The 143,797-nt window shown below is 46.0% G+C and overlaps 3 protein-coding genes and 1 pseudogene across 3 annotated transcripts in view; 2 read left to right on the forward strand and 2 right to left on the reverse strand.

The window, feature by feature from the left end:
- Positions 1 to 7,332: 7,332 nt before the first annotated feature.
- Positions 7,333 to 59,933, reverse strand: SLC39A9 (solute carrier family 39 member 9). Its single transcript, XM_008700276.2, has 7 exons — positions 59,141 to 59,933; positions 40,850 to 40,958; positions 22,260 to 22,457; positions 14,909 to 14,977; positions 13,734 to 13,819; positions 12,837 to 12,971; positions 7,333 to 11,296 (listed from the first exon to the last, which is right to left on the reverse strand). Exons 1-7 carry the CDS (start codon positions 59,234 to 59,236, stop codon positions 11,066 to 11,068), a joined length of 924 nt encoding a protein of 307 aa, XP_008698498.1. The 5' UTR covers positions 59,237 to 59,933; the 3' UTR covers positions 7,333 to 11,065.
- On the forward strand, positions 31,225 to 32,176 carry LOC121105221 (annotated as a pseudogene).
- Positions 59,934 to 60,191: 258 nt separating the features above from the next.
- ERH (ERH mRNA splicing and mitosis factor) lies at positions 60,192 to 72,794 on the forward strand. Its single transcript, XM_008700287.2, has 4 exons — positions 60,192 to 60,365; positions 63,778 to 63,865; positions 69,565 to 69,685; positions 72,296 to 72,794. Exons 1-4 carry the CDS (start codon positions 60,207 to 60,209, stop codon positions 72,396 to 72,398), a joined length of 471 nt encoding a protein of 156 aa, XP_008698509.1. The 5' UTR covers positions 60,192 to 60,206; the 3' UTR covers positions 72,399 to 72,794.
- An 18,733-nt stretch (positions 72,795 to 91,527) lies between these two features.
- The window catches only part of GALNT16 (polypeptide N-acetylgalactosaminyltransferase 16), an 87,998-nt gene continuing 35,728 nt past the window's right edge, over positions 91,528 to 143,797 (reverse strand). Inside the window, exons 2-15 of the mRNA XM_040641728.1 lie at positions 123,415 to 123,572; positions 119,911 to 120,009; positions 118,918 to 118,985; positions 118,255 to 118,320; positions 116,237 to 116,358; positions 114,145 to 114,232; positions 112,212 to 112,296; positions 111,823 to 111,926; positions 106,977 to 107,103; positions 105,614 to 105,706; positions 104,149 to 104,232; positions 97,628 to 97,769; positions 96,787 to 96,909; positions 91,528 to 93,666 (exon numbers count right to left, since the gene is read on the reverse strand). Of these exons, the coding sequence (XP_040497662.1) occupies positions 93,529 to 93,666; positions 96,787 to 96,909; positions 97,628 to 97,769; positions 104,149 to 104,232; positions 105,614 to 105,706; positions 106,977 to 107,103; positions 111,823 to 111,926; positions 112,212 to 112,296; positions 114,145 to 114,232; positions 116,237 to 116,358; positions 118,255 to 118,320; positions 118,918 to 118,985; positions 119,911 to 120,009; positions 123,415 to 123,572 (1,497 nt within the window). The 3' untranslated portion in view covers positions 91,528 to 93,528. The remainder of the gene's footprint in view (positions 93,667 to 96,786; positions 96,910 to 97,627; positions 97,770 to 104,148; positions 104,233 to 105,613; positions 105,707 to 106,976; positions 107,104 to 111,822; positions 111,927 to 112,211; positions 112,297 to 114,144; positions 114,233 to 116,236; positions 116,359 to 118,254; positions 118,321 to 118,917; positions 118,986 to 119,910; positions 120,010 to 123,414; positions 123,573 to 143,797) is intronic.

A 143,797-nucleotide genomic window follows, 5' to 3' on the forward strand; every position in this document is an offset into this window, starting at 1 on the left:
GCGGAGTTCATGGGTCAGGGGTACTAGGACAGGGCTTGGAGATGCAGGTGACAAACATGAAGAAAAAAGCTTGCATAGGCATCAGGTCTGCAGGGAAGGTGGGACCAGGAGCGTGTGACTGGGGCTCAGCTGCGGCTGCGAGATGGCGTCCACACTGGCTGCAGTGGCCGCCCGGGGCAGGGGGCACACAGACAGCATTATCCGGGGCTCCGTGGCAACAGCAGCTTTGTCGTCAGCAGACTTCCTCAGCATGGTGTTGGGCAGCATTTCTGGAAGCTTTACCTCTGGTCAGGCCTAGTTCTCTAGCCCGCCCAGTATCCTTTTAATATATTAATTCCTTTTCTGCTTAATCAGGTCAGGACCAGCTTTGGCTGCTTGTGAAGGACTAGGGCTGAGCTCATGAGCTGTAGGAGGGAGAAAGGCAGGATCCCTGGAATCGTTCTTAAGGAAACCCTTCCCGAGGAGCAAGGCAGAACGAGCCCAGGTGGTTCCTGGGAAAGGTCCGGTGTCTTTAATGGAAGAAATAGAGCACAGGTTTTTTTCGGGGGTGAAGAGAAACCAGTCTTTGCCCATCCCCTCTATACACCGGACACCTGACCAGACCTTAGCTAATGGAGGTTGAGGCGGGTGGAAAGACCAGAGGCCAACAGCATGAGTTTGGTGGGCCTCGAGCCACACAGGTGGCTTCTGCTTCCCTCAACTAAGCAGCCCAGATAGTACCAAGTGAGCCTTGGGAGAAGCCGTTTCTGCTTCCATTGTGTTCTCTGCCCTTGCTGGTGGGGGTGCCGAACGCTGGCAGATAGTTCTGAGGAAGACAAAACAGGCTGGAGACAATCCTGCTGGACTGAGCGTGGGCCGGTGCCGTTCAGTCTTATCAGGAACGAGGCGAGACCAGTCAAGGGCAGACACTCAGGGTCCCGAGAGCCCCACACGCTCAGACCCAGATGGTCTACGCAGCTTGTGCACATCCTGTCCGTTTCGTTTAATTTGGGAAAGTCTCAGCGAGGTACATATTATTTTTCATTCTCCTGGGGAGTAAAATGAAGTTCAAAAGGTTGTCTACTACTCCCCTAGTCATTTCTGGAGCAAGATAGGCCCTCAAATATGTGTAGAGCGAGGGAAGTGACAGGAACATACATTTTCTTTTTCTTTTGGCTTTTATTTTTTTCCTCAGCTTTAGTGAGGCAGGGGTGACATAAATATTTAGATTCTTCAACATTTTGTAAGGTGTACAACATGATTTAATACCTGTATATATTGGGAAATGCTTAGCACAAATCAAGTTAATCTATTCATCACCTCACACAGTTACCATTTTGTGTGTGTGCCTGTGTGTGGTGAGGACACTTCAGACCTACTCTTAGCAAATTTCAAGTACACAATACAGTGTCATTAACCACGCTGTACACTCCATCTCCAGAATTACTCATTTTATAACTGAAAAGCGTGTACCCTTGGACCAGCATCTCCCCATTTCCCCCACCCCCAGTCCCTGATAACGATCATTCTCATTCTAGGAATTTGACTTTTTAAGATTCTACACATAAGTGAGATCAAAGGGCATTTGTCTTTCCGTGTCTGATTTTATTTCACTTACCATAAGGTCCTCCAACTTCATCCATGTTGTTGCAAATGGCAGAAAGTCCTTCTTTTTACAGTTGCATGATATCCCGTTGTGCATGTATGTACCCCATCTTCTTCATTTATTCATCCATCTACAGACGCGTGGTTGCCGTATCCTGGCTGTTGTGAGTAATGCTGCAATGAACATGGGAGTGCAGACATCTCTTCAGGATACTTATTTCCTTTGGATATTATACCCAGAAGTGATACTGTTGGATCATAGGGTAGTTCTATTTTTCATTTTTTAAGGACTCTCCATGCTCTTTTCCCATAGTGGCTGCACCAATTTCCATTCCTACCAACGGTGCTCGAGAGTTCCCGTTCCTCCACATCCTCGCCAACACTTATCTCCTGTCTTTTGATAACAGCTATGCTAACAGGTGTGAAATGGTACCTCATTGTGGTTTTGATTTGCATTTTCCTGATTAGTGATGCCGAGCACCTTTTATGTACCTGTTAGCCATTCTTCTTTGGAAAAATATCTAATCGGTTCCTCTGCCCCCTTTTTAATTGGATTGTGTGGGTTTTTTTTTTTTTAATATTGAGTTGTGTTCTTTGGATACTAGCCCCTTATCAGATCAATGATTTACAGGTACCTTCTCCCATTCCATAGATCGCCTTTTCATTTTGTTGCTGGTTTGCCGTGCAGATTTTTGGTTGAAATGTAGTCCCACCTGTTTATTTTTGCTTCTGTTGCTTTTGCTTTTGGTGTCTTTTGCTAGATCTTCATTGAGTAACAACACAGTAGGGGTTTGGTCCTCATGAGCCAATACCACCCCTGGCTTAGGCATTTTCCCTGTGGATGATACCATATATTTTGTCCCTTAAAATCATCAGAGGGTGTGTTTATATTGTACATAAACGTCTCAGTTGGCCCCCATACTAACAGCCCTACCTCGGTACTAATATGTCTATTCCAGTCCTTTGCCCATTTTCTGATCAGGTTATATTGAGTTATATGAGTTCCTTACATATTTTGGATATTAACTCTTATCAGATATATGGTTTGCAAATATTTCCCCCATTCCTTAGGTTGCCTTTTCATTTTGATCTCCTTTGCTGTATGCAAGAACATACATTACCATGACGTTGCTTTTATCCAGAGTCTGCAGGCTCATGTGATAGTCACCACTGTCCCATGAGACAGGTATTAGCACGGCCACGACACATGACTAGCCCATGGTAAGGAAATGTGTGACTGTCGACTGGGATCCAGCCCACTGATCTGACACTTCAGCTAGAGTGAGCCAGAGTCTTCCTTAACCCACTCCAGTCAGGAATAGGCACAAAGACATTCTCAGACAGGAAAGGGTGACGAGGGTCTCCCTGGAGTCACATCCTGATCGGGCCTCAAAATCTCCCAGCAACCGGGACAGAGCAGTTCTTCCCATAGTGCAGCCTCCTCAGCTCCCAGCCCTCTTCGTCCCCACCCCACTCTCAGGTGGGCCAGGCTGCTGCCAAGTGAAGGACCCAGGAATGTGCCTATTCGAGGTTCCCTGGGCTGCCCTGGCACCAGTGTCGGGCTGCTGGCTGGACCCAGCACAAGCGTCCCAATGGGGCCAAGAAGCAGAAGAGGCGGAAAAGATCTGGGCTCCAGGCCAGACCCTCCTGCAGCATCAAATCTCTCTCACGGAGCCTCTTTCCCTCCTCCCACCCTAACTCCCTCCCTGGGGCTCCTGGCCCGGATTGCACAGGGTATGACACTAACTCGGAAGGAACTACACCACCATCGCTCGGGTTATCTTTGCTCAGTTCCCGGGGACCTTTGCCCTCTCCCATCCTAGTACAGGTCTGTCTGCCTCGTTTGGAGTTTCCCTCTCCATGTTTGCGTCCCTTCCAGACCGTGAGCTCCTTCAGGACGGAGTCCAGGGCCTGTAGTAGGTGCTCAACAAACACTTACTGAATCAGTTTGTCTTCACCTGGCCCCATTCAGGCGCTGCAATGTCTTGTCTGTTTGTACACCAAATGGAGCCCGACCCCTCGGGCCTCCGCTTTCCCTCATGAGCATAAAACAGCACCTGTGGTGTGGTGGAGAACGTATAGGAGAAAGCCATCTGGACATGGTAGGCTTGTTGCCTGCTTTTAGTGTTAAGAGGGGTTTAAATCCAGGCTCTGCCATCGGTGGTGTGAACTGAGGACAATCACTGGGCATCTCTGGACCTCAGTGTTCTCTCAGCCCCACTGGATCCCATTCCTTCGTCCCAACCTGTTGTCCGGGCCCCCCCCCTTCCCTTTCCTCCCCAACTCTGCCCCAGCCGCACCGGGTCAGATATTCTGAGAAGCCACCAAACTTTCACAGTTCCTTTTCACTTACTGTGCCCTCAGTCCAGAGTGCTTTTCTTCTCATCTCCCCAAAAATCCGACTGCAAGATTCAGCTCAGATGACATCACTTTTGTGATGCCACACCCCCCTCCCCTTCTGAGGTTCTAAAGACCGATCTCTTTTTATTGTATTGTATTCCACTTTGACTGCATTTTCTAAGGCCAAGCGTGGGTCTTAGGCTCCTTTACCTGCACAGGGCTTGACTGCCCCGCAGGGGAAACCAGGAGGGAGGGGAAGTGGGGTACGGGGGGAGCCGCATGCACGTTCGAAGCCAGTAGGCCAAGTTAAGGGGCTGGGGGAGCCAAAGGAGAGAATGTGCCGGCACAGACCAAGTGCCCTGTGTCCGGGCAGCCCCACATGTGAGATGCCCTGAGCTGGGAAGAGTCTCGCATTAGATGACACGGTTCTGTTCTCATCGGCAGGGTCAACCTCTTGCTAGGCTTCTGCCCTCTCTCCGCCAGACGACTGCTCACACGCGAGGCTGCCAGTGTAGACATGTTTCCGGGAGTGGCCCAAGGACCTTACTGCCCTGCCAGCCAGCCGCTTCCCAGCACTAACGCGGTCCGTTGGTGTCCAAGGGCATCGCTGTGGGCAGCACATTGCTTAGAAACACTGAAGGTATTTGGTGCTCCCCCTCGTGGGTGATGTGTGGATTAAAATGTACACATTCATTTGGCTTCTAAGAGCAAGTATATTTCACTGGGGGAGAGAGATGTGTTCAGTCTGGCCAACAGGCCCAAAGCCATTTTTGTTACAATCCCACACACTTCTCCCAGAACGTCTGAGGAAGAGCCAGGGGGCCGGCTTTTCATCTGGAACAGAATTAGCAATTCACTGGATCAGTGCCAGGGGCTCCACGTTTACTTGATTAAAAATCTTGGGCAAGTTTCTTTGAAACCCTCATGGCTTCATACACCAAAAATGGGCCCTGCCAACTCTCAGCATCGTGCTACCCTTGGAATGCTTTCTCCAGGTCCAACAGGCTTCAGGGACAACATCCCTGATGTGCTTTTCTGGTTTCTCCAAATACTGAGCAGGGCGAAGTTAGGGGTGAAAGAGAACGGGAGGGAGGGTCTCCTCTCACGCCTGCCCCTCCCGCTCCACTCTCCGCCTTCACACAGGGCCCGGACAGCAGCGGGCGGTGGAGGGTGGAGACTCCAGTGAGACAATGACTACAGAGGTTCCATGTTCCACGACAGGTGCCCTTAAGTAAACCGGAGTGCAGGGGGCATAGGAGTTTCGGAGAGGGAGAACCAAAGGACAGAAGGAAGACTGAGCTCCCACCTGGCCCTCAGTACACAACCGTAACTAACACAGGGGATGAAGGGGGGCGGTCTTTGGGCCCCAGCCAGGAAGTGGGGGAGACAACCAGGGATGCGGGAGGAAAAAAGCCACCAAGCTCCACCTTGAGGTGCCAGAGAAGCCTCTGGAGCACAAGGACCTCTGGACCACCACATCCACGAATCGCCCGAGTGACGACAGGAACTCCAGAGGCCAGCAGGGACTGTGCCTGGGACAGCTGCCAGTGCGGCAGCAACCACTGAGACCCTGGCTAGGCCCGATTATCCGTGCAATTTTAAATCTGGAAGCACAGACGTCACCGAGGGAACGGACACATCTCACACACCACCTGTTGGTGCCTCCTCCGTCCTCGAGCCAGTCCGTGGCACCGTCTACGCAGGGTCCACGTTCTCTCTCCTGTGCCACCAGGCCTCTGGCATGGTCCTGCTCAGAGAACCACTCCCCATCGCTCCACAGCTCACTCTGCTCCACCGGTGATTCAGTGCAGGCCTCCTCTCCCTCTGGATGTGATCCTCGAATCCTCGCTCGGGGTTCCCGGCCCCCATGCGTTCCCCGAGCATGCTGCGCCTGCCTCCCAGTACTACTGGCACCTGTGTCTTCTTGTTGAATCCCTCTCGGAACCACAAGCTCTTTCGGACCGGAAGTGACCCCCACTCCCTTTCGAACACTCGGCACCTACGAGTGCCTGGTCTGCAGGAAGGGCTCAGTGCCGAGTTAACGCTGCTGAATGAAGAGGTGAGTGGAGAAGAGGTAGGGCTCAGCTTACGTCCCATTCCACCTCTGGATAAAATAGGATCTGTGCTCTCTTACACTTGACGGCCCTTGAAGTATCTGATGGTAGTTATCAAGTTCTGCCCCCCAAGAACATTCCAGATGAAGGCAAACATTCAGTTCCTTCCACACCTCCTCTAACGCTCTGGCTTCTCATTCTGTCTCCACTGGGCTCCCTCCTCTGATGGCTCTCATATTTGTCAGGAGCCCTCCATAGGGAAGGCAGAATGGGACATGTCTTCCCTCACATTCCTACCCAAGTTTAGAAAACTGGGCGATGGCTAACATTGCAACAGAAATCAGCAGCAGAGCCAGAAGTGGGGTCCAGATGTTCAGGCCCCTGGGTCAGGCACACGGTACCTTACTCACATTAGCCAGTTGTGGATTAGGAGCCCAAACCCAGTTCATTTCCCACCTGTACACTCAGCCCCGTGTGCGGACTCCTCGCCTCGGTGAACGCGGGCGGAGCCAGATGCCCGGGCAGCAGCTGGCTCTGCCACTGGTTACGGCAGTGCCACAGATCCGTGCCACACGCCACAGCAACTCATTTTGCAACACGTATTTATTGCGAGCTTCCTGGAGCTTGTATTAAGTAGGGAAGGACAAAGTAAGGATATATATTAAAAAGCAGATTAAAAGGTGACCAGTGCTACAGAAAAAGAAATAAGAGAACAAGGTAAGGTGCACCAGGGCAAGGTGGGGCAGATTAGTTTTAATCAGGGTGGTCACAGGAGGCCTAACTAACTGAAGGAGACTTCAGATCAAGGCTGGAGGGAGGTGAGGGAGCTGGGGAAGGGCATTTTAGACACAGGGATGGGACACAAGGTCGCTTACTTCTGACATTATAAAAACGACACTGTAGGGTGCTGCCCTAACTTATAGGAGTTAGAAACAAATGTACAAGCTGCACTTCTATTAAAATCTCTATTTCTAGGGGCAGGTGTTCACAGCCTCTATATACTCCTAGAACAACTCTGCCCTTTGACTGAACCCACTGTGATGGGGGTCTGTTGCTTTTTTTTTTTTTCTGGGCGTATACTACCTTCCTAAATATTTCTTAACAATGATGGAAAAGCAAAATAAAAGTCAATGAATTAGTATCTTTTGGGACAGTGGTGTATTGGGTCCTTCATCTCCCTTTCTCCTTTGCATCCCTCCTTCCCTAAAGGATCTGCATATAGGGGGCACATCTTTCCCCTGCCCTTGAAAGCTTTTCATTACCTTTTCAGATATTCAAATGTGGGTTAAGTCTAGTCATCAAACAGAAAAGCAACCTGCCAAGAGATTAAGTAATGAGCCACTCACATAAGGTATCCACTAATAAAAATTTAATATCAGAAAACAAATCAGAAAACAGCAAAAAAATTTTTTTAACCATTCACAATTAACGTGGAAAGAGACAAAATTATAAGGCAGCCATCCATGGAATGATTTCATGTTTACGAAGGATCCAGAAAAGGGGACATTTAAAATCACTGTTCAGGCTACTGAACCAGGGGAACTGCAGTTTTATCCCATGAGACTTCCAACTTGCTAGAAGATGCTATCAGAAAAGAGATCAAAGCCAATTTCCTTGCGTTTGGCTGAGCATATCTAGAGAATTCCCAATGGTTGTCTAGTCCTTTCCTTCAAGTCACAAATTTCCCTCAAGTCTCCTGGGGTGAATCTAGATGTCTCAGGTACAAAGGGGGGGGGGGAATTCCATCATTGGTTTTAATTTCATAGCATCTCCAACAGCGCTCTTGGGCTCACTCTGTTTTGAGTGGAAATTTTCTAATGGAAGGTGGTTCTCCTGTAGACCACCTTCCACTGCAGCAGTTCGGGAAGAAGCTGGTCAATATTCACGGTCTCTCAAGGGGCCCAGGGCCCTGTAGGCAAGAACATTTTTGGGGGGCCTGGACTGTTGGTAGACAGCTGCCCTGTTTAGTACCTAGCTACCATGGGTCCGAGGGGGCATAATACTCCAATGCTGCTGTGTCCTCCTAGTTCTAATCCTTGAAAAAGAGAAAAACCAGGCAGTGACACTTAGAAGTAGCTGGTAAAACACAATTTCACCATCTCCTCTCTACAAAGAACTGACCCCCTCAAAACAACCACCTCTGTCCTTTCTCGAATGATTCCAAATACAGGAACAAGGCTGACTCAACTGTTTTGAATAGGGAGATTAAAAAGGTGACGGGGGAAGGGGAAGAGAGAACATGTAGCCTCTGAAGATGGAACTGTTTCCAACTCTCTACACTCCGGTGCAGAGCCTTCGCCTAGAAAAATCTGGCAACAGCGTGCACAGGAAAGCAGCCAGCCCTGGAACAGCGCTGCGTGGGAGAAGTGCGGATGGATACGCAATTCGCTGGAAAACGAGGGGAATGGACCAGTAGTGTTTCCCACCTTCATTTGCCGTTGAAGAGTGCATTCGGAATCTGAAGAAATCTGTCCCTACCAAGGACATGGGGTCAAACTGCAATGAAGACTAACTCTGGTTATGAGGAAGGAAGGGCCAAGCTCCTCATCAGCTGCATCTCTTTGGTAGCCGATAATTCCGTCTGCAGTCACGGCAGCAGCTTAAGTATTAGCACTGTTTCCAAAGGTGTGAGAGCATTAAGGCATCTACATCTAAAGAGGCAGTGAACACAAGGGGAAACAGAACTGAAATGGGCCAGTAAGTGACCACCTCTGTGGCCCCTTCTGGGACACTGCCCAGCAAGAGCAAGTTCTCCCCTCAATGCAGAAGGCCTCTGCCACGCTGCTCGGTCCCCTGCTGCCTGGAGGTGCATTTGAGCCCTCTACGGTGACTATGGCTGTTTCTGCCTGCTCACCCGGAGAGATGAATAGCTCCCGAGGCAGCGGCTCTAAAGTCTGGGAAAGCCTGCGGCTTCTGAGAGCTGTAGGCCTTGCAAGGTTTGCTTATTAATGTGAGGTCCAGAGGGGAAGGCAAATTTGGAAGTTTGATGGTTCAATCCTTGCCAGAGTTCAACCCCCGCCCCCCCAGCAAGATATTCGAGCCAAACTTTTCATGATGGCAAGGCACGGCTGAAAGAGGCTTTGGCCACAGAACAAAGGTCTCATCATTGCACGCAACAGTAGGATAGAAAGTGCTGCTACCCAAACCAAACTGGACACTCAGATGTGCTATTTATTTAACAAAGTAAATTTCCAGGGAGAATCAAGGCAACCATGACATCTCGAAGGACCAGACGAACCCCCTGACTCCCATAAGTCAGAGCTGTTATCAGGAAAGTCACTCAGACTTTCCAGACTGTACCTTCTGTTGGTTTTAATATCATATGCAATGGTTGCCAGCCACTATACAAAACCATAACCTATTTATGCTACTTTGGTCTACGGCCAGCAGAGGGCTCACAAGTTCTATTTCCATAGCTGCTGACCCAGTGACAAATCTAGGAAGGAAATAAAGAAATTATAGGCATGCTGGCATATACGTCATATAAAACATTTTACGAACTCCTAAACCCACTGCCCCGAAGAAAATAGTCTTGGTTCCCTCTTTGTATAATGTGTTTTGAAATGGTACAGAAAATCAAAATAAATTAATAACATAGCATTATACACTTAGTTGATAACACAAAGTTTACAGGGATTTTGGCAAATATGGAAAAATCATCCCAGTTTGTTAAACACTTTTACTAATCTCAACTGTTTATATGACCAGAATATTAGTGATTGTGTCATCTCACATATGAGGAAGTGATATTTTAAGGGCTTAACAAAGTTGCATTTGACACAAAGGTAACTTCACTGAAGGGAATAAAGAACAGAGACAATGTTATCTTCATCATCACAGTTCAAGAAGTGGTTGTCCTGATGAGAATTCAATTCACACAGATAACCAACATTGCCACCTGCAGTAAGCAGCAAATTATAGATAGGGAGGAGGGGCTGGGGGGAAAAGTCTGGAGAAGAGCATGGAAAAGATGAAGAGACAAGAGACATGATTTCAGTAAGCTTTAAATCAACAGGCAAACACTTCCCACTTGTCATACTTTGACTTTCTTCACTGCTCCAGGTGCTTATGTGATGCTGACCCAGCACTCCCCATGGGACACCAAGTATTTTCCCAGAGGGACTGCTAGTCTGCTAAGATAAATACGTAAAAAGAAAAAAAGGGACAACATAGGTTTTGGTAATCTTACTTTTAAAAAGATTATGACAAAGATGTCAGTTACTATCCCAATTCACTTAACACCTTTCATTTCCAAAAGACACTTCCGGATCTGACTGTTCTTGAAGGAAAGCCTGCGTGGGCCTGAACCTACCGGAACTTGGCTCCTCTGCACTGGAGGCAGGTATTCTGCAAAGGAGAACTTGAGAAGAAAAACTAGTCGCCTCCCTCGATGCCAGTCCCTCTCTGTTGCTCCATTTGATGGAATGGCAGGCTCTCTTTAAAGAGGCAGATGTGAAAGAAGGTGTCGTCTCTCCAGACATTCTCTTTTCAACGGACAGCTCTCGAGTAAAAAGTCAGTTTTTCATGTGCCTTGCTGTCATTTTCCTGACTCTTGCCCCAAACAAACTACAATTCCCTTTAGCATCTAGGACAGTGGGCATCATGACCTTTATCAAGGCATGCGGCACAGACGCTAAAGCACCAGGCTTACACGGCGGGAACCATGTTAAGAATCAATGCGTGAAGTAAGTGGCAGAGCCTCTAGACTAAGAAAGAGACTTAGCTTAATTACAGAACACTGTACTTTCATAATTATTATTTCATTGTGAGTATGAAGTTCTCCACTTTTCCTTAAAACAAAACTCCATCTTCCCTGAGAATAGGGTTAAGAGAAACATCAAAACTCAGAATGCCAAGGGCCCTTTAAAAAACAACACAACGGAATGTCTATATCCAGTCGCAGAGCGTTGTTTCTACTCTAAAAGCTTTCCAATACGCCAGGTTTTAATCTCACCTCCCTCTGGACTCCAGGAATACAGGTGGAGATGGGCGAGCTGAGACAAGAGACTGAGGAAGTGAGCACTGTCACGTGCTGGCTGTTCTCTCGGGATGGCCAACAGCCGCGGCCTGAGGCCGGAATCCGACGTTTAATGCTGGTGTCCAACTGACAGGAGGAGCGGGATGAGGCAACCCAGAACGAGGGCGGCCACCTCCAGGCGGCTGAGGCCCTTCCCGCCACTGGGGTCGGTTTTGTGGCTGTGCCCCATTCCTCCCACCTCAGGGAGGACATGTACTGTGGCAACATAAAGAAATGTTCCGGCAGAGAAAAGCATGGCCACTCCAGTGGCATTCACCTCTGAAAGGGCTTCTTTACTGCTCTGTGAATTAAGGGGGGGGGGGGGAGAAGGAAGAAAAATTAAGACAAGTACAATTCAGGGAGAGGAAGAAGTCCTGATTAAAAAAACCACTCAGTATTCATGACTGCTGCGATATGGGACACGGGGGACATCTTGAGATCAGAGCAATTTTGTTATTGATGAGAAGCTTCCAAATTTAAGACTATAGATGACATACACTATTGCTTTTTCAAACAGCTTCAAGTCTGGTTGAACAGGTCTGGCATGTATTATTCTTACAATGGAATCAATGGCATTATTAATGCAAGTATTAAATTTCATACATTCATGTATTCTACTAACACTGAACACACCTCCCTGTACCCCAGGCTCTAGGCTGGGGCTTGAGATACAGTGGTCATCGAGACGCAGTACCTGCCCTCACAGAGGCCAGAAACATAAGCTAATCTTGACACAATTAATTTCAACTTTCTCTTTTAAAAAAGTGGACCTATGGACTACGACCATTAATTAAAAATTTAAGAAGAGAATACGCCATAACGTAACATGTAACTGCACGGCTCCTGAATTATACCTTCCTGTCAGAAGTTCTAAAGACTTGCACCGATCAATGAAGTGATAGGTAGGGTAATACTTTAAAAAGAACTATATATTGGTTGTTGACTGAAAGAAGAGAAGAGTTTTCAAATGATCAGAGAGGGTTTTTATAATACCTCATTTGTTAGCAATCCAGATCAACAAACCTGATTAACAGGAACTTAATCGTGTTTGAATCACCTCATTTTTCACATGTTCTTTTCAATACAAGTTTTACTGTTTCAACTATGAATGGAATGACACTGAGAAGAATCAATGACCTTCAGAGAGAGTACGGGGGAAATCAGTTCCCATGAACTAGCCCTGAGTCAGTTTGGTTCTAAGATTTTCCTCCTGTGGCCACTCAGTTGACACTGAAGTACCACAGGGAGGGTTGTTCAGACCTGCAGCCCCAGGGGACAGAACTGGAAGGCAGGGAAAGGTCCACCCTGAACAACAGGGAAGAATGCCCAGGCTCGAAAGTGACAAGTGACACATGTTACTTCAGGTCTGAGGTTACGTTCAGTGTAATGCTAAAGAACTGGATATTTAGCATTTGGTGATATGAGAATATAGACATCTCTGCTTATCCCCTCTGCTCCTCAAAACTGCTGTTTGTTTGTCCCTCACTCTTCATGCACCTCCTTAAACATTAAATACATACTGTTGTGACTTATTATATAGCTGTCAAACAAAATTAGTGTGTTTGGTTAGGCTCGGGTTATGCTATTTTAAAGATCATATATCTGTGCAAATGTTTTCAGAACTGATAGGGAAGAAATTTTCAAACTAAATGAAATAGGAAAATGCTCTAAATTTATGAAGAGAATGCCTTGGAATTAAGATGTTTACCTTGTACTGGCTTTTACTCCTAATTTCATCTTTAGTTTGAGGGGGTAACTTAATTGCAAACTCAACATAATTCTGGTAAATCACAAAAGAATTAGATACTTGTCTAGATAAGCTAGGAATGAATCAGGCTTACCTTACTTAGTCCTAAGTATGTCACCATGGACATAACTGGTGCTGCCAGTGCAAAGACCAGTAAGTGTTTTCTGATTCGATTCCGTTCTAGGCCAGCATGCATTAAGAAGGAAACCAGCCCAAAAGCAGCTGGTGCCTGGAAAAGAAAAAGTATTCCTAATTACTCTTAGAGTAGGGATTGCTTCTATATTATGAAGTATATAAAATTCTCACAAAAAAATTCTTGACTGAATTCACACACACACACACACACACACACACACACACACACACACACACAAATGGTACCAAGACTGAGTCTGTCTTTTAAGAATTAATGTTCTGGGGTGCCTGGGTGGCGCAGTTGTTAAGCGTCTGCCTTCGGCTCAGGGAGTGATCCCGGGGTCCTGGGATCGAGCCCCACATCAGGCTCCTCTGCTAGGAGCCTGCTTCTTCCTCTCCCACTCCCCCTGCTGTGTTCCCTCTCTCGCTGGCTGTCTCTATCTCTGTCAAATAGGTAAATAAAATCTTTTAAAAAAAAAATTAATGTTCTAAGCTAAGAAAATATCCTACTTTTGTGTGTGTGTTTCTTAGATAGTAGGGGAAAAAAAACAGTCAAGAAAAGAGTATAAGAAAACAAAAACACTTATGAACAAAAATTACTTTAAAATATAGAAATCTGTAGAGAATTTAAGAGTTTGTGTATATGGCCATAAAAAAAAGTCCCTTCACGTGAAAGTTTAAGAAAATAGTAGCAAAAAACCCTAGCTATGAGCAGAGCTAGTCAACTGTCTCAAATGAATGACAATTATGAAAACAACTAAAAACATCTTCCCATTCCAAAAAATGTGCATGACCAGAGAGAAATTGTAATTATGAATATATTCAATATCAAATCTTCCACTAAAATTCTGCTTACCTTATGTAGCATTATTGCCACAAACACGATTAACTGGACGCTAGTCTGTGAAGTAGAGGCTGCCGCTCCTAAGGCCACACCGTCTGCTAAACTCAGAAAAAATAAATCATAGAACACTATAACAACAACAACAACAACAGTGTAGTAGTTCCGTGTGTGGGCTTTCGAGTCAAGCAGAACTGCATCTGACTCTGGGAAGGTTCCTTAACTTTTCTGAACCATAGCCTTCTCATCTCAATGGGCTCAAGGAAGTATGTATTCTTAGGATTTTCATGAGGGTTAAATGAGATAACACAGGTAAACAGCTTAGCACCTGGCCCCAAATATTCAATATGTCAGCTGTTATAACAGAAATCGCAGAGACTGCAAGGTAAGCATCTTTGCGTCTTGTAGGTGAAAAAACACAAAATACAGATACTCCAACTCTACATAGATGATTGATACACAAGAAGTAAATACTGGCTGAAGGGATGAACTTTTGTCAGATGAGCAGGCTATACTCGAAAGGCCCAGGTGACAGTGCGCCACCTCCCACGTGCCTTTGTCAGTCACAGACTCCGACTGCTGGGCCTGGTCTTCGGTTGTGACTCCAAGGCACGCCCAGTCAGCGACGCCGCGCCTTCTGCATTCTACAGCCCACCTCTGCCTCAACGGGCACTTCGGATTTATACTGAGCAACAGTGCTCTTCAGTACAAAAATGTCAAGGCTCTTTCCCAGACGAGGCTCTAGGGCAAAGGTCAGACATTTTTTTCTTAAAGGGCAGAAAGAAACTATTTCAGGCTTTGAACGCCATTTGCTCCCTTACAGTCGCTGCACTCCGCCATTACTGTGCAAAGGCAGCCACAGATGATATGTAAACAAGCGGGCATGGCTGTGGTCCAAAAAAACTTTATTTAGGGTGCTGCAATTTGAATTGCATGTAATTTTCATCTGCCACAAAATATTCTCCTCCGTTAAAAATATAAATATAGAATATAAAAACTGTTCTTAGCTTGCAAATCCCTGATGCTGAGTACGCCTGGGCTTGTGCTTGTGTTTGGGGGACTTCATGAAGCAACCCTCTCCCCGAAGGCCAGCCCGAGAGCACTTCATGGGGATGGTCCCTGGGATGTACACACTAAGCCTCCCACGCTGAGACAGGAGAGAAAGGGGTCTCAGTGCCATCCAACCCTACCTGCAGCATGGACGACCAGACCCAATGTGGTGGTGATTTTGGAATTGCTGGGCCTTGCTGTTTCTGGATCTGAAGTAAAAATAAGCAAGTCAGCCACGAAGCAATGTGAAACAGATACTGCTAGAACAGTGACCTGGAGGTGGAAGAATTCTTTGAAAGCTCTTAAAGTACATTATATTTTCCCCATGACTATCTTTGCTCTTTGGCTTCAAACACTTAGAAGCTTCCTCTGTCCTGAAAGAGGGGGGCAGGAGGAACTCTTCATTCATCCCAGCCTTCCCTGAGCAGACAAATGTAACCCCCAACTGCCTCAACTGCCTCCCACCTCTTAACCCTGCGGCTTTCCCTGGAGGTGCTCTGTGGCCTCTCAGCGCTTCTCTGCAGACCAATCTCGTTGTCACTGCCGCCTGCCCCCCTTCCCCAGCCTCCTGCAACTTTATCTTTATTCCAACACCAAAATGTCTGTCACGTGTGCCCTTCTCTATTTTGTCGCCACCATCCTGACCTAAATTTGCGTCCACCTGAACCTGAATGAGCAACAGGCTCCCCGCTGGTCTCCCCCTGCTCTCCTTTCTCCCAAATCTAACTCGTCCTACACATCCTTGTCCGATTCCTCTCTGAATCACTCTACTCTTCCGAAATGTCAGTTATCTGCTGCTTTTCAGACTCAGTCCAGACTGCTCTATTAAGTGGGTTCTTAAGCTCTTCATCAACTGGTATCACCTTATTTCTCACTATTCAGTCCCGTTAAACCAGTTTCTTTTAATACCTTCCATCAAAACCTTTTCATTGTCCCTTCCCCAAATCTCTCATCCTTAATTCTTGGCATGAACTTATTAAACTTCTCAGCTCATCGATCTGAAACCTAGACACTGTTCAAAGTGTAATTCTAGCACCACTTTCCTCAAGAAAGAATCAAAGGTTAATTCCAGCTCAAAAGGTTCCCCTTGCCTAAAAACCAAGAGTTCTATGTGCACAGACCCTACATGGTACTTCAAAGTTTTCCCAGATCACACCCGAGCTATATACAACTGTTTTCACTCAAATAGGTCTTATACCCCCAGACTGACTGTAAACTACACAAAAGTGAATTTTCCACTTCTTTCCGTTTCTTTTTCACGTCTTATAGAATGTAGCACAGCACTGGAAACCCAATAGCTGTTAAAAATTCCTTATTGGAGAGTGGAAAAAAAATATTTCTCTGTGTCACATGAATGTTTCTGCTATAACAGAAAATATACAAGCAAGTAAATAATGTTGGAACAACATAAAATTAAAAGATGGGGACATCAAAATGCCAGATGAAATGACAGATGGACATTAGCCAAATAAATTCCAAGGGATTTAATCTTCTGGGAAAAACCAGAACACATAAGGAATGGTTTACAGTGGAAAAAACATATACAAGTAAAGTAACATGTTATCATTTTAGTAAAAATAAAATTATCTTCTAATTAAAACAATGCAAGGAAGGGAAGCTAAACCCCCTAATTGGTCGGAGACAACAAATATTTCAATTTCACCCCAAACTGTGAAGAATATCATATTATACTGTGTGACAAGCTTGTTTTGACTTTCCTTTACACAGTCTTGTGATCTAGTTATAAATAGCAACTTAACTAAAAATTAAAGGCTTTAAAATTAAAACACAGTTTTTATAAATCTTTAGGAAAAGACTGTACTTCAGCATAAATTTAATAAATGAATTTTTACTGATATTCAATAATATATAAAACCTTACAGATAATAGGTAAAACCAGATTATCAGATACATGAAAGTGAGCAAAAACAGTGATTTCAGAGATGAAACAGGAGGAAGAAAAAAGGAACACACACTATTTTTAAATCTTCGTATAGGATTATAGGGCACTAATGCGGCTTCATATGCATTTAAAATTGAAACTGACAAGAATCACAAAAATGTCCTAAACGCCACTGTGAGCAACTATGTAATGCAGTTGGAATCAGATACCATCCCACCAGAGGGTGCTTCTCATTTGCTATTTGGTAAAAGCACACGAATAAAACCGTGTACTCCTAAATCAATTTCTCAATACATGTAAGACCGTTAAAAAAGAAAAAGTATACGGAAAAAAACTCAAAAGAAATAGTATATGGAACGAGATTAACAAAACAAAAAGTAGCCTTGGACTAAAAATGCTAATTAAGTTCAATGAATTTTGAAAAAAAACCTTTTATTTGGAAATAATTTCAAATCTTTCAAATAATCTTTGAAATAATAATTTGAAATAATCTTTCAAATCTTCAGAAAAGTTTCAAGAATGTTCAAAAAACACTCACTACTCGTTTCTCAGAATGACCTACTGTCTAACATTCTGCCCCATTTGCTTCATTATTCGTGCTCATGTTCTTTCTGTAGCCACACACCACACACACACACACACTTTTTTTTCTGTACCATTTCAAAGTAAGTTGCATACATCGTAACTCTACCCCCAGATACCTCAAAGTATATTTCCTAAAAGAAAGGATATTTTCTTATATAATCGCAGTACAACGATCAGCTTCAGTAAGTTTAATACTGATACTTTTTTTCTAATTTCTCTTGCATATTCTAATTTTGTTAACTGCCCAGGAAAGTCTTTCAGAGAATCCCCCCGCCCCCCCCGGGAAGGATCCAGTCTGGGATCATACACGCACTCAGTTGTGTCTCTTTAGTCCCCTTTAATCTGGAGCATTTTCTCTGCCTTTGACTTTTGTGACACTGATAACTTTCAAGAATACATGTCCCTTCCTGAGCCCTTCTTGTGTTTTAATAGAATGATCCCTTCCAGGGCGCCTGGGTGGCTCAGGTCATGATCCCAGGGTCCTGGGGTGGAGTCCCACGTCGGTCTCCTGACTCAGTGGGGAGCCTGTTTCTCCCTCTCCTACTCCCCCTGCTTGTGTTCTCTCTTTCTGTCAAATAAATAAATAAAATCTTAGGGGGAAACAAAAAGAACGGGTTTGTCTGACGTGGCCTTAGATTACGCACCCTCAGACAGAATGCCACACAGGTGCTGCTTCTCAGGATGTCGCGTCTACAGGCACAGAATGTACGTCTACCTGCTGCTTGCTAGCAGAGTGAATTTTGGATTATATCCTGGACATTGTGAATGTTATCTTGGGGATACTCTGGATTCTATTATATGCCTCCAAAGAGTGTCCATTTTGTGTTTTGCCTGAAGTCCCTTGGTTTGGCTTAAACTGCCAAGTCTGTCTGTTAGGCAGCTGCTCAAATCCCAGCTCAGTTCTTTCCTCTTTAGCTGCATCTGCCCGCAAAAGAATGGTTCAGGGCTCAGCCAGACTTGGGTCGAGTTTATACATAAAATCTGGGGCTGTGTTTCTCTGTCTCTCTCCTTTCTAAGATTCTCCCTTCGCTTTCCAGTGGCTGTAGTTACCCTGACCTCTAGTTCCTTAGGCTGGAGAGACCGAGTTTTCTATCAGTTTTAGCTACCCCAACTGGGTGCTGACTGCTTGAAGCAGTAAAAACAGAAACTTACCCTATTCCAAGGGTTGACTCCCCTCCAATATTTTCCTGCTTTAGGTCACTCTCTAGTGTTTTTAGGTAGTGGTTTTTCAAATTTGCCCAGAGTTCATTGTTATCTGTGAGGAGGCTGGTCTGATAGGCACTTATTTGCCCACACTGAAAACAGACACCAATGACATTAACCTTGATCATCTGGTCAAGGTACTACTGGATTTCTTCATTTCATTACTCCTTTTTCCCTTGCAACTAATAAATCAAAACTTATCCCCTAGATTTAACATTTGTTGATTCTGGCCTGCGCTAATTTTTACCACGAAGCTTGCAAAAAGGATTTTCTCCTGCCGGCACTCTTTCCACACTTACAAGTTGGCATTTAGCAATCCACTGGAAGCAAGTGTTCTCCCTCCTCCTTCCCCTCCTCTCTCTCACGTGGATGTGCTCAGCGCTTCCCATTTTCTCAATGGTTTTCGCTTCCTTACTGTATGTAATTATTTTGGTACTCAAACTGTCTTAGATCTGGCCAGCGGGAACCCCTTCAAGCTGGTTCTATACTCTGTGACAAGTTTCCATTGTCTTCCTTTCTACTTTTTTTTTTTTTTTTTTTTGAGCACTAGATGTTCCAAGCTCATTTTGTACTTACCCTGCCCCTGTCCTGGAATCAGCCATTTCTCTGAAGAGCCCTGGTATGCTCATTGCTAGTGGGGTGTCTTTACTCCTAGGCCCTCTCTGCAGACAGAGCTAGGACATACATACATGTATACATAAACACACACGTATATATGTACACATATACACACATATACACATATACATTTGAGAAATCATGAGTCCAATCAACTCCAATTCCAGTCCATCCCTATAGGGGTTCTTTCTTGCCTTCCCCCATTCGTGCGTCCCCTCTTCCACAGTGAGAACTCTGCTTCCACCAACAGCAACACACTTACTCAAATCAGAGTAACACTTGCTACATACAATACATCGAAAACAGTTTCAGAGTTGTTTGCACCTGTGCCATCACAAAAAGCAAAGCCTACTAAAAAGAGTTCGGTAATTGTTTATGATTCTCCCCCAACTCCATCCAAAACTAAAAATATATAGTCAAATACTACATTCATACGTCACTTGAGGTTTTTTTTTTTAATCCCCTTCCGTGTGATTGTATTAATCATTTGAATTACAGTTCATCTGCTTCAGTTGGCTTCCCCTATCCTTATTGATTTCGTTTTATTTTTTGAATATGGGAAATATCAGCATGCCCTCCCGAAACTCTTCTACCCCAACCTACCCTGCCCCCACCTCTTACAGGCAACTCTGTCGTCTAGCTGAGCTTTCATGTTTCCTTTCTGTAAAAATAAGCAGACATACGTGTTTTATTCCCTCTTTCTTACACAAAATGTAGTATATGACAGATACTAATTTACATTTCGGCTCCCCCCAACACTTAAAAATATCTCCTAGAAATCTCTATCAATTCACAGAGATCTGATTCCTCATTCTTTTTCACAGCCACCTAGAACTCCATTATATGCACACATCACACTTCATTCAACCAATTTCCATGACTGGACATTTAAGTGGTGTTACAATGATAAATAATGCTGCACTGAATAATCTTGTATTTTCATATTGGTGCTGTATTATCAGAATAAATTTCCAGAAGTGGGATTTTGGGGCTGAAGGATAGATACACACGTAGACTAGTTTGACATGGCCAAACTCCTCTCTGCAGGGCATTTTGTAGTCCCACAGCAACCGATGAGGGTGTGTCTCACTGCAGCTTTGGGAACCAAGCGTACTGTCAAGCTTTTGAATTTTTGCCTGACAGGTGAGAAATGGCGTTTCGGCAGAGTTTTGATTTGCATTCTTAAGTGAAATTGAACATCTTTTCGTATGTTTAAGGACCATTTTAATTATCTTTTTTATGACTCTGTTCAGGTCTTTTGTCTGCGTTCCCACAGATTTTTTTGTAGGCGACGGATTCTTAACCTGGGGTCCATGTAGAAGAACCGGTAAGATGCAGGGGGTGCCTGTGACCCTAACTTGGAAAAAAGCCACATTTTAATTTTTATTAACCTCTAAAGGAAATCCATCATTCCCTTTGATTATGAATATAGACCATAAACTACAAATACTGGTACTACCTATCCTTCATTGCCAGTAGTAATCAGATAATTTCATGTTGTTTTACAGTTGTGGGTATCTTCATATCACTGCTTTCACTCATCACTACTTTAAATTAAGGTGTACAGCTGCCACTGCACTGCATGATTACAGTCTTCTCGTCTGTAGATGCTCATGTGACAAAGCTGGGCAACTACCAGGCGACGCTGCACCTATGGTCATTCAGCCACTAAACGGCAAACGTCATGGGATCTCTCACTGGGGACCAAGACATCTATGCCGCTCTCCAGCAGCTCCAGTCTGCAGAGTTCTCTGTCAGTGTATCTGAAAAGTGATATCTATAAACCTCTCTTATCACCAAACCCTAGGAGTTTGACGCAACTCTTCCAAATTCATTCTATCACAGTGGCATTAAAGTTGTATCATGGATCAGAATCTTTTTTTATTTAATATAAACCATATCAAAGATGTTGATCCAGCCAAAGATGAATTCATTGATCTTTTCTAAAAAATTTTTTTATTTAAATTCAATTTAGTTAACATATAGTGTAGTATTAGTTTCTGGGGCAGAATTTAGTGATTCATCAATTGCATATAATACCCAGTGCTCATTACATCAAGTGCCCTCCTTAATGCCCATCACCCAATTACCCCATCCCCCCACCTAACACCCTTCCAGCAAACCTCAGTTTGTTTCCTACAGTTAAAGAGTTTCTTATGGTTTGCCTCCCTCTCTGTTTTTATCTTACTTTTCCTTCCCTTCCTCTATGTTCACCTGTTTTGTTTCTTAATGAATTCATTGATTTTAAGACAAAAACGTTACTATATCTGGGAGTGCCTGGCTGGCTCAATCAATGGAGCATGTGATTCTTGATCTTGGGGTCAAGGGTTCGAGCCCCATGTTGGGGGTAGAGTTTACTTTAAAAATAAATAATTAATTAAAAAAAATTTTTTTGAAAAGTTATTATGCCTAGAGTTAAATTTTAAGTCTTGGAGAATTGTAGCTGTAGTGGAGGAAGCGTATCTTTCCTTGTGAAGCAAGCTATGAATGTGTTTAAGTATATTTGTAAGAAAATATCTTTGTGAAGCAGGAATTTCTATATTAGTAGCCATCAAAACAAAAAAACAAATCAACTGGATGTTCAACTTGACACTCTGTTGCCTTGTTGAAGCCCGACTCACAATTTAATGTTTCTAGCCAAGCTAAGCAACAAAAGCTGTCATACTGCTGTCCTAAAAAATAAAATCTAACTCCACCTTGCATATGATTTAAATATATTATCTGGTTAATTAATGCATCAATAAAGAAGACATACATTACTATATCATAAATTTGTTTTTAATGTTTTGGAACTGTATTTCAGTATAATCATTTTCTCTGTAATACTATGCGTTATGGTTTACATATTTAAAAACACAATTCCAATAAAATGTCCACAGGCTTCAGAATGCCTAAGGGCTCCACGGAATAAAAAAGGTTACAAATTTCTGCCCCAGACTCTCCATCAAATGAGACAGCTTTAAGATAAACATGGTAATAACCCAATAAGCACTCTCTTGTGCCACATGTCACAACTCACTCACCAGCTCCCCCAACTGAATAAAATGTTCACTAGAACTCAAGAAAGACAAGAGTTTTTGGCACTGAAGAAGACCACTGATATATACTGAATTATTCAATCATCTGTGACTTTCTAAACTGTAAATTTATTGCACTGCCCAGAAAGCCTTGAAGCCACTTACCATCAGTAGAATGCACATGGGAGCTGCCAATCTGGTCTACCAGCAACATGAAAACGAAGCCCAGCACGAGGGAAACGCCAATGTAGGCATGCAGCTGTGTGTGGTCATGGTTGTGCTCATGTTCATGGGCGACTGGTATTTCTGCTGCTTTGTCTGATGCAATCACATTCTGTGTTTCACTCACTTGGTGGTGTTTACCTAGAACAGAATGAACCATAAAGAGAAAATGTTTTCCTCCTTGAAACATTTTCACATAGATGCTTCCATTCTTCTGTATTTCAAGCTCTACTTTACTGCAAAGACATCTACTTCCGATATTACAATCCAGCGAATCATAAACTCCTTTTGGCATGCAGATCTTTTTTTTTTTATTAAGATTTTACTTATTTATTTGACACAGAGAGAGAGAGAGCACAAGCAGGGGGAGTGGCAGGCAGAGGGAGGAAGAGACGGAGGAAGCAGGCTCCTCGTTGGGCAGGACCCTGGTATCATGACCTGAGCCGAAGGCAGACACTTAACCGACTGAGCCACCCAGGCGCCTGGCACGCAGATCTTTTAACTGCCTATTATTCTCAAAAGCTGGAAATAGAAGCAAATCACCAAGGAAGAAAGCAGTCACATTCCCAAGCGATATCGTCCTCAGATCCTCCTATCTGGCTGAGAAATTCGTGCCAATATCATCAAGAAACTACAGTAAGTTTTATTCTGATGAAGACAGGCAAATGAAGAGCAGTAGTAATGAAAATAATTTTAACCAAATTCATCTAGTTTTAGATCTAGGTTGACTTAGAAATTGCAAATAAAGAGCAAATAGTATAAAACTTTAAGCTTTAAAAAATATCAGGAGGGGGGCGCCTGGGTGGCTCAGATAGTTAAGCATCTCCTTTCGACTTAGGTCATGATCTCTGGGTCCTGGCATTGATCCTGAGTCCAGCTCCTGGCTCAGCAGGGAATCTTGCTTCTCCCTCTCTCTCTGCCTCTCCTCACTGCTCGTGTTCTCTCTCTCAAATGAATAAATAAAATCTTAAAAAATATATATCAGGAGGCAATCACTAACTAGAAACCAAAAGGGCAGAGCAGTTTAAGAAACAGCCTTCCATTTAAATTCAGTCCTAGAAATGCAATTGCTGGGATACTCTGAATTACAGGAAGTGACACTTGGCCAAGTAATACTTCTAATTTATATTCACATATGACACTCAAAGCATAAATACTTGAGGGCGAGAATCCTGATCTTTGCTATGTTTAATGAAGAGAGGCTAACAGATATTTCTCATTTATAATTAGATTAAGCATTTTTACCTTTCATCAAAGAAATTACACTAGCTTGTAATATTTTAGACCCTGCCTTAATTCTTTAAAAGATATTTTTGAGGGGCACAAAGCACATGCGAGGTGAAAATTAAAAAAACAAAACAAAACCTATATATTCTTCTAATTCCTGAAAGATTTTTTTGGTTTGTTTTCATAGCCATTTTCTTTTTTTTTAACCTTTTTTTTTAATGTGATAAAATATACATATTTACTTACCATTTTAACCATTTTTAAGTTTAGAGTTCGAGAGCATTGAGGACACTCTGTTCTGCAACCATCACCATCATCTATCTCCAGAACTTCATCAACCCAAAGGAATTTTTTAATCTGGAGAGGTTTTTTTTTGCGAACAGTGATTTTAATCGTCTACTTGTTTTTAAATTAAATGTCTAAATCTCTCTTTTGTTAAAAAAAATCAACTTTACTGAGGTATAATTTACATACAATAAGACACAATGAGTTTTCACAATGCAAAAATTCTACTAACTACCACCAAGGACAAGATACAGAACATTTTAAAATCCCAGAAAAGTTCTCTTATGCTCCTCTGAAGTCAATATATCACTCCTGGACCCAAGCAAGGACTGATGTGCTTCTTGTGCCCAGAAAGATTTTTTTTTTTTGCCTGTTCTAGGATTTTATATAAATGGAATCATATAATACATAACTCTTTTGTGTAAGGATACTTTTGCTTATGGCAATGTTTTGAGATTTATCTATTTTTGCATGTATCAGTTGTCTGTTCCTCTTTCTTGCTGAATAATGTCCCATTGCATGGACATATCACAATTTGTTTACCCATTCACTTACTGATGGACATTGGGGTTATTTCCAATTTTGGTCTATTATAAATAAAGCTGCTATGAGCATTTGGGTACAAGTCCTTCTGTGAATACATGTTTTCTTTCCCCTTGGGTACATATGTAGGCTTAGAATTGATGGGTTGTGTGTAGGTTTAACTGCAAAAAACCGTCTGTTTTTCCCGGGGATTGTACCATCTTGCACACCCAACAATGGTGTAGGAGAGTACCAGTTGCTCTATACCACTGTCAACATTGGATAATGTGAGGCTTTAAAATTTTAACTACTTAACATACTCAATCATGTTATCTGCAAACAGTTTTACTTCTTTCCAATCTTCATGCCTTTTCTTTCTTTTTCTGGCCTTCCTGCAGGCTAGAATCTGGCCAGGACCCCAAATACAAAGTTAAATACCAGTGGTTGAGAGGAGATGGCCTTGCTTTGTTCTGAATGTTATAGATGTCTTAATTGTAGGGTTTTCAGATATGGCCTTTCTTGGTAAGGAAGGTTTGCTGTAATTTTTTTTATGAAGGAGAGTTTAATTTTGTTAAATGCTTTTCTGTACCTCTTAAGGATGATCAAGTGGTTTTTCTACTTTATTTGATTAATATAATGAATTAAACTGGTTTTTGAATATTATTCCAACCCCTATTTTGCATTCCTGGTATAAACTCCAATGGGTCAAGACATGTTATCCTTCTTCTACACTGCTGGATTCAGTTTGCTACATTTGGTAAAAGACTGTTGTGTGTACATTCATGAGGGATATCTGCCTGTAACTCTTTTCCTGTAGCATCTCTGAGTCAGACTGGCATCTTAAAATGAGATGGAGTGTTCCTCCAAGAGACAGACAGAAAAGACTTCCTTCAGCCAACACATTTCCATTTTATTGATTTAAACAAGATCTAGGACTATCAACAGTTATTCTGATGTTAATGTTAAGTAGTATTTCTAAATTACTGAAATGAGATTTATGGCTTTTTTTAAACTTTTAAGACCATGACCTATAGTAAAAAAACAAATTTTATATATATGGAAAACTAAATACCAAGTTTCACAAAACAGTGAAGCTTATAATGGTTACAACACACTCTTTCATTTCTTTCTCTTTCCCTCTTTCTTTGTCTCTCTACCAGGCTCTTTTTAAATATTGGTCACAAGTCCAACGCCCTAAATTTATTTGAAGACCCACTGAGTTGCTACCTTCAGTTTGAAAGCATCACGAGGAGGTGGAGAGACTCAGAGGAGAAATGGATGATTTTTCCTTTTTCTGGAAATTAGAAGCCTGGGCTGCAGTGGTCAGCTAAAGAGACTGGAATGCTAAACAAGCCTAGGAGAAAACGGTGGGCAGGTTGTAGGTGCCCATTCAGGTCCTTACACAGAATAAATTGTTAGCAATAAGGATGTTAAGCCAAAGACCTGACTGAAAACTCAGAGATGAAAAATAATTAAGTTTGAAAAACAGTCCAAGAATCTTGAATTAGTAATGTTGGACAATTAATAGGTTGTCTTGTGGTAACATGACTGTATTTAGTTTCTGAAAATCATTGAACTGTACCCTGCCAATATGTGTACTTTCCTATGTGTATAACATATTTTTGTATGCAGTATTTTGATAAAAATTAATTAATTCAAAATGTAGTACTCTGGTGCCCAATACTGAGATGGCTGCACCCACCATTTTTCAAGTAAGTCTTTATGAGCTGGGGGACTAGTTTAGCATGGTCTCAAGAACATGAAATATAAGAACTAAGACATCTGATTTTCTCTAAAGACAAGGCGATTTTGGCTATGCTTCCATTTTAATATATATAACCATGATTTAATTCTTCATATTTATAGATGTTAAGAAACTGCCCATGTGGGGTGTATGGCTGGCTGTCAGTGGAGTGTGCGACTCAATCTCGGGGTTGTAGGCTTGAGCCTCATGTTGGGTGTAGAGATTGCTTAAAAATAAAATCTACTTAAAAATAAAATCTTAAAAAAAAAAAAAAAAAGAAGCTACCCATGTGAAGTAAATCACAGAATTCTGGTAGCTACAATTTCCAATGCTATTTAGAAAGATGCTATTGGAGAGGATCTGAATGATTACACTTTCATAAGGTACCCACTTTACACTTTACTGGGCTCCCATCGCTCCCTCTGCCTATACTTTGCATGAGTTAATGAATCCATGGGCCCTCTATGCTGCTTCTCCTGGATAACACCTTCTCTCTCGAGACTTAGGTCAGAAGTTCCCTCTTCCTTGAGACTTTTGTGTCCTCTTCTCCTCATCATACACAGCGCACTGGGTGTCTTTCTACCATAGGTCTTATACCTCACTATACCATAATTCAGACATCAGCAAATTACAGCACAGGGCTGGTGCCTATTTTTGTAAATAAAAACTGCATTGGAACACAGCCACGTTGATTTGTTCACAGACTGTCTATGGCTGCTTTCATGCTATGACACCAGGGCTGAATAATTGCAACAGAAACCATATGGCTCACAAAGCCTAAAATATTTGCTATCTGGCCCTTTACAGAAAATGTAAGCCAATCCCTGCTGTCATTCATTGTTATTCATTTTCCACTGGCTGTGAATTCTTGAAGGCTGGGGCTATATCTTAGATCTCTGAACTGCTAAAAATCAATAGAAGGCCAGAAACCTAGCAAATACTCAACAAATAAATGTTGAAGGCAAAAAATGGTCTTCACTTCTGTCATTTTTTAATGTGGCATTTCATTTTGAAAGTTATGGCAATTAATTATTTTCTAGACAAAAAGTATTGTTTTTTTTTTTAAGGGAGAGTCAGTGCAAATGGCGGGGAGGTGGAGAGAAAGGGAGAGAGAATCTCAAGCAGGCTCCACACCCAGTGCAGAGCCCAACGTGGGGCTTGATCTGAGGACCCTGAGATCATGACCTGAACCAAAATCAAGAGTCAGACACCTAACCAACCGAGCCACCCAGGCACCCTGACTAAAAGATTTTTTTAATGGAAATAAATTATAATCTTTTAGTCTTCTTTTAAGATGATTATGCACATGCTTTTTTATAAATTCAATAGGTAACTGATATATATATGAAATTAGGTGATACGTTATGCTAAGAGTTTAGGTAAGAGCATGGGTTAACAAGGGTGTTGGTCATGCTATTATTTGTGAACAGTGGCATAATAATTTTTAAGGGCAATTACTTTTGGGATGTCTGTAGCACTGAAACTAAATGTTAAGCCTAATCACAACTTTCGAAGGATGGTCAACATCACTTTACTCTGAGGTATAACTGTATCAGAATTTTATTTTTTTAAAGATTTTATTTATTTGACAGATACAGAGAGAGAGGAAGAGAGAGTGAGAGCACATGCAGGGGGAGTGACAGAGGGAGTAGGAGAAGCAGGCTCTCTGCCGAGCAGGGAACCTGACACAGGGCTCGATCCCAGGACTCCAGGATCATGACCTGAGCCGAAGGCAGACTCAACCAACTGAGCCACCCAAGTGCCCCTATATCAGAATTTTAGGATGCAGATGACCATATCTTAACCCAACAACGCTTTTTTTAAAAGACTGAATATAATTAACATACAATGTTATATTAGTTTCAGATGTATAACATTGATCCAACAATTCTTTATATTACTTAGTGCTGACCTCAGTAAGTGTAGTTACCATCTGTCATCATACAACGTTATTATAATATTATTGACTAAACTCCCTATGCCACACTTCTCATCTTCATGACTTACTTATTTTATAACTGGAAGCTGTACCTCTAAATCCCCTTCACCTATTTCACTCATCATCCCAGCCACCTTCCCTCTGGCAACCACCAGTCTGTTCTCTGCATTTAAGAGTCTGGTTTTTTGTTTTGTTTTTTCCTTAGAACTTATTTATTTTAAAGAGAGAGAGAGACAGCGTGAGCAGGGGGAGGGGCAGAGAAAGGGAGAGAATCTCAAGCAGACTCCACACTGAGCACGGAGCCAACGCGGAGCTCCATCTCATGACTCTGAGATCACAACCTGAGCCAAAACCAAGAGTCTGAGGCTTAACTGACCGAGCCACCGAGGCGCCCCAAGAGTCTGGTTTTTTTGTTTGCTTTTTAGATTCTACATATAAGTGAAATCACATTGTATTTGTCTTTCTCTCTCTTTTATATTTCACTTAGCATAATACCCTCCAGATCCATCCATGCTGTTGCAAATGGTAAGATCTCATTCTTTTCTATGGCTGAGTAATATTCCATCATACAACATACACACACACACACACACACACACACACACCCCCCACATCTTCTTTATTCATTCATCTATCAACAGACACTTGGGTTGCTTCCATATCTTGGCTATTGTAAATAATGCTGCAATAAACATAGGGTGCATATATCTTTTTGAATTAGCATTTTGTTTTCTTTAGGTCAGTAGCCAATACAGAATTATTAGATCATACAGTATTTCTATTTTTAATTTTTCAAGGAACCTCCATACTGTTTTCCACAGTAGCTGCACCAATTTACAATCCCACCAACAGTGCATGAGGGTTCCCCTTTCTCTGCATCCTTGCCAACACTGTCTTTTGATTGTCTTTTTGATTCTAGCCATTCTAACAGGTAAGGTACCAACAACAGCTTTCTTTAAATAATTTTGGAACTTTTCTTTTGGTACTGCTTCAGAGTCAAGCTTATGAATCATAATAAGACTGTCATTACTTTATAGTATCACCTGCTTTTGATATAAAGTAGTATTGAATAAACTGATCAGCTATCTTATTATGCAGATTGGCATTGAATACATTTTATATTTCCCAAAACCAAAACTACTTTCAAGGAAAATCTTGCTGCTACTGATGATATTCACCTAAATGTGCTGCACACTCTGGAGGTAAATTAAAGGACAATTTCCAACATTTTCTGAGCAATCACTTCTATAAGTACGTAATTTCATGAATTATAATTTTGAAGGGGTTAATACTTATTTAGATGTGAAATTTATGCAAATAAGTAATATGTCAGCAACATATAATAAATACTGTTGAAATAACGTGCTGTTGATTGAGGCTCCTCATAAAAGATCTGAATGCTTATCATCAAGTGGAATTTAACTTTATATAAAAATATGACATACTTATTGGAGTACACACAATGGTAAGCCTTGGTTTTATATGCAAACATTAACCAAAAAAACAATCATAAACCCTTTTTAAAGTAAATGATAATCACCTTAATAGTACATACAGAAATTAGTAATGGAATCCAGATACATTAATATACCCATCCTTTCTTCCGTTCTGGACATGAAACTAAAACTAGCAAAAACTGGGAACTCCAAAACCAGCTATAAAGCTAAAATATATTAAGTTGAATACATATGTTACTCATTCATGAACAAGCTTTCAGGTTATTGTGTCTGATTACTCGGGACACTGGTTGGTAATTCATTAGCCAAGATGTGTTCCACGTCATACTCCCTGCTGCAAAGTACACAAACCAATGGTGTTATCACTGGATATTGTACATGAGACATATATTTCTCATGCCACTAAGACAGTGTTCAGCAAATCATTATAGGCTTGTTTCTTTGCCTAGATATTTATATAGAAATCTTTCCAGCAACTTCCATCAGTATGGTATGTAGCTGTCCTTTGTCACAGACATACATTACATTAAAGGTAACAGAAACAATTCACCCTTTGAAGACATTTGTTGAAGCTCCTCCTTCAGAGTAACATGTACTTCTATAAAAGAAACCAATTTTCAGGTAATCTGGCTTTTTTTTTTAAGTGATCGCCAGTTTTGATTTTTATATTTTTGGCCTTTTGATTGTTTTTAATTTCTTAACTTCTACTCATACCTTACAACTTTTATAGCTCTCTATCATATTTTTTTCTGACAAAGACAGATAGTTCATTACACATGACACGTATTTTCAGTAATAAGGGCAGAATAGCTTCTACTTAATGATGACATATTCTGTTTCTCATGTAAAAGAGAAAACCTGATCACAGTCAAAATGTATAAAGCTGACATTTTATTTTTTTTAAGATTTTATTTACTTATCTGAGAAAGACAGGGAGAGAGCACAAGCAAGGGGGAAGGGTAGAGGGAGAGGGAGAAGCAGGCTCTCCACTGAGCAGGGAGCCAATAGGGAGCTTGATCCCAGGACCCTGTGATGATGACCTGAGCTGAAGGCAGACGCTTAACTGACTGGGCCACCCAGGTGCCCCTAAAGCTGACGTTTTATTTTATTTTATTTTATTTTATTTTTTAAGATTTTATTTATTTATTTGACAGAGAGACACAGCCAGTGAGAGAGGGAACACAAGCAGGGGGAGTGGGAGTGGAAGAAGCAGGCTCCCAGCAGAGCAGGGAGCCCGATGCGGGGCTCGATTCCAGCATGCCCTGAGCCGAAGGCAGACACTTAACAACTGAGCCACCCAGGCGCCCCTAAAGTTGACATTTTAAAGGGATGTTAATTAATGAATCTTTGATCAAAATATTAGTTTTTATTTTTTAATTTTTTAAAAATTTATTTATTTTTTAAAGATTCATTAATTTGAGAAAGAGACACAGAGAGAACATCCACATGCATGTGAGCAGGGGGAGGGGCAGAGGGAAAAAAATCTTCAAGCAGACTCCCCACTGAGCCCAGTAGAGGCAGACTCCAGTTTGACTCTAGACTTGATGCCCCAACCCATGAGATCATGACTTGAGCTGAAACCAAGAGTTGTACACTTAACTGACTGAGCCACCCAGGTGCCTGGTGTTTTTTTTGTTTTTGTGGGTTTTTTTGAAGATTCATTTGACAGAGAGAGAGCATGCACACAGGCATGTGCAGGGGGCAGGGAGGAGGAGGGGCAGAGAGGGAAGGAGAGAGAATCTCAAGCAGATTTCCCACTGGGTGCAGAACCCCCACAACCCTGAGATCATGACCTGAGCCTAAATCAAGAGTCCGACCCTTAACCGATGGATCCACACAGATACCCCTAAAAAGAAAAAAAATCTATTATAAGATTTCTTCAGGGGCACTTGGGTGGCTCAGTCGGTTGAGCACCTGACTCTTGATCTCAGCTCAGGTCTTGGTCTCAGGGTCCTGAGTTTAAGCCCTGTGTTGCGTGCTCCACTACTTAAAAAACAAAACAAAACAAACTTCTTCAGCAGATGAACGCTACAATGGTGATTTTAAATTTCTTATGACATACGCCATGTAGCGGACTATCATTAAGAATGTAGGCTTCATTTTTTTCCCATTTTTGTTATAGCACTCTCACAACCATGGTGAACGTTCCCCAAACCCACCAGACTTTCTGCAAGGAAGTTTCTGCAAGTACCAACCCCACAAAGTGACACAGTACAGGAAAGGCAGAGGTTCTCTTTACACCCAGGGAAAGCAACGTTATGACAGGAAGCAGAGTGGCTATGGTGGGCAGACTAAGTGGATTTTCTGGAAAAAGGCTAAAACTCCAAAGAAGACTATGCTGATGGTTGAATGTGTTGAGCCCAAGTGCAGATCTAAGAGAATGCTGGCTATTAAGAGAGGCAAGCAGTATGAAGTGGGAGGAGATACGAAGAGAAAAGGCCAAGTGATCCAGTTCTAAGTTTCATATTTAGTTATATTATGAAGACAATAAAACCTCAAGGTATATTCACTTCATTTGCTTGCAATTGCCTTTTAAGAGGAAAATAAACTAGCGCCATCAATAAAATTCTCCTTGTGGAGAAATTTAAGCTAAAAAAAAAGAAAAAAAAGTGTAGGCTTCAGAGTAAGACTGCCTGTGTTCACAACCTGATCGTGACACTTACTAGCTGAGTACCTTGGACATGTCATTCAACCTCTTTCTGGCTTCTCGTCCTCATCTGTAAAACAGTACCCACCTCAGAGGGCTCTTGTGCTGATTAGACAACAAATGTGAAGGGCTCCCCGCGATACCTGCTATATGCTAAGTGCTCACTCAGTGTTCAGGAATATAGTTACATATTAGATGGAATTTGGGAGATTCATTTTTAAACATCTTATGTTATATAATTGATCTGAATATCAGTCAAAAACAATAGTGAGTAATAAAACAATATTGGGGGAAGGGAGAGAGGGGATAGGGAAAAAGCAGAGATCAGACATTTTAGCAGACAAAATACAAAGTTGAAGAGACAGATATCAGTCCACGATCATCCATGTTTCCGAATCCTGTAGTGAAAGAGTGAAAGAGTTTTAAAGAGCCACATTTTTATTAATGAATGATAGGCCAAGAGTTAGTTAAATATAACAGAGTTAACCGTATCCTTTTATTTAAATGTAGAGCAAAGTGACAAAACCGTAAGATAACTGTACTTCTCTAAAAAAAATCTGATCTGTGACATTCCTGGAGAAATTTAGTGAAATAATCTATATTGAACCATTCCTGATAGTTCCAGTGACTATCCTAACAATTATGAAAAATATAGGTTTCAGGTTTCTATTTAGGTCTTTGACCCCATAGCCTGCTTTCTCAATATACCAATTCTCATGTTCCAAAGAATTATGGCGGTTTCAAATGTGGCCCCACAGTAAATAAGCACTGCAGCCCTCAACAGACTATATTCTTAAAACTTGTTTCTGTAGAAAAACAGTTTTCTCACACGAATGCTGATCTAATTCCAGTGATTTTAGAGCTATAATTATAGAAAAGTATGTGAGAGGTTCCTTTTACATTAATTAGTATTTAATAATGCTTATTAAAGTGCCAGAGCACTCAGTTAACATGAAATATTGAGCTCTGAAAAAATATCCGTTAATTATCATAATTATAAGGTCCACAGAAGAACTAAACTATAGGTTGTAGTAAACACATACACAAACTCTTTTCTTGAAGCTGAGAAAAAAGCTGGTTGGATCTACAATAAAGAAAAAGAGGGAAAGGGTGGGGGAGGAAAAGATGAAGTAGCAGAAATGAAAGCAATGGGACTAAGCTCACCAGTGTGCAGACAGATGTGGAAAATGTAACGGCTGAAAGTTACTATGACGGTTAAGCGACCTCAAAAAATTTTTCACAGAGTGGAGTAGTGATATTTTACTTTTTAAAAAGAATGATGGGGACTTCTGTAGCTGGCTCAGATGGAGTAAACCTAGTGTCGCCTCAATCACACAATGATTACCACAGAAACCCTGGACAAAACGTACGCAGAACTACCGAAGGACTACAAATGTAGACAACAGCAAGAGGACAGAGGGCAGCAAAACTGCAAAAGAAACCTCGTCCTTCTGGCCAGAGGACCAGGGAAAGGTGCTGCTGGGGGATGTCCATATGGAGGGAAACCACCTCTCTTTTTTTTCCCCCAGACCTGCCTTAAAGGCAGTCCCAGTTGGGAAACTGCGTGGCAGGAACACAGGCAGTGAAAACGCCCAGAAAAACCCCGTCTTTCTGGCCAGAGTGGTCTGAAGAGCGGAGGGGCTGGGGGCGGGGGGGCAGGTCTGGTTATTCTGTTCTCTCTCTTCTCCTGCCACTTTGCCCTGAGGGCACCCCAAGTTACACAGAACTGTGCAGTGACAGCACAGGCAGCTACAACTCCTAGAAAAACCCCATCCTTCTGGCCAGAGGACTAGGTAAAGGGTCCCCTGGGAGCCAGGGTGTGTGAGACAAATACTGGAGAGGAAACAGCTAAGGAGGGCTCCCCTAACAGTGCATATAAATGGCACGAGTCCCAGACTTACCCCTGAACTCTGCAGGCACAGGACATACCCAAAGCAGCATTACAAAGGCTTTGAAAACTGAACTAAAATTAAAACCATCACCCAAAAAGGCAGTACAGAGCTGGCGGTCTGAAACCAACTAGGCTAAATGACAGCGAAAACAAAAGAACTAAATATTCTCTAGACGATTTTGAAAGGACCCAAAGTTCCAAAATATATTATTAAAAATGTTCAGGACACAACCCAAACTTGCTTGACATACAAAGACAGAAAAACTGGGGTGCCTGGGTAGCTCATTCAGTTAAGCGTCTGCCTTCGGCTCAGGTCATGATCCTGGGGTCTTGGGATCGAATCCCACGTGGGGCTCCCTGCTCAGCAGGGAGTCTGCTTCTCCCTCTGCCCCGCCCCCCCTGCTTGTGCTCTCACACACTGTTTCATGTTCTCTCTCTAATAAATAAATTCTTAAAAAAAAAAGAAAAATTTCACCAATTATGAAGGGAAAAAACAATCCAATCACAAGGCAACTCAGACACTGGAACACTCAAGACTTTAACACAGCCATCATCACTATGCACTCTGGGGTAAAGGGAAAAACGCTTCAAATGAATGAATGTTATTTGAAGAAATAGAAACTATAAAAAGAAACCAAGTAGAAATTTTAAAACTGAAAAACATAATATCTGAAAAAGTAAGTTCACTGGATGGCTCACTAGAGGGCTGATGACCACAAAGGAGAGAATCAATACCCTTGGTTACAATGACAGAATTGAACAGTATCAATAGAGGCCACATGGCTCACAAAGTCTGAAATATTGACTGTCTGACCCGTTACAGAAAAAGTTTGCTGACCGCTGGTCTAAATACACCAATTTGAAGACAGAGAGATTGTCAAGTAGGATTTAAAAAATATGATTCAACTATATGCTGTTTACAAGAAATCCAATTTAAATATAGCGAATGACATACAGGTTAAAAGTAAAGGGATGAAAAAAGATACATCATGTAAACACTGATTAAAAGGAAACTGGAGTGGCTATGTTAATATCAAATAAAGCAGACTTGAGAACAAGAAATATTACCAGGAATAAACAGGGACACTACATAGTAATGAAAAAGGTCAATTCACCAATAAGACATAGCAACCCTAAATGTGTAGGCACCTGACCAAAAAGCTTTAATATGGATAAAGCAAAATAGAAATCAATAAAATACAAAGCAGAAAAAAAAATGAAATCAAACATGGTTCTTTGGGAAAAAAATTTAAAAGAAAACACTACTGCAGACATTAAAGGGATAATAAAAGATTACCATGAACAACTCTTACTATGAATAATTTTTCAACTTAGAAGAAACAGGCAACATGAATAGTTTTGTATCTATTAAAGAAATTGAATTCATAGCTAAAAACCTTCCAACATAGAACACTCCAGGCCCAGATGGTTTCACTGGTAAATTCTAGCAAACATTTAAAGAAGAAATATTTCTGATTCTATACAGTCTCTTCAGAATGTAGGAGAGGGAACACTTCCCAACCCTAAGAGGCCAGCACTACTCTGACCACAAAACTGTAAAAAGACATTGTAAAAAAGGAAAACCACAGGCCAACACTCCTCATGAAAAGAGATACAAATATCCTCAACAGGATCTTAGCAGATGGAATTCAGTGATGATAATCCCTAACAATCAAGGGGGGTGGCATATGCAAATCTAGTTCAATCTTTGCATATCACTGTAATTCACCAAAGTAACAGACTAGATAAAAATTCTCAGCAAACTAGGAATAAAAGGAAACTTCGTTAACCTGAAGAGGGAATCTAAAAAATCTACAGCTAACATTATACTTAATGGTGAAAGACAGTGAGAATAAGGCAAAGCTGATGACTTTCATTCCTAATCAAACTCATACTAGACAGTCTAGCCAGTGCAATAAGGAAAGGAAAAAAAATTAAAAGCATATTGGAAAAGAAAACATTAAAGAGTCTCTGGAAAGGAAAGCATTAGACTGTCTGTATTCATTGATGGTATGATTGTGTAGCAAATCACAAGGAATCTACAAAAAAGCTCCCCTAACAAGTGAGTTTAGCAAATTTCTATATACTAGAATACTGGAAACTGAAGTATTTTTTAAGTATCATTTCCAATCACACTAAAAACAGGAAATATTTAGGTATAAGTCTAACAGAACACCTGCAGGTCTGTATGCTAAAAGCTGTAACACTGGGGGCACCTGGCTGGCTCAGGCAGTGGAGCATATGACTCTTGATCTTGGGGCTGCAAGTTTGAGCCCCATATTGGGCACAGAGGTTACTTAAAAAAAATTAAAAACTACAACACTGATAAAAGAAATCAAAGACTTAAAAAAAATGGAGATATATATTATATTCATGGATTGGAAAATAAAATATTTTTAAGATGTCAGTTCTCCCCAAATTAATCTATAGATTCAACTCAGAGTCTCAGCATGATTTTTTGTGTAGACACTGACAAGCTGATTCTAAAGTTTCTACAGAAAGGCAAAGGAACTAGTTTAACCACAACAATTTTGAAAAATAAGAACAAAGTTAGAAGGACTTCACCATCTGATGTCAAGATATGCTATAAAGCTATAGTCATCAAGGCAAGGTTGTATTGGGGGCTCCTGGGGGGCTCAGTTGGTTAAGCATCCGCCTTCAGCTCAGGTCATGATCCCAGAGTCCTGGGATTGAGCCCCTTGTCAGGATCCCTGCTCAGTGGGGAATCTCCTTCTCTCTCGCTCTCTCGTGCTCTCTCGTGCTCTCTCTCGCTCACTCTCTCAAATAAATAAATAAATAAAATCTATAAAAAAAGAAAAAGACAGGGTTGTATTGGCAAAGGACAGACATGTAGATCAATTGAACAGAAGAGAGAGTCTAGAAATAGGCCAACACAAATGCGGTCAATTGATTTTTGACAAAGATGCAAAAGGCAATTAATCTTTTCAAAAAATGGTGTTGAAACTATTGGACATCCATCCATATCCCAAAAAAATGAACTTTCATATCGTATACAAAATTCACTCAAAACAGATCAAAGACCTAAGTGTAAAACCTAAAATTATAAGACTTCTAGAGGAAAACAAAAGAGAAGACATTTGTGAACTTGGGTTCAACAAAGGGATTTTAGATATGACCCCAAAGCACAATTCATAAAGAAAGAATTGATAAATTGGACTTCATAAAGATTAAAAACTACTTGTGAATGATACTGTTAAGAGACTGAAAAAATAAGCCCAAGACTAGGAGAAAATATTTGCAGATCACCTATCTGATAAAAGACTGGTATCCAGGGGGCCCCTGCCTGGCTCAGTTGGTAGAGCATGCGACTCTTGATCTCGGGGTCATGAGTTCAAGCCCCACGTTGGGCCTACAGCTTACTTAAACAAAAAAAATAAATAAATAACTTTTACCCAGAACATATAAACAACCCTCAAAACTCAATAATAAGAAAACTCAACTTAAAAAATAGGCAAAGATTTGAATCATCAAAGAGCACATAATAATGGCAAATAAGCATATGAAAAGATGTTTAACATTATTAGCCATCAGGGAATTGCAAATTAAAACCACACTAGGATAGCATTACCTACCTATTAGAATGGCTAAAATAAAAAACTGAAACAAAACAAACAGCATCAAGTGCTGACAAGGAAGGGAAGCAACTGAACTCTCATGCATTATTGCTGGGAATGCAAAATAGTACAGCCACTCTGAAAAAGAGTTTGGTAATATCTTAAGTTAAACTACACTTACCATATGATCCAACCATCCCCTTATAAGTAACTACACAAGAAAAAGAAAAACTCACGTTCACACAAAAAAACCTGTATACAAACGTTTATAGTAACTTTATTCATATTTCCACCCAAACTGAAAATAACCAATATGTCTTTAAACTGGTGAAGGAAAAAACAAACTACGGTTCATCCAAACAATGGAATACCACTCAGAAATAAAAAGGCACAACAGACCAGAGACAGATACACAGAACGACATGATGGCTCTCAAATGCATTAGGCTAAGCAAAAGAAGCCAGACCAAAAAGCTACATAATTTCATTTATATGACATTCTGAAAAGGCAGAACTATAGGAACAGAGAAGAGATCTGTGGTTGCCAGAGGTTGGGGGTGGAGGAAAGGTATGATTACAGAAGGACAGCATGAGAGAATGGTTTTTGGGTGATGGCACAGCTCTGTGTTTTGATTACACTGGGGATAACATGACCATGCATCTGTCAAAACTCAAAGACGTGTACACCAAGAAGAGTGAATATAAAATAAATAAATGAAAATATTTTTCTCAATTGAAATGATGGTTTAGGGCTGGAGACTAATCCATGATGAAAGGCTAAAGAGACTAGAATGCTTATTTTTTAGAAAAACAGGTTTAAAAAGCACATTGTACTGTTTTCTTTTTTTTTTTTTTTAAAGATTTTATTTATTTATTTGACAGAGATAGAGATAGCCAGCGAGAGAGGGAACACAAGCAGGGGGAGTGGGAGAGGAAGAAGCAGGCTCATAGCGAAGGAGCCTGATGTGGGGCTCGATCCCATAACGCCGGGATCACGCCCTGAGCTGAAGGCAGACACTTAACCGCTGTGCCACCCAGGTGCCCCTGTTGTACTGTTTTCAAATGAATCCACAAACTTATTTTGGGTCCCAAATCAAGAACACTGAAAATAAAGGAATGCAACCTGACAACATGATAGCTAAATTTAAGTTTAAAACTATACCTGAAATATGGTATGTGAGTTATATCTTAATAAAACTGCTATTAAAAAAAAAACAAACACAAAAAAACTATACCTGAAACACTTTTCCTTTACCCCAGTGTTTCCCAAACTTTTCTAGTAAGAAACCGATAGAAACCTGTTAAAAATAGATATTCTCAGGGCCCTTCTCTAGAGATTCTGATTTTGTAGTCTAGGTTAGGGACCAGAAACTTTTAAATTGCACCCCTAAAAAAGGAACTTTTTAAGGAAAACAACTGCTACCCATAATTCTTTCTTAGCTACAAGGTCAAGCAAAAAAATTTTTTAATTGTCTATTTGGTCACGATCGGAAAGTTTTCTAGTATACAGAATAGTAATCCCTACACTGAAATAATCACACGTCAGAAAAATTCAAGATGATCCACTGGGATACGAAAGAAAACACAGGTGATGCTTGAAAAACGTGGGGGTTAGGGTGCTGACCCCCTGCGCGGTTGAAACCCACATATAACTTTTGACTCCTCAAAAACTTAACTCTCATACCCCACCGTTGACCAAGAAGCCTTACTGATAACATAAAGTCTTTTAACACATATTTTGTACGTTCTACGTATTATATACTGTATTCTTACAACAAAGAAAGCCAGAGAAAAGATTAAGGAAGAGAAACACATTAACAGTACTGTACTGAAAAAAGGCCACACGTAAGTGGACCCACATAGTTCAAACCTGTGCTGTTCAAGGGTCAACTGTGCTGGTCTTCTATACACATTTACTTTAAATCTCATACTTCAAAATTTTCTATTTTAGGTTTGTGTTTTATAACACATACAGTAAATCAGTACAATAGTGCATGCTTATCTTCCCCCCTCAAGTAGGATGTGTGATCAAAAAAGAGCAGAAACCACTACTCTGGGACTCCTGATTTATTATCTCCTCCCTAAATCTGACCAGTCGTCATCCTCTCTCCTGTTTTGCACTAAGACTCCCACAGTCCTCATATGTAACGTCTGCCGCCACTCTTTGCCTACCCAACACCATTCCTTATGCCTATATCCACACCCCAGGGAGGAGGGCATCATCACTCTGGATAAAGGACACAGTTTTTTTCCTTGACTGAGATCTGAATAGCTGCCTATTATATTGTATCTAGTATGAAATTTGGAAAGTGCCTACCTTTCTAGACTACTCTTTTTTTTTTTTTTTAAGATTTTATTTATTTATTTGACAAAGAGAGACAGCCAGCGAGAGAGGGTACACAAGCAGGGGGAGGGGGAGAGGAAGAAGCAGGCTCCCAGCAGAAGAGCCTGACGTGGGGCTCGATCCCCGAACGCCGGGATCACGCCCTGAGCCGAAGGCAGACGCTTAACGCCTGCGCCACCCAGGCGCCCCTCTAGACTACTCTTAAAGTCCGACTGAGTCCTGGCACTTGAAGATTCCACTCACCAACGTAACAGCTGTGATTTTGATCCTTCACAGATGTCTGAAGTTTTGTGACAAGCAGTAATCTGATTTTGCTGAGTCACAAATCTAATTCAAGTATGTTTCCAGGTGTGAAGACCAAACTATCTAGCAGGTGAGTGGCCCAAGCTGCCTGCCCATTATTTACTCTCACATACCCATGCTGTTCCTTCTCTGCTCATTGTCCTTAGGGTCAGGAAAGACTTCTGTCACTTTTTTAGTTCTCCTTTACTGCAGAGATCCTCACCAATTACCTACAAGTTTACTGTCAAGATTCCTTTAAATCCACATGTGTATAATCTGTTTATTTTTTCAACTAAAGAACACTAAAAATACAACTATTATGTAGATTTGGGAAGTTTTTAAGTAGGCTTCAAAAAAGGCCTGTCATACTTAGAAAGACTGGAATTCATGCATTATTACAAATAAATCTTAAGTGGTATTCATGAATTGGGGATTCAGTTCACAAACTGCTAAGGATGTGTTCAATGTCAAAGATGTCAGAAGATATGTTTTAAGAACTCTTTCCAGGGTAGAATTCTATGGCAAATATGAACTATGTCCAGGAAAAAAACCCCACTAGGCTTCTTCAACCCTCCATGTCAACAACATATCTCAAAGAAGACCTTCTTCTTTCTCTCTCACCCTCCAGAATGTCTTCATAAAGTGCATGTACTCCTTCAGGCACGATGACCGCCAGTGCAGTTCCACAGAGAAGGCCAGCACCCAAAACAGTCACCAGCTTTAGTCGCTCCTGGAAAGAAAACACAAGAAACTGTTGAAAAGATTGATGATTGAATAAGAAAAAGTTTCTGAAGTATCTGTAATCAAGACCGTGAGCTGCTCATTTGTGAGACCAAAATCTACAATGGCTAGTGAACATGAAACAGGGTCAGCTTCATGAAGAATTAACGCCAATTAAAACAGGGAGATGCCACTTACAGATTTGCCAGATTGGCAATGATGTGGGGAACCCTGTCTACTATCCATGATGGGAGAAACGAGCACAACTGTCTGATGCTGGGAGAAATGTAAATTGCTACAACCGATCTGGACCGCTATTTGGCGATTTCAATTTAAAGCCTCAAAAAATGTGAATTCTTGATCCAGCAATTTCACTTCTAGAAATTCATCCTAAGAAAGAACTGTGCAAAGATGATCACTGGCACTAAGACTGCAAACCTGAAAATATCCTAAATGTTCGAACAAGGAGACTGACTGAATAAACCATAATACTTCATCACAGTACCGCAACAGTCAGCCACTAAACACTATGATTCAGGTCTATTCATGGACACAGAAAGTCATGATGCACTGCCATGAGGGAAAAGCTAGTGGCAAACAATATGCACTGATAATCTCATATTTGTCATAAAAAGTATACATAGTAGAACAAGTATAAATCAAACATTAACAGATTTTTGACTTTATAATATATAAACATAATACGTTATATACAACTTACAAAACATATTTGTGACTGAGCGACAATGAACATGTATTACTCATAAAACAAAAAAATATGCTTAATTACTTCAGTACGAAAATGTTCTGCGAATGCCTTTAAAAACTGCTTTACTGAGGTATGACTGAAATACCAAAAGTTGTAGCTATTTAATGTAGACAACTTAACGTGTATGGAGGTAAGTATGTATCTGTGAAACCATCATCACAACCCATGCCATAAGTGATCTACGGTTTTAATCCAACCCAATCTCAATTTTTTTCTCACTACCCAAGTTTCTTTGAGAGACTGCCTCCTGACATACAAGATATAAAAGATTACATTTCAAAATTTCTTGAAGCAGCGGTGTACCCTATGTGGCTTCCTGGAGTCTTAGCAGTATGAAAAATGATCCTTAAAACTAAAAGGAGAAAATTAGGTAGGTTGCTTAAAAAAAGCTTCAGTAATTAACGGAGCGATACATACTTCACTTTTCTGTTTCAGTTTCCTTTATGAGGTTAGCAAAAATAACAGTGGCTGTATTTCGCTGACATACTACTGAACTTGTGACTCTGAGGCTAGGGGAATAAATATATAATATACACATACATACATACATACAGATACTGTCTCTATGGGAAAATGGGTTCTTAGCTGACAGGCTGGCTGAAGCATTACAGCCCCCTCGTTTGGGAGGAAGAAAGGAATCTATATCTCATTGTGTCTCTAGTGAAAATGGGGAAACTACAATTGCAATGTCAGCACCAACTAATACTTGCCATATAGCGAGAGGGGGATCCCCCGCTCCCTAGCACACAGGCGAGGTCGGTCCTTCATACATTCAGGATGGCCATTATCAGCTACTTATAAATAGAGCATTCTGAATGCATCCAGCAGTTGGGGGACTGGCTTGGGAGGCAGAACTGGCTCCATGTCCAAACTGGTTAATAATTCAGTACTTTAGCTTTTCTTCTGTAAAATAAATATTTTTACATGTCTTATATAGGAGACATCAGGAGAAAGTGATTGAAGCATTTTGGAAAAACAACACCAAACCACTGGTGTTACTATTTTAATATTTAATACTGAACTATTCTAAGAGCTTTTGTCTCTTACAAGTTACTAAGCTCATCAAAGCACTGTTAATCATGGCATTCATTTGAGACGAACTGTCAGAGCATAGAGAACACAAGACGGAAAAACAGTTCTATTCTGTGTAGAGGGGACATGGTATATGACTTAGTCTTCTCATCATTTTCTCTAATGAATTCATAAGTCACCCTTTGTTTTAAAAAAATTCATGAATGTAAAGTTTTACTCCCCAGGAAGGACAAAAATCATGGTAAACTGAACCAGACTGAGCATACCATTTCATTGCAGGGACTTGGTTTCAGAACTCCACAATTCAAACTAATGAATAAATTGCTAGGGAAGAAAACTGTTCTGTCAGCATTTTGACTATGACTATACTCTACTTTGGGAAATGGAAATGAAAGATGCCCCTGCCTTAGAAATTAAGGGAAGACGGGCAAGTGATGAAAGGAATGCACTTAAAAGAGAAAGAGCTGAGCGCCCTCAAGAATTACTTGGGTGGCAGCTCACATCATACACATAAATTAATTCTTGATGGATTATACTTTAATATAAAATCTAGAACTCAGAAACTTCTAGACGGAAGAGTATTTTTGCAGTCTTGGTGTTGGCAAAATTTCTTAGCAAGGACACACACAAAAAAAGAATTTAAAACATCTGCTGATCCACTAAGAAAATGAACAGACAAGCTACATACTGGAAGAAAATATCTACAACACCTGTATCTGTAGTGGATGTTGTGGTAACACAGCCCACATCCATCTCCTCCAGGTTGGAGACACCTGTTCCCCTAGCTGGGGGGTGTTGCCTATTGATGGCTCACCGCTGAGTCACTCTGAGGACCTGACCTTGGGCCAAAGGGTACTGACTAACCTAAGGCTATATTCCCTCTCGCAGGGCAGTTCACATCCCATGACTAGTCCCCTGGGTTGTATGGAAGGAGGTACAAAGCCAGGACCCCTTGCCTCAATTCCAGATATCTCTGAAGAGCCATCCAGCTTCAGAGCAAGGTGAGCTGAGGCCTCTATTATAACCGAGTTACAGTTCAACTTCTCCATCTGCTTAATCCTACTCATTCTTCCCCAGGTGTTCCCCAACAAACCTCCTTTCCCAAGAGCACTCCCCCATAAACTTCCTGCGTGCATCTCTCCTTCTCAGAGTCTGTTTTCTGGGGAACCCAATCTAAGATACTGATAAAGGGCTTGTGAAATATAAAGAACTTCTGCAATTTTCACAGCTCAGTAAGAGGCAAAAAACAAACAAAAAACCCACACAACAAAAAATGGGTAAAATATTGAATAGATACTTCACCAAGATACATGAATGTCCAACACACCCATGAAAAGATGTTCGGCATCTTTACTCACCAGGAAAATGCAAATCTAAACTACAAGATACCTCCCTACACCCACTAGAATGGCTGAGATTAAAGGCTGACGACATTAAATGATGGCAAAGATAGAGAGCAACTGGAACTCTCGTGCAGTGCTGCTGGGACCATAAAATGATACAAACACTTTAGAAAACCATTAGTCTCTTATCAAGTTAAACCAGCAATTCCACTTTTGGTATTTTCCAAGAGAAATAAAAATGTATGTTCATAAAAACACTCGTACAAGAATATTCATAGGCGCTTTATCAAAAATAGGCACAATTGGATCAGACGTCCACCAACAGGAGAACGTATAAACAAACTACGCTATACTCATACGATGGAATACCACTCAGTAACAAAAAGGAATAAACTGCTGCTACAGACAGCAACCTGATGAAGTTCAAAAACCTTATTCTGATGTTTGAATGAAAGAAGCCTTACACAAAGAGTTACTTACTGTCTGAGTCTATTCATATAAAGTTTAAAAGCAGGCCAAACTAACCCTTGGCAAAAGAAATCAGAAACCTGCCTCCAGCAGAAGGTGTTAGTGTGAGAACATAGTGGCCAGAGGGATTAACATTAACTAGAAAATGACACCGGGGGCGCCTGGGTGGCTCAGTCGTTAAGCGCCTGCTTTGGGCTCAGGTCACAGGGATCGACCCCGCATCACATGGGACTCCCTGCTCAGCGGGAAGCCTGCTTCTTCCTCTCCCACTCCCCCTGCTTGTGTTCCCTCTCACTGCCTCTCTCTCTCTCATAAATAAAAATCTTAAAAAAAGAAAAGAAAAGAAAAGAAAATGGCACTGGGTTATTTTTTTTAGGGTGCTGGAAATGTTCTTGACCGGGACGTGACGTACATTTGTATACATTTGTCAAAATTCATCAAACTGCATTAAGATAGGTACCTTTTACTCTACAAAATTACGTATCTATAAAAAATTACCTAGGTACTAATTTACTCAGCCAGAACCCCTGAAAGGATTCATCTTAGAACTATTCAATTGCAACAGAGCTTCTTCATGGCAGCTCTTTGAAACCAAGCTTAGAGTCTATGTAGAATACTAAAAGGCACTTCCAAAATGTTTTCTTAAACAATTCATCTGTCATTCAGACATTCCTTTAAAATCATTCCTCACAATATTATGTCAAAGACTGCACAGAAAAACCAGTGGTATTCGCAACTCTGGACCAATCCTCAAATTCACTAGGCACTTACCAAGTGCTTTAGAATATTCTACACTGGTGTCATGTGAAGCACTATAGAGACAAGATGTAAAAAGCAGGAGCAGAGGTGAGTTCTTGAGGCTTGCATGCTACAAAATTAAGTTGCAGGTGAAGTAGTACCGTATTTGATAACTGAGGGATACATGCCATCTAGAATAACTTAGACATCTATGGGCAGTAAGAAAAAAACTTTCAAATCCATAAAGAAAAAAAATAATTCTCCTAAAATGCTGCCTGATCCAAATTTTTAGAAAGACACAGTAAAAATTATTTTAAGGGACGCCTGGGTGGCTCAGTTGGTTAAGCGGCTGCCTTCAGCTCAGGTCATGGTCTCGGGGTCCCACATGTGGCTCCTTGCTCAGCAGGGAGCCTGCTTCTCCCTCTGACTGCCACTCCCCCTGCTTGTGCGTGTGTTCTCTCCCTCTCTGGCAAATAAATGAATAAAATCTTTAAAAATTATTTTAAAAATTATTTTTATTTTATTAATCTTTAGATGCATACTTTAAAAAGAGGGATACTAGCTACCAAAGTTATCAACACAGAATCCACGTTTAGGAACTGGAAGAAAATGTAAAAAATGATCCTCTTGGGGTGTCTGGCTGGCTCAGTTGGTTGAGTGTCTGCCTTTGGCTCGGGTCATGATCCTGGGGTCCTGGGACTGAGCCCTGCATCGGGCTCCTTGCTCAGCGGGGAGTCTGCTTCTCCCTCTCCCTCCCTTTCTCTCTGTCAAAAAATGAATAAGTCCTTTTTAAAAAATGATCTTCTTTTGATATACAGATGATGAATCAAAGGCCAAAGGTGAAAAATAATTTGCTCAAAGATCCCATGGCTAGGCTAGTTAGTGCTAAGGACATGATTACATCTGACAATGCACTCTGTTGCCCTGTACATTCCAAGACAATGTTCATCACATGGCACAATACATACAATTCATTATACAAAATTTACCTCTGAAGAAAGGTAACATTCAATCATACAACCTCTTTAAATAGTGTGAGCCAGCAGAATCCCTAAACAACATCAAGAGGAAAACCAAAATTATAATTAGTTATAACTGTTCTCTATTGACAGTTTCTAAAGCTCCATGGCAAAGCAGAAGGACAATGTACCAAGCTTTTCCTAAGGTTTTATTTCGTCAATGTAGAAGACTATTCTTTATTCTGAGATTATGTCCTACCTGCTTTTTCATCTTAAAATGTTCTCTCTTAAAAACTGATGGTGACAACAGCTTTTATTTTTAGTGTCCTTACTTTGCAAAATTAAAAGCAGGCAATCCTGTGTCAGTTTTCCCTATTATCAAAAGTATTACTGGTCTGTGAAACCCAAAAGCCTGGAAAACCCTGACCTCCAGTGTAAACATGAGATCTGTATTATAATATCATAAACAAATGTAGAAACAAACAATTTGAGGAAATGTAAGAAGAGATCAAGGTAAACGTGAGTAAATCATCTGTAGTTTTATAAAACCTCTTTGGAGGAAAGACAGTGTGAGCTAAAATTCCTACATTATGTCCTAGTTCCTTTTGAAATTGAGTAAAGCACATTTATTTACCAAAGGAAGTTAAACATCCACTGAATACTATGTTTGTCCTCACCCCACAATTGTAAGTTCTGTGAGGGAAAAGATTTTTGTTTTTAATTTACTGTTCAATGCTCAGCAGTTTTTAGGACAGAAACTGGTATATAACAAATTCTCCCTAAATATTTACTGAAAGAATGAATTAAATGCCCAGCACCATGCAAGGCCCTAGGGACTTGGCATCCCCCATTTCACTGGCTCTAGTATCAACAGATACACAAATGCAGTGCAACTTCTTTAGGCCCGGGATATAGGCCTAACATATTCCTTACAAGTGTAACCATATCAAGAATCTTCAGTGGTTAGCTGCTTTGGATTTATGCTTTAGCTCAAGGGGTATTCAAGTACATATAATAAAGAACCATAATGGGATTCCATTATCGTAAATGCGAAGCAATGCTGTCATTTGTCTCGTTAATGCAAATATCTCAAACGACATCTATTCTTTTTCCCAAGGAGCTCAGAACCTAGTTCAGTCACTACTTCGATCTTCAACAAAGCAATACAAAGATTATTCATCCTCCATAACTTTTATGAACTAGGTAAATGTCTACTAACCTTCTCAGGGTGACTAATACTACAGAGGTAACACTTGTAATGACAAAAAGAATCAGTAGTCAAAAGATAAGCACGGGTTGTGCTCCCATTTTTATTTTCTAAAAATGTCTTAACTACCTAAATTATTTTAGATGCAATCTCATTTGTTTCAAGCACCAGAGATGTGGTCCCGTGTTATCTGCATAGCTGTATTTTTTCACACAGCTTCACAACTTGGGATTCAATCTCAAAACTGTGTATATGTCAAAGTTAAAATGCTGACAGGTTCTCTCCTTTGCTTATGGTAAGTCACTATAAGGATGTATCTGAATGAAGAACTACAAATTCCAAGTGTGGTTAAAGATGAAAACAGAGCAATAGCTTCTGTCACAGAAGTGACATATTTGCTCAAGAGAGGCAAGAACTATGCAGTGCCATTGGTTCTACGTTATTTCATTCTATGGTCTCACAGCTGCAACCTGATTGAGCCAAAGGACTGACCAGATGTATTAATTAAAACAGCTTGTATTCCATGCCATTCACCATCAGTGTAAAGCTTTGAAATCAGTTTAATTTTCTTGGCAAACACCAACATAAATGGTTTTTCTTTCCTTGCTCAGAGAAAAAGTCAATAAATTGTTTCGTTTGATGAAATATAAGCCAATAATTGAAAAGCTTATAATATTTAAAACAGTTTATTTCAATCCCCCTTGTACCATGCTCATTTTGGTACTGACAGCATGAACTACAGTTTTCTAAAAAATTAAAGATGCCTCTCTTATTATAAGACTGCTCCCTTCAAAGCTCTAGGCACTGAAGAGACGAAAGATCCTAGGGTACACAGTAACTCACGTTCATGCAACAGAGGCCATCTCCATATTCTTACAAACCTACCTCAAGGAAATACTTCTTACTGTCAATTTAACTGCTGTATTACCTGCTGTTAGTTGTCAGGAATAGGTAATGAAAAACACAAATGTGAACTTTGTTCTTCAAGTTCTGACAACTGAGACAAGATGCCCAAAAGTTTCCTGCCTCTAAGTTGTAGCAGTGACCCTGAGTAAGTTCAGCATCCTCCTCTGGAAGAAGGGGATACGCCCGACACTATCACTATTATCATACAGGAGTGGGACATCAGCACCCTTAGCACAGAGCAACGGTCATTATTACTTATCTCTAACATCATTAGCAGCATGCAGAAAGGGCTTCTAAGCCCCCCCTTCACAAGAATAACAACTCAAACCCCAGATACTTGGATAAAAATTCAACAAACAATGCTCTGATATTTGCCATTTTTCCAGGGGCATATAGGCTCCCCCTTTCCTAATTCATTTGACATAGAGATAATAACAAGCAATACTTTATTACTGCCACTTCCTCCAATTCTGGAAAACAAGACTAATTTTTTTAAGAGTTTTTCCAAACATAAAAGAACAAAGGATAAATGGAAATCCCATAAAACTGTTCAGTGTGACTACAAAAACAAACACAAACAAAAACCCCCTGGGAAAGAACCTGGGAAAACACTGGTGATACATATTATATTATTTACATGTATGAAGTTTAACTGACCTGAGAAAATTAAAATAAGAAAAATACATTTTCCTTGGGACTCCTGGGTGGCTCACTCAGTTAAGGGTCCAACTATTGATTTTGGTTCAAGTCGTGATCTCTGGGTCGTGAGATCGAGCCCCATGTAGGGCTCATGCGGTGCATGGAGCCTGCTTAAGATTCTCTCTCCCTCCACCCCACCCCCCCTAAAAATTATTCCTTCATCAAATTAGCAAAGTTTAAAAACTTAACAATAATAGTACTCAATGTTTGTGCGAATACAATGTCATTTGCATTTATTGGAAAAAGATGCATTTTTTTAAAAAACCTCATAATACAGACTGAGAACCTTCTTAAGAACATTGGTGCCCTCTGACCTTGTCATTCTACTCCTAAGGAAATAATCTGAAATATGTTCATAGCATTAGACACAAAAACATTCATTCAACACTTTATCATGGCAAAAATGTGAGAACAAATTAAATACACAGTAAGAATTTCTATGCATAAAATAACTGAGTGTAATTAAAACATTAAAAAATGCCTAGAACACATTTTTAGTAATAAAAGAAATGCTTATGTTATACTATCTGGTAAAAGAAGGGAGAATGAAAATTACACATAAAACATAATTAATCATGTTAAAAATGCAAACAAATAGAAAAAAAAAGAATGGAAAGAAATAAAAAATGTTACTAGCAATTCTCACTGGACAGTGGGATAATAGATGATTTTATTTTCCTTTTACAGATTATCATATTTTCTAAATTTTCACAAAGAGCCTCTATTACACAGCCAAGCTTTAAAAAAAATTTTTTTTTTGTTTTTTTTTTTTTTGTTTTTTGTTTTGTTCAGGGATTCTTGGGTGGCTCAGTTGGTTAAGTATCTGCTTTCGGCTCAGGTCATGATCCCAGAGTCTTGGGATCGAGTTCCGCATCAGGCTCCTTGCTCAGTGGGGACCCTGCTTCTCCCTCTGCCTGCTGCTCCCCGCTTGTGCTCTCTGACAAAATCTTAAAAAAAATTGTTCATTTATTTAGAGGCTGTACAAATAGCGGCTTTGAACTTAGTAAACAGTATCCTCATCTATAAACAGGGTAAGAATTCTTCCTTCTCAAGGTTACTGTTAAATCGATACAGAACTTGACACATAAATTAACACTGTAGCTATTATTACCATTAATTATTGTAATGTGGTCAGATTAGAGAGCACACTGCCCTTAATATTGTACACTTGGAAATGTTTTCCCCTTTATTAAGTGGTTCTAAACAACCGCACTTTGACGTTCTGTAATAATTTGAAATGTTTTCCAGCCTCCCCCTCTTGTCATGTTGTGATGTATTTCCTCTACTTGCTCCCCCACCCTTCTAAACAACCACACTTTGACGTTCTGTAATAATTTGAAATGTTTTCCAGCCTCCCCCTCCTGTCATGTTGTGATGTATTTCCTCTACTTGTTCCCCCACCCCTTCTAAGTTTGCCTTTTCTAGTTTTCAAAGAGCTTAGAAATCAGTCCAGCCCAGAGGTTACAGACTGGCAACTCATAAACATGGGTTTTGGGGCCCACGGAGTGATGTAACAATATTTGACTTTGCAGCCAAAATGTAAAATTCAAAACATTTCATGTAAAAACCCTGATTTCCAGCTTCTGAAAGGTAGGATGATTTGGCCACACCAAGACACACGTTGTTCAGATGACCACAGTTCTCACCACTCCCTCATGACTCCCAGGCACCGACCCTCAAGCTCAGCTACCGGTTATCGTGGCACTTCAACTGTTGTATCTTACTCCAGGCCTGATTCACTGTTCAGCCTTAGTGGTTATTGACTTTTAATACCCATTATCTAGTTGTATTAGTCAGGGTCCAATCAAGAAAGAGAAATCGTAATTTGAACAGAGAAAGTTTACAACAGGCGACAGAATAATGAGAAATTAACTAGTAGGACAGAACTCTAAAGAATGTAAGAATAGCAGATAAAAGCAGGAGTGCCTACTGTAGGACTGAGGTAAGAGTGGTCAAGGAGAGGGTCCTATGTGGGCAGAGAGCCAACCGCTGCTGGAAAGGGCGTGGCTGGGGCTCAATTAAGAGCAGTAAAAGGTTCTGGGACCAATTCTGATACCTGTGTGTGTGTTGGGGGGGGGGTCCCCTCACCAAGCAATGCCGGGACACCAGTTGGGCGTACCACAATCCAACTTAATTCTAACACTATCTGCTTGGAGACATCAGATCCCACAGGTTAAGGGTTCAGTCGTGTAAGACTGCGCCCCACCTTCCTGAAAGAAAACTTCAACTGCCTCCATTTTGACCTCAACCTTTCTAACTGAGCAAATTCTTCTTTTCAGCTTATTTATCTCTTAACTGTGGCAAAAGACCCTGCAGGCAAATCATTCCCTGGCAGGAACCAAAACTACACCCTCGAACAGTAAGGGTTTCCCTGAGCCAGCAACACCCTGTATAACTGACCCCAAAACAGTGACTGACCTGACTGTCTCCTGCTCACCCGCACGGACTCACTGAGCTTTGTCCCACATTTTCCTCATATACACCTGGACGTATTTTCAGCACTTTGGAGAGACCATCTTTGAGCCATCAGACCGTGCGTGGTCTTCCTGGTGTTGGCCTCACTGACATAAACTCCTTTCTCGTTTCACCATCACTCGTCTCTCTGCCTTCGGATTTTGTCAGCAGTGAGTGGCCGAACCTGCTGTGTCTGGGACCCCCCAGAGCCGGGTGTCTTGTGTCCCTGCGCCCCGACTACATTCAGACACTAGAGCAAGTCCAGGTTGTCACCTATGTTTCTGACTGACTGACCGCCTCTCCTTGGGTTTGATTCATCTGCTACAGTGGTTCACAGAACTCAAAGAAACATTTTACTATTAGATTAATTGGTTTATTATAAAAAGGTATAATTCAGATACAGGCAGATGGAAGAGATGCACAGGGCCAGGTATGGGGAAAGGGCGCAGAGCTTCCATGCCCTCTCCAGGCGTAAAACTCTCCCAGCATCTCCATGTGTTCATCAACCTAGAAGCTCTCTGATCCCTGTCTTTCTGGATTTTTTATGAAGGCTTCATTACATAGCCAAGATTGATTAAATCACTGGCCACTGGCAATTGATTTAACCTCTGGCCCCTCTCCCTTCCTGAGTGGGAATGAAGGTTCCAACCTTCCCATCACATGGTTGGTTCTCCTGGCAACCAGCCTCCAACCTTAAGTTACCTAGGGGCATTCTAGAAATCATCTCATTCACATGGCAAAAGACACCTTTATGGCTCTCATCACTTTGGAAATTCCACCAGGTTTAGGACCCTTGTGCCAGAAATAGGAAGACCAAATCTATATTGATTATAAAGCACGATATTAGAGGCAAAGAAGATTCTGTGGTGCCACACTGGTGGAACTTGCTGGAAATCTGCACTCTTGGCTGTTGGAGAAAGCTGTTCATGGGAATGTATCTTACTGGAGAGACTCTCCTATCCTATAAAACCACCCAAGGCAGGGTGGTGCCAGTGAGTACTGACTGCTGGGTGCAGAGAAGTATGTGTTCAGCAGGAGTCTACGGCTTGAAAACCTGCCTGCAGCGCGGGAGCTGGGCCCTGGAGAAGCCCGGCTGGAGGCCAGAGAAGCCAAACGTGTATGCTGCAGGAGCCTGCACTGGGGAAGCTGGGCACTGGGGAGGCCGGCTGCCTGTGCTGTAAGAACTGTTGCCAGAGTAGTTGCCAAGGAGCAAGCATGGACCAAGAAGGAAAAACCCCTCCTCTTACAACTTCTCTCCAGTATCTTCTACTGTGCCAGCTGGCAAAGGAAAAATACTTAAAGGGCCCAGATCCGTTTCTGCAGAGTAGTCAATGAGGAGTAAATTTGAAGCTGAGAGGCAATAAATTGATAACTGGCATACTAACCTACCAGAATTACCAAAAAAGATACAGAGAAGCCAAGTGACAGCCAAGAACAGAAGAGAGCAAGTAAAATGCTTGCTCTTCAGGCTACATATTTAGCCACTCACAGACTTTTCTGGTGGACAAGTTCTACACAAAAGAGGTGCTACCAATAATCTCCTTAATCTCTATTATAATAATTAATATTTATTAAGTACTTACCATGCCAAGCATGTTCTATTATAATCACCTCACATGTATCAATTCATTTAATCCTCACAACAATCCTATGAAATTATTATGTTCGCTTTACAAAAGCTCAAGTAATTTGCCCAGGCTCACAATAGGCAGCAAATGGCAGAGCCACAATCTGAATCTACATAATTTAGCTCCAGAATCTATACTCTTCTTTTTTCTGTATTTCAATTCAACTTCATTAACATATAGTGTAGTATTAGTTTCAGGGGTAGAATTTAGTGATTCATCAATTGCATATAACACCCAGTGCTCATTACATCTAGTGCCCTCCTTAATGCCCATCAACCAATTACCCCTTCCCCCACCTACCTCCCCTCCAGCAACCCTCAGTTTGTTTCCTAGAGTTCAGTGCCTCTTATGGTTTGCCTCCCTATTTTCATCTATTTTTCCTTCTCTTTCTCTATAATCATGTTTTGTTTCTTAAATTCCACATGAGTGAAATCATATGGTATTTATCTTTCTCTGACCAACTTACTTCGCTTAGCATAATACCCTTAGGTTCATCCCACAATCTATACTCTTAAACACAATGCTAAACTGCTTCACTACAAAACCCATTTCATTGTTTCATTTTTTGCTTTTAGCACCCATCCTGTTTCCCCAATTTGCCTTCGTCAAATGCATGAAGAATTAATGAAAGAACCATACAAGGTGCAGAAGCCAGGGTATAATTTTTTGGTTATTAGAAAACTGACCCCCAGAGAAATATAGGGCTTGCAAAAGATAGTATGATGTACTTACCTAGTAGTTAACCCCTGAGACCTCATCACTTAAAAATCCATATAACTGGGGCAGAAGAATTTCCAGAGCAACCGATAGCTATTTCTATTTTATTTTATTCTATTTTATTTCAGTAAAATTAGACATTCAGTATTAGTATTTGAGGAGGATTGAGACTTCTAGAATTCTGTCATAGGTTTTAAGAAATACTTGTACTTACACTTAGCATTACTGCTTGTTACCTGGAATTCCAAACTGAGCTATAGAGGATCTTAAACCTTGTTATCATTCAACAAAGTTGTACTTCTTCTACAATTAAAGGAAAGGTTGAGACTGTCACATACAGAAGCATTTCAGGTCTTCTTCCCTCAAAAAGGAGGTGACTTCTTGAACATCACAATTTAGAACTGACTTGACTATGAAGACATCAAGTATGAAAATAATTTTGGATAGTTCAAAATGGGAACTGCTTCAGATTCTAACTTGGCAGGTGTCATTTTAAAGGACATCTAAGACATACTCCATTCTTTCTTAAAGGTTTCAATGCTATTTGAAGACGGTTTACCTCTGTAGTTTCAATTCTGCTACACTGACAAAACACAAGGTAGGAGATATACTGGGGAAGGTAGAACGTCAGTGATGTTAAAGATATTTTTAATTTGGGGAGCTAATGGAGATAATGTTAGTGGTGTTAGACATTCCTAATTTGGGGAGCTAAGTTGCCAATTTAGATCCATGGTATTTTCATTCCTTCTTTACAGTGTTCATCAGAAAAAGAAATATCATCTAACAGTCAAGTGCTTTGGATTGGTAATCAAACTGACTTAGTTTCAAATCCCATTTCTACCAGTGTCTACCATACTCTCTGAGCCAGAGTACGCACATTTGTAAAGTGAGGTTTAACAGTCTCTACCTCACAGTCTCCTCCTGAAGATTAAATAAGACAATGCCTAGCACTACACAGAAGGAGCTCAATAAGCATTAACTACTATTAATATTATTAAGCAGGTAAGTTTCAATAACACTTACCCATAGAATATCCTAGGGAAAAGAAAGTTTCTCAGGAAAATATTCAATCAGGTTTTATCTAGATTTTATTTGACCCAAATACTTTTATCAAGCAAAGATACTTATGAAACAATAACCTTATAAGACAATAATCTGAGGAAAGGCAAAATTACCGACTGCTTTCCAGACATGGGTAAATTAGAATGCAAAGTGTAAAATGTTTGAATTTAGAAATGAAATCCCACACAGGCATAACATTAACATCTACTTGTATTACCGGAAGAGAATAAAATGTTAATATACCAGAGAATGCAAAAGCCCTGAAAAATGCAACTCTGTCACATCTACTTCAAAAAGAACCAATTGTCGGAGAAGAGCATACTGACTGAACAACTTTGTTCTTCAGACACAAATGTTTGATTTGTTAGTAACTCAAAGCCCCAAAGATATCTATTATTGAATGAGTCAGTTATTATAGTTAGACACAAAACAAAACTTTTTAACACATGAAAAACAAAACAAGGCTTAAAATGAAAATTAATGAAGAAAAGAAAGGTAAATATTAAGAAAAATACTATAAAGCACGGAGACTAGAGAAGACTTGGTCTCTCCAAATGGAACATTCATTGTGAATAGGAACGCCAACCGCCAAACAAGACCTTTCAGATCCCAAATTGTTGAGAAGTTTCTGGTAACTGGAGAGGGAGATGGAGGACTGTACCCATTATTAGAAGTCTGTTCCAAAATAAAGGCTTAAAAATTATAATTTTGAACAAAGTTCTAAAAATGAAAACCTTAAAGAAGTTTTCAGAATCAGTAAGGAGAACAATCCTCAACATTTTCTAAAGTTCTTATTATGTTCCAGAATTCAGTCTTGTGCTCATATTAATTCATTACATCCTCACAACAATCCTATAAGGTCATTTAAAAGAAGAGATTTTGATGTTAAATAGCTTGCTCAAATAGTGACACTGATTCTGAACTACACTACCTGTCCCAGACCGTTCCTGGGAAATTAGTGCATTACTAATACCTTGAACTCTTTATTGAAGTGAGAGCAGCACTACTTTCATCTGCACACTTATGGGTCCGTACTATTTTGACACATGAAGAATGTGGCATTATAATCCAAACTGGTCTACAACAAGGAAAGGATGAAACTGAGACAAAGCCTTCAAAAATTTTTATAGAATATGAATACTACAATTATAGGAGTAACAGACATGTGTTACTGGGGAGTATGTCTATTAAATATAATAACACTACATTTGGGCTTACATCTTGTATGTCTTTTTTTCCATTTCATTTTCTTAGTATTTAACTTTTATAAATATATTGGTCTGCAATGCAATGGAAATTAAACTAGTCATCTACCAGATAGTTGGAGGAGCACTGCCCTAGAGCTCTGGCGCAAACAGCCTGCTCTCTGTTACCAGCTCTGTGACAAAGAGGAGACATGCTTAGGTAAGTAACAATCCTCAGGTAATCAATCTATAACCACGTTGGTCATGGTTACGTTGTAACTTCATTCACCAATCATCTGCTAAGTGGGGTTAATTTTAGGTAACATTAAGTTGTAGATTCTCAATCTACGTACGTAGCTTTATCCTTTAGAGTCAAAGACACTGCTCATTACCAACTGAATCTAACATCCTAAGATAGTGCTAAACTAGTGGTTCCAACTCCTTTACCACACGGGACTTCCTTTGTGTAAGTATGCTTTGGCCTCCTTTACAAGTTTAGTTTTCCTCCTTCCCATATGCTGAAGAAGAGAGTATCTTGATAATCAGTTACTCGTAAGTGCTTTCAAGAATCAGAGATTTCGGGGCGCCTGGGTGGTGCAGCGGTTAAGCGTCTGCCTTCGGCTCAGGGCGTGATCCCGGCGTTATGGGATCGAGCCCCACGTCAGGCTCCTCCGCTATGAGCCTGTTTCTTCCTCTCCCACTCCCCCTGCTTGTGTTCCCTCTCTCGCTGGCTGTCTCTGTCTCTGTCTCTGTCGAATAAATAAATAAAATCTTTAAAAAAAAAAAAAAAAGAATCAGAGATTTCTCTTCCTTTGTTTTAGAAATCATTTAGGCATAAAGGCAAAGTCACCAGGTCAAAAAGCAAGGAAGAAGTTACAAAAGCATCAAGAAAGTTGGTTTGGGGGCAAGGAATGTTGAAGAAAGTGACAGATCAATGTCGCATAAACCTCTTGATTGGTCAGGTATAGCAGGTAGGCACCACTGCTGCCGCAATTTTCAGGTTATTTAATTTTAACTCATTTCTAAATACTAATCCTGCCATAATTAATGGTTTTTTTGAACTTTTATCCCTGCTCTGAGAAATTCTGAGGAAAAAAAAATATTGAGTGGCAAAACAGCAGCTAGATTAAGAACGTGAATAAAGAGTGTATCTTTTCATATACACGAAAGTGAACTGCAAAATAAATTAGATTTATTAGTCTCTTTATTTATAATAACACCAGTCCTTAAGAAAAGCCAGATTTCCTTAAAAAGTAAAGTTGTTTAGCCAATGTAGGAGCTTGGGGAGCTATTTTCAAAGGGTAGAAACTGTGAATGAATTTTATTTTTTACAAATTTATGATCTCACTAGTTTCATGATACATCAATCTATAATAATATAATCTGTCTAGAAAAAATGTTTAATTTCTAAAAGACAGAAAACATCGGTTGAATTCTAAAATGTCTAAGTTATATATAACTTCCATTTTTATTCTAACAGCTCAAAATGCACTGTTGCTGCTGTAGTAATAAACAGATATCTTGAATGTGATTTACAGCATTTGAAGGCCTACAGCTGGAAAAGACCACTGTCAATTCAAAGAGCCATAAATGACATGTCATACTGATTATCTTTATTAATGCCTTGGTTAATTACACCACACATGTACACATTCGCTTTCAGCGAAAAAGAATATAGCAGATCCCTGCATACTGCAAAAATCACTCAAGATAGTTCAAGAAAATACTGAAATTGGAAAAGTTCTAAGCACTTTACAGAAATACAGTTTTGTTGAGTTCTTGTTTGAATTAATTATAATTTCTGATAAATGTCACCTCAATCAGTTAAGTATACAAACCAACTTAAATCTCACAAATGTCACCCGTAATAAGGTCAATTAAAGACTAATGCAGTTATAAGAAAATATGGTTCATGTCAGAATAAAGCAGGCTCAAAAGAACTGGACAGGTGGCCTAAGTAAGTGAAGGAGGCTTCACAGCCAAAGAGGACTGTGACAATCTACTGCTACTCAGCTCTAACCAACTGTTGTCTTGAGGAAATACAGACAAAAATCAGTAACAATAATAAAAATAAATACTCTGCTATCTAACAAAGTAAGTCTGTGGGGCTAGTTTTGGTATGACTACCAGTTTGCTCTTTCATGAAGTTCTTTAAGGACTGGCGGTGAAACTGGGCCTATTTTACTGCTGGACCCCAAGATACTCATGAAAACCTGTTCCTTTCAAATGTAGTAGTTTTTCTCCCTAAATCTTTTGAGCACTGTGCATGCTGTGAACTCTTTATGAAGAACTTATCTGCATTTTCATTGAACAATGCTTTCATCTTTCTTCCCCACTGGTTAATGTTTGTTCAAGTAATGACAAATGAACAAATTAACCCAAATGTCAAAACATATTAACAAAAAATTCATTTCTAAGCAAAGATTTGAAACAACTTCAAATATCCATTCCAATGCCCTCTTTCTTTAAAAGGAAATGTGAGTTAACTAACAATCTAATTTAATTTAGTTTTTTTCTTTATCTTCATTCTAATACAAAAAATTCAAATCACCAGATAACTTTTTTGGATTCTAATCCAAAAAAACTACTTTCCACCAAAAAACTATGCTTCATTTTCTCAAAAAGAGGAGTTATACTGATTTCTATGCATACGGACAAATGATATTCTCCATTTATGTTTCTTGATAGCAATCTGGAACCTCAATTCCTTGGAACCTCTAGGAATCAAAATAATGTTATGATGCCTCTTTCCAGGAAAACGCACAGAGCCCAAAATTTTTGTATGCAATTTCACAAGATTCAGAGTACCCCAGGATCTCCAGTGGATCCATCCACCCCAAGTTAAGAACTCTAGTGCTTAAAACGAGGTTTGTTTCTATTATGAAATGCTATGTATCTTTTAAAGATAGCCTTCCTTAGTAAGACCTTTAGCTCTGAGATTAATTGGTCAAGCAACTTCCCTTTACAACTGTCTCTATTTCCTAGCAGCCATCCTGACAGCTGACAGAAAATTGAGAATTTCTTACCTCAGAGAAATTAACAGCCAAGGGAACGATTCCAGCCACGTAACATCCCACCAACATAGCCAGAGACAGCAGACTAATGGAAATGAAATCATCCATTCTGTCCTTTATTTACCCACCGCCACCAGACTACAAATTTTCAGTGGCTTCAAAGGGTCCTTAGGTTCTTAAACGCGTGTGGTGATTCCAAGAGAACAAGTGGACTTTCCAGTTCTTTCGTCCTCCCCACCAGAAGATGTGTTCAGGAAACCCCTTTCTCTGGAACGCACCTGGAAATAGCCCCTTTTTGCTGATATTAGCACCAGAGAGACCTTTTAGCAATCTGAGGTCCCAGCCCCTGCGTTTTCAGATGCCAGTCACTGGATTCCCTACGGTTAACAGTTAAAAGGTATGCGAAAGAGCGATTTCTTCAGTCTTCGGAACTGTGGCACAATGGGCACACTCCCTCTACAACGTCCCAGGTGGCAGCAGGAAAAGGAGGAAAACACAAGCAAACTTGTTCGTTCTCCCGGCGCCCCTACGTCCCTGGGGCAGTACCCCCCAGGCTGGGACCAGCCCACCAGTCTCGGCAAACTCTCCTCCGAGTCTAGAATGGGGAAGGAGTCCTGCAGGTCTCTAACGATGGGCTCAGGGGTTCAGCAGCGAAGCTGATACGAAGCTGTCTCTGCTCTATACCCGATGCTGTCCATATTACTCCACTCCGCTGGGCCTTGACCCGGAGCCACCGATACTACAGCTGCCATGGCCGCCAAGTGGCACCTCTTCATTACATCCACTTCCGGATTGCTTCACCGCCCCCTCCTTTAGAAGAGTACTTCCGGGTTACAACCGACCTATGGCCCGGGATTCTTATGCTACCGCCATTTTTGAGTAGGGCTAATGAAAGATATCTGGTTGTCAGAGTCTATCTTTGTGTTCACTGTAGCCATATGCCTGATAACGAGAGTATGGAAGATTATGTCTTGAGAAGAAATGATATTTTGCAAGTTCCGCAGCAATTCCCTGTGTATCGCATCGCCCTTATTCAAGATGGCTGAGACAGAGTCAGTATCCGCTCTAGCTGCCGGAAATGTGTGCGCCTCCATGGTCCAAAAGGCTCTTTCGCGGTGCGTTTCTGACGACTTCCGGCGGCTCCTCTCGCGGGGATTGGCTGTTGGCGGCGTTGCGGCTAAGCTCGTGTGCGGCGGCGGTGTCGGTAGCGGCTGCAGCGAGAGACTTTGGCGCGATGGTGAGAAAGGCCTCAGCGGCTCCCCGATCCCCCGGCCTCCGGGGCGATCCCAGCCCTGTACATCTTTTCCCCAGCCCATCCAGCGCGAGCTTGCAGCTCCCCGGCCCACCAGCTTGTTACTGGACCCTTCCCCTTCCCGCCGCGGAGACGCTTGGCCTGGCACTAGGCCCCGGAGCCCGGGTCCGCCCTGCGTTTGCGCGCCCGCTTGCGGGCTTCCGCGAGGCGTGCGGTGTGGAGGATGCGCTTTCTCCCAGTTGCTGCTTGGCAGAGGGCTCTTTCCCTCCAGACTCTCTGGCCCAGTGTAGGAACAATGGCCGAGGGATGTCTGACAAACCTCTTTCCAAAGCTGACAGATTCAGTGTGCTGCACCCAGCGTGTGGGCCGGGAGGGGTCGTCTTCGCTTTGTAGTGTGCTTTCTCAACTATTCTCTTTTGTTTTGCTGTGCTCTGTCTTTAAATATACGTATAACATCTTTTCTCTTTCCCAAGACCCCAGATGCCTGATCTGGCGTTTCTCCCAGCCCTCAATCCTGTTCGTACTCATTCTCTTGGGACCGAAAGCTGAAAAGATAGGCTCAGCTGAGGGTCCAGCTTCCTTCGAATCTGATCGGGGTGGTAGTGGAGTGAGTGGGTATTTTGTTTGTATTTCTTATTTTATTCCACCGAAAAGGAGATGCTCCACAGGGATTACGAGGAATCATGGTTACTTCCATACTTCAGCTTTCGTTTTCTGATTGCTGCAGTTACTGTTAACAAGTTACGCAGCTGTTGTTAGCAAGGAACTTTTTGAGGTTGTACTTTTCTGAATTGAGATGTTTCAGTGTTTGACCCAAAAGGTTTCCCAGAGGGGACTAAGAATTGGAAGACTGGGTTTCCAGTTCTTGTTTTGTCATAACTAGCAACGTGACCTTGGACAAGTCTTTTTACCTCTGAGTTTCCTTCTTTCTCTGCCTTTTATGTCGCTATTTGGTATTGTGTTACAATGCTTAGATTAAAATGTGAGGAAGTGAGAGCAATTAATAACCCACTCTCGTTAGGCAAATACCAGTGATAATTCCTTCTGCGTCCAAGTAGCATTAAAAATTAGATTTTGTATATAACACAATTATTGGTTCAGTAGTCTTAAATACTTTTGCTTTATTAAAGATAAAAGCTTTAGGTGTGGGTTTTTGTGGGGTTTTTGGTAGTTTGGGAGAAGCATTTGAAGCTAATGGGCAAATCGTATGTATTCTTCTGTAGCAGTAGAATGATTCTTAGAATTCATGTGTGTGAGACTTAAAAAGTTAGTAAGGCAAGATTAACTATTCATTAAAGTGATTCACTTGTGCCTGGTAATCAGAAAGAATAAGGATTTTATTAAGGTAATTTTGCATACCTTTTCCTGATTTAGGTTTTGCAATTTTATTTTTCTGTTGGTGAGAAATTTAAGTATGTATGTATTTGCCTATATGTACTTATATTTTGCATATATATTTGTTTTTTAATAAAACCAAACGGCTTTGAAAATACCCCTAGTAAGAAGAAAGTGATCAAAACTGATTTGCGAAGTTTTATGATCTTAAAATGTTAATAGGAAAGCACTGCCACTTAAAAATAATACTCGTTTCGATTACAGATTTGTAAATTTAGTCATTTTTTGTTCTTAGTTTTTAATCCTCATCTTTGGGTAGTAAGTATTGAAAATAGTGAGGTTTGTCAGAGGTTCATTTTAAGACTAGATGTAAAAAGTAGTGTACTGAATAGCCATTTCCATATCTTTATTCTATCAAGTAAATTAGTCCCTTAATTTGCATTGGAATGAGAACAATTAATATAGTAGCAACTGGTGTGGGTAATGTACAGAGTGAGCCCTACTGCAGGACTTCTAGTGTGGTTTCTATAAAATTATTTTGTCAACATATGACCCATCGAAACTGCTGTTTTTTGAGTAGGTGACTTAGAAAAAATTCTGTATAACAAATAACTAATAAAATGCTTTCTCTGGTTTATAATGCCTATTTAACAAAGGCCTTGACTGTTCAGGTCGTTATAGGTAAGAATTACCCTTAATCTCTTGTCACCAACATCTATTTTTATCTCAGATCCTCTCAAACTTTTTATCAGAATGGATTAGTTCTTGATGGGGAGGGAGGAATGTGAGCAATTTCTTTGCTTTTTATATAGTGTTCAGAGTATTGGGGTTTTTTGGTGCTTATTCAGAAACTCTAGACCTCAACTATTCAGTTCCAATATCTTGATGGTTGAAAAGTCTAATGATTTCAAAACAGTTTGGGAGACCTGTCATAAACGATCTTTTTGGACAGTAGCACAGTAAAAGAGAAGAATGGGATTAGTTTGAGGGTTGAGTTTACCGTGAGGTTGCATCATACTTATATTTAATTAATCGACCTTACACACTTGGCAAAAGATTGGAAGGGGCCATAATTTCAATAGACCAATAGTCTGGACACATTTTTGATTATCACAGTTTTGCCCAGGAGGGGGCAGGGGTTCAAGTGCTACTAGTATTTAGTGGGAATAGGCCAGGGATGCTTCTAAATGTCCTGCAGTGCACAGGACTACCTCTATAAGGAGGACCCTTCAAGCCCAAATTGTAAAAGTGCAGAGAGTGAAAAACTGTGAAATAGACCCACTAACAAAAACATGCCCCCCACTGAGCATGATGAAGTGGAAGATGTTAAGTCTATTTGCTGTTCTTTAGGCATATTCACAGTTGTCACGGTGTGATCATCTCACTATTTCGTGTGATTCTAGTGTTTAAAAATATGTGGTTTTGAGACAGCGTAGCCTCTGAAGGTGAGTCATCTACTGGGTGAATAGTTAATGGTTTTTCTAGGGTAATGTTAACTATATATTAATTTTATACTGCCCATTTATCTTCTGCCTTCACGTTAGAGTCTAAGCCCTGGATAAGTTGTGACTCCACTGTTATGCTAAGGTTGGAAAAAAACATAAATCAGATCCAGTGCTTATAGTCATTAATAGTGTTTCCCTTTTTCTTCTTTTTATCAGCCTACATAGGAGTTTTTTATTAAGGGACTTAATAGGGCTAGAGATAGAAAGTGACCAGTGGAGATAGAAAATCAAAGTGGGTTTAAGATCTAGTTGGGGAGGAAGATGGGAAAGAAAAAAACAGTACAAGGTAGCTTATGCTGGAATGCTTACAGGCAGTAAATACAAGTTGGAGAAAGCAGCCCTTAAGGACTGGAAGACCTTACAGAGACTTTACAGAGAAGCTGTCTGCCCACGTTCTGACACCATGCTTGCACAAAGACATAAATGTAGGATGAGCACCCTAATTAATAGTGTTTTAATAACCAGTGATCATTGTGTCATGACTGGGGATTTTCTCTCACTATGAATTTCTCAAATATGAGTTAGAAACTTATGTTGAAATCACTTTCCCCCTACAGTCTCACACCATTTTGCTGGTACAGCCTACCAAGAGGCCAGAAGGCAGAACTTACGCTGACTATGAATCTGTGAATGAATGCATGGAAGGTGAGTTTAAACACTAATCAAGAGTTTCTGTTTTTGTTTTCTTGACCTTCACTATTAGAACATGTCTCTTTTAGGAACTGGGCTTGTTTTTCCTCCACATTTCTTGAATAATAAATTTGAGCAGGGAAGGAAGACATTAAGGAGCATATTTATTGAATATTGAAACATTGATTATATATATTATCGTTCTGCAAGTATTTTTTTTATCCAGCTCATGGTTACAATGAATGACTCTCTGATGCCTCCCTTTGTTATGTTGATAGTCCATTATTTGTTATGTAAATATCTTACAGTTATTCCTTGTGTATTCTGGTTAAACTCAAGCACTATAGAGTTAAGACAGGCTCTAGGGATACCTTCAGAACCTATTAGTCTGCAGTCTGCTCATTGAACAAATAAACATTAAAAGCTGTTGAGGTTTGGTTACACTCCATCAGAGTGTTAGGAAATAAAAATTAGCTCAGAGAATAAAGGCAAATGGAACCAAATAAGTATAATTTATTGTGCATTTGATAAGCTGACACCACCCTGAAGGGAACTGTTAGCCCTTAATGTGTCTTTACTCAGTAAACCATTAGATGAGAGCACGTAGATTGGATCATCACAAATTGGATTCATCCTTACATTTAATCATTATATCAAGTAAACCAGTTGTGCACATCTTGCACCCTTTTTAGCAAATTATCGATTCTTCACTTCTTCCTACAAAGATTTTACATTCACTGTTTTTGCTGCTGGGCATGTCTCTGAATTTGTTGATCATCCAAAGCTAACTGGGTTAGCCTTAGAGTCTGTCCTTGTAAAGCCAACAATGGGTAGATCTGTGGGGAAAAACTACTGGTAATAATTAGAGACGTCTTCTAGGTAGTTGGCACCATGCCTTTCCGATTGCAGGTTCTCTTTAAAAGAAGAGCAGCTCTTCTTCTTCCCTCATTTCAGGACCCTTCCTCTGCTGACTGTTAGGGTAGACTTTGTGCACGTGCTGCATTGGCACGTTAGTGCCTTACCTGGGTTATCACGTTTGGTCTTTGATTCTGCAGTACTCTGCCAACCTCTGCTGATTTTAGTAAGGCCTAACTTTTTCTTTTTAATTAATACACTTTATTTCTAGAGCAGTTTAAGGTTTACAGAAAAACTGAACAGAAAATACACGAGTTCCCGTGTACTTCCTTTCCGTACCTCCAAGGTTTCCCCATTAATAACACCTTACATTGGTGTGGTACGTCTGTTACAGTTGATGAACCCAGTTTTTTTGTTTTGTTTTGTATTTTAAGGATTAATTATTTGAGAGAGAAAGAGCGCATGAGCGCATACAGGCACAAGTGGGGGGTGGTGTAGAGGGAGAAGCAGACTCCCTGCTGAGGAGGGAGCCGGATGCAGGGCTTGATCCCAGGACCCTGAGATCATGACCTAAGCCGAAGGCAAGATGCTTAACCAGCTGAGCCACTCAGGTGCCACAATGAACCCAGTATTGATATGTTGATACATTATTACTAACTAAAGTCTACTATTAACTAAAATCTATTATTATTAATTAAAGCTTATATTGGCCTCATTCTTTGTGTTGTACAGTTCTGTGGGTTTTACCAAATATATAACATCATATATCCATTGGTATAGTATCATACAGAATAGTTTTCACTTACCTAAAAATCCGTGTGCTCCACCTGTTCATTCCTCCTCCCCACTTCACCCTTTGCCCCGACAACTATTGGTCTTACTGTCACCTCCATAGTTTTGCCTTTTCCAGAATGTCATAGAGTTGGAATCATTACCATATGTAGCCCTTTCAGACTCGCTTGTTTCACTCAGCAATATGCATTTGAGGTTCTTCCATGTCTTTTTAATTAATAGATTTAGTGTTTTTAGAGTAGTCGTAGGTTTACAGGAGAATTGATTGAAAAGTACAGAGAATTCCAGCACGCCCCTTCTTCCCTACCCTGTCCTTCCAGTTTCCCCTGCTACTTACATCCTGTATTAGTGTGATACATTAGTTACCATTGTAGAACCAATACTGATACATTATTATTGACTAAAGCCCATAGTTTACATTAGAGTTCAGTCTTTGCTTTGGCCATTTTAGGAGTTTGGCTTATATAATGACAGGTATCTACCATTTACTGCCCTAAGAATCTCTAGTGCTTCACCTGTTCTCGCCCCAAGCTGCTGGCAACCACTGATCTTTTTAATGTCTCCATAGCATCACCTTTTCAAAAATCTCATGTAGCTGAAATTATACAGTATATGGCTTTTTCAGGTTGGTACTTTCACAAAACGGTGTTTTTTTGTTTGTTTTTTAAAGATTTTATTTATTTATTTGAGAGAGCACAAGGAGGGGGAGGGGCAGAGGGAGAGAGACAGGCAGACTCCCTGCTGAGCAGAGATCTCCGAAGTCAGAAATTTCACTGATTGAGCCACCCAGGCGCCCCCAAAAGAGTGTGCTTTTAAGAGTCTTCAATATCTTTCCATGGCCTGATACCTCATTTCTTTTTATTGCTGAGTAATCCATCATTTGGATATACTGCAGTTTGGTTATCCATTTGCCTGCTGAAGAATTGCTTCCGGGTATTGGCAGTTCCGATAAGGCTGCTATAAACATTTGAGTGCAGGTTTCTGTGTGGACCTGTTTTCAGCCCCTTTGGGTAAATACTAAGGACTGTGATTGTTGCATCATATGTAAGATCGTGTTTAGCTTTGTAAAAAGCTGACAAACTGTCTTCAGATGTGGCCGTACCGTTTTGCATTCTCACCAGCAATGAATGGGAATTCCTGTTGCTGCACATCCTTCGCAGCATTTGGTGCTGTCCGTGTTTTGGATTTCTGTCATCCTAACAGGTACATAGCGATATCTCGTTTTAGTTTGTAGTTTTCCAACGACATGATGTTGAGTATCTTTTCATCATGCTTATTTGTCACCTGTATATCTTCCTTGGTGAGGTATCTGTTCGGATCCCTTGCCCACTTTTTAATTGAGGTGGTTTTTTTTAATTGTTGAGTTTTAGGAGTTCTTTGTATATTTTGGATGCTTGTCCTTTATCAGATACATGTTTTGCAGAGATTTTCTCCCAGTCTGTGGCTTGTCTTTTCACTTTCTTGATAGTGCCCTTTGAAGCACAAAAGGTTTAAGTTTTGATGAACTCCGGTTTATTTTTTTCTTCTCATGGTTTTGGTGCCATATCTGAGAATCCATTGCCTTGTTCAAAGTCATGAAAATTTGTGCCTGTATTTTCTTCCAAGTGTGTTATAGTTTGGGCTCTTACATTTAGGTCTCTGGCCACTTATGATGTGAAGTGTGGGCCCAACTTTATTCTTTCGTTTGTGACTCTCCAGTTGTCCTAGCACCATTTGTTGGAAAGACTGTTCTTTCTTCATCAAGTTTTGTCTTTGTATCCTGGTCAAAAAGCAATTGACCATAAATGTGAGGGTTTGTCTGTGGATCCTCTTTTCTATTCCGTTGATCTGTATAGCCATACTGATGTAGAAGCAGTACCACACTGTCTTTATTGGTGTAGTTTCGTAGTAAGTTTTGGAATTGGTAAGTGTGAGTCTTCCAGCTTTGTTCTTTTTCAAGATCTTTTGGGTTATCCTGGGCCTCTTGTATTTTCGTATCAAATTTAAGATCAGCTTGTCAATTTCTACAAAACTAGGTTGGATTTTTGATAGGGATTTCATTGAATTTACAGATCATTTTGGGGGTCATTACCATCTTTTTTTTAAAGATTTATTTATTTGCGAAAGAGAGAGCATGAGCGGGAGTGGGGAAGCAGACTCCCCACTGAGCTGGGAGCCTAATGAGGGGCTCAGATCTCAGGACCCTGAGATCATAACCTGAGCCAAAATCAGGAGTTGGTTGCTTAACTGTCTGAGCCACCCAGGTGCCCCTGGGGAGCATTACCATTTTAATATTAAGTCTTCTGATCATGAACATGAGATCTTTCATTTATTTAAATCTTTACTTTCAGTGACATTTTGTAGTTTTCAGTGTACGTTCTATGCTTTTTTTTTTTTAATTAAATTAATTCCTAAGAATGTTAATTTTTGATGCTGTAGTACATGGAGCTGTTAATTTCAGATTGTTTATTGTTGGGGTATAGAAATGCAGTTGAATTTTGTGTATTAACTCATATCCTGCAATTCTGCGGCAGTCATTTATTAGTTCTAATGGTTTTGTACGTGCGTGTGTGTGTGGTTTCCTTAGAATGTTCTGTATACAAGATGGTGTCCTCTGTGCAGAGAGATAGTTGCACTTCTTTTTTTTCTAGTCTGAATGCCTGTTGTTTCTTTGTCTTGTCAAATCACCCTGGCCAGAACCTCCAGTAAAATGTTGACTACAGATGACAAGAGTAGATAGTCTAGTGTTCTACAGGAATACTCTGAGTGGGAAAGTATCCAGTCTTTCACCTTTAAGTATGATGGTAGCAGTGGGTCAGTGCCTTTTTAAGATACATGGTGAATACATTTTCCTGATTTTTGTTGCCTTTCTACTTTGACCTTTCTGTTCAATAACTCATGAGTGATACTCTCTGATCACATTGTGATGTATCAGTACCAGTCAAAAACCCTAACTCAGCTTTTCATAGATCTGTAGTTGAATATTACTTACTTCTTTTTTCTTTTTTGAATATTACTTTCTATTGGGAAATTTACGAATTTAGAGTTACAGGAAGGACCTGAGTGTAGAGGATAGGACATGCTTTCCCAGATGATGTTTACTCACTTGTTCATTCATCATAGCGGCATTAAAAGCATTTGACAGTGGGAGTGGACAGAAAAGGTTATGTTTCCATTGTGTGGGAAAAGAGGAGTAGGTCAATGAATAAAAAATAATGTGCTCTTTAGATAATTATGTTAATGTGTGCTTGCTATCAGTGATTTTGTTCGTTTTATTGTCTTTTGATGACTTACATTTGAGTGCTTACATGCTCTTACCGGTGCTAATGCTTTTATACGCATAATTTCACATAACCTTCACCATAGCTCCATCAAGAATATTGTTGTCCTTACCATTTGACAAGTAGGGTTCTGGGGATGGCGTCATTAGTAAAGGACAGAACTAGAATTCAAGCCTCTGAATCCAGAGTCCAGCCTTTTAAGATATTTTATGACAATCTCTTTCTCCGTGCCAGTTTTGTTTTTGCATTGTATCAAAATTTGAAAGCAGGATAGAAGAAGCCTCTATTTGTCATCCATTATTCCCAAATGTGGTGTTTTTCTGAGGCTTTAGGAATATTTGTTTATTGAAAAACCTGGTAAGACCCACACTGTCATCACTTGTTTGAACTCTTGTATGACAAGTCTTTAAAGTTGTTTTTGACCTACCTGGTGACTTGAAGTAATCATTTTATTTTATTTTTAAGGCATAAAATACTTAACATTCTGGCGGATATATAAAATTAAAAGAAATTTGCTAGTGACAAACGTTAAAACAAAAAGTGACCAACTTACTGTTTTTTTCCACAGACCAACTTTATAAAAATAAAATACTGTGGGGCTGCCTGACTGGCTCAGTCAGTGGAGCACGTGACTTTCGATCTCAGGGTTCTAGGCTCAAGCCTCACATTGGATGTAGAGATTAGTTTTAAAAATTAAATCCTTAAAAAAATTAAAGTATTATGGCATTGCTATATATATGTTATATATATGCTATTCATATCTAAAGTTTATACAATTGTAAGATCTTGGTTTTTCTCCTCTCTTAGGCGTTTGTAAAATGTATGAAGAACATCTGAAGAGAATGAATCCCAACAGCCCCTCTATCACATACGATATCAGTCAGTTGTTTGATTTTATTGACGATCTGGCAGACCTCAGCTGCCTTGTGTAAGTATGAGCCACCATGTCTTCTAAGGTGTATTTTTCTGTTGTTTATCCAGGTGTTTGAGGTGATTTATGGTATTGGGAGCTCACTCTATGCCTGACACTGATCTTTGCATTTTTTTTTTTTTTTAAGATTTTATTTATTTATTTGACAGAGAGAGAGGGAACACAAGCAGGGGGAGTGGGAGAGGAAGAAGCAGGCTCACAGCGGAGGAGCCTGATGTGGGGCTCGATCCCAGAACGCCGGGATCACGCCCTGAGCCGAAGGCAGACGCTTAACCGCTGTGCCACCCAGGCGCCCCTGATCTTTGCATTTTGACTACTGTGTAGTAATATTTCATCTACATATGGCTCATAAGTTAATTTGGCAACATAACGGTAAAGGCACAGGAAAAGCTTGAGAATTTTGCTAAGATGGCAGAGTATGCATAATTAGTATGCAGAGAGAATTCTGTGAAGTTCAAAGTGTTGATCTGGGTTTCTTAAACCAAAGTTGTTTGTTTTTTGCTTTTGTTTGTCTGTGTGTGTTTTCCCTCAAAGTCTTTGTCCTAAAGCAATTGGCTTTGGGTTAAAACTAAGATGATTCTGTTTTCATGACAAAGGAAAATGAGAGTACCTTATAATGAGATGATCTTCAGTCATCAGGTGCTTGAATATGATATGCCAGATACTGTCCTAGAAGTAAATATGTTTCTGAAAAATTTATATGTCCTACTCACAGGCACTTCCTGTGACTCCTGGATTATGACCGGGGCCAGGCCCGGACTTGCTGTTTCACCAAAGATTCCTGTTGAACACTTGTATTTTCTCGGAATATTCGAGTTTTACTTTGCTAACTCAAAACATTCCAGTGATTCGGGTCTGGTCTTTAATGAAGTATGTTAATAAGAAAGTTTTGTGTGGTTTTTTTTTTAATGGGTTTTTTTTGTTGTTGTTTTTAAAGATTTTATTTGAGAGAGAGCACGCGTGAGAGCACGAAAGTTTTGTTGGGGTGCCTGGGTGGCTTAGTTGGTTAAGCATCGGACTCTTGATTTTGTCTCAGGTCATGATCTCAGGGTCTTGGGATTGAGCCCTGCGTTGGGCTCCATGCTTAGTGTGGACTCTGTTTGTCCCTCTCCCTCTGCCTGCCTCTCACCCTGCTTGTGTGCTCTTTCTGTGAAATAAATAAAATCTTTAAAAAAAATGGTATCTACTCGCAGGGTTGTAGTAAGGATTAAGTGAGTTGATCCAGGTAAGTACTCAATTGATAAATTAGATATTTTATCTTTCTAAAGTATCCCTAAGGTTTTTATTATTTTTTTTTTTTTAGGCAAAGTGCATCTTTGTCTCTCTTGGATGCCATGTAGTGTTTCTACCACGTGTTGCACGTGGCTTTAAAACACTGAAGTGAATTGTATTTGTGCAATCTCTGGTTACTTATTGTCTGCTTTTTTTATACTCTAACCTTAGTATTTTACCCCAAAAATGATTTTATTGCTTAACCAACGAGATTTCAGTGGTAGGTCGCCTGGAATGTTTGTACTATTGAGTCTTCTAAAGATATGTTGAGTGGTTGGCTATTCAGTGATACCTTGGTCTCAGACGCCTGGAGTCCCACTGGAGTCTCATTGCTAATGCCGCCGGTCCTTGCTGTCCTGACCCTCCTCTTCTGATTGGAGCCATTTTGAAGCTTGTTACATCTTCCAGTAATTCTCTACCAGCCTCTAGCATGATTTTTTTTTTTTTTAAAGATTTTATTTATTTATTCGACAGAGATAGAGACAGCCAGCGAGAGAGGGAACACAAGCAGGGGGAATGGGAGAAGAAGAAGCAGGCTCATAGTGGAGGAGCCTGATGTAGGGCTCGATCCCAGAACGCCGGGATCACGCCCTGAGCCGAAGGCAGACGCTTTACCGCTGTGCCACCCAGGCGCCCCTCTAGCGTGATTTATTTTAAAAAGCAAATCCTAGGGCACCCAGGTGCTTCAGTCAGTTAAGTGTCTGCCCTCGGCTTAGGTCGTGATCCCAGGGCCCTGGCATCGAGCCCCGTGTTGGGCTCCGTGCTCACCGGGGAGTCTCTTCTCCTCCCTCTGCCCCCCCGCCCCAGCACTCGCTCTCTCTCAAAGAAATAAATAAAATCTTAAAAAAAAAAAAGGCGCAAATCCTGAAATATAGGCTAAAAGATTTCTTTAACACTGTACGGGGCAGAAATCTTTGTGGTAGTAACATGGTTTTTTTTTTAAGGATTTTTTAGTTAATTCTAAATAAATTTAGCAAATCTCAAGTTTGTACCAGTGTTTGGTTTTATATTTTAATTACTAAAGAAACCATATAACTAGGGGAAAGAACACATGGTTTCTGGTCATACTTTGCCAAGAAGTAAGTGTGTAACACCTTGAGCATTTAACTTAAGATTTCTAGACGTTGGTTTCTTTTTCTGCTATAAGATTGTACTTGGTCTAAAGTTCCTATCGCTTAAAATCCAATGGTAATGTAAGCAGCTCTTTTATGTTTTCATTAAGTTCATGTATAAACATGTACACCAGTGCCATCATTGGGCAGTTACAATTCAGGGTTTGAAAAACACGATAGCGATCGACCATTATAACCTTGCTTCTACCTTTCTGTTCCTCAGTTACCGAGCTGATACCCAGACATACCAGCCCTATAACAAAGACTGGATTAAAGAGAAGATCTACGTGCTCCTCCGTCGGCAGGCCCAACAGGCCGGGAAATAGTTGAGTTGGAAGCAGTAGGGGGATGGGGGTGGGCTTGGAACACAGGTGTGTACAGCGTGCTGTAGTAGGAGTTTTGTATTATAGTAATCCTGTTTCCATTTTGGTATACTCTAGCCAGGATTGAATGTATTAGATGAAATGTGAGGATCTTGTTCAATCTGAAACCCCCATTGCTTCCTTCCCCCCCTTTTTTTTTTTTACTTAAACATTTTTATGGTAATTTAGATGGAAGTTGTCGGTTGATGTTGGTTCCAGTCCTTCAAACTGTTCATACCTGCTTTATAACATTCACTGTACTAACCCTTCTTCAGGTTGGGGTGGGGGGGGTGGTGACAGTTCAGTTATGTCCTCAAGATAAAGTCTTAGTGAAAAAGGAATAAATGTTCTTTAGTTATATTTTCCCCTTGAGTGATTTTTTTTCCTGGTCTCTGAACATTGAATTTTCTTACAAAGCATTATCAGTTTCAAAACCGGTAGGCTACCACACAAAATTCAAAGAAAGCTTATGTATGTGTTGAATACATTTCACTGTGGTTTATGTGAGGCTAACAAGCTTTTACCTCATTTTCCCAGCCTTGTAAATGAATCTTGATTGTAGCTCTAAGGTTTGTACTTGCTATTGATGCAAACGTTATGAAAGATTTTTCTGGTGACATTTTCTGCAGCAGCAGCCAGCTTAGTTCCTTAGTTTTGGTCCTGTACTCTTTCTGGGAGTGCCCTTCTCCGAGCCTTCAGCAGTTGAACATGGTTTGCTACTCCTGTATGAAAGCTCTAAGGGTGACGGAAAGACCACAGAAAAGGACAAGATAATCTTGCTTTTAATGGAAAGAGTGTTGATCACACTGTGACTCGAACATACACTGTACTGTACCTCCAGTCATCCCAAGTGTGCACGCGTTCCCTGATTGTGCCGTTCGCACACTTCACCAACAGCCAGGATCTTTCTACACTCTAAGGTGGGCAGGTTTTTTGGAGGCTTGTGACCAGCTTTCCCCATGTCCCTGGCCTACTCCCACATTAGAGCCTTAACTATTCTTCCTATTTTTACGCAGAATGAGATTCTGAGTTAGTAGTTACATTTGCTCACTTCGTGTGTGGAATAGTTATTCTATTAATGGACTGTCATCACTGTATCAAAGGATCATTAAAATTAGGGTGCCTTGGGGTGCCCGGGTGGCTCAGTCGGTTAAGTGTCTGCCTTCGCCTCAGGTCATGATCCCGGGGTCCTGGGATCAAGCCCCGCATCGGGCTACCTGTTCAGCAGGGAGTCTACTTCTCCCTCTCCCTCTGCTCCTCCCCCCTGCTTATGGTCTCTCTCTCTCTCAAATAAATAAAATCTTTTAAAAAATAAAATTAGGGTGCCTTATTAAGTTAAGTATAGCTGTAGTTAATATTTCACTGAATCAGCTAGATTTTAAAGCTAAAATGTTCTCAGTGAAAGAGGAATAGATCCAAAAGTAAGATTGTGTTGCTTTTCATTTGGTCTGTCCTGCCAGCATCATTTTATTTCTATAACAGATGGGATCTTGTCTTCAATTTTTGAAAAATATTCTAGAGCACATCTGGGGGGAATGCGACCCCTTGATACTCAGATACAATACAGTTTCTAATATTGGGCTTAGAAAGGAAAATATGATTTTCTAAGGAAAGTGGAAAACATCTGGGTCCTAGATGTTGGGTGGTGAGAGCAAAGGGGAAGGGAGCAGTGTTTCAGATCATATTTTATAAGGCTTAAGGAAGAATAAATGTGGCTTATAATAATATATATATATAAGGGTTAAGATATAAATGTCCAGCATCACACAGAAAAGGAGCAGAAGTACCTTTCATTGTGGAGGTGAAGTCTGTGATAAAACCTTCAGTGGTTTGGCCACGCTGTAGCCACCATTCCCCTGTTGTTAAGGAGTTGGTGTATTGATTGTGTGGCCTTTCCCCAACCACAAGTAAAACAGGTCTGATTTCTGTTCATACAATGATATTTTACACTGCTACCTGCAAGTGAAACCTACAAATTACAAAATTCTTGGTTCTCTTATCCATCTTGTGTTATATCCTGAGCATTTCTAAGATATTTCTCGACAATGTTTCTTCTCTCTCAGCATTTGATCTAAGAGGTTACAGGAGTGTAAAGGGGGGATTTTAACTGTCTCACTTCACTAGCAGTTTTTGGGCTTAAAATATTTGCAGCACCTTACTAAACACCTTGGGCATTGTTTGGACAAGTTATGTATCTTCTGTCGTTTGCGTTGGGAATGCTGGAAGCCTGTTTTCCTTCCAGCAGCAGACTAGACAGGGTTAGAAAGAGGACAGGGCAGTTCTTAGTATGACATCATACTCGTATGAGTTTGGCCCTTCCTTAATCATACTTGTTTTTACTAATTTTTCAAAGATCAAGAATGAAAATCGGCAGAAATAAATGAACTGTTACATAAATTTCATTAACATTTGTACAGATACATTTAGAAGAAAGACTATTAATCTGTGTGTTGGTGTAAAGCTCCTAACATTATACCACTTAGGCATATCGTTTATTTCCTGCTTAGGAAACATTTACATACATCTTACTTAATCCGCACAGCAGCCCTTTGAGATTGGAAGTAATTGTTCCTCTATTAATGGTGAGAAAATAGGTTCAGACTGTTCAAGTCCCTCACCCAGATAACACAGCATAACCACAAAAGATTTTACTGCCGAAAAAGACATGGTCTTAATCTCAGATCTTGAGGAGAGTAGGGAGCCCCCACAAAACGAATAGCTGTGAGCTAGATAAAGACTCTCCGGTGCCTGTCAAAAGAAGCTTTTTAGATTCATAAGACCTGAATAGGTCTCATTTGTCACCAGTTTAATCAAAAGCATACGGGACACAAAACAGCTTGTCAGCCCAGCATTATGGAGTGTTTCTCTTCCATCGGAGTCGTCCTCATGGCAGTTCACGCAGTAATCCAAAAATCGTTCTCTGCACACACAAACAATAGCTCAGGTGCAAGAGCTGCACTGGCCTAGAAGCCTTGTGTACCAACAGGAGCCACCATCTCTTGTCAGAACTCCATAGACTTAGCTTCTAGGTCACCAAGAGACCTGCCCCAGTTATAAGTCACAGTATTCAGAGAAGCACAAAGTTCCACCCACCCACCAGGAATTTGTAGTTTTCACTCACTTTTAGTATTAATGATCAGAGGACATTTTACCATCAACGATCTTGTCTAGTAATATATTCCACCATATTTTTTCTTAAGAATAGAGCTAGAAAGTCAACCCAAGGTCAAATTTGGCCATAGAGCAGAAGTTTTGCTAATCCTTCACAGATACTTAAGAAGTGCAAGATGGCACGCACATTTAGTTTACTTTCATGCAGGAGGTGACATTTGAGCTGGGCCTTGAAAAGTGGCTCAACTTGGAAAATAGGAAACTAGAACAGGAGAAGTAACAAGGTAGTAAACACTGTAATGTTTGAGGAACAGCAAGGAAGCCATTGTGGCTGGCGTAAACCGAGTATTTAGGAGAGCAGTGGTGTAAAGGCCAGGAAAGCTAGTAGTGGGACGCCTGGAACATGAAGCTACGGTGTTTAACTTTGTAGGCTGTGAATAATCTTTAAAGATTTTTAAGGCAAACCTGTCAGATCTGCATTAGGAGGATGAAATTCAGTGCTCTGTGTAGACTAGATGGGAAAACTGGAGAATTTCATGTCCCAGAAACCAAGACGAGAATTTTTCAGCGAGACAGGTAAGATGAGGAATTGTAGAAAGGCTTTGGATTTGGAATTAGGCGTTTTTTTCAGGAGTGTACCATGAAGACAAAAACCAATTTGCAGGTGAAGAGTCCAGGAAATAGCGAAGACTAGGCAGGGAAGGCAAAGTTCACGAGAACTTGAAAGAAGGAAGGGGTAATATAGAATGATGAGTTAGAAGGCCAGGTGTTTTTGTTTTTTTTTATAAAGGCAATTTGTCCATGTACATAAGTAATGTACGGAAGGCATGGATCTAAGATTTTAAAAACTTATTATAATATATACATAATCATACGTAATAAGCATGATATGGAAAGGTTAACTTTGAAGCTAATGTACCATTGTATGGCCATTATACTTAAAACAACCCAGCAAAGCTCCAGACTGCACACAAAGGCAAGTGAGTGATGGGCTAAGATGTAAGAAGGGGCTGAGAGACTGAAATCACGAAGAAATTCGGGAGAGAATTTAGAAGAGGCTACATGATGGTCTGAGGGGAATTTCAGCGATAGAAACCTGAGAGGGGATAATTTCTTAGTGATTCACTTTCCTGTCTCCCGTACTACATCGTTCTCTCCTTGGAAGACTGATCTAAGAAAGACGTCTTACCTTTGAAGACAGTAGTAGTCCTTTCAGCTACATTTAGAGATCCCGTGTCAACTTATCTAGCATACTTCTTTCTTTTTTACAATTATATGCTTTAACTAGATACTCAATTTGGGGCATGCTGTGAAGAGCTTGGCTTAAAAGCCTCCTTGTGCCAAAGGTAATTTTCTTTATGCTTTTCAAGAGAGTGGGGAGAAGGCTAATGAGGACTGATTATATCACTTAACTGAGACAGGCCCTATGTCTTTGTCAACAGATGTTTGAATTTAAGGTCTTTGGACTGTAAGAAAAATGGGCTAGATCATGGTTTTTTCCTTGGAAGCCTGAGGTTGATGGGTTGCCATGGAAATCTAACTCTAACTCACTTACTGGCATTTGTTGTGGATTACCTACTCTGTTCTAGGACCCCCCAGGCTTGGCCAATTATATTGCCCCCCTAGTCTGAGGAAGAAAGAGTATGTTTGAGTCTTTTAGTTCCTGCTCCAGAGTGAACAATTTGAGGAGCATTTAACAATGCTGGGCCACGTCTCCCCAATGGCCCTGGACATTCTGGAGATTGCTTTGTCCTTGACACTGACATTGGGCCCAGATTGTGTTGGAAGCATGGTTACCCACTTCCTTTCACCTATAATGCAATTCCAAGAGGAATTACCATAAGGCCCTTCCAGTTTTTAAGCAAGTCCCAGTAGGAGGCTGCGGTTGGCTGGGGGTGGGCTGGGGGTGGCGGCGGCGGCGGCAGGGGCAGGGGGCAGGGAGTTAACCTCATACTGCCCCTTCAGAGGAGTGTTATGAAAGGATCTGAAGGTACAGGTACTGAAAGGCCACCGAGGGCAAATGCTCATTAGTATGTAGCCCTGATGCAGCTCTTTGGGATCTCTCGAGGTAGGAAGTCTTGATTCCCCAGCATTTGGTGATATCTCTGAGCCAGGTCCTCTCTGGATCTGTTCAAGTACGTTGGATTGAGAAATTATACCTTTCCTTCATGTAAAAGGCTAATGATCTCTACTTAGTAGAGTATTGGAGGCCGGCGTGCCCATATGTGAACAGATGGTCACTGTAATATTGCCCGGTAATCCCTGCAATTGACCAACCGAGATATTGAGACTGGGCAGTTTGTATAAAGGATTCTGTATCACTCTTTGCATGGACCACCCAGCAGTGAGTCAGTGCTGGCGCTCAACATAGAACAGGCTGTCCCGAGAGGCCATAGATAGGGAAGGATCCCTCAGGCTCCCCTACCCCCACCGTGGACAGCCCACCAGGGCTCAGACAGCCCCCACCTGGCCACCTTCTGCGTGGGCACCTCCCCCCACTTAGCCTCTGACTCCCCCTTCCGTGCCGTGCCACTCCCTCATGGGCCTTTCTCAACTTGCTCACCCATAAAGATGATTTCACATGGTAAACATTTATATGACTGGCGGCTCTAACAGCAGTTGTGCTGTTTACATCTCATTTTCAGTGTTTATCTTAATCCTCAGGACAAATGTAAAGCTTTATGATTATTATTACAAAACGAACTCTTAAGAATTTTGTGCATATTTACATATGTATGTGTGTGTATATAATATACATAAAACATATATATGTTATACTTTAAGTTTGTTCTTCAGAAATATTTAAAACAATACTACCAGAAAGAAGTCGAGAAAAATTCATATATAAAGTCATCCCTGTACCTTTATAGAGGCCTAGGACCCTCTGGCAGTCCAGCCACAGCTGGTCAAAGAATCTTATTCACCTTCCAGCACCTGGCTCTCTAATGGGCTGTCCTGTAGCCCTGGGAAACATCAGAAGGCCTGATAAAAATGCAAGGGTTGCTGTCTTCTTTACCTTCTCTATTAAGCTATTTCAAGAAATGTTTTAATATTACTGAAGTTGCAGGTAGAGTCGGTAGAGTGTGCAACTCTTGGTCTCGGGGTTGTGAGTTCGAGCCCCACGTTGGGTATAGAGATTACTTAAAAAAATTTTTTTTTAAAAAATTAAAAAATAAAAGAAGATAAAAATAGGGAGACAAAACATAAGAGATGTAACTATAGAAAAGAAACTGAGGGTTGCTGGAGGGGAAGTGGTTGGAGGGATGGGGTAACTGGGTGATGGGCATTAAGGAGGGCACTTGAATCATTGAATTCTACCTCTGAAACTAGTAATACACTATATGTTAATTAAATTAAGTTTGAAGAAAAAAAATTTACTAAAGTAAAATTACTAAAGTTGTGAAGCACATGGGTGATAATCCTGGTGTGGTCATAATCTTGTTTTGCCTTGATCCTTCAACATCGCCTTTTTTTTTTTTTCATTGTTTTGCATTTGATCCACTGTTCCTGTTAGAAATTAAGGGTGAAAAAGAAGGGAGTGCAGGAGCCTGCCTCCTCCTCTCACCGGTATGGATTCCATCAGCATTGTGAAGGAATTATTGCAACGTTTTTTAGGTTTGGCAATGGTATTGTTATTTTTTTAAGGTACCTTTTAGAATAGGTACTGAAATGTTTTCAGATAAAATGACACAGTATCTGTAATTTGTTTCAAAATAATCCAGAAGTATAGAGATGCAACAAGATTAGTCATAAATTGATCATTGTCGAATCTGGCGGTGTTATTAATGCCTTCGCTTTTTTACGTGCTCGAAAAAGTTAAAAACAAAAACCAGTTGAGAATGCGGTGACAATCCTGTCCTGACTCCCGCGCGGCTCTCACGCCGTTTCTGAGGCTGGCGAGGAGCCCGTCCCTCAGTCCTCTGCCTCCCGCCCTCATGTTCACTACTCTCCAGCCTGGAACTCTGCCCAGCTCCCTCCCCAGCACCTGAGCCCGGCCAGAGCAAATGCCGCCTTCTCCCAGCGGGACAGATTTGGGTCACAGATGAAGCCTTTGCTCTACAATTGGGCCACTCGGGCGGAGGAACTCAGGGAGCTGGCTGTGCTGGGTGGCTGGGTCAGGCTGGCCGTCTGCAAGCCCGAGCCACGGAGCCACCGAAGCTACATTTCTGACACATGCTAATGAGCTTCCTTCAGGCTTGTAAACAGAGTCAGCGCTTCACGCTAAATCCTGGGGGAGTTTAGCCACCTTCGCTTAGCCATCTCCCTAGTCTGCTTCTGACTGGACACGAGCGCCAATGTGAAAGGGGGCATGCCCACCCCTGACAGCTGCACAAAGCCAGGTTTTCCAAAGCGGCCAGCTCTGCCCAGCCTCAGGCTGGGTCACTGTATGTGACATGTCGCTCCTGTTAGAGAAGAGCACATGTGTTTTCTGCACGCCCAATTTCAAGCCGCTCCACCCATCTCCATGATCGTCCTCAGTCTGGTTGGGACATGAGCCGTCCTACAGGGGGCCAAGGGAACTGTGCCAGGAGTCAGAAGGACTCATTAGGCTGCTACTTGACAGCTGATTTTGTCATGCTACCTTCAGTCCCTTCCTCATCAAGGACCAACCAGTCCCCAAGGGGATGGTGATCATTGCCTATTTGCAAAATTAGGTCTTTCTCTACTGAGTCCATATGCTTTGAGTGCAGGGGTTATAGCCTTCAGCTGGTAACGCGGTCAGAGTTAAGGAGGCCAACAACACAAATGTTCCTCATGTAGGTAGGTTAACTTTTCTGTTCCCTAAGAGCAGGCACTCATCTTGAAGACACATGCCAGCTCCAGACGGAGCTCCTCAGCCCTCCTCACGGCCCCCATCCAGAACAGCTCTGTCTTGCATTGGGCGGCCGGCCGACCATGGCTTAGGCAGCAACAGAGGGGCTGTAGTCGATTGGGTCATAGTCCAAACTACAGGAACGGCCAGAGCACAGACAAATCTCAGGGTCAAATCAAACCAGAAGCATGGGCAGTCGGGAATGCCTACCATTTCTGATCTCTGTCCCTCCCCCTTTAGGTGTCAGCTCCATTTGTCCCAAAGACCAGCTTTGTCCACTTAGTCGGCAACATGGCTGTCCACAGTCTCCGAGCTTCCTTCAGATTTCATCTTTCTGGTCGAGTTCACAAATCCCAGGGAAATGTTCTGGTTGGCCCACCTGGGTCACCTGACTGAAGGAAGAGGGGGGGATCCGTGTGGTAGGCAGCCTCCGAATGACCCCCAGGGATCTGCATGCCCGGGAGCTGTGCCCTAGTGGAAACCCCTACTCTTCAGGGAGGCCTGCACTTAGGAATGACTCTCTTCTAAAAAATAGAATACCGCTGCACTGATGGCATCTCACTTCCAGTGTTCAGTTATAAAAGGACTGTGATGTCCATCTTTGTATTCTCTCACTCTTGTGGAACATTCACTCTGGGGGCAGCCAGCTTGCCATGTTGTGCAGAGAGGCCCTTGTGAGCAGGCTTGGAAGCAGACCATCTAGCCCCGGTTGAGTCTGGAGATGACCGCAGCCCTGGCTGACACCCTCACTGCAACCTCATGGCCTCCCTGAGCCAGAACCATCCAGCTAAGTCATTTCTGGATCCCTGCCCCACAGAACCTCTGAGAAAATAAATGTCAGTTGTTGTCAGTCGCCAAATGGGGAGATCATTTGTTACAAAGCAATAGATAACTAATACAGTCTGTAACCAAATGGAAGCTTCTGGTTCACAGCATGAGGGAAGGCACGCGTTCGAGGAAAGGAAGGGTGGGCCTGTGACAAGTGCCCCCCACTACTCTCTCCCAGTCTGTCCTCTATCCCGCTATGGAAGAGAGGTTTTTCTTTAATGAAAAATCTGATTGTCACTTTCCTGCTTGAAATTCTTAAAGCTCTCTGTCGCTCTTAAAATAAAATCCAAATCTATAGCTTGATACCCAAGGTCCCTCATGATTAGCACCTGCCCACCCCTCAAACTTGGCTCCAACCAGTCCCCCTCCCTCCTGCTCCGGCCACACTTTGTACAGCTCCATGAGTATGACACAAGATCTCTTGCATGCCTTTGCACACTCCCTTCCTTCAATGGGCATGTCTGCTTCCTCAAGGCCCACACACTCTAACAGCTAATGCTAGGTTAAGGCTCAACTCAGGCGGGCGCCTGGGTGGCACAGCGGTTAAGCGCCTGCCTTCGGCTCGGGGAGTGATCCCGGCATTATGGGATCGAGCCTCACATCAGGCTCCTCTGCTATGAGCCTGCTTCTTCCTCTCCCACTCCCCCTGCTTGTGTTCCCTCTCTCACTGGCTGTCTCTATCTCTGTCGAATAAATAAAAAAGATCTTAAAAAAAAAAAAGGCTCAACTCAGGCATCGCCACCTCCAGGAAGCCTTCCCTGATCACCAAATCCTCCACTTATCTAGCTTCTGAGCTCTGGTAGTATCCTCCATCATGGCTGTTATCACACTGTGTGGAATTATCCACCTCCCTCAGTAATCTCTGCTCTTTGAAGGAGGAATTATATCTCTCATATTGTAATCCTTAGCACCTTCCAAATAATTGGCTCTCCGTATGTGTTTGTTGACTAACTGGTACATCGTTTAGCCAATCAACTGAGCTATGGCATCAAGGAGCTACTCTCACCCGCACTTGCCTGTCAACACTGGTTCCAGTGTAAGGGGGGGGTTGGGGATCAACTTGTCTTTACTACCTCGGTTGCGGTTCATAGTGAATGAGATCGGCATGACCCTTGTCCATGACACCCTCGTGGTGCTTACAGGCCAGGCGAGACACTGACGTGGCTACCGCTGTGAAGGATGTCGTCAGGGTTTCTCAGGAGGGAACCATAGTTTGAGTTACTGGAGCTTGGATGGGCAGAGGCCCTTGAGGCTCGGCATCTGAGATCTGAAAGACGAGCAAGAGCCAGACAGAGTGGGGGACACGTGTCCTAGGGAGGGGATCTGCGGTGCAAAGCCTCTAAGCAGGCGTTGGTGCTTCTGCGGAATTCCAAGGAGACTGCCACAGACACTGAGAGGGTAAGGAGCAGAGACGGGAGGGACAGGTAGGCAGGGGACTGTCCCAGGTGGAGGGGCACAGCTCGGAACCCTAGCTTACCATGCAGGGACTCCAATGCGGATGCAGCCACCCCACCCACTCATCTGTTCATTCATGCCAACCCCCCCCAAAGCCTTGCGCTCCCCCTCTCTCTGCCTGAACGCTCTTCCCCAGAGAATCCTCGCCCCGGCTCCCATCGCTCAGGTCTTGCCTCAAACACCAACTCTTACCGCATCTAAAGTTAGCCTTTCCCTTCCTAGCAACACAATCACGTTGGCCCTGTTTATTTTCTGCATTACACCGATTAGTATCTTGGAATGACCTGGTACGTCTTTTGGTTCGCTTGTTTTTCTGTCTCTAGAATATACACTCCATGGGATGAGGGAACGTACGTGTATTGCTTACTGCCGTATCTGCTGTGCCTAGAACACGGCATGGTATGTATGTAACAGGTGAATATTTATTGAATGGGTTCATTCAGTTAGCCAACATGTTTCATGTTTATCATGTGCCAGACCTAATGCCAGGTTCTACCCAGAACCCTGACTCAGGGCTGGCTTCACAGGCACACAACCTATGCTCTTAAAAGTTGTACAGGGCCCGGGTCTTCGAGGGACCCACTCTGCTGTCGTCATTTTTGAAACTTTTAATAGTTTGTGGACGAGGTGACCCATATTTTCATTTTACACTGAAACCCGCAAATTATGAAGCCAGCCGTACCCCAGTGATAACTCCAGAAAGTTCCCCAGCACACTCAGAGTTGAAAACAGTTTAGGGACAAGTCAATAACCCCTGTCCCCACTATCAAAAAATTGTAACAGGACTGTCTTCTATGTTTAAAGAGATGTAAAAGGTTAGTGATTTGCAGAGACCGTTAGTTTAAGAATGTAGCTCCAGGAGCCAGACATCCTCGGAGTCCGGGCCCTGCCATTTCCTGGCTGTGTGACCTTGAGCGACTCATAGAACATTTCCTGACCTTGGTTTCCTTGTTACACATGGAGATGGTAATAGTTGGCTTGAGAATTAAACAAAATACTACTTAACACCTTTGTGTTAAGTTGTGGGGGTCCCGAAAAGTGGGTTGATTGTTCAGCCACCTGGTCCCTTCTTTGTTCTCCCTTCCTTTGGCTCCTTCCACTCTCCCCGACACTCCTGGGCCGGAAGATCTGGGTCAATGTGAGTGGCTACTAAGTGAGAAGAATGTTGAAGAGAAAAACCAAGGAATTACAGCCTTCAGGGAAGCAATAACATTGTACTTAAAAATTGCTTGAGCAAAGACTTTGTTGATGTTAGCAATTTGTATGCAAATAAACTAAAGACTCCCGCATCCTGAGCAGAGCCCTGGCCCTGGACCAAAGCTTCAGGAAGACCACAGCTTGGTACTCAGAGAAGCCTTCGTCCTTTCTCTCTGCTGCCAGTTTAAACTAAAACCTTAGATAATTCCAAGCCTGCAGTTTTCACTGCCCTAGCCTTTGACACGTTCATTAGTATGTAAGGCATTTTTCTCTCCAGGTCGGAGCATCCCCATCTGAATTTGCCCCATCATCTCCGCTGTTTCCCCTTGTCCTCACATGCATTGTTCAATCAGGCAGTGATTGGCCATTAACTTGCAAATGCTGGGTCTCCTGTGCCTGATGAGAAGGAATTTTCGCTAGTCAGACCTCATCTGATTCCTTAAAAACCCAAATCAACAGCGATTAGTAGAGAAAGCTGAGAACAAACTGATAAGCATCCCAGACCTTGTGCTCCAAGACCAGAGCTGCTCGGCACTCGGGGAGAAGAGCAGTTTTGTTAGACTACTTTACTCATTCACCACACGGTTACGGAGCTCCTGGCACGTGCTAGGCACTGTGGACACGTCTCTTTCTGTATGCAGTTTGCAGGCTAGTGGAAGTGTGGAAAACACAAGCACCTCCGACACAACCCTGATTCACGAAGGCGGAAGCGTGGACACTCAGGGAACCTCTAGCAGGGCCCCTGGCCCAGGGGCTAAGGATGTGGGTGGAGAATCTCGGGGGTGCTCTCCAGCGTGTTTACCCATAAAGGACATCCATCTGTCCGTCTCTCAGTTCCACGCCTGCCAGGACTCCTCAGTGCACAAAGTTAACCAGCCTCACACGTCTCTCTCTCGAATACATGCCCCCTTTGGAGTCCTGGGGACCCTGGGCGAAGGCGGGGGCTAAGCTTGGAGTCAAGGCCTTCCCAGGGAGACGCAATTGCCTCACACAGAGCTTCATTCATTCATTCATTCATTCATTGACTCATTGACTCATTCACAAACACTTAGTGACCAAATTCTCTGTGTGAGGGTCTGGTGGTCCAGCTGTGAAAAGACAAATAGCCCCTCAAAGAGGGTGGGCACTCCACTGGCCAGTGGGCCCCCTTTTCTTTCTTTATTCCAACCCCTCCACAACTGTCAGCTTGTTCAAATTGCACAACCCCCCTGAGAAGTGGGTGGTATTATCTCTGTTTTCCCAGTGAGAGGACTGAGGTTTAGAAAGGGAAAGTAACTTGCCACGTGTGGCCCAGCTACTAGGAGAAACAGCTAGGCTTCAGCTCTAGGTTTGGCTCCACAGCCCCTGCTCATTCTTTCCTGCCAGGCAGGGGGAGCCCTAGGCAGGGAAGGGGGCTCCCAACCATGGTCTTCTCTGTGTCCTTGATCTGTGGGGCCTTCTCAACAGTGTGTCTTGGTCATCCTCCCCAAGGCCTTCTGAGAGTGGCCAGGCCGCAAGCTCCCAGACCCCAGCTCCTCTGCTCCGTGCGGCAGGCCCAGGGAGCCCTACTCCATGTCGGGTGGGGGATGCGGGTGAGAGAGGGGGCAGCTCTGCTCTGGAGACCCCAGACAGAGCCACTCTTCCTGCCTCAACCTCCTTCCTGGCTCCCATCCCAGCTTACCCCACTAGTCTGAAGGTTTTCAAAGCCTTCTTGCAACATCAATTCCCCCGCGGGATCTACTTTTCTTCGCTTCTCAGAGGTAAAAGGAAGAGCCACCAAAAGAGTTTTCATAGGCAAATCAGCAGCCTCAGGAACAAGGTGGACCCCTGGACTCCTCACCTCTTCTTTGCTAGTCAGCTTCCCACCCTTCAGTCCCCCGTGACCGCGCTCTGATGGCTGGCACAGGCCTTAGCATCTGGAAAATCCACAGCCTGCCCCGGGTCTGAGAAACACTCCCTCGCTTTCCCAGACTGCTGCACACGCTTTCCAGTTTACGAGGCCTGAGCACATTTTCTCATCTGATCTCCCCCCACGTCAGCCCCGTTTTCCAGCTGAGGACACGGAGGCTTGGGAAGTCTAAGTGGCTCGCCGGAGGTCACCCAGCTCATGGATGGTTGGGCCAGAGCTGGAGTGACTGTTCTCCTACCGCAAGGCTGGAACTCTCCTTTCCACCCCTGCCGGCCCACAGTCAATCCGCCAAACAGAACTGCGAGGGACGCATTGGCTTATAGGAACTTTCAAGTCAGCCCTGCTGCTTGAGGACTTCTACGAATCAGCTGCGAGAGGATGGGGGGCACGTCTTGGGCTCTGCACTGAGACGGAGAGCTTTGCGTGGGGCCTCCTGAGGTGCAAGACGGGGACAGCACAGTACAGAAGTGTCGGGGTGGGTCTGAGGCTGCGGGCTCGTACGTGAAAGGCCATAAAGCGCAGTGCGGGGCGAGGAGCCTGGGCCAGACTCCAGCATCTCAAACGCTGCCGCTACCCCACCTGCTCGGGTGATCGCAGCCAGGTGTGTGAGCCTGTCCGGGCTTCAGTTCCTAGCTCGGAAACGGGGTGATAATGAGAATACTCACCTGGCAGAGCTGCTGGGAGGATTAAAGGAGTGAAAATGTGGGAGGCGCAGCGACTGGCGAGTACGTGATAGGAGTGGCTATGAACGTCCTCCGTCAGACGGTCCATAGGAAGGACAGAGCCACAGAACTCACGGTAAAGCGTCTGCCCCTCCTGCAGGCTGGGGGGCGCGGCACTGATGCCTTGATTAATGAATCTTCTGGCGTGGGGGCTCTTCTATTACCGTGTCAGCCGTCTGGGGCTGCTGTTGGGGCAGAAACTCATAAATCACACAAAGCGAGGTTGGCACGTGGCATGTGGCTCAGCAGCTAAGCCTTGGCCCCGTCTCACGCCCACCCACCCCCGGCCCCGGAAAGATCCATCACAGCCCGGGGCTCTGGGGGAGGCAGGCTGCTCAGCGGAGCAAGGCCCACTGTGCCCTCCGGTCAGGGGACCAGGACCCATCCTAGTCACCAAACCAGTGACTCTCAAGCTCGAGTGAGCACCAGAAGCCTCTGCGGGCTGGGTGAACTCAGGTGGCTGGGCCCCACCTGAGTTTCTGGGCCCGAGTTTCTGATTCAGTAGGTCTGAGTGCGGCCCAAGGTTTGCATTGCTAGTACGTTCCCAGAAGCTGCTGCTGGTCTGTGGGACCACACAACGCACATTTGTCTGGGACCGAGTTTAAACCTCGCTATTGGTCCTTGGGCAAGTTTCTTCTCCTGACCGAGCCCCTGCTTCCTCATCCGGGAAGTGGGCACACCAGAGCCTACCTCGCAGGGGGTGATGGGAACCAGCGCCTGTAGCAGTATCAAGTTCTGGGCACCAGGAAATGCTCAACCCGTGCCAGCCCTCAGCACCACCAGCGCCTCACTGATGAGGGCTTGGAGACAACTAATAAGTAGGAAGGGTAGAGTTGTGAAGGTATCAAGCTTATAGGGAGAAGCAAAAGGAGAAATGCACAAATATGAATTGAGTGCTTTCTGTATACATTGTCCTAATTCCTAAACGTAAAAATGCCTTGTCACTAAAACCAAACGGCAAAACAAAACAAAACAAAATACAGCCCAGTGAGAATCTGCGAGTTCATTCATTTGGCAAGCCAGCGTTTACTGTGATTCTGAGAGCCAGGCCCCGAGCTGTGGCTGCGGGGACAGATGTGGGTCCTGTGATCCAAAAGCTACAGCCCAACTGCAAGGAGAGGGCAGATAAGGACTAGAGAAGACGAGTCCTCATCACAGCATATGGAGGAAGGTGACCACTGTGGCTGGAGAGGAACATTCGAGACATTGAAGAAACAAGTTGGAGGGATGCCCTCAGACACGTGGGAGACTGGGAGTGTTTCCTGTGGAAGTAGCCATTTGTCTGGAAAAGTGGGTGGCATCGACCCATGGAGACACAAGGTAGAGAGAGGAAGGAACCGCAAGCGAAGGCACGAGAAGGCAGGAAGCAACTTCCAGAAACGCCGCAGGTGAGTGTGGCTGGATCACAGGGTGGGAGCTGAGGCTGGCCTGGCTGTCTGGTGTCTGACCGTGGACAGCCTCGACCATCAGGGGTTTACAGGACTCTTTGGGCCCATTTTATATCCTCTGGCGTAGGCGCTCAGCACCTCATCGTGGGCTCGGTGATGTTCGTGAAGATGCCACGGGTATAAGAGACCGCGTGATCCACGGGAGGCATCCCGAGGAGCTTAGACCTCTGTCCACGCCTGCTCACCCGCCTGGCATCCATTGGAAGGTGAGGGGCGATCCGTCTCCCCGCAGGATGTGAGCGCGGGGCTGGGGTCTCACTGTGTACCCCGGAGAAAGCCCCTGGCCCACTCTGCTGCTCCACCTGGTGCCCCCACTGCTCCCCCCTTAACAAGCCCCTGCTCTCCTGCCCCCACTGGAGAGCAGTCAGCCCGGGGCCAGGCCGCCCTTGCCAACGTGAGTGGCTGAGTCTGCGGGTGCCACAGGGCCTCCGGGCCACGCGCACATCAGCAAGCTGCCTCCAGCTCAGCTGGGGGCTTCAGCGGGGTGGGGGGGGGCTCTGACTCAGCTGGTGGGGAGAGGCCCCAGGGGAGGCCTAAGCAACCACCTCTGGAGACGCTTCCGCCCTGGTCCCGGACCCAGAAACCCAGACTCCCCTGCCAGCCCTGGGTTCTTATTCAAATGAGGGTTTCCTCTCTGGGGGCGTCTCTCCGGCACTGGGCTCCTCGGGAGCCGGTTCTGGCTCACACATCCGCTCCTACATGCATCTGCTGGTAAGGAGTGCAGGGGTGGCCTTCTTTCCGCTTGGCTTCTCCTACTCGCAGGGAGGTCAGTACCGGGGTACTCAGTGCAGAGCTGGGGCTCATCCCGAGTATCCCCCGCGCGGCTCCTCCTCCCTGGGCATCCAGGTCTGCCTCCTGCTTCAGAGGGTCGCACACGCCAGGTGCAGCTGTATCAGCTAGGCCACGGGGCATACATGGAAATTTGGAGTCAGCAGGTCTGGGTAGGAGCCTGGGGCTGAACATGCTTACAAGCACCTCGCCTGATCGCTGCAGCTTATCTGGGCCGAACCTTGAGGACACGCATTTGAAAGACAAATTGTTGAAAGGCAGGCTTGGTTTTCAGATGGCTTGAGTGGATCAGAGAGAATCTGAACCAAGGAGGATGGAGAAAACAAGTCTTTCTGGAATACCACCTGGTCATGTGTATCCATTCTCTCCAGGTAAGAATCATCAAATTCTCCAGGCCACCTATTTCCCCATCCTTTCCTCTGCCCTCACCAAAGAAGACTGAGCCCTGGAGGAATGGTCGTTAGCTCAAAAAGGAAAAGGTTTATCTGTTTGGGTTTAAATGGCTGCCGTAGCTTCCTTCTGGAATCCTTCTATGATTACACGTGGGTCTACATCCCCATGATGCTGTGTGCACTGAGGTGACAAGCCCAGGCCACTCATTGTACCTGCTGAGCCACCAGCCCGGCTAGCATGGCCAGCTCCCACCAGCTGTCCTGGAAACATCAGGCTCCTGGCCCCCAGCCCCCAGCAAGAGGCCCCTCCTTGCTGCTCCCATCGTTCCTGCCTTCCCTGTGGCTTTTATCATGTGGTATCACAGGGGCCTGTTTCTTCATCCATGTCCCCTGCTAGAATGTTCTTAAGGGCAGAGACAGTTTCTGTTTGTTTATGTGTGTTTCACCCCTCCTGGTAAAGTGCCTAGTGCATAGCAGGCACTCCAAAAGTGTTTATTAATAGTGGCACGAATGCATGTTTACTAGGCTTTTAGAGCGATGCCTTGCACTCGTGAATTAATCATTCCTCACACAACCCCTCCAGGGCGAGGAGTGACCCCTTCCTCCACATGAGGACCCCAAGGCTGAGGGATGATGTAAAGGACTGAAGACCACATGACCAGTAAGTGGCAGAGTAGGGATGGACCAGCTGACGAGGGCCCTGGGGTCCACACTCCATCTACACACTTCCTCACACTTCGTGGGGTCGAGTCCTGTGGCAGAGGGCCGTCCTTAGATGGTTCTGGGGCCTTCACCCTCCTGGTGACCCACACAGCCCGGCTGTGGGTGGCCCCACCTGCCTCACCTGAGCTCTTTGCTGAGTGCCCCGCAGTGAAGACTTTTTAAGGTGAGAAACTTCCAGGACCCCTCCCTCGCTCTGGAGGAAACAGACTCAACCATGGTAGGGACACACGGCAACACCAGGGACAGTGGGAGCACTGTCGGGAGTGAAGCTGTGGGTGTCACCAACTGTAGCTTCTCCTTTCTCGGTTTCCTTTCCTGTTCCCTTGCTGGGAGAGGACCACACCCACTTAATGATGGAAGATTCTCCGCAGGCCTGGGGTTGCTGGACCCCTTGGAAGACAGGTGTTGCCCAAGTCATTTCTCCCAACTGCACATGGAAAGCCCTCCCCTGCGGGGTGTGGGGCCGAGCCTCTGGAAAACCGAAGGCAAGTTACAGAGGCCCAGGGATGGAGGAACCCCTCCCTGCTGGATAAATGGGATGCTGGCCTCATGCCCATATCCCTCTTGCCCTCCCCACCCGTGTGCTCTTCGAGACTCTTCTGCTGTGTTCTGTAAGTTCCTTGTTCCTAAGGGCCAGCCTGAGAGTTTTTGCTGACCCCTCCAGGAACTGGCTAAAGGCTCCGAGTCTTACTTTCCAGAAAAAAAGGGGGTGGAAGAGAAAATGGACCTCCAGAAAGGTAGGTTTGGAGGAGGGCAAGACAAAACGACCCAGGAGAAGCAGCACCAGAGCCCTTGGAGGCTGGGAAGGAAAACAGACGGAATGTGGAGAGCTGGCCCAACTCGGCCAGGACAGAGGCCTAAGGAGGAGGTGGGCCATGGGATGTGCTCCTGGAGAGGATGGACAGACAGACTACAGCCAGAGACGTCTGCAGTAAATTGTTACCTGTGCCCGGTTAGCCCAAGCTGGGCTCTGCCACCACACTGTGTGCTTGGAACTGTCACCAGCCAAGGGGCATGGTGGCCAGGAGTTCTGGGAACCCCGGATGAGCAGCCCTGAGATGGAGTGGGGGTGGGGCAGAAATGGCCGCGTGCAGGAAAGGCGCGCTGGCCTGCCCATCACGGTTCATATGTGCACCGAAGCAGTGTTTGTTTTTACCTGGGTGGGTTCAGCTTCTGATCACAGGAGTGGTGGGGCCTTCCATTGGTTTCCATGGAAACATGAGGCAGAGCATCTGGTACCCAATCAACAAGGCTAGGCTGATAGGACTCTTCTGGAATTATTTTGCTGTTTCTACCCAGGAAGATGCCCCGCCTGCATTTTCCCATCGCCTTCTTGTGTGGTCGAGGCAGGGAAGGGCAGTCCCCGGGGGGTCAGGGCTGCCAGGGAAGGAGAGGGGGCTGGCAAAGGCAGCATTCGGAAAAGCCCCGTGCTTTCCACTTCAAAGCCCCGAGTAGGGTCCTGCCGTGAGGCCACGGAGCTGGGCTCTGGTCCCAGCCTGCCCCAGCACCAGGGACACCTGCTTGTCTCCCCCCACCCCCAGCTGCCAGCCTGTCATCCGGGACGCCCTGAGTTACTGTGGGGCATGTAGGCTGAGGAACAAGCTGTCAGGTACAGGAGGGGGGGAGACCCAAGCGCGTTCAGTTTCAGGTTTACAGAATCGAGGCCCCAACTTGCCCATGAGGCAGGGGAGGGTGGCTTCGGGGTGAGAAAGGCGCTGGTGCACATGTACATGTGAGAAGTGGTTTTATTCCAGGTGTGTGTTTCATAAAGAAGAGGCCCTCAGGGACAGCGAGTGGCACATGCTTTGGTCAAGAAGGAACAGCAGGAACAGAACTGAGTCCCACAGAGGACGGCTGACAGGTGCAGTCTGACCTCAGGGAGGGAAGGGGCTCTCAGAGGCTTCTCTGAGCAGCACCCCCCTTACAGTTAGTGAGGGAAGCTGTGCCCCCGTCCCCATCCCCAAGGGTTCACGCTGCCTGTGGAGGGGACACGCACAACAGAGATGGGGTGGAGGAAACACGGCGACAGAGGACGGGAAATGGTGGCCCGTGCTGGGGCCCAGGAGCACTGCTGGAGAGGGCCTGCTGAGAGCCAGGGGGGAGAGGAAGCCACCGAGGCCCCCCATGGTGGGACTGCTGGCCTGAGGGCTGCATGGCAGGAACAAGCAGTCTAGGCACGCCAGGGAGGGAGAAGGGGCGTGGCGGCTCAGCCGGATGGGCGCTGCAGTCCAGAGCAGAGCTCAGACCCTTTGGGGGTCTGGGAGTTCTGCAAGCCGGGGCGAGCCGGGGGGGCCCTCTCCCCAGGAAAATGCACATACACACACATGCACGATTTGGGGGACAATTTCTGGAGATTCCCAGGCCCTCTGGAATCCATGAACTCCCTAGAGGTCCCAGGCTGATTTGCTTTGGGAGGGGGATGCCCAGGGGTCCTCATACCCCTGGTCTTTTGCCAAAGATCACACTGCCTGAGCCGGTAGGGTTGGGGAAGAGGAAATGGGGAATAGCAGAAGTGCTTCCAAGACCGGGCGGCGGGCCCAGTGGCGGTGAGAAGGAAGGGAACTGGGGGCTCTGGCACACACAGGAGCCGCCAGCCCGCCTCCCTGCTCACTGTGGGAACTGACCCTCAGGCCTCCCTCCTGCAGTGGGGAGGGGTGAGGAGGACGCTTAGCCTCCAGCACTTACTCCCTAAGGTCTTAGGGAATGTTCAGCTCCAGAAGGGAGGTCCTGTTCTTACCAGCTACTTCAACCCCGAAATGCTGTATTTACAGAGGCAAAGGCTTTTGAGAAGGCGGGACTCACAAAGTCTGAACGAGGATGGGGCTGCTCCGTGGTGCACGGTGGTGGCCTGCCCACACGGGGTCATCACCATGGGCCCAGGCAGAGGGGACAGGGTACCAGCTGGTCTTAAGGCCCAAGAAAGAGGTCTTGGCCCACACATGGCCAAACGGAAGCGGGATCTGTTTAATAAACTGGGTCCCAAGGCTGCCCATGGAGATCCCCTTGCAGCCTCTTGCTAGGAACGTGGGACCGGAGTGCGGTGCGATGCCCGCGGACGGACACAGCAGGGGAAGGACTACGGGTTGTCGGGAAGAGACTAACTCTTTCGGTGCTTGGCTGCTTTTCCATCTATGTCCTTCTGCAAATTATCCATCCTTTGCTCCAGATCCCACCCCTCCCACACTCAACCCGGCCCCTGCCTGGGACAGGCCACAGAGCTTCTTACCTCCTTCCTGTTCTCCACCTGCCTTCGAGCTGCCCCCCCTCGTCCGGCCCTCAGCCTCCCCATCCATGCTGCCCACATTCTCCTCTCATGCCGGTCCCACAGGTAGGCCCTGTGACCCAGCAGAGGCCCTGTGTGGGCTTCTGTCCTTCTCTGCCCAGCCAACAGGGGACAGCCCCCCAAACACTGTCCAGGAGCCCAGGAGGGTGAAAGGAGGGGACAAAGGGCCAGGGGGTCTGCCCAGTCTCTGCCCAGCAGCAGTCCAGCATCCTGACCTTCTTCTCTTCTGGGGCAAGGCCGGGACGGTGGCCGGGGCATCAGGGCCCGCTCCCCTGTGCCCGCCCCGAACGAGATTTGGAGAAACGTGTGTCGTGGCAGGGGTGTTTGCTGATGATTCCGGCAGAAATGTGAGGAGATGGGAACGGCCTGCTTTACACTCCCCCACCCTAACCCGCTTCCAGTCCCAAAGTCTCATGCAAAAGGTACAGGAGGCCCCGGGCTACCGTCATGTGTGAGGCAACAGCTGCCACTGCTGGGCCGGGGCGTCGGCCTGGCACTTGCTGGTCGCCAGCTGGGCGGGCCCGGCCTCCAGGCAGAGGCCGCTGACTGAGTGCTGGATGAAAGAAGCTTTTCTCCTCCATCTCTGGGGGAAAGGACAGGAAGAAAACAGCGATGAACAATATTAATAATGTCCAGAACTTCACTTCGCATATATGTAAGTGGCTTGAATATTCCTAGGACACCTTCCCCTGTTTAAAGCAGATTGTGTCCCTTACACAGGAGCTCCCCGACCCCACAGGCAGCCTTAAACCCCTTCCCTCCTGATGCGCTCTTGCTTCCACAGTCCCGCCGAAGTCTAGAAGTCAGAGGTCTGTGGGCTGGATGAATCTGACCCGGGCTGGATTTTGTTTGGCTTGCACGGTGTTTAAAATTTGGCCTAGCTGTCACAGCTCCCCTTAGACACGGGCCCAGTTTCTTCTGCGGCACAGGGCAGCTGGGGCCGAGCTGCTGCTCCTTGCTGGAGGTGGGGCTCTCGTTTACCAAGGTCCTGCTGGGGGGACAGCACACCCCGCCCCTGCAGCACATCCCACCCCTCCCTGCTGGCACTTGAGTCTGCAGGTCCTGGCTTAGCGTGTCTTTTGCTTCTTCAAACAAGATTTCCTCTCCCCGCAGCTCTGTACGCATGCAGCAGGTGACTGGCCAACATGCCTGCAGTGGTGAGGAGTAAGGCCGGCGAGATGGTGGGAGGCCTGGGGTCCCCGTCACAGTCCCCTCCTGGGCCTCCCCTTCCCCAGGCTCGACAAAGGGGAAAAGCGGTGTTCCTGTGGAACATCTGGGGGTGCCTGGGGGGAAGACAGGGTGTCCTTCGGAACACTCAGGAGAAGGGGCGAGAGGCTGGCCCAGGCGTCAAGGCTCCGAGAAGAATAGTGAGAGAGGTCTGTCTGTCCATCTCTGTCTCTCCTCTCCCTGTCTCCCCCTCCTCCACAGGAAGTGGCGAGTGCTCAGCTCTGAGGGGGTGGGGCCATGGGCTTGCTCAAGTGCCCACAGAAGGGCTGAGCTGCAGGGCCAGGCCTAGGGCTGCAGGGGTTGGGGTGGGCAGAGACGCGAACTGACTTAGGGGGAAGGTGGGGGCTGCGGACTCCCCTTGGGAATGTGGGCCTGGGGGTGCCCACGCGGCCGCAGCAGAGAGGGGTCCCTGGCCTAAAAGCCGGGCAGTGGGTACGACAGGGCCTTGGTCCCTCTGGAACTCACAGCATCCTGTTGCTTTGTGCTCTTCTAGTCCCTGACCTCCTGGGAGGGGTGGCCATGCTCCCCCGCTGGGCATCGCTGGACCACGTCCTCCTTTCCGCCTGTGGCCAGCAGGAGCCGTACATTCCCCAGCACAGGCAGGGGCCCAGCGCAGTGTTACGTATGAAGGGTGAATGCGTGGATGAGTGAGTGGATCACCCGATCCCTGGAGGGGCTCCCCAAACCGCAGGATTCTCACTTCCTACCCATGCCATCGGGCACTCTCCTGGCCACTCAGGCCTGGGCCCGGCCAGAGAAACAGTGCCCCTCACGGCACTCTCCTATCCCCTCAGCCTCCGTTCCTGCAGGCACCTTGCAAGGCAGGCAGGGGGGAGACTGAGGCTCGGAAGGTGAGGGGTGGTGGGGCTTGGGGTCTGCCGACTCCATCCCACTGGCTCCAGGACAGCATTCATGACTCCCAGTGGCCATGGAAGCCAAGGGGACCAAGGAGGGAGGTCTAGCTTTGAGAAGGCACGAGCTGCGGGAGGTCTGTTCATCCTGGCGTCTGGGAGGAGAGGCCCGGGGCCCAGGGGGCGGCTGGGGGCCTGGCAGGACTTGCAGGAGCACAGCGGCTAGAGCTCCAGAGAATTATTTGAGCGGCGGCCGCCCCAGGAACTACTTCCTAGCTTGGCCTAGTCAAGGAGGGGTGGGAGTGCGCTTAAAGCCTGACCCTCGGAGAGGTCCGAAATGTCGGCTGCCCCTGTGAAGAAGAGCCTGAGGGCGTCCCTCACTGCGGGGCAGGGGCGGAGGACAGGCCGCTGAGGGAGCAGGACAAACTCCACCTGCCATCAGAAACCCCTCAAGTGTCCAGCAGGCCCAGCAAGCTGATCATGGCACACAATTCACACACACACACACACACACACACACAGACATACACACACACAGAGACACAGACACACACAGAGACACATACAGACACACAAACACATAGACACACACACACACACACACACACTCAGAGGCTGGAGGGAGGGGATCTGGCTGTTTTTCCAGAATGGCATAGCAAATTGCCAGTCATCCCTAAAGAGGGAGCTGACCCAGGCAAACAGGAAAGGGGTGGGAGGAAACCCTGCAGGCCAAGTCAGACAGCCAGGCGCTCTCCCCGGCGCGGCACTGTCCCGCCGGCTGGCCAGGGCCAGGCACAGGGAGGGCTGCCGGGGTGTGGGCAGAGGACGGGATGGAGCAGACCTGTGGCCTTTGTGTCCCATCCCTCTTGCAGAGGGGCTCCCTCCCAGCCAGGAAGGGAGCTGGGCTGCCTGCCACCAGCTGCTGCGTATCCTGAGCAAGTGAAGTCCTCTTGGAACGTCAGCTTCTCCCCCGACTGGTGGGCCTGGCCTGTCTCCCAGGATCCGTGGAGACAGGGTGGCTGAGTGCTTGACACATGGAAAAGGCAGTGCTCGTGTGAGGCGGCCGCGCCAGCTGGAGATCGGTGTCCCTGGGACTCACTTTCCCAGCAGCCACAATCGAGAAATACTTACCGAGCATCTACTGTGTTCTGGGTTAAGACCGTGGGTTTAGGGGTCACACTGACCTGGGTCTGAATCTCAGCTCCACCCTTTCCCAGCTGTGTCATCTGACACGTGTTTCTTAAATCCAGCAAGCCTCAGTTTACCCACCTGTTAAGATGAGGATGGTACAAGGGCCCAAATCCCTGGGTTGCACGAGGACAAGATGGGATCATCTATGTAAAACTCCTATCAGCGGCTCTTGGTAAAAGCCAGCTTTTGGCTGCAGTGGTTGTCAGGGGCTAGGGACACAAGACCGACGGTCCCTGCCCTGGCGGAGCTCACAGGCTGGCAGGACGGACATTTAACAATATTTACTCGAAGAAGTACAATAGACTTGACCTAGCTGCTGACTTGGAGTGACCCTCACTCTGGAGGGCTTATTTGAGTCCATCTGTTACAACCCAGGGCTCCCCTGCCAGGAGCTCGCACCCGGTCTGCGCAACCCCGGGGGTGAGGAGACTCACCTGCCTGCCTTCTCTTGGGTTGCACCCCTGCAGCAGGACCAGGGAGCCTGGGGTGACTGAGGTGGAGCTGACGGTCAGGCACTTTCCCTGCTGCTGGATGAGATGGTCGCTGAAGAGCCACGCCTGGAAGACAGGGACATGAGTGGCTGAGTCCCAGCGTATGGTGATGGAGGGGGAGGTGGGTAGACAGGTGAGAAAACAAATACTGTGTATGTTGGTAGAATTTTCTACAAATAATAAGAGTGAGTATATGGGTATTCACTGTACCGTTCTTTCAACTTTTCTGTATGTTTGGAAGTTTTCATAATAAAAGCATTGGGGGGGGAGCTTGGCTGGAGCTGGCCAGAGGACAATCCAGGATGTACCAAGGGATGCTCTATGGGGGGGGACAGGGAGAGACAGGACGCGGGACCAGGGCGGCCAGGGGATCTCCACGCCCGGCTCTTGTTTTGACATGGGTGCAGCGACCCTCGTTGCGGCACACTCACGTACACACAGAAGTCTTGGGAGCCCTGCTGCCCGTGATACACGTGGACCACAGTGGCATCCCAGGAGAGAAGTGGTGCCGTCTGGATAGCATTTCTCCCCAAAGGAGAAAGTGGGTGGTAACCAGGGGGCAACTGTGTGACAGGTTGGAAAAGGGCTGGGAATGTGGCAGAAGCAGACCCAAGGAGCAGTGTGAGGGGTCAGTGTGCATGGTCCCTGGGGAAGTGGGTTTGTGGAGGGTATAAGCAGAGAGAAAATGGAATGAGCGAGGGAAGCCCTCCCCCACAACTCCTGGACGATGATCCTGGCTCCCTGCCCCCTCCTGGTTCTGACCTCAAGGCCCTAAGCAGCTTACCTGGGGTGCTGGGGGGTTCTTCGCAGATCCCCTGCAGATCCCCATTCCAAGCAGGAAGTTCCCAGCTGAATCCTGGCCCTGGGATTCTAGGCAATTAACCCCTTGCTTAATGATGCCAGGGAGCACTTCCTTCACGGGGACTCTGAGGGAAAAGGGAGCAGTCAGGCTCGTCCTTTGCCCTCTCCAGGCTTACTCACCCTCAGCCAGAGGGCAATGCTCAGGCGGCTTCCCGGGCATCATGCCCTTGGTCTCAGCGTCACGGGAAGGGGCCCGGGGAGCAGCCCTAGCCGGCAGGGGCAGGAGGGCAAGGGACCGGGGAAGGGGCGGGGATGCCTGGGGTAAGACTGAGCCTCGCCCCACCGGGTCTGAGCAGCTGTGGGAGCCCCAGGGGCCAACCAGGCCCCCCCCCCATAAACCCAGGGCTCCCCAGTCCAGAAAGAAGAAAACCTGGGGAGAGACTGGGGCCTAAATATGGACTCGATATGACATCTCAAAATGACAGGGAAGAGGTCACTTCGGAGAGGCAAATTTCAGACCCACAAATAGGAAAATGTTCAATCTCACTAATGATTAAAGAAATACATATCAAAGAGTTACCACTGTTTACCATATATATGTGCATAAGATACAATATGTAATAAATATGTATTATTTCTATATGTTTATTTATACAAAATGTATCATAGGAGTTATATCAACACCAATCAATATCAATTCCCAGTGTTGGCAATAGCTATGAGATCAGATCTTCTCGTACCCTACAGGGGAGAGCATAAATTGGCCCAATGGTTCTGGAGGGTAATGTGGCATGATGTATCCAAAGCCTTAAAAATGTGTACACATAGATAAACGGGGTTAAGAGCTACAAACTTTCAGTTATAAAATAAGTCACAGAGATAAAGTCCAGCATAGGAAATATAGTCAACAATTCTGTAATAACACCGTATGGTAACAGGTGGTGACTAACCACACTTATCATGGGGATCATTGCATAATGTAGAGAATTGTTCAATTACTGTGTGGAACACCTGAAATGAATATAACACTGTATGTCAGCTGTATTTCAATAATAAAAAACACAAAAAATAATGTGCATACCTTTGACCTAACAATCCCAAGGCTACTTCTGGAAATTTGTTATCCTGCAGCAATAATTTTGGATGTTTGCAGAATGATTGGTTATACTGAAAACATAGATATCCAACAATAGGGGATGGGCTAAATAAATACTGATTCATCGGTAGGATGGAAAACCCCATAGCCATCAAAAATGACTCCAGGGGCGCCTGGGTGGTTCAGTCATTGAGTGTCTGCCTTCGGCTCAGGGCGTGATCCCAGAGTCCTGGGATCGAGCCCCACATCAGGCTCCTCCGCTGGGAGCCTGCTTCTTCCTCTCCCACTCCCCCTGCTTGTGTTCCCTCTCTCACTGGCTGTCTCTCTCTCTCTGTCAAATAAATAAATAAAATCTTAAAAAAAAAATGACTCCAAATGAGTATCTGATCGGATGGAAAAATGTTTACAACATACTGTTAAATAAAACAGGCGTGTTTCAAAATATTACTTAAAAATTTATATGCACAGGAAAATATGCTTAAATACACATCTCTCTCTCTCTCTCTCTCACACACACACACACACACACACACACACACACACACACACACACACACGACACAATTGTCCTACTCTGTGGATAATAAAACTAAAGAAGCTGCTGGCCCCAGCTGATGCAGGCTTGCTGTATTCCTGGGTTTAGAAGGTCAGACACACTCTTGGGTTATGGCCCCAGGGGGTGATGGGGCTTAGAGTCAGGCCATGTACCTAATCTTAACCACCACTTGTTACCTCCCTCCGAAGAGTACCCAGGTGGGCTGGGGAGGGCGGCATCGTAACACTTCTGGCATTCTTTGATCTCAACCAAACCAGGTCTTCCTTCCTCAGCTCTGGGCAGAAGCCCCCAGAACCCCCAAACCATGAGCCACTCTCACAGAGCCTCAGGAAGACACCTTCATTTTCCCTCGCACGCTCCTGGCAGGAGTGTGCACGCCTCCAGGCCCCACTTGAGAGTTTGCAATAATTCTAGACCACAGGTTGAAAACTGCTGGCCCTCAAGCTGAATATGGCCCCAAACATATATTGTTTTTAGCTTAGAAAGTCATCTTTATTGGTTTCTTGCTGCCTCACAGAGCATCAGGGTCCATCCCTCCCGGAAATATGGCGTCTGAAGAGATAAATATTTTGTCCCCAACTTGTCAGTAGAGGGAAGTTTAATAAAAATAGTAATACAATAATAATGACTATAATCAATAATAAAATGCTCCCTATGATCCTCTAATGCACAGGTGGTTGAAGCTTTGAGAAAAAGGGCCTTTCTGGGAAGGGGCAGAGTGTGCCTGGAGACCCTCCAGCAGCCCCCATCAGGCGCCATCTCCCACCAAGTAGCCTTTATAAATACCCTCCCCATCCTGTGTCTGGGGCGGATTAGATGCCATGTCAGTTGGTTCAAAGGCCCCTCTGCCAAGCTCCTCCGCAGAGAGAAAGGCCCCTATCAGTAGTGTTCTCCTCCCGGCTCCCCTGGGCTCTCTGCTGCTCTTCACTGCTCTTCCTTTATTCCTCCCCTCTTCCTCTGGATGCCTCTCCCCTCCTGCCAATCACTAACGCTGCCTCTTCTCCTTCCTTTCCTTCCCCTTCTCTCTCCCACTTCCTTCACCTACATCCTCCCTGCTCCTTGTCTATCCTCCTTTCCTTTGAAAAAAAATTTTTTTATTTTTTAAGTAATCTCTCCACCCAAAGTGGGCTTGAACTCTCAACCCTGAGATCAAGAGTCGCATGCTCTATTGCCTGAGCCAGCCAGGCGCCCCCTCTTCCTTTCCTTTGGATCAGACTCTGTCTTTCCTACCTTGACCCTGAGCAGAGACCATGCTATGCCCCAAGTTGGCCTCACCTAGAGGTTGGACAGTCCACACCCAAGACCCCAGATTGCTCCCAGGGACCTAGTCCTTCTCCAGCCCTCATCCCGCCTCTTGCTTGCAGGCTTTCTGAGGCTTGGCCCACGGAAGGAGAACTTGGGCACAATCGTTGCTAGACTCCAGGGAGTTATTCTATTCCCAGTAGCTAGCACAGATAGGGGCTGGGAGCAGAGGGGAAAGGCAGGATAAGGGCTGGGAGCCAGGGCCCCCAGGTCCTGGGTACCCAGACCAGCCTCCGAATCACTCTCCAACCCAGGCCCTCACTGAGTCTGAATTTCCACACAACCCCGGGCCAGCAGGAGCAGGAAATGCCTCAAGCTCTTTGCTCATTCCTGTCTCTCGGTCCTGGAATCGGGGGTGAGCCCTGCCAGGGCGTGTCAAGGGGAGCCCTCTGATTCAGGGGTTAGGGGGAGGCTCCGGCCTCAAACACATTTTGTCTGACCTGCATATCGTGGTTGTTGTTGCTTTAATTAACTGGCAATATTAAAAAGCTGAAGGTTACACAAAGAAATCTGAATCCAGCTTGAGAACATAGGAACACCAGGCCACACTGAGCTTGCACTCCCATGAGGCGCTCGAGGCACTAACACAGGGTTGTGCTGCCCCCTGGGGGACGGGCTTCTGCATCCCGGCGAGGCCTTGGTCCCCACAACTCCCTCCCGTCTCATTGCTGCCCACCCGATTGGTTTGCATCACCCAACTGAGCGCTGTAGGACTTGAATCCGTAACCTCCACCAGGGGCGAGGGGGTTGGGATGCAAGGACTCCACCCCCTCTGCTCCGTCCAGGGGCAACTTGTTCTCTTGCCCTGCTCTGTGGAGACGAGATGCCTGCTGAGGCCCCTCAGACCTGCTCAAGAATGCGGCCCAAGCTGTTCCAGATCCTTCTACATGTTTCCTCTCCCTGCCCCCGGTCCTAAGGGAGATGTGCAGGGTGTTCAGCTTTCAGAGCTGAGGGGGGCACGGTCCACGTGTGGCAAGAGCCACTGGCATGAAGCCCTGCTCACTGATGCTTACGGGGGAAACACGGGGCTTGGGCAATAATCTCCAAACCCGATGTGGCTCGTGAGGGGTCTGTGTGGCCGCAGCCCTGGAGACGCTGGCACAGTCGTCTCCACCTCTCCCTCGGCTTCCCGCAGAGCCCAGCTCCGTGACACCTGCGTCTGCCTCCCTCTCTGTGGGCCTCCTCCCAGCTGGGCTGGCATTAGCCCTTATGAGGCCTTTGTAGACACAGCAAAAGCATCCCTTCCTCGAGACAGTTACTTCCAGCTGTTAGAAGACTGTCATCATATACCGGGGTTTTGTTAGAAGACTCTTACTGCCATCTGCCAGGAAGTGTCATAATCAACGTACGCTATCCACTGTGTGGTTAGCACCCCGGCAGATGTGGTGTGCACAGCTTGCACTACTGTTCCTGACCGTCCTAATGAAAGTACTACATTCGCAGTGCTCGAGGCCAACTGCAGAACTCTGATTTCCAGGGATGGGGATGGGGAGGGGGGCAGCTGTGCTGGGATTGGAGGCGGGCCTCCCTTCGCCTCCTCAGTCTCCCCACTGACCGTCTGCAAGTGGGGCCCAACCGTTAGGATCCCCTGTGGGAGGAAAGCTGGTCTCATTGGGCATACAGAGGACCTTCCCAACCGACGACCTGAGCCGATGCTGGCCCCTCACCCCGAGCACTGAGGCAGAACCGGAAGAGCGGACCGGGGATGAGTAACCTGGACAGGAAGGAGGTGCCAGCTTCCATCTTACGACACGAGATCATTTTGTAAACGCTCCCCACTGTGTCGGAACAGACAGAAGATGACTCATGCTCCTCGTTTCACACAGCTGGTTTCATCCACTCTCCTGCCTTGTGACGGGTCCAGGTTTCTGATAGTTACACTCTTTCCTCTCCGTCCTCCGGGGATGACATGGGACCCGCGCGTGGGGATGGGGTGTGGCGAGGAAAGGCACGTTCCGGGTCCCCCCCGATGCCTCCCACAGGCCCCCAGCTCCTGCCCGAGGCCTAGAGCCTGTGGCTCTGTCCCAATGTTGTCTGAACTCTCACAGGATGTAAAGAAACAACTGTTTTTTTCCCTCAGAAATGACACGTCTGAATGCAACTATCCCCTTAACAGTGGCCACTGGCGAAAGTGGTTCATTTACCGCACTTTCATAAATTAACGCGCTTTCCCTTCACGGCCGGCCCCCAGGGCACTGGCTCATCCAGCCCGCCAGCTCTTTGCAAGGGTGCCGCTGCTGCTCAGATTGCGTTGAAATTCCTTGCAACGTGTTCCCAGAATCCGTTTACTCTTGATACTAGTTTTAGCCCTTGTCATGCTCTATCAGGGGCCCAGGGCCACCTTATCTGGGGGTGATCGCCTTACTCACTGCACTTGGTGACAACCTAACTATGGCTCTTTTCCAAAAATCAAATCTGCCCGCAGAGAACCGAGATTTGCCTTTTTTGAGGACACTCAGGCTCTGAGGGGTGGAGTGTTCTGGAAAGCCGCAGCAGCATCCTTGGGAGAGAGCTGACGGTGACGGAATAACCCGTCCCCTAAGGTGACAGCTACAGAAAGAAGGCTGATTGCCAAGTTATTACTATTGAGGCTTATTGACTATGCAATCTATTCAGTTAAAGATATTTATCAAGTGCGAGTGCCCGTTTTGTGACAGGCGCTGTCCTAGGGGCTGGAGATCAAGCAGCGAACAAATCAGATCCACACCTTAACCCTCACAGAGCTTTCTGTCCCGTGGTAGTTGGGGGACAACAACGAAACGAACTGGCCACGTAGGCGCTGGACGGTGGTGAGCGTGGAACAGACGGGACGCCGGGGAAGGGGGCGCTCTGCAAACAGAGACTGTCCCCCCAGAAGGGGACATTTGAGTCAAGACCTGAAGGAGGTGAGGCCCTGAGCCGTGTGGATGAAAAGGATTTTGGAATGAGAAAAAAGGCAGCCTCCCTGTCCTGCGCCAGCCTCACACTTCACCCCCAGCCCGGGGGCTCCCGCGCCCACCGCCCGCCTCCCGCTTCCAGTCCGCCAGAGCAAACGCTTCCCCACGGCTTTTCGGTCTTCACGACTGCAATCTTACTGGACGCGTAATATCTGTTTGGATCCGCGTGTTGGGATTCACCAAAGCCACCCCTTATTATTAGTTATCTCTAGATTCTTCACAGCAGCAGAGAAGCCTATACTGAACGAACATCTCTTGCCAACAGTTTTTTGCTTTGCTTGCTTTATTTCCGGAGGATAAACTCCCAGAAGGGAGAGAACAGAGTCAAAAGGGATGAATCTTTATTTCTGTGGCTTTTGCTACACAATGCAGTGCTGCTTCCCTGTGGGGACGACACCCGCTTCTGGCTCTACGACCCGGACTGTTAAGAGTTAGGTTCCTACCACATCTCACTTGTAACTGCTTCCCATTTCCCGCCAGAGCCTTCACTTGAAGATTAAACACTGACAGCTAGAAAGAGCTGGACTGCCCGAGCTGGGAGATCTCAGGGTGGGGGTCCCGCAAGCGGCTGGCCCCCCACCAGGCCAGACGCACGAGCTGAGGGCTGCACTCACGTGAGCTCCGGGTAGACGTTATCCAGGTACCAGCGGAAGGACTTGCAGTTCATCTTCTTCCTCTGCTCGACCCGTGTGGCTACGCTGAAACGGAAGGGAAGGCTCAGGCTCTGGCAGGCGGGTGCAGGGAGGAAGCCCCAGGAGGCTGGCCCCCCTTGCCGCCTACTGCCGGCGGGGCAGGGCCAGGAGCTGTCCCAGGCCGCCCTCCGGCCGTGGCCACCTGACGCAAATCCTTCTCTGACCTGCAAGGTCACGCCAGGTCTCCCGGCCATTCGTCATTTCTTTCTTCAAATTCCGGCTCACTTTCCAGGATCAGAGCCGCGCACCGGGGCCCTGCTGGCCTCTGGCTTCACCTTGAGACCTCAGCACACCCCTAGCTGGTCCTTAAGCAGAGCCTTAACAAACTCCAAGTTTTCCTTTCCTGCACTCCAATTTTAGCAGAAAGGGTCCAACAAGGAAGCCATGCTTTAACTGTCTTGCAGCAATCGTGGCAAATGAGGACCCTCTGATGTGCCCTGGACGCCACAGTTCGCCTCCCCAGTGTCCTCAGCTACCCTGATGGGAATGGCCACTGACAGACAACCCTCACCGACTCTCTGAGCCTCAGTTTCTCTACCGGTAAACATGGCCACCTATCCCAGAAGGTTTTCAGAGAATTAAATGAATTAAGAGGGCATAAGAGCCTAGCAGAGGGTAGATCTTCGGTAAAGGTTAGTTCACCACGAAAAGAAATAGTCTGTGAGGTAGTTTTTTTTAAAGCGATACAGATATGAATAAACAGAGGGAAGAAGATTCAGAGATGATCACTAGTGTTTTTGGTCTTCTGACCACAACCTTAAGAAATAAATGTATCTCGTGATACTGTGATCGAGTGTTCCCGTGTGCGCATGTAGCTACATACACACACAGGTAACCGAAGGAAAGCCCACCCAACAGTACTTAGCCTTAACTGCGATCGACTGTTCTTTTCCATTCTGCTCCGTACCGATCTATCGTGTTCTCTGTCATTTTATTTAATGCCGGTCACGACCCACGAAATGGATTTCATAACCAATCTACATTTTGAAAATGCTTAACTAGGCTGTCGTCCTACCAGCCCAGGACAGGAAAACAGGCTAATCACAGGCATATTTCGAACAGTAGGGGGTGGCAGCCAAACCCCAAGTGTTTTCTGCAGACAGCCCGGCCCTGACTACTCCCCCAGATGTCCTTTTTCCTGCAGGCAGCTGGTGAACGGGCAGCTCTTCTCCAGAAGCGAGCCTTCTCTGGTTGTTTCTCTCCATGAGACTGAGTGCTCCTCAAGGACCCAGTCCTGTCTCACATTGCATATGTGAGACCGGTGGGGAGGGGCTCAGTTACCAAGGAGACTGTGAGTGCTTCCCTGGCGTCCACACCATTTTGTGTTTTGTTCTGGTTGTGCTAACGTGGGTGGAGGGAGGCAAACAGGGCTGGCGGAGGGGCCCACCTGCCAAAGGCCTTCCCGATGGCTGAGGGCCGGGCCTCGTAGTAATACTGCTTGTACTCGTCCATCCACACCTCTGCAGTGCGCTTGGTGTTCCTGAAAGGGGATGAAGGAGCAAGATACAGTCACCGGGGAGTGACAGAGTTAGGATCAAGTGAGCTCTGTGCAGTACAGGGTGATGAGAATCTCGGGAACGTATGCAAAGTAACACTGACTGGGGTGGTACAAATGGGTACGATCTGTTAACGTCCGTGCACTCATGTCCGTATGCTCTTTACACGCCGCTGGAGGACTCTGTTCTGCCAAAATGCCTGCATGTGGGCAAGAGGGACATGTGCCAAATATGTGTTTAATAAAACATGGGTGACGACCTGAATGCCCTTCAATGGGAGAATAATGGCCCCTACTTGTATATGGTGGAGGACACGCCATGGTCAGTACATACTGACACAGAAGGATGGCTGTCACATAGGGGGCAGTGGCAGAAAAGCACGCTGCGGACGGAACACACAGTGTGACCCCGCTTATAGAAAAACACAAAGTTGTGGTGTGTGTGCTTCTCTCTACATGAACTACATGTATGAAAAGAAGTCCAAAGGCCTGATAGACCAGAAGTCTAGTCACAGCCGTTACTTCTGGAGAGACAAGTGGGATGGTGGTCGGGTTGGGTAAAGGGGCTCTTGCCTTCTCCTCCATGTACGCTATGAAGAGTAAAAACACACCATATGTACAGACACATATACGTCACACGCACTGGACAGCTCGCATTTTGCAGCAAACATGTGCTGCTTTTACAATTATCAAAACAAATAATGGAGTGGGGGGAAGCAAACCAAAGTAATAAGCCACTCAACTAGCTGGGGAGCCACCGTGGCAAACAAGGAAGCGTGGGCCTGACAAGAAAAGAACTGTCCTCCAAGGGGGTGCTCGGGACCCTCTTCCCCTTCCGCCCCCACCAGGAGCGCAGGTGATGGCTGGTCCTCCAGGGCCAAGCACACCTGTGGCTGGGGACATGGACAGGCAGATGCTGACCAAGTCAGGCTCAGGACATGGCATCCGTGACCAGAACCTGGGGCCCCGTGAGTGGAGGGCGGCCCCCAGTTAGTGATTGGGCCAGTTTTCCAAGACGCTCATGGACAAAAAGGGTCAAGACAAGGGAGGCCTGGAGGCAACAATCTCAATTTCATCCTTCCACCCCTCAAAGTACCTGGAATCCCCAGAATTGGAAGGAACAATTGGGGAAACTGAGGCCCAGAAAGGGGGAGGGGCAGCTGCCCAAAGCTGTAGGAGTAACAAACAGGGCCGGTGGGGTCTAGACCCTAGGTGTCCTGGCTCCTAGCCTGGTGCTCTTTGCGCTGCGACCTACCTGATGTAGGTGAGGGCGTTGCCCTCAGGGAAGTTGTAGGGGTGCCGTTTCCTGAAGACGTGGCCCACCCGGCTGCAGGGCACGATCTCCAAGCTCCCACCGCACATCCACACCCTGAAGGAGAGCTCTGCAGGAGATGGCAGCCGTCAGGAGGGAAGAGCCCCGGCAAGTCCCCAAGGAGTGAGGACGGGAAGGAGCCAGCCTCCCTCGCCCCCCGTGTCTCCTTGGAGGCACAGTGGGGCTCAGGGTTCCTGGACCCATTTACATGGGATGTGCCCATCCCTGCACATGTTCCTGACTGCTCACTCCATGAGTGTGCACACCCCCGCCCCCCACCACACACGCCCCCCCTCCACACCTCCCTATCCCATCCCCCACACACCCCTTCCATACACACAACACACACACACCCTTCATATATACCCCACCTCCCCACACCGCACCCCCCTCCACACACATCTCCTCCACACACCCCACCCCGCACACACACACCCCCACCCCCCCGCCATCCGCACACACCCTCCGCCACCAACCCCATGCACCCTGCCCGCATCCGAGCCCTGGAAGAGCAGTGGGGAAAGCACTGAAGCAGCACCAAGGCCGTGAGGAGAAGGAAAACGGAATCAAAGGCGGCATCATTTCCAGCCTCTGACTAGAAAGCCCCATCCGGCCAGTGCTAAGAAGAATGCATTTGCTCATCAGTCAGCCCTGGGCATCCATGCGGCTGGAACACCAGCCACCAACCAGGCCACAGGCCGCTCCAGCTGGTGTCTTTCTGGCCCAGACCTCCCTCTTGGCGCAGGGGGTCTCCATGTACAGGCTACCACTGGCCCTCTTGAGACTCGCTTCCTTTTGATAGTGGTGGGAATGCTGAATGAGCTTCTGCAGGACTGCGAGGGACTGCGGTCCCTCTTAGGGCTGGGAGATGCAAGTGGCCATTCTGCTTCCTGGAAGGGGACATCACGAACTGCCTGCTCCGTTCTCTACTCAACAATTGTCACTTCCGGGAAGGACCCGCCTTGGTGGCCGTCAGAACCTCACATAATCTCTTCTGATTACCCTTTCGTATGAACCCTGCAGTGGGACAGACACCCTGTGACATTAAAACACCTCCTTCCTGTCCCAGAAAAGACACAACCCTTGTTTTTTGTTTGTTGGTTCTGTTTTTAATTGAAAAAAAAAAAGGACTATTTTTCTCATGAGTTCCAGCCTTGGTCCCTCTTCCCACTCCCCAGCTGGCTGTATGGACACTCTGGTCTCTGGCCAGGCCTGGGGGTTCTCACCTGGCACAGCTCGTCAGGGTCCACCCCTGCTCCCCCACCCCCAGGGACTAACGCCTGCCTCTGGCCAGCCTGTATGCAGCAGACAGCTTCCAGACATGGGCCAGGGACCAGGGCTGGACACGTGGCAGAGCAGGGGTGGCCACGTTGATCGGCTTCCCTAGGGTGGCCTGCAGACTGCCAGGCTCGTGTTCCTTCCCCTGGGAAGAGCTCTGCAGCCAGGTCAGTGAGATTTAGAACTAGGGGCAGACCTGGGGGACAGGAGAGCTGCATTCTGGTTCCATGTCTGCCAGACTAACTTGGTTATGCTAGTAAGCCACTTCATCCCACCAGCCCACACTGTCCAAACTGTTCTTGGCATTACCCACAGCACGGTCACGAGCAGTAACCATCACCCATGTACTGAGCCCTTACTGTGCGCCATGCTCTATAACCCAGGTCTAATTCTCACAGCAAGATGTGAAGCTGCTATTATCACCCTCCTGTTTGGGTTGTTTTAATTTTTTAAAATTTATTTATTCTTTTTAAGTAGGCTCCATGCCTAACATGGGGCTCGAACTCCTGACCCTGAGATCAAGAGTTGCATGCTCTACCAACTCAGCCAGCCAGGCACCCCTGTCCCCATGTTTTTAATCAGGACTGGGAGGCTCAAACATGTTAACCTCTCCAAGATTACCCCAATACTGTGTTGCAGAATTACAATATCGAGTTCACATTTTGTCTAGTAAGCAGCACTGTTTAAATCAGACTCCCTAGTTTATTCAGCAAAATTTTACTGGGCACCTGTTAATTATGTGTCATACACTGTTCTCGAATCCTCACACACTCATAGGTAGGTGATGGGAACTCACTAAAACAGGAAACAAAAATGCAAGTAGACAAGAAGGTGAGTGAAATGCGTAGTCTATCCGATGGTACTAAGTCCAATGGAGACAGATGAAGCAGGGAGGGGCTGAAAAGCCACCAGGGAGCTGCGGTGGGCTGCAGTTTTAACTGGATTGGGAAGTTCTCCATCAAAACAGGACATTTGAGCTAAGACCTGAAGGAGGTCAGGAAGCAAGTCCTGTGGCTTTTACGGCAGAAGCATTTCAGGCAGAAGGCTCAGCAAGGGCAAAGATATAGGGCTGGAGGGGGTGGCAAGTTCCGGGGCCGCAGGGAGGCCTGGTGGAGGGGACTTCGGGGTGGAGTGAGGCCTGATGGGAGAGGCAGGGGATGTGGGCAGAGCTGGGCTGTGCTATGGGGGAAGGGTAGATGGCGTGAGGACTGTGGGCTTTGCTCTCAGTGATGGGACAGAGTCCCTACGGGGTTGTGAGCAGAGGACCCATATGATCTGACTACCTTTTAAAAGGACCTCTAATGGGAATCCCAAGGTTTTCACATTTGCCACCTCCACTTACGGTGGCCTCCGGGGCTCTCTGAGGGGACACAGGAATGAGTCTCAGTTTGGGCATCTCCCTTCCTTCAACAAAAGAATGAAATGAAAGGCCCCAAACCACCAGCAGCAGAGCTCTCCTGGCTCAAAACTGCTCCCAGCAGCTGAATGCCTGAGCACTACAGCTAGCCTAGAAATTTATTTGAATTTCTTCTAAGAAACAAAACCCTTCCCAGAACCACTCTGTGGTTCACCTTTCAAGTTCCCCAACCACTGAGCCCTCGCCTCAGGCAGAATTTGAAGTTAGCCATTTGATCATTTACTTGTTTCTCTGCCAATCACCAGCTGTAAAAAAAAAAAAAAAAAAAAAAGACAAAAAGACAAAAAGACAAAAGACAAAAGAAAAAAAGCTCCTGGATGCAGGAGAGAGCGTGAGTTTCTCAGTCCTCTGAGTCTGTACAGGAAACCCGCTCTGCCAAAGCTCCCTTCAGGCTGAGATGGAGGACACACAGGAGGTCACTTGGGCCCAGAGCATGCGAAAGGAGGTCAGAGAGAAGGGTCAGTGCACCCCGGTTCCCAGAATTTACTTCTCCAAATGCCTGTGTGCAAATGGTTTCCAAGAGTAAGTTGCAAAGGGGAGAACATTCCGCGCCTGTTTCCACTCCAGTTGGTTTTGAGTTAGAATTAGACCTATTATGAGCCCCACTGCTGGGGCGCCTGGGTGGCTCAGTTGGTTAAGTGGTTAAGCATCTGCGTTTGCCTCGGGTCATGATCCCAAGGTCCTGGGATCGAGCCCCGCATTGGGCTCCCTGGTCAGTGGGGAGCCTGCTTCTCCCTCAGCTCCCTGCTCATGCTCCCTCTCGCTGTCTTTCTCAAATAAGTAAATAAAATTAAAAAAAAAAAAAAAGCCCACTGCTCCTCTATCTCGATCAGGGAGAGAGTAGAAAGTCCTGCTCCTCACCTCTCAGGAACACAGAATTTGCTCTGATCACACCTCACAACACTTAAGTGGCTCTGGTGGGGGCACTACGCACACGTGTCAGAGGTGGAGTTTCCTGATTGAACTCTGGAAGGCAGCGTCCACCTCAGTTTTCCCACCTGTCAAATGGGTGAGAAACCACCAGCCGTATTTACTTCGCAAAAAGCCTGGTGAGGATGAAGAAGGAAACAAAGGGCTCTGCAAAGACCAGGAGACCCCGGATCACTCCCCATCCTTCACCCCGCTCCTCGCCGTGTGGGCTGCACCACCAGCTGCCTTCCTGCGGGCTGGCAGGGTCAGTCAGAGTGGGGAGAGGGGCAGCGTGGGTGGGCATTTAGCCCCCAACCCCCTCTGCCTGGGTGCTGTGGGCTGGCTGCAGGTGCCCCAAGACCACAGCTCCTGTCAGGGGCACTCCCTCCCCGCCTTTCAGACCTGGGGGTGGCCACACCTCACAGCAGTCACCAGCCCAGTCCAGCACTGCGCGGCCCCTGCAGCTCCCTGAATCTCGCCCACACTGTGTGGACAGACTCATTTTAAACCCGCTTATATTACCGTGTCAGCTGATCCATCTGTATCCGGCCTTGATCTAACCGAACCTCGCCCGCGACCCCGGGAGCTCACTGGGCTCTTCCCTTTCCTGCTGGAGCTAGAGGGCTCCCCCGGGCCCATCAGTGATGACAATGGCCGCCAGCAGCATGCCACGTGTTTTAACTTGTCTCTTATTTGGTACTCACACCAGCCCCTTGAGGACACGGGAGCTTTGGGAGGCTTTAACTTGCTCAGGGCCAAACAGCTTGCAGGTGGCAGGGCCAGGATTTGCACCCAGGCCATCTGCCCGCATTCTTACATTTAACCACCAAACTCCACTGCAGCCCCCCACCCCTGGCTCTTCTGGAAGAGAATCAGCTGCAGGTTTAAGCTGCAGCCCTGGTTACAGTCTGTTTGTGCGTCCACACACATGTCTAGTCGTGCGACCACAGGCTCCCCCGACTATCTAAATCTTTGTTTACTAGCTGTGTGGCTCTGGACCAATTACTTAACTTCTTTGTGCCTCAGTTTCTTTATCTGTAAAATGGAGATATAATAGTACTTACCTCAGAGAGTTGTGAGGATTCAACAGACGAATACGTGTGTAGAACAGGGCCTTATGCACAGAGTGTGCTCGGACAAGGTTATCTATTATTGTTGCTACTGCTATTGCTATTTCCAACTTACCAAAATTCTCTCCCCCCCAGATGTCCATCTGGGCATCATACTTTCCCAAGTGGTTAAACCAGGACTTGTCGATCACAAAGATTCCTCCAGCTATGACAGGAGTCCTGGGAGCAAGGAGAGGAAAGAGACAACGCATGAGCTGGAGAAGTTGGGAGCCCTTCTAGATGGCCCCAGAACCCCAGGTCATTTGCCCCAGAATCCCCCGCTTACAGAGTCTTAGGGGCAGGATATCTAGCAGCTCCCTGGCCTCTGTCCTCTCTGGCCCCGGGCCCAGAACCGAGTCAGCACTTAGACAGTGCACCCTGAGGAGCGCCGGCAACTGAAACGGCCCCCCAGCAGCCTCCCAGGCCCCCTGACCCAGGCTCTGCAGAGCCCACGGCAGCACTGACCTTATGGGCTTGGTGGGGTCGGTCCGGGCGATCTTCTGCTCAAGAGGGATCTGCTCCCACTTGAAATGCAGGCTCCAGTCAAATCCTACGGGACAGAGTGGGGTGAGGACGGAGCTCAGGGCAGAGCTGCCGCCCCCTCGCTCCACCAGCCCTCGGTCTCCCTGGATCAGGGCCCAGCTCGCAGAGGGCCCTGGGCAATTCATGCAGTCATTCCTTTACTCAGAATGAGACAGATCCCTGCCCTCATTGAGTTTCAATCTACTAGGTAGGACAGAAACTACAAAAATAAGTCAATACAATGATAATCTGCCAGTCAAAGGTGAAAAGTGCTAAAAAGAAAAGTAAAGAAAAGAGAGGTGTCCATGCTATCCCAGTAAGGGCAGTCAGGAAAGGCTGTCTAATGAGGTCACACTGGACCTGAATGAAGGACTGATCCATGCAGATATCTGGGGAAAGGGAATTCCCGGCAGGGGCAACAGCAAATGCAAAGGCCCTGAGGTGATTTCCTAAAGGAGAAATGCCTGGCTCCCTTCAGAACTCCATTCAACTCCAAGATCTAAGTAATAGCTCTTTCCATTTTTTGGAAGTCTGGGCCCCAAATAGGAAAGCCACTCTTCCCTCTAGCTCCTAGCAACAGATTCTCTAGTGTAGCCTGTCCAACAGAACTTTCTGCAATGATGGAAATGTTCTATATCTGCACTGACGGTCCAATATGGTAGGCACTAGCCGCATGGGGTTACTGAGCACTTGAAATGTGGCGAGTGCAACTTAGGAAGTGAATTTGAATTTTATTTAGTTGTAATTCATTTAAATTTAAAATAGCCAAATATGGCTATTGTATCAGACAGCAAGGCTATAAAATCTAGACCAGAGCTGTCTGAAAGAATGCAAATGATGCAAGCCAGAAATGCAAGCTACATATGGAATTGAAATTTTTCTAGGATGCCTGGGTGGCTCAGTTGGTTAAGCATCTGCCTTAGACTTAAGTCATAATCCTGGGGTCATGGGATCGAGTCCCGCATTGGGCTCCTTGCTCAGTGGGAAGCCCGCTTCTCCCTGCTTCTGCCTGCCACTCCCCCTGCTTGTGCTTTCTTTCTCTCTCTCTGACAAATAAATAAATAAAATCTTAAAATTTTTTTCTAGTATCCATATCCAAAAGAACATACGCAATTAATTTGAATAATATATTTCAATGCAATATATCCGAAAATATTATCATTTCAACATGTAATCAATATAAAAAACTACTGATGAGATATTTTACATTCTTTCATAATAAGACTTTGAAACTGGGCTGCCTGGGTGGCTCAGTCAGTTAAGCATCTGCCTTCAGCTCAGGTCATGATCCCAGAGTCCCAGGATGGAGCCCTGCATCGGGCTCCCTGCTCAGGGGGGAGTCTGCTCTTCCCTCTGCCCCTCCACTGTCTTGTGCACACACTCTCTATCTCTCAAATAAATAAATAAAATCTTTTAAAAAATTAGACTTTGAAACCTGGTATGTATTTTATACTTACAGTACATCTCAATCCAGACTGGTCACATTTAAGAGCTCAATAGCCATAGCGGCTCATAGCTACTGTATTAGACAGTCTGGGTCCAGACCACCTCCAGGCGTACATATTAGGAATTCATGCAAGACACTGTCCTATCATGTCCTTCTGCCAGGACTGCAGGCATGGTCCCTGGGTGGGCAGCATTTGGGAAGGATGTGTCCGTGTTTGTGCAGAGGGGAAGACACAAGACTAGCTTGGCTCTGTCACTGATTGTGTCAGAGGGCTTTGTCCCCAACCCCAGAGCTTTCCATTTTCTGGAGGTAAGGGGGTGGTGTGAGCTGCTCTGGCACAGCTGGGCAGAAGAGCACCAGACCAAGTCTTCAGACTGCCCTCACCTGCCCCTTTCAAGTCTACAGCCCCTCCTCTGGGGATGGACCCACCTCCACGAAGATCAGCAGATGCGGCCAGGTAGGCAAAGTTATCCAGACTGATGACATCAATGATGGGGCTCACCACACGGGTGTGGTCCTAGGGGAGGAACAGAGAGATGGTGTGAGGCCAGGGACTCTGGGAAGAAAGGCCCAGCTGCCTGCTCTGGGAAGTTCTTTCTGAGCCACGGGGCAAGCAGCCCTTCCTGCAGGACATGGCAGGTTCTTGGGAGCTATACTGCAGCCCCACAGCCAGGCTCCTGGAAGGTCCCACCTAGATCCCATGGGCAGAGTGCTCTCCCAGCCTCTTCCTCTCCCATCATGTTGAGCCCTGCTGGGATCTCACCTCCTCAGTGAAGCCCTCCTGGATTGCTGCAGGCCGAGGATTTCTTCCTCTTTTAAGCTGCTCTCACAATTACAGTCCACCTGCCTGAGGTGGCTCTTCTGCCGCTGGTTTGAACTGTTGTTTTATTAATTGTCATCCACCTTTGTACATGTTCGGGTTGAGTTTTCCCAATTGGACCACCAGCAGCTTGAGGACAGGGACTCCGTGGTCCCTGTGCATCGTGGCTGTCACTCTCTCATGCCACATCAGTTTCAAGGTCAGATTCACTACTCCCTTCATCCTCCTAGACACAAATCCACCTCCAAAACATTGGGGGGTAATGTCAATTTTCCTAAAGATTTGGGGGGTGGGGCAGTGGTGCTGGTGGCTTATGTCATACACCCTACTCGAAACTATCAACCGCCATCGGCCCTCTCTTCTCTGTCCCTCCACAGAAGGACCCAGACCAGAGCTTCTCTCCCTGCACCCTGCCCTGACCCTCAAAATCCCTTTGTCTGCGACTTGGAGCCCAGCTCTGCCCAGCTCACAGCCCGTCTCAGGACCATGACAGCCTGGGAGGAGGCGGAGCAGGGGGAGACCACCCATGGTTTCTCACAGAGCTCTGTGGGGGCCTCGCCCTTGCCTTTTTATAGACTTTTTTGTTCGGAGATCTAATTCACATTTTTATAGCAATTTCATTAGCTGTAACTGACATATGATAAAATTCACTGTTTTAAAATGTTCAAATGTGGTAGCTTACGGTATAGTCACAAGACTGTGCACCCATCAGCCCTATCTAATTCCAGAATATTTTCATCCCCCCAACACGAAACCCTGTACCTGTTAGCGGTCACTCCGCATCCTCTCTCCCTCCGGCCCCTGACAACCCCTCATCTCCTTTCCATTTCTGTGGCTTTGCTTCATTCTGGACGCATCTCGTGTCAGTGGAATCATAGAGCACGTGGCCTTTTGTGACCGGCTTCTTTCACTTAGGGACACGTTTTCATCCACATCGTAGTGCACGCCAGTACTCCGTTCCTTTTCACGGCTGAACAGTGCTCTGTGGTATGGCTGTGCCGGCAGACATTGGGCTCTTTCCACATTTCGGCTATTCTGAATGATACTGCCCAGAACACTCTGGTGCAAGTTTTGGTGTGGAGTACGTTTCCATTTCTCTTGGGTGTGTGGGTCACATGGTCAGATGGTGACTCCATGTTTAAACTTCTGAGGAACTGCCAGACTGTTGTCCAAAGCGGCTGCCCCATGTTACATTCTCACCAGCAATTAGCGAGAAGCCCCCTACTTCTTTCCCCACACCCTCGCCAGCCCTTGTTACTGCCCGTCCTTTGGTCACCGCCATCCCGTACGTATCAAGTGGTATCTGACTGTGGTTTTGACGTGCATTTCCCTCAAGGCTTAAGAATATTGAGCATCTTGTCCTGTGCTTGTTGGCCATTTGTGTATTTGCCTTGAAGAAATGTCCTTTCAAATCTTTTGCCCATTTTTAAGTTGATCCGGGATCACCTCATCCTTCCCTCCACCCTCCCCCTACTAGCGAACAGCTGGCACATGCTAGGGGCCCCCCCGTCCTCATCTCTCCTTGAGAACACCATCCCCCCCTTTCTCCTTCTCAGGCTTCCCAGCCTTGACCCCAAGCTGCCCCCTGCCCCAGCACGGGACCTGCCTCCCCCGGTGAGGAAAACAACCCCACTGCCCCAAGAACATGGTGGGCACGTCCCAAGGGACAGAGCTCCCTCCCCCAGGGACAGAGGGACTCACCTCCTTGACCCGCTGCAGCATGGGCTGCAGCCACTCGGTGTTCACTTCACAGTGGCTGTCCAGAAAGGTGAGCACGGCAGCTGTGGCCACATCTGCCCCACGAACGCGGGACCGGATCAGCCCTGCCATGGGAGTGCATAGGGGTTGGTACTGGGATGGGGCCAATTTGCCTCCATGCCATCCCTCAAAAGTCTCAGGGCTCTGCACCCATCAGGGGCCAAGGCTTCTTGTGAGTTACTGTGATTGTATTTCATTATTTCCTCCGTCCCTCTCTTTGCTCTCATCCACTCATCAACTATCATTACTCTGAGCTCATTCTCCGCGTGCTCTCCACATGCCAGACACTGCTCTGGGCTCTGGGGACACACTGATCAACAGTCAGGTGTCAGTGAATGGAAAGTGCAATCCAGTGTGTTTTGGTACCAAAAGGAAACCAGAAACCAAAACCCCTTCCCGGGGATCTGCAGGCCTTTCCCTTCAGCGTCATCATCATGTGGGACCTGGTGAGAATCTGCTAGACTAAGACAGGCTGGAGTGAGTGTGCCAGTCCCTTCACGTAGCTTAAGCATGTTATTTAACCTCTCTGAGCCTGGGTTTTCTTACCTAAAAGACTCAGAGAGCAAATAATCCCCGCCTGCCAGGGAGAGTGCCCGGTGTCTAGGAGGCCTGCATGTGCTAGATTCTGCTCTGCTTCGACCCCCAGCCCAAACAGTCTGGCCGATGGCTCACCAACTATCAAAGAATGGCCTCACTTTTGACAGCTCCCCGGTCAGGCCTGGGGACTTGCCTGCTGGGGAGAGAGGAGGCCCGGCTGGTGCTGCTGTGAAAGCAGCCACTGGTGCCCTGTGAGCTGTGGGGATGGAGGGGCCTGGTTGTAAGAGTTCAGAATACAGCTGCCGCCTGCAGAGAGTTCCCTGGCCATACCTCTGCCCTGTCCTCTGCCGCCATCCATCTGACTATCCATCCATCTGTGCAAAAATCCATCTGTCCCATCCTGGCACTCCACCGGTAGCTAGCAAGCACTTCAAGTTGGCACCTGTGTTGGGCAAACCCCAGGAAACACTATATTCCTGGACCTTAAAGTACCTAGAACCCAGTGCTTGGGAGAAATTTCTCTCTGGCCTCTTCCACGCCAGTGAGAAGGTCTCCTTAGTCTGACTGGTCTTTCTTAATTATGCCCCTCACATCTCTCTCTCTCTCAAAACTTCAGTGGCTCCCTACTACCTGCCTTATCAAGTCTAAAGGCCTTTCTCTGGCTTCCAAGGTCTTCTGCCATCTACCCTGTCTACCCTCACTCCACCACTTCCCCTGCTGACCAGACCCAGATTCTCCCAGGCAAGAAGGAAGAGAGGGAGGTTAAAGGTGGCCTCCTTCCTCCAGGCTGGAATTCTGGCTCCTCTGCTCATCGCCCTGGGCAAATTACTGAACTCCTCAGGCCTCACTTTCCTTATGTGTAAACGGGGACAACGGGCTGTTAGGAGGAGGGAGTGTGAGAACACAGGCAGAGCGGATGCCGGCTACAGGCGGGCACTCAGGAAGAGGCCGTTAGCATTACAGGTGCACCTGTGCCTGCCCAGCGCTCGGGGCTGCAGAGCCCTCAGGCCTGGCCTGCCCTGCCTCGCTCCCTTCACCTGTGGCACAGCGTCCTCACCCAGGCAAGGCCTAGCCCCCTGTCACATCCCTCTCCTGGGGTCCCCGTTCTGCCCCCACCTAATCAAGCTATTTCCACATAGCTTACCTTATTTAATCCCTACAACAGCCAGGCAAGGCAGAAAGGGTACTATTACTAGCTCCACTTCTCAGAAGAGGCAACCCAGGCAGCCAGAAGTGAAGCGTCTTGCCTACAGTCATGCCGTGGCAGGGGCTGGCCCGGGATAGCAGAGGGGCCTTTCCACAGGCCTTGGTCCTGCAGCAGGAGCATGCTGGCTTAGTGGGACATGGTGCCAAAAGGGAATGGGGAGGTGCAGAGGTCTAGACCAAAAGGGCTCTGTGGTGGCACCCAGGGTCCAAGAACTTGCCTTCCCGCCGATCATTGCGCAGGCACTTGACCTTGGGGATCCTGGTCAGGAGCAGACAGTCTTCCGCTGAAGGTGAAGAGAAGGAAGCAAGCTCATTCAGATATGGGCATCAGACCACAAGGGGTTTGGTCACCCCCTGGAACTGCCCAGAAGGTGTCTCGCAGTAAGTGCAGGGAAAGGGCTGGGGATGGGGAGGTCCACAGGAGCATGGTCATGTCTAATGGCCAAAGGATCGCCCTGGGCCCCACTCCCAGGCCAGACTGAGGAATACTTATGGCATTGCCCCCAGGGGGCGCCAGAGAGCACCAGCAGGTCAGCGGGCAGCCAGGTCAACACCAGCGCAGCCAGGTCAACACCAGCGCAGCCACGCTGAAGGGACAATCCTCAGCATATGGCAGTTGTAATAACAAAGGATGCTGCTGACGTTGCTTCTGTTTTTAAAAAATGTCATCTCACTGGTGTCCCATCAAAACAATACCACTCTTTCCCCTTCCTTGGCACCTGGGAACAGAGTCAGGGAGGGCACCTAGAAAAGACTAAAGATCCCGGCTGAGGAACAGAGGTCAGCCCGTGATATCCAGGACTGCCCTGGGAGCGCTTGCCTCCACGTCCTGGGGAAATGAGAGTTTGGAAGGGTGCGGATAACCGGAAGTAGAAACTTACGATCTGAACTGAAGTCATCCACTAAGATGATCTCCTGGATCAGGCTGGCTGGAGTTCGGTTCAGGACACTGGAGTGATGGGGACAGAGTGATGGGGACAGAGGAGGCTGGATTTAGGGGTCACCTTCCATTTACCTCTCCCTGCCCCAGGGCTCCCCCACCCCCCAGCTCAGGGGCTGGCCCACTAGCCACGAGCAGCTGCTTGGAAAACTCCCGGGCCCTGAGCAGTGGCTGAGGAGCGGTGTGGTCCTCGGGCTCGTCCCAGGACCTGGCTGACCCTGCTGCCTGGACCTGCGGGCACCTGGGACCTGGGCCAGATGGGCTGTGGGAACTGCCCCCGTTTAGTTGTCAAGACGGGACCTGTAGCTGCTCTGACTGCTTAGGATTAACAAACCCTGCCACGGCCAAGGAGGGTGAGGGAGAGGGGTGGGGGGGCTTGGGGGGTAGGGGAGGGTGGGCAGCACCCAGCTGGGCCTGGAACTGCCTGTCTGCTTTCCTTCCCACCATCCTTCCTCTTCCTCTACTCCCTGGGAAAGGAAACCCAAGCTTCTTTAATCCCTGGGATGATCCAAATCCTATTCTCATTAAAGAAACGGGGTGAGTAGGAATTAAACTTGACCGGAGGGCCAAGTTTTGGAGGACAGAGGGGCACTTCCCTCTGAATCACTGACTGGCACCTACTGGGCTGACATCCAACCACCTGAAGCTTCCCGTCCATCCCTGACTCCCTTGGCTCCTTGTCCCTTGTCCTGGGGACCTGACCTGTGTCTTTGTGCTTCCCAATAATCCCGACTGGATTTCTGGGGTCTCCCTGACCCTGATTCACCAGCTTCAGCTTCTCAGAAAGACAGACTCCCCCTCCCAGTGGCTGAGTCCTTCGCACCATCTGGCCCAGCACCCTGTCTCAATGTGCCCCCTGCCAGGGTCTCGGCAAATCTTCCTGAGGCTTCGGGGAGCAGCACCACTGACATGAGGGTCCTGAGATGGGGCTTACCTCTTCACGGTGCGCAGGAGGGTGGAGCGGGCCTCATTGTGGAACGTGATGATGACACTGGTGGCTGGCAGGTCCGAAGAGTAGGATACAGACGGGCAACTGAGAATGGAGCACAGGGGTCAGAGGGCACTGTGAAGGCATCCTCAGGGCAGGCTTGAGGCTTCTCTCTGTCCAGCCTGCTGCCCCCAGGAATACCTCTGTGGGACAGGGAAGCAAGCCTGAAGCCAGGGTGCGGGCCTGCCCTTCCACGCCTGCATTCCACCCCACTCAGCCCATCCAGCCTGGAGTCCTCGGAGGGAAGCCACTGGTTGGAGCACCTTCCCAGGCCTGGTCATCTTTACCAAAGACCTAGGGCCCTCAGAGCTTCCATCACAGAAGCTTTAGAAGGGCTCTGACCATCGTGTCTGTGCGGGCACTGCTCCAGGCCCGGAGACCCAGAGCTGGGCCAGCAGACAGAACTCCCTGCCTGCCAGGGAGAGACAAAATGGGGGGGGGGGGGCAGCCTCTGTTTCCTGTCTGGCACTCTGTAGCTTCTTTCTCTTCTCCTGGCTCACGACATTTGGAGGATCTGGAGAGGAATCACCCTCTCCTATCCTCCTGTGACTCCCTCCCTCTCACTGCCCAGCCCGGACAGCAGGCTGGTGACCCGGGGCAGGGGAGCAGCCTCACTCCTCCCGGGCCCTGGACTCCTGGAGCACACAGAAGCCTTGAGAAGACCGAAAGCAGTGCCTGCCAGCCCGCTCCCTCCCCCAGCAGCTCTGTGCTCCTCTTCTCTGTCTCACACCACATTGTTAGCCATTGGCTTCCCCGTCCTCAGGAAAGGGAACTAAAACAATCCATTCCCGCCAGCCTTCCTCCCTGTCGCTCCTGCGAATGCTTTTACTCGTGCTCCTGGGGCCGGGGGGAAGGCAGCTGCTGTTCCTGGCGATCTCCTTTATTACAGTTGCTCTCTGACTATTCCAGAAGTGACTGCTTTTTCATTCCAGCATTCACGCCCCTGACAACAGCTTACAGCCGAATTCCCAGGCCCATTCCCTGCCATGCAGAGCAGACTGGGTCAGAAAGGCAGGAGTCCCCCCAGCTTGTGACCCCCCATGGGAGGAATCCTGAGAGGCTTTAAAATCATTCTCTATGAGAGGGGATGTAGGGAACAGGAGGGGCGGCGGGGTAGGGAAGTTCACCTCTGCCCCCTGAGAAGCCAGGCTCCCCAGTGCATCCTCCCAGAGGCATGTAGAGCTGGGGGTGGGAGTGGGCTTGGCCTGCTGATGTGGGGAGTGCTGGGAGAAGCAGCCACGGCCTGTGTTCCCGGTCCCCCAGCGCTGACTCTAGGGAGCCAGTCCTGACTGGGAAGCCCAACCGTCTGGTGCCCAGGAGGAGAGGATCTGGATAGCGGTGCCCATTCTCCACCTGAAAGTGGTCAACCTACCCATGCCCCATCTGGAGGGTGGACCTGACTTCCTCCCCACCCGCCCGATCCAACTCTCTCCACTCTGCATTTCTCTAGGGCTTACAACTATGATGATGGGGATTTATCCGGCTCCAGGAGCCAAGAGCCTCTGAAGAGATTTGTCCCAGGCCTGTGTTTCAAGTTTGGGGCTGGTGAGGCTTTCTTTGGGTTGCTAGGTCTGTCTTGCCTGGTCCCTCTGTTCCCCTTGAGGGGGGCTCCCCAGACTGCGGGCTGACAGTTTGGAGGCCAGCAGAAGCTGCAGTCCGGAGGGCCAAGGAGAAGCGCAGGGTTCGCCCCAGCACGTGAAAGCCAGCACCTCCATTGCTCCACCTACGGACACCGACGGCCCGCACGCACACACACCCCGAACCACCTCAGGCTCCCGGGAGGGCTGGGGCAGGAAGGGAGGCTGGCCTCACCAACCCGCCCCTGCCTTGCATTCGAAGAGTCTCATTTTAAAACCTACGTCGCCCCAAGAGGAAATCCTCCTTTAAGTTCTTCAGTGAACACCTGAGAAGGTATGAGGGGGGCTTAGTGGGAGGGAGGGCAGAGGTGACCCAAGCTAACCCTGGATCAGTTCAGAGATTTGGGTCTGTAGAAACTCCAGGCCTTGGGGTCTAGGTTGGCCATGGCCAGGACAGCCAGGAAAGGGCTCTAAGTAAAGCTGTGTGGACATAGCCTTGTAGGTCCCACAGTGCAGGTGGAAGCTGCACCAGGACTGACTGAGAAAGAACTTCTGAGATCTGAGCTGGCCATTGGACCTGGGGGGAGGCCTTTCTGAGTAGCAGAATTATTGTCCTACTTGGTAGCGTGAGTTTCTGGAGGCTGGCAGTGCTGGGGTTGCAAGAGAGTGAGGACAGTCTGGGGCTCCCCCAACTCCATGTCCATCTCACCTTGAAGGCTGCCGAGCCCACTGGATTTCAGGCTCACCTCCATGAGTGACATGGAAGGTGCTAGAAGCATGTCCCCTTCCACATTCTTATCTCATACACACCTTTTGTGCTCTGGAGAAGCTGCTGCAGAAGGAAAAGCAATCGTGACCTGCATCGTCCCCACCTGGTGCTAGGTACTTAGCTGGGCCCGACACAGCCCATGGCAGTCACTCAAAACTGCAGGCACATGGGTGAGTCTTCCACATCTACCCTGTCTGCACAGAGCACAGAGGAGGCCTCCAAACCAGCCTGGGTTGGCAAGGAACCTTTCCCGGAGGAGAGGACACTGAGGGGAGTTGTGAAGCTGCAAGTGGGAGGGGGCGGGGGTTCGGGCAAGGGAAACAGTGTGTGTATACACGGGGGGGTTGGGGCAGAAGAGTATAGGATTGTGGGAGCATGAAGCGGTAGGTGAAAAGGAGCAGAGGCTCAGGGCCCGGAGGGATGGCTTGCACTCCAGGGTAAGGACCTCAGACTGTTCCCATAGGTGAGGGCAGGAAGAGGGGACTGGAGGTGGTGACTGTAATCCAGGTAGGACACGTCAAGGGCCTGAACCAAGGAGGGGGTGTTGATGGCTTGCCCAAGGTTGGTCACTCACACTGAGTAGAGTCAGAGTGGGGATCATCACAGAAGGTGTCCTTGGTTCTGCTCCGGGGCCTCGCCCACCTACCACACTGGGAGAACCAAGAGCAAGGCTGGGAAGCATTTCTGGGAACTGCTGAGGAAGTGGGGGCAGCGGGGCAGGAAGAGGAGAAGGAAAGAGATTCTAATGCACAGATCCCCTCGCACAGTGCGGGCAGGGCTGGTGGGCCCTCTTCACCTCAGGCACCGTCAACAGGCTCGCCCACCCCCTCTGACCTCCCTGTGGTCCCCTGGCAGCTCACTCTCACTGGGACTCCAGGCTGAGGTGCTGGGGGGCCTCCCCGGCACCAGCTGAGTCCCCTTGGCCGTCTCAGGCCCTCAGGAGGTCAACGAAACAGAGGAGGACAGCTGAGGGTGAGGGTGTGAGTGTCTCAGTAACCAGACGGAGTCTGAGGAAATCTTTCTCATTTCTTCAGTCCGCGTGACCAAATGGAAGCAAGCAGACAGGTGCCGGGCCTTCCCTCCACCGCACAATGGAGGCTGTACCTGTAATGGCGGGTGTCCCGGATGGCTCGGTCTGGGCTCAGCTTGTCACTCTCCAGCTGGTTGAAGGCATGCTGCCTGTAAGGGTCCTCTCCGGGCTTCAGCTGCTTGGCTGCCAGGTACGCCTTCTCATCGAAGCCTCTGGAGGGTGTTCCTGTCACCTGAGACAAAGGTCAGCATCAGAGGGGTCACAGGCAGGAGGCTAAAGCAGCCGCTGTGTGGTAAGTACTGATCCCACAGGCAGGAGCCAGCTGTGTTACCTCGTTTGCACCTTCTCCCAACACTGTGAGCAGGAGATCAGTATTTCCCCCCTTGCACAGATAGGGAAACCAAGGCTCAAGAAATTAAAAAGACAGTACCCAAACTGCTCTTAAAACATGAAGTCTTCTTTTTTTTTTCAAAGCCCAAGGTCAGAGCGAGTCCAGTCACAGGTTCTGGATTCAAACTGGTTGTTCTGACCTTGAAGGTCATTCTCTTGATTAGTGCTCTTTGCTGGATTTGGAGACAGTGACCCCCAAGATGAGGTGCCTTGAGGGGACCACCAACCAAGCTGGAGGTCGCCAAGCAGCCTACAGTGTCCTAGGGATGAACTTGGACCTGACCCTAGACTAGGCATGCAGGAAGTGCCTGATGAGTAAACACCCGGAGCTTGCACGAGCTGCCGCACAGAGGGGGCTACCTGTGAGGACAAGCAGGCCCTCCCAGGCTCGTGCTAGAGCTGCCAGAACACAAATGCAATGATGCATCCTCTCGGGGACTGGTGCCTGCTGCTGAAGCGGCCCCATGTCAGAGCTGCTGGCTCACCCGTGCTAAGTGCCGGCGAGTGACGGATGACACATGCCATGGCCCAGCCTCTCTCCTCTTAGCCACACCCCACTCTGGGCTCCCAAAGTGCCCCCATGAAAGACCCTGGGGAAGGGCACAACTGAGATGAATGGAGAGATAGATGGATCCTGACATCTTATTATTTGAACCAAACTGCAGGCCGGATGTTCCCATAGTGCCTTGAGATATCATCAACAGTGAGCGCATCCTGACTACACCCTCCCACCTGCCCGGCAGCGTGGGCTGGAGCTGTGAGCCCCCAGAGGCAGCGGGAAGGTGGGTAAGGATTGTCCAGACACAGAACCTTTGCATGAAGACTCCATCACAGGCCTAGCCCCAGAGGGATGGTCCCTGGAAGGCAGCTGAACCTGGGGGAGAGGAGACTGATGCTGGGGGACATCCACAGCGGCCCAGGGCCTCCATGAAAGCCTAGCCCCGGTCCTCACCAGACAAGACTGCGGAAGGCTCCAGGAGGCGAGTATCTCCTTCAGGGATGCCACTCTGTCGAGTTCCAGCCTCCGGTGCATCCTGTCCTAGGAGCCAGCCCCGGAGCTCCCTGAGGTCAGAGCCAGTGAGGGAGGTTTCCTCGTGTCCACCAGGCCCAGCCCCAAGCTACACACAGACGCTCAGGATGGTGACCGCCGCTGCGGCGGCCACACCGTGATTCCTATTCGGAGCTGGTGCCGTACGGGGGGCTGGACAGATGTGGCGTAGCCCCCATGGCTGGAAATCCATTTCAGGAAAGACAGAAGGAGGGAAGGAAGGAGAGAGGGAGAGGAAGGCTGTTTTGATCTGAACCCTGGATTGCTAGAAGGACCCAAGCTGTCCAACCTTGAGAGCCAGCATGAGAAGTCCTCTGTGTCCTTCCCACCTGGGAGAAGGATGGGTGCTAACTCTGCCCCCACCCCCAATTCCTCCCAGCCCAGGTCAGAGAAACGGAAAGCAGCCTCCAGTTGATATCTGAGATAAAATAAAAGAAAAACTGCAGAAGCTCCCAAAGGCAGAGTATGCCACTTAATTATCCTGCAAGGCAACTGTGGGAAATAACCGTGTTTATTTATTTAGGACTTCTGGCCACTCTGCAGGCTCAGAAAACCTCTGAGTCCTCATCCCACACTCACCCATCACCCAAGAAACGTGGATGGAGAGCAGCCCATCTACCAGGCACTGGGACTCCCTCTGCAAGTTCCTCGGCCTTTCTCATCATTCATTCATTTGTTTAAGAATGCTTGAAGTCACTCACTCCTTCATCCAGCCCCCCATTCATTCAGCAGAGCTCAGGCCAAGGTTCACTAGAGAAGTTCCTTTCAGGGCCTCAAAACTGGGCTAGACATCCTCAAAGATGTCGTCCAGAAGCGTCTGCTGCTCCCTCCCGCAGACCCATAGCTTCCGATGATGCTCCAATTGTCCTCCAAGGTTGGACCCTTCACCTCTGAGCCACCTCGTGAAGAGGGTGCTGTGGAGTCACACAGTCCCTGCTCCCTCCCAGAGCTCTTGGCCCTGCTTTAACACTGACCCAGCATCTCTGGGGCCTGGAGCCGAAACATCAGTTGGCCCCGAGTCAGCCAGGTAGAAGGGACACTGAGGCAGGGTAGGATGTGACCTCTGCAGGGCTTTAGCTTCCTCTCTCCCCAGCGCCTCCCTGGCCTCCCCCGTCCCCACCCAGACCTCTTCTACCTGGTATCTAACCAGTTCACACACCCTCACTGCAGCTCATGCCGCAGCTCATTTCCTCGCGGCTCTTGAACTCTCCTTTTCCTTTGGCCCTTTCTTTGGTCTTGAGACTTTCAGGCCTTTGAACGTCCCATGGGTGCCGCTAACTCTACACCTCAAAACGAATCAGTCACTGAAGACCAGCGCTGCTGCTTCTCCTGCATAGCCTGTTGCAGAGGTGGGCCGTCCCGACCTCCTGGTCCTCCCAGCAACACATGCAGGGGTCATCCGTGACGTCCTCCTCGGTGCTCCACGGCCTGACCGAGGCCATTGCCCTGGGCATCCACAGCTAACTCAACAAGTATCTCCTGCCAGTCTAGCATGTGCAGACTGGGCAAGAGGCTGGGAAGATGGAAAGACACAAAAGCCATATGAACCGCAGATCACCCCTGGTGGCTCCCCCATCCCATGCCGGACAGGCCATGGACGATCAGGAAGAAGCCCTCACCCTCAACCTCAGATCACGGGGAGCTGGAGAACTGGCCATGGAAGCCCTTCCCGCCCCAACCCGAGCTGGCACAGGAGTCCAGAGATGGTGCATGTGCCGCAGACTGGTGACCAGTGAATGCTCTTCCCCTTCTCCCCTGTTTTCCCACCACACTGCTTACTAAGCACGCTGGCGAGGCGTACACGCGTCCTTTGGCTCTAGGCTGCAGCACCATGAAGGGGCTATATCTGGATCCTCCTGGGAGACCCGAGATCCTGGGCTTGGAGCCCTTTGGAGCCACTATATGGGACTCGTACCGCTGCCCTTTCTGGAGGGGGTGAGGGCGCTTGGAGCTGCTCGTTCAATTCACGTATTACGTGGCACTAACATCTGTGCTTTACTTTTCTTTCTTTTCCACTAGGCGGTGAGCTCCTGACCTTGGAGCTCCCAGCACCCAGCACGTAGTAGGCACTGAGTGGATGTTTGCTGAATAAAGGAATGAATGAGTGAATGAACGAATGAATGAATAAGTATTGTCCCTGCTCTCAACTTACTTATAATCGACAGGGGAGAGACCACAGCGAACAAAAGGGAATCCTCTGACACATCACATGACCTTCGGAGGCTTTCGCTCTCCCTCAGCACAGGTCCCAGCAGAGCTCACAATGGCCCAGGACACTCTGAGTGGGGCCAGTTACCTCAGGGGCTCAGGTTCTGCCCTCACCACCTCCCTGGCTCTGTTCTGGCCGTACTAGCCTCCTTATGCTCCTTGAGCCTGCCGCCACCCTTCCCCTCAATCTTCCTTCCTTTTTTTTTTTTTTTAAAGATTTTATTTATTTATTCGACAGAGAGAGAAGACAGCCAGCGAGAGAGGGAACACAAGCAGGGGGAGTGGGAGAGGAAGAAGCAGGCTCACAGCGGAGGAGCCTGATATGGGGCTCAATCCCACAACGCCGGGATCACGCCCTGAGCCGAAGGCAGACGCTTAACCGCTGTGCCACCCAGGCGCCCCTAGTTATTTTATCTTTCTGACTGCTTCTCCCCACAAGAATATAAGAGGCACTAGGGCAGGTATCGTCTGTTTTATCTAATGCTGGATCCCCTGTTGGTAGGATTCAAAATCAACGGCTCATGAATATGTGAGCAATGAGCTGTCACGACCCCACTCATCCCCTTCGCCTCCCACACCCGTACTAGGCTAACACGTTACTTGGAACTGAGGTGGACCAAGTTGGTGGCAGGGTGGTTTCTGCTTGCCTTGGGGATCTCCTTCCCACTTACATCTCCTGGCAGGCCTGTTAATCACTGTCCTCCTGTCCCATCAACGCCTTGATCACCACCACGGGGGTGGGCACAAGGCCCAGGCTAGACTGTTCTATCACCACACTCCTAGACACAGAGATTGGTGAAGCAATCATCATTTGACTTCATCCAGGCCAATCAGAATCCACCCCGAGACCCTTCTATAAGATGAGCTCTTTTTGTCATCACTGCTACACTGGGAGGCAAGTCCTTTTGCCTATTACATGGAGAAATTTTGTCTGGAGAATGAAGCCAAGAAGAAACAATCAGAGCCAAGAGACAGAATGAAAGAGCTACAGTGATATTATTTGGGGGTCCCTGGAGCTAGTCATATCTAATCCCAATTCATCTTGGGCTTTTTTTTGTATCTATCTATGCCTATCTGTCTGCCTATCTACCTTCCCACCTATCCACCTGCCTATCTACTACCTATCTGTCCTCTGTTTTGGTGTTTTGTTTTTGCTTAAACTAGTTTGAGCTGACTATCCTCTCTAATAACCAAAAATTCAGAGATGTCAGTCCTTCAGTCATTCCAATGAACAGAAAACCATTCTTCAAAAGTAAGAAACAGGGGCGCCCGGGTGGCTCAGTCAGTTAATAATCTGCCTTCAGCTCAGATCATGATCCCAGGGTCCTGGGATCGAGCCCCACGTCGGGCTCCCTGCTCAGTGGGGAATCTGCTTCTCCCTCTTGTGCTCTCTCACTCAAGCATGCTCTCTTGCTCTCAAATAAATAAAAATCTTTTTTAAAAAAAGTAAGAAACAAAAACCAAAAAATGAGCCACCAATGACAATGACAGTTTGGTGCCAGCCATCCATTCCAAGATACCAGGCTGGTCCCTGGCATCCGGCCCAGCGACTTAAGCCTAGAGTCAGGTGGGGCATTCCCTGCCTTCCCCAGCAGGCAGGGCTGTGGTCAGGCTTTGGGGGGGGGGGTTCCACCTGGACCACAACTTAAGTGTCCCCTGAGTTGCCCTGGCAAGGAAGGAGGGTTGGGAGACGGTGAGTAACAGCCTGCTGGGCCTCCCACAGCCCTCCAGCCTCCTCTAAGAGCTCTTGGCTGAGGGTTAGATGGTTAGACGGTGGCCTCCTCCCCAGTCTGTCCTTTTGGGAAGTGCCCAAGCCAGCACTTCCAAATCCAACAAGGTCAGTCACATCTGAAATTGTTTAAGCTGAAATAATGACTCTGCTCTATAACATGGGAAGAATTATTTTTCATCTTGGAGAATTTTATTTTCAGTCCGTCACTTCAATTAAACTTTGAATCTTGCCTGACCGGCTTCAATTTTTTTCCAGCTAGATTTGCTTACTTCTCCCTGACTGCTAAATTTAGGAAACAAACAGCAAAGGGGAAGGTTTAAAATAAGAAAGGAAAATATTTTCCACATCATTTTTATCAAAAACAGTTCAACCCAAATCCCCAAGCCCTGTAAACTTTCTTTTAAAACATACATGCACCTCTAAATTGTAGATTTAAACAACTCAAACTCTTTTTAAATAACTGCTGTCTAATTTCCTTTTATTGCCAGTAAAACAGGTACCTGCTGGGCTGGCCTTTCACTCAAGTTCAATGAAACTGCAAATAAAAAGGCCCTGGTCCTATTTTATGGATGGCTCCTGACTTTTCTCCTGAGTCTGCGCTAAACCCCAAACACCTGGTGAACAAAATGTGATTCCCCACCACTCCCCACTCCTCCGGGAACAAAGTCTCATCTGATGCTGTGTCCAAAGTTGAAAGACTGCCATTCATCCCGAAGGCTGGGAAACGGAGCACATGATTCACCGCTCTGAGTGCAAGGTGTCAGGTTCCACCTCTCCCAAATGAAAAGGCGGGTCCCACCAGGCCTCCCGCAAGCCGCCGGGCTCTGGGGAAGCAGCCAACCCCGCCTGGCCTGCCAGCGCTCCTATCCAACCAGACGAGATGCCGGGGTGGCACAGGGCTGGGGACCTCAGCTTGGGTACAGGAAACCTCGCCTAGGGTATCGAGGGTCCCTCAGGGGCCTGCCCCAGACATGTCTCCCTTTCGCCTTTCCCGTGGCCTCCACAGCTGTTACGTAAGGGTTACCAGCCCGGCCTTAGAAATCTCTGGGATAGAATGCCTGAATGCCTGTGTTTACTGCTCTCTGGCCTTGGGAAGAAACTTACCCTTTCTGAGCATGCTTCTTCCTCTGGAAAATGGGGATTATTGTGAGCATTAAAGGAGACGAGGTAACTAACGTGCTTAGCACACTATCTGGCACATAAATTATAATTATTAATTATTATTAGCTCACCTGCCTTTTTACCAGTCGTTCTCAACCTTGGCTGCACTTTAAGAATCTGAAGAATCGGAAGATTTTAAAAATCCTGCCGTCCAGGCCCCGCCCAAGACCAATTCAATCAGAAGCTCTGGCGGTGGGAGGCTCGTGGCAGGGGCTCTTAAAGCTCTCCAGGTGTGCGGCGCGCGAGCGAGGCGGAGCTGCTGATTATGCAGACGCAGGACGGAGAGCTGGTGAAACCACAGGACCAAGGACTAGAAGGGACCTTGGAGGCCCTCTCCCGTGACCCCCTTGCCAGGAGCCTCACGGTGAGTCTGGGCTTCGTCCTCTGTTTGGGCCGCCTCACCATCAGCAGAGCTAAGGAACTCAGCTGGAGCCTCCGCTGTTACTATAGAAACCACGCCCTTGCAACGCAGGCCTACATGCCCTGGAGGCTCTGGTTCCATGACAGACCGAGGAGCACACAGGGTCAGGGCCGCCTGGGAAGCCCACCCTGGGCTTCCAGTTAGATTTGCCACCACGACCTGATTTCTCCAAGGGCGCTGATGACTGCACAGCTTTATGACTCCAGGGGTCTCCTCAAGAGAGAGGGGGAGTGCATTCCCCAGATGGTCTCTGTTCAGGTTTACGGAGATTCTAGGTCTAATCAAGCTCCCCAGGTCTCATTTTCCACACTTTGCCTGGCCCAGAGGTCGTCCAGGGATGGGGGACTCTGTGGGCGGGCAATGCTGGGGACGTGCGGAGGGACAGCTCCGTCTCCACCTGCGCCTCAGTGTACCCAGCTTGAGCAGAGCATTCCTGGGTTTGTGAAGAGTACGGGAACCTGCCGTACCCCGCCCCCCACCCCGTCAGAGCTGCTGCACAGTCAAAGGAACAAGGAGGCCTCTCCTGCAGTAATGAGCTGATGCTGACTGCTCCCTGATGGCCTACTATGAGCTGGTGCCGGTTTCCAGCTTCAAGTAGTCCTGCCAATGGGTGCCCTCCTGAGCCTGCTTTGACAGAAGTGGAAACTGAGGCCCAGGGAGATAAAATGCCAAGGTCACACAGCTGCTGAGAGGCTGGGCTGGGCCGGGATTTGAGGCTGTCTGGCTGCAGGGCCTAAGCACAAAGCTTTCTCTGTCTTCAGACTACTCCTAGGCACAGATGGGCTTGGCACCCCCTTCCAATTCTGAGTCCCTCAGCTCCAAAACAAGCTGGCCTCTGGTGCCCGGAACACAACCAGGCCCTGACAAGTGCAGGCTGGAGGCTGCCTCCCCACTGGGCTCAGGGTTCAGAGCAGCAGCTCACTGCACAGAGGCGGACACAGTGCTGTCATCTCTTGGCTTGACATGGGCATGGAAACGCTTCTCTGCTTTGGCTAGAAAGGACGTGGAAAAAATGAAAAGTATAAGAGTTTGTATTAGTCAGAGCAAAACAGCACATAACCAAATTTCCTTGGGTCAGTCCGGGCCCTCCTCGGTCTTTCCAGCCAGGCACGTCCTCGGGGTCCTGACGACCTTCAGCTGCAGTCACAGAAAAGGGGGACAAAGCCAATTCCTGTTGAGGTTCTCGTCTGCTTGATGCTAACAACCTCCCCCACCCCAACAGCATTGCCACATCGGTGGCTGAGAGAAAGGAAGTGAACAGAAAGACCAGCTGAGACAGGGCCACCTCAGGGCTCCCCAGGCCCCCACAAACACCTTTCCAGCCCACATACGGTGCAGATCACGCAGGTGTAATATGTTGGGGTCTGTAGGTTATCATTGCACTTCTGGTGCTCATGTTCAGTCTACTGACCTTGAACCTATCAGATAGTAACTGGAGAAATAGAAGCAGGTATGAGCCAGGTACTGCAGAGAACACACCCAGCACTGACTATTCCAAGAGTGTCAGCAGCCTCCTGCCTCACCCGCTGAGGATCCCAGCTGGGCCAGGATCAAGTCGTTAGAACTCAGCGGGGGCTCATTGTGGCCTGGTGCCTCAGTTTATACCACTTTTTAGAACAAAGAGCCAAATTAGTGTAGTGAGCTGGCACAGTACGTTATTGGCATGGCAGGTCAAGTTTAGAAGTACATTACCTGTGCTTCATATATAATTAATATAATTAGTATAATTAAACAATTAGGTTATACCTTCTGATAGAGCATTCATTACAAAGGCAGACTTTTAATATCAAATTAAGCAAAAAGAAAAAGGAGGGGAAGGGGAACAGGAAAAAAGCAGCTTGGCTCATGTGACTTTCTTCAAGGGGCACTGCAGGGGCGAGTCCCACTTGTGTCCGAAGCAGGACCATGCCCCTAGATTGGCAGCCACCTCCCATGGCCCAGCATTTTACCTAGGTGCAATATACAAAATGGCCATAAAATCCGGAAACAGGGATAATACTAAGATTCTTTTTTAATGAACAGAGCCCTTTCGATGAATTCTTCCAGGATATGCTGGAGATGCAGGGTTTTTAAAAAATTTCTTTAACTATATTATTGATTTATTTGTCAGAGAAAAAGAGAGAACACAAGCAAGGGGAGCCCCAGGCAGAGGGAGAAGCAGACTCCCCACTGAGCAGGGAGCCCGATATGGAACTCGATCCCACAACCCTGGGATCATGACCTGAGCCAAAGGCAGGTGCTTAACCGACTGAGCCACCAAGGCATCCCAGGATGCAGTTTTATTCAAGCAGAAATCAGAGACACACATCATCGGATCACGGCTGGGATCGATGGAAATACAGTGTTACGCATCTCATTCATCGCAGTCGTGCGCAGTGCACCAAACCATACGTGGTTAATAAGTCACAACACAATGACTGGGTCATGCATTGCAATGTAACCTAAATAAACCACTTAATACATATGTTTGTCCATGTTCTTTTTTTTTTTTTAAGATTTTTTAATTTATTTATTCGACAGAGATAGAGACAGCCAGCGAGAGAGGGGACACAAGCAGGGGGAGTGGGAGAGGAAGAAGCAGGCTCATAGCGGAGGAGCCTGATGTGGGGCTCGATCCCACAACGCCGGGATCATGCCCTGAGCCGAAGGCAGACGCTCAACCGCTGTGCCACCCAGGCGCCCCTGTTTGTCCATGTTCTGCTTGATGACCACCCTATAGATAAATAGAACCTGAGTGGGAAGTGCAGCCCATTCTTGAAAAAGACTCAGGGATACGGAGATGTAAATCCTCCCTGACTTCATCTACAAATTTCATGCAATCCTGATCAAATAACAACTGTATTGGGGGTGGTGGGAGGGAGGAGGATTCAGCCGGAAGAATTTAAACATGAGCGAACAATCAGGAAAAATCTCAAAAAACTTGAAGATAAGGAAATAGACCTACCAGATATTAAGACATATGAAAGACGGCAAACTTTATATAGCAAGATACTACTGGTATAAAGCCAAACAAATCAATAAAAGAAAACAGAGAGGTTAGAAATAGAACCAAGTACATATGGAGGGTTGGCACAAGATATATTTGCATTTCAAATGGAAGGGGGAAGGGAGAGACATACTATTCAGTGAACGATGTTAGGAAAAGTGACCAGACAATATGGAAACAAATAAAGCTGAGTTCATTTTTTAAATCAAAATAAATTCTAGGTGGCTCAAAATTTAAAATTTAAAAAGAAACTAGGGGTGCCTGGCTGGCTCAGTCAGTGGAACATATGACTCTTGATCTTAGGGTTGTGAGTTTGAGTCCCATGTTGAGTGTAGAGATTACTTAAAAATCTCTTAAAAAACCAATAAAGTAAAATAAAATAAAAAAGAAACTAAAAAGTATGCAGAAAAAGTTGCTTTTTGTTCTTGTTTTTTGCAATCTTGAATATAAAATCCAAATGTCACAAGAAAATGTACATAAAGGTTTAAAATTTTTATAAGGCTAAAAATACCACAAAGTCAAGATACAAACATGCTAGAAAAAAAATATTAGCCAAAAATAGGCCAAAGAACTAGCTCCTTCAATATGAAAAGAGCTTTTATAAGTCAATAAGAAAAGAACGAATAATTCAAAAGAAATGTAGACAAAAAGGATATGACCAAGTAGTTCATTGAAATGTGAAATACAAATGACCAATAAGAAATGAAAGAGGGGCCTGGGTGGCTCAGTCGGTTGGGCATGGACTCTTGGTTTCATTCAGGTCATGATCTCATGGGTTGTGGGACTGAGTCCCTATTGGGCTGCCTGCTTGGTGGGGAGTATGCTCGAAGGAGTCTCTCCCCCTGCCCCTCCCCCGCTGCATGCACATATGTGCCCGCATGCATGTGCACGTGCTCTCTCTCAATTTAAATGAATGAGTCTTTTAAAAAAAGAAGAAATGAAAGATATTCAATCTCATTGATTATTAAATGCAAATTAAAATAAGATACAATTTCTTGCTAATTTGGCAAGTCCAAGAATAATTATATATAATGTTCAGTATTTTGAAAGTTAGAAGAAATAGACGCCCTTATATGTTGATAGATTATAAACTGGTATGATCAAGACCATTTGACAACATCATTTTATTTTTTTTAAGATTTTATGTATTTATTTATTTGAGAGAGAGAGCATGAGCGGGCGGGAGGAACAGAGGGGAAGGGAGAGAAAGACTCTCTCAAGCAGACCCCACACAGAGCCCAAAGTGGGGGGCACAGAACCCAAAGCGGGGCATAGAGTCCCACTCAGGCTCCATCTCACAACCTTGAGATCAAGACCTGAGCCGAAACCAAGAGTCAGATGCTCAACCGACTGGGCCACCCAGGCACTCTTGACAACATCCTTTTAAATACTACTTTTTGACCCAGTAGAAGTTCCATTTTTAGGTAAACGTAACTTGGTTTTCCTGAGACAGTCCCAGCATACACTTGTGCCCTCAGGAGCCCCTGTGAATTAGAATTTGTCTTAGTTTAGGTAACAGATTATATGATCCCTAAATTATAGTTTATCCTTACAGTAGAATTCTAAATAAATGTTAGAAAGAATAAGTTATGTATGTACATTGTGATTCACTGTATATAAACTGTTAGTAAATACATGTGTATGTAAATGCATAGATATATCTGGAAAAATACATGGCGAACTGGTATACAGCGGTCACCTCCAGAAAGTGGCCCAGGAGTGGGCTGGAAGACTGAAGAATTTTACCTTTTCCTTTATACAAACCTGATTTTTATAAATAAGTATTCTCTCACCAAAATTCTTTTTAAAAAGATTTTATTTACTTATTTGAGAGAGAGAGTGTGCACACAAGTGGTGGGGAGGGGCAGAGGGAGAGGAAGAAGCAGATACCCCCCTCCCCAGGGCAGGGAGCCTGACGTGGGGCTCCATCCCAGGACCCTGGGATCATGACCCGAGCTGAAGGCAGGTGCTTAACTGACTGAGCCACCCAGGTGCCCCTACAATAATTTTTTTTTTTTTTAAGATTTTATCTATTTGTTTTGTCAGAGAGAGAGAGAGAGAGCACAAGCAGGGGGAGTGGCAGGCAGAGCCAGTGCAAAGCAGGGAGCCAGATGCGGGACTCAATCCCAGGACCCCAGGATCATGACCTGAGCCGAAGGCAGATGCTTAACCAATTGAGCCATCCAGGTGCCCTACAATAAAATTCTTTACAAAGGCCAGATGAACCTTAATTCTTCTTTACCTAAGATAAAAGAATTGAGCTAAATTATTGTCATCATCAACATCACCATCTTCAGAATGAATCTCAGATATAAAGAAATAGATGAAAAGTAAGCCCTTCCTCACCTGAAACATTTGGGGGCAGAAGTACCAGCCAGGGACAGGTTACTCCTGACGGAGAGGAGGGGAAGGGAAGTTGCAGGGGAAAAAGAATAATTTTCCCTCTACCTTTCTAAGTTCTTAGCTGAGACTCCTGTAATAAAAGACAGATAAAGTGTTCTGGGACCCAGTTTCAATGTGGCAGGGTTTTCCCCAGGCCACTAACAAGCAATTCTCAGACACCAACTGGATGTCCTACAATTCAACCCAATTCTGACACTGTCTACCTGGAGACGGCCTCAGGTCCCGCAGGTGAAGAGCTCAGCCTCACAGGACAGTCCAGCACTTCACATGCCAGTCACAAGCCCAGGTTACTTGTGCTTCTGACAAACTGACTACAAACCCACGACCACCTCCTGGGGTTCAATTACTTGGCTAGAGCCACTCAGAGCTTACATACTACATTACCGGCTTATTACAAAGGCTACTGAAGGATTCAAATCAACAACCAGATGAAGAGATACACAGGGCAAAATCTGAAACAAAGGAGCTTCTGTTCTGCTTGGGTGGCACGTGAAACCGTCTGGTTCCCCAACTGGGCAGCTCTCCAGACCCCCTCCTTTTGGCTTTTATGGAGGCCTCATATTACATAGGTATGATTGATTAAATCATTGGCCGTTGGCAACTGATTCAACCTTCAGCTTCTTCTCCCCTCCCCTCCCCGGAAATCAGGGGGTCGGACTGAAAGGTCCACCCCTCTATTCACAGTTCAAGGTATTCATTCCCCTCGCAACCAGGCCCCATCCAAAAGTCACCTCGTTAACATAACTGAGGACACGAGACAAATATTATAATAAAACATGCTCCCATTGCTCCTATCACTCAGGAAATTCCAAGAGTTTGGGAGCTGTGAGCCAGGCACTACGGACGAAGACCAAAGATACATTTCTTATAAATCACAACAGATTAACAAGAGAAAAAACAAACAGAAGTCTATTAACATGTATACAAGGAAAATACTCAGATAAAAGTGAGTAACTCCCCAAGGCACTCAGAATTCAGGATTACACACCATCTTAAGAGGGAAAGGGGAGGAGGATGTAGACCTCTTAGGGAAGAGTTAATGGCTTTTAGGAAGATGAATGGGCCCTTAGAAGAGTAGATGGGAGGTACGATGGTTTGTGACAGTTTGTCCGGACGTGGTGTTGACTTCTGGTCTTCTCTCCCATGATAAAAGTCAATCTTCCTTGGCTGCTGAAACTCACAGGAAGGGGATTTATGACCAGGGAGTTCCTTTTGGAGGCTCTGTGTTTAGGCAGATGATGGGAGTTCAGAGAAAGCATCTCCTTGCATTTGCTGGTTTTCAAATGCCTACAGCTCAAAATAATCAATATGCCAAAGGGGCATCTTTTCGGTGGTGTTTTCTGCTGCCCTTCAAAGTGGAGGCAGGAGGGGAGCGGTATATGGTGGCTGAGCCCTCGAGTGTGTGGGTGGGTGTTAGAGCACGTGACTTCAACATCCAGGTAATGCTTGGAGGCCCAGCTAGGCGTCTCCTGATTTCTTCCCAAAGCGCAAGCCTAACAATTGAAAATGGGGTTTGGGGAGAGGGTTAAGAAGGCAAGCCCTGGTCCAGAGCCATAATCTCACTTGTGCTCTAGGCACCGACCACAGAACACTCTGAAGGGGAGTGTTTCCTTTACCATTTGTCCATTTTTAGCTTTAAAAAAAAAAAAAACCCCTCTCGTAAAATGCCTTGTATGGAGTGCTTAGCTTAGTAACTTGGTTGAAAGGGGCAGGCAGGCCACGGGGAGCTGAAAAGGCCGTCAGTCAAGTCCCTCAGGCTAGCCCACAGCCATTCTGCAGGCCTGAGGTACCCTGTGTGGATAGCATTTCCACAGCTGCAGGAAGGAGGTAATGATGCTTACCGCCCAGGGGTTTTGAGCGCATTAAATAAAATCATTGCACCCTGTCCACATCCACGGGAGGCCCTCTCTCAATGGCTGCATAAAAGGAGGAGGTTTGAAACAAATGAGCAAAGGAGGAAAGAAAGAGAGAGGCAAACCAAAAAAGATTCTTAACTGCAGAGAACAAACCGAGGGTCACCAGAGGGGAGGGGGCTGGGGGGGTGAAATAGGGGTGGGGATTAAGGAGGACACTTGTCCTGGGTGAGGAGCACCGGGTGACGTATGGAAGTGTTGGATCACTATCTTGTACACCTGAAACTAATATAACCCTGTATGTTAACTGGAATTTAAATAAAAACATAACAAAAATTCAACAATTACAAAACAAAAGGAAGGGGTTTGAGCAAGACGCTCTCTGAGGCCGCTCCACCTTGAACGTGAAATGATCTGTAACAACATCCATTCACCCCATCATTCTTCAATACGTATTTATTACAGATCCTGGAACCCCGCTGAAGAGCCAAGAGCCTCTTTGTATATGACCTACTGCTGTTCTTGACACACAGTAGGTGCTCAGAGGATGTTTGTCCCATCAAGAGGGTGTGTACACGGTGTCCCAGAGATCCCAGCTCCAACAGGAGCTGGAGGAGTGGTCAGCAGCTCTGGTCACGTGTCACCAAAAGAGCACCTGCTTCCTCCTTGGGCTTCGGACAGGAGGTAGGAATACACAGGATCTCTAGAGTGGGGAAGTGGGGAAGCTGCCGGCAGGGGCTACCCTGGGAGCCCCACCAGTGGCTCCCGCCCCATGCATGAGCTGGGGCATGCTAGCTTTGAGTCTGGGAGGGGCAGAAGTGTGTGTTTTATTGCAGTTGAAGAGTCCTTTGTGGGGAATGACATTGTGGTGGGTTAATGGTGGATAGTGCTTTTCTTCCTTGACTAATATCTTTGAATATTACATTAAATTGTTTTTAAGCCACCAAAATGGTTATTAAATTAGTACCCTTTTGGAAAACAGTCTGGCAGTCCATTTCTAGTGCTGTATCCTTTGGCACACGGCCTTTTCTATTTTATTCTATCCATTATCTTCCCCTAGCCGTGGCCGGGTGCCAGTTGGGCCCCAAATCTCCCATATATCCAGAAGATTTAAATTTAACCTTTAGAAGGAGGGAGTAACTTGAGTAAATGTGCCTTCTCATCTAGGATTCCTGTTTTAATCACACAATTAGTCATAGACAAATATTAGGCACAAAGATGTTCACGATGGTCTTATTTATAAGAACGAAAATTTGAAAACAATCTAAATGTCAACACTGGGGAAAAGAGTAAGTAAATGATGTTCCATCAATTGAAAAGAATATTTAGCAGCCATTTGCAATAACTGTTATAGGCTGTGGGGAAATAAGTACGCTCTCGTGCTTTATTAGAGGGAGTATAAACTGGTATAAATCTTCTAGAGGTAAACTTATCAGTACGTAACAAGGGAGGGTCTGAAAATGATGTATACGTAGGATTCGATCTTAGGAATCCCTCCTAAGGAAATTATTAAAATGGGTTCCATTTATAATAGGAAAAGATGGCGGAGATTAAAAACCCCTAGATTTCCAGTAATAGGGAATTTGTTCAGCGAGTTATGGTACGGCCTTCAAGGGAATACACTGCAATCATTTACAAAGATGTAGGAATTTATTTATTTTTTAACGTGGAAAGCTGTTCACCATACAAAATGAAGTGAAGAAAAGCAGGCTACAAATTAATATGGGCGTCGCGCCTCCATTTTGTTTATCGGGACGTTCTAATCTGTCTTAATGAATAATTATTACTTGTGAAATCAAGAAAAGATAGCATTAACAATATTAGCTCTGAAAGCTCTGGAGAGGCCCAGAAAAATCCTGGCTCGGTAATGGGAGGAGAGGGGCAGTGTATCAATCCCAGACGCTGAATGATTGCAGCCTTCTGAAAATGATGGAGCTTGACCAGAAAGGCGTACTGAAACAGGGAAACAGGGGTTTGCTAGGAGGGGGAGATTACGGATGATTTTCTATCCTTTTGGTTCTTACCATGTTTATGTAATGTTTATTTTTAAGTGGAAAAAACCTCCTTTGAGACTTTTTCCTCTGTGGCCTCTCCCCTCGTTGGAATGGTTGTCTTTATGGAATGCAAGCCTGCTTACTAAAAATAAGGCCTTACAATGGGCCTCTTCTGGACAGCTAGCTTCCTTTTGCTTCTCCTGGCTCAAGTCTGTCCCAGTGACCCCTTCTCCTTTTAGGGCCAGCACAACTCTACCTTATTTCTTATCAGCCCTGACCCCTGACCCCAAGCACCCAGATGCTGTTGGACTAACCCGCCCCTTCTAGCTATCCTGGACCCCAAGGATCAAACTTGCCAACCTTGAAGCTGACGGTCTCGGGGTCTGGCCAGAGCAGAACAACCACCTAACACGAATCACTAATAATGGATTGATGCCTATTTAACCCCTCCAGAACCAGGCACTTGCACGCACAGCTCTTGAGGGTAGTTTCCTTGGGGCAAAACAACGTGGCACGTGTATCAAAAGCCTTTAAAGCGTTTACCACCTAGCAATTCTGATTCTAGGGTATTACAAAATAAGAAATCTATGAAGATGTGGGTACAAAGGTAGACTGCTTGGTATTTTTTATACCTCTTATATCTTTTAGACTTCTGCATAAGATTTGGTTTGAAAATAAGGGTTCCATTCCTTAAGAGATTTGAAAAATATTGTTTTAAGAAACTAACAACGGGGGACAGTGCTCATAAAATAATACGTAGAAAAAATCATGTTAAAAACAGTATGTTTCTAATTTTGCGTATACACACGCACATACATGGAGAGGGAGAGAAGAATGAGAGACAGGCAGCAGACATTCTGGAATAATCCTAAAAAAAAAAAAAGTGGGCGTCAGGATTATAAGTGAATTTTAGAAGATTCCAGAAGATTTTTTCAGATTTTCTACAATGCATTAAGGGTATTTACATTTTGAAAAAAAATTTCTGTTAGAAATATGTATCCTCTTAGAGGACATTAATACTTTAATGTCGTTGAGCTTCTGCATTTGTGATTCTTAAATTTCGGAGTTGTGAACCCTTTGGGGATCTAATGAAAGCTCTCTATTCTACCCTCCGAAGGCACATTCACACAAAATTTTGCATACAGTTTCCCCTCCTTGTTTCCCCTTCTTGTTAAGACCCTTCCCTAGATTTCTAGAATGCCATTCCTTTCCTCTGCTTGCTTATAAAGTTACTTACCCTGTCCTCAGGGCAGTGGTTCTTTTTGGGGGGAAGGGGAGTGGTCACACATCTGTTCTGAGACCCCGTTAAAAACTGAGGACTCTACTCAGGAAAAAAAAGAAAAAAAAAACCAAAAACCCCACACAGCCCCACGCGCTGCTGCGGGCGGCTTCAGATGTTCGCAAACTCCCTGAGGTCCATTCTTGGACTCCGGGTTCAGAACTCCTCGTGCAATCCCAAGCCTTTGGCCCTCGCTCCAGCCCTGACTTGGCTAATTCCCTTTAGGGCCAAACTGGTTAAATATAGATTTTGAAAAAAAGAGACAAAGCCAGGGATAGAATCTAGCTCAGCACTCCCGGGCCCTGTCACACAGCAAGTATTTCTAGAGCAGTGGGGCAGGAGGGGCTGGGATGGGGGGTGGGCTGCGATGCAGAGGAAGAATTACTTCTGGAAAGCATTAGAGCTGGCAGGGATTCCACAGGCAGGAAGAAGAACCAGAATGAAAATGCAAAGTTGGTGCCTCTTACTTGCGTGATCTGTGCCTTTGGGATGGCTGAAGGGGAGGGAGGAGGTGGGGTGGATAAAGGAGCATTGTGTCGGCTCCACGTCAGCCACCCACTCTCTTTAGTAGCTCTCTTAAGCAGCTGTACAGTGAACCAACCAGGATTCCACCCGGAGAACCAAGCAGGGGCCAGGGATAGGTGGGGAGACCGCTGGGAGCCTAGGAGGGAAGCCCCCCTCCCAGGGCGGGCCAATCTGGCCAGAGCTATTGAAATGTTAAATGTGCACTCCCTCCCATCTAGCATCTCTTAAAAATGAACAAACAGAATTTACCTACATACCCAAAAAGACAGGTACAGGGTATTTTTTACAGACTGTCAGGTCGCACAAAGTTCTCTCCAACCCATGATTGATTTTAAAACCAAAACAGAATCACCAAACCCGACGACCATAATATGAATTTGTGTCTCGTCTCCAAGGAAAAACACAATCTCTGCAGAGGGGACATTCCAAGCTCAGGCTAAAGCTGCCTTGATCTTTTTCACTGTGTTCCTATGTGATCCAGGGATCGCAAGGCCAGGAAAGGCCAGTGACAGCCCCGTCCAGCGGTAGGAGCGTAGGCTTCCAAACTCATGCAAGACCCACAGGACACCCTTCCAGGGGGAAGACCCGTCATCTGCTCTGTCTTTACTTTCATCTTGACAAAAAGATTTGAAAGTTCCTCTGGAAGAACAAACATCTGCAAACAGCCCTGACCTCTCCATCCCACCCCCCCCATCCCGAAAAGAAAGCCAAAAACAATGGAAGAGACTTGCCTTGCCAGTTATTAAGCCTAATCTAAAGCCTCTCTAACCAAAACGATATGGTGCTGGCTGAGAAAAAGACAAACAGGTCAGTGGAACAGAATATAATCTGGAAATAATACGTACAAGAACTCAGTATATGACAAATCGGCATTCTAATTCAGTGAGGAAAAGATAGTGTGGCATAAATAGTGTTGGCATAACTGGCTATTCATATGGAGGAAAACAAAATTAGGCCCTCACGTCACAACAGATACTGAAACAAATTCCAGATGAATTTAAAATATACATATGATAAGAGACTCTAAAATATAGAGAACAAACTGAGGGCTGATGAAGGGGAGGTGGGAGGGGTTGGGGCTCGTGGGTGACGGGCATTAAGGAGGGCACTTGTTGGGGTGCCTGGGCGGCTCAGTCAGTTAAGCATCTGCCTTGACTCAGGTCATAATCCCAGAGTCCTGGGGTCGAGCCCTGCATCAGGCTCCCTGCTCAGCGGGGAGTCTGCTTCTCCCTCTCCATCTGCCCCCTACCCCTGCTTGTGCTTGCAGGTGCGCTCTCTCTCTCTCTCTCTCACCCTCTCAAATAAAATCTTAAAAAAAAAAAAAGAAAAGGAGGGCACTTGTGATGAGCACTGGGTGTTGTCTGTAAGCGATGACTCACTAAATTCTACTCCTGAATCCAATTTTACCATATATGTTAACTAACTAGAATTTAAATGAAAATTTGAAGAAAAAGACAATAAAACAAACTATACATATGAAAAAAATATATACTGTGATAAAATTTAGCAGAATAACCGAATAGTGAGGAAGATCCTTAAGGAGGGCAAGAAGCCCGTAAACAATTAAGGAAACAGTAGCTAGACTGGGCTACACAAAAATCAAGAATTTTCCCATGGCAGGAGTACAATTAACAAATTCAAAAGACAAATAATATCCTATTATTTAATAAGTCAATATTTATGCATTTGACAGGTAAAAGGTTAATGTCTAAAATATGTTAAGAGCTCTGCCAAACTGATATGAAAAAGACAAACAGGGGCGCCTGGCTGGCTCAGTCGGTAGAGCCTGCGACTCTTGCTCTCAGGGTCATGAGTTTGAGCCCCATGTTGGGCCAAAGAGCTTACTCAAAAAAAAAAAAAAAAAAATTACAACCCAAATAATACATGGGAAAGGGACACAGACAATTCCTCAAGGAAGAAATGCAAATGAACATATGAAACAACTGAGAGGTGGAAAATCAAAGTAAAGAAGACGCCATCTTCATCTATCGGATGGGCAGACGCGAGAAAGGAGAGTACTGACCACGGCTGGCGAGGCTGCAGGCAGCACGGCTAGCAGACGTATGCCGTTCTACCCCTCTGGGGAAAATAATTTGGCAAGGTGTGTTTACATTAAAAACATACAGAGCTTTAAAAATTTTTGTTTTAATTAAAAGTATAAAACATACAGAGCTCTGAGCGGTAATCCCAGTCTGGGAGCTTCACACAACAGGAAGAAAAGCACGCGTGTGTGAAGTCCCCCGTATGCATGTTTCTTCTAGCGCTGTGTATGTCGGCAAAGGCTTGAGACACCCTGAACGTCCGTTGGTGGGGATGCATTATACGAACTGTCACAAGGCCATTCTGCAGAACGAGGTGGACCTAGGCACCCTGTCCCGGAGGGGACTGTTAGGGGGTAAAGCACATTGGATGGATTGTGTGTAAGGGTAAGATCCATCTTCTGTGTAAAGAGACAGC

The sequence above is a fragment of the Ursus maritimus genome, unplaced genomic scaffold (genome assembly GCF_017311325.1).
Source record: "Ursus maritimus isolate PB19 unplaced genomic scaffold, ASM1731132v1 scaffold_25, whole genome shotgun sequence".
Taxonomy (NCBI): Eukaryota; Metazoa; Chordata; class Mammalia; order Carnivora; family Ursidae; genus Ursus; species Ursus maritimus.

What these genes read in the sequence shown, in the direction of transcription:
- SLC39A9 (XM_008700276.2), bottom strand. Translation starts at nt 59,236, where the DNA reads ATGGATGATTTCATTTCCATTAGTCTGCTGTCTCTGGCTATGTTGGTG. An exon ending in CCATGTGCATTCTACTGATG is followed by an intron (nt 14,978 to 22,259) that starts GTAAGTGGCTTC and finishes TTTTTACTTCAG; the next exon opens with ATCCAGAAACAGCAAGGCCC. An exon ending in CATACTTAGGACTAAGTAAG is followed by an intron (nt 11,297 to 12,836) that starts GTAAGCCTGATT and finishes CTTAATTCACAG; the next exon opens with AGCAGTAAAGAAGCCCTTTC.
- ERH (XM_008700287.2), top strand. Translation starts at nt 60,207, where the DNA reads ATGTGTGCGCCTCCATGGTCCAAAAGGCTCTTTCGCGGTGCGTTTCTG. An exon ending in TGTGAATGAATGCATGGAAG is followed by an intron (nt 63,866 to 69,564) that starts GTGAGTTTAAAC and finishes CTCCTCTCTTAG; the next exon opens with GCGTTTGTAAAATGTATGAA. An exon ending in GCAGACCTCAGCTGCCTTGT is followed by an intron (nt 69,686 to 72,295) that starts GTAAGTATGAGC and finishes TCTGTTCCTCAG; the next exon opens with TTACCGAGCTGATACCCAGA.